This window comes from Amblyomma maculatum, chromosome 1 (genome assembly GCF_055883805.1).
Source record: "Amblyomma maculatum isolate TAMU_Amacu chromosome 1, ASM5588380v1, whole genome shotgun sequence".
NCBI classification, from domain to species: domain Eukaryota; kingdom Metazoa; phylum Arthropoda; class Arachnida; order Ixodida; family Ixodidae; genus Amblyomma; species Amblyomma maculatum.
Genome location: NC_139344.1, coordinates 248,881,919 through 249,026,097, shown reverse-complemented (window position 1 = coordinate 249,026,097; position 144,179 = coordinate 248,881,919). Strand labels below are relative to the sequence as shown.

Genomic DNA, 144,179 nt, shown 5'->3' with positions numbered 1-144,179 from the left:
TATGTCCAGTACGAAGACGACATACTATCACTTCCATAAAACGTTGATGCGTGCTTGATTTCTATTCTAGTACGGGCTTTATGAGGCACAGCTTAATATTTTCTTGGTTGTTCCATATAGACTGCCATTTCTCCTTCTGCTTATGTTTTATTAATTTCATGCTATATCTATGAGGCATGTTTACTTTCTGAATCGATTTGTTGTGAGCAAGTGTAGCACATTTGTCTGCTCTTTCATTACCGTAAATGCCTACGTGACTTGGAACCCAACAGAACGTTGTTACGTCCTTGTGCCATGATCATTTTTACATTATGTATTATGTCTCCAAGTAGAGGCGTGGCAGCATTTCTGTGATTTAAATCCATCAGTACACTCAACGAATCCGTATAGATGACACTGTTCTCAATGCCTTCATTCACTATTTTTTTCTACAGCTGTCAGGATAGCGTAGGATTCAGCTGTAAAAATTGATGCGCACTGAGGAAGCCTAATGATTTGTTCCCAGTTCTCTTCCACTATGGCACAGCCAACATAAGTAGATGTTTTTGATCCATCTGTATAAAACTCTGTGTAATTAGAGTTATGTTACAGGTCACATGTACATATAGACCCGCATTAGTAAAGGTGCACGAGTACTGCGCAAGTGAACACAGGTTTAATAGTCTACGACGGCCGCGTTTTGGAAGAAGGCAGAAAGCACCCGTGTGATGTGCGGAGGAGTTGGTGCTCGTTAAAGAGCCTCGCATGATCTGGAAACCTCCACTCCTGTCTCCCTCACAGCCCACACACAGTTTCAGAGCGTTACACCCTACAATTCAAAATTTCTATGCAGGTGCATACAGACAAAAGAATTCTCTTGAACATCAGTGCAAGAGCTTTAGAGCCCCGTTCACCATAAAGTCCAGAATTGGTGTTGTGAGCGAAAAATCGGGCATGAATCTGACAGGAAAGGCGGCACGCGACATGACCAAGCAATGACTGGTTGTCGGGTGGTGTGCACTCGTGAGATCACATGACATGGTCTAGCGGCAGAAGCCATCAACTCTGGTAACTCCTTTGGGATTGAGGGGATCGGATGAGCATCAAGCCTTTCGCGGTCCTCTAATCTGAATCATGCAAGCTACCTACCCCGAGACACTCAGGCACGTTCATGCCGCTTGATTGTAGTGGGGATAATATATGCAGGGTGGTCTTCCACGTAACATTGTAGGTTGCATAGCTCAATGCTAGTGTGCTTTAAGCAAGCATATTCTTGAAGAAAATTTTCAAAAGTGAAAGGCAATCGAGTGGTCTACTAAGCCCACCATCATAGCGCATTTCACTTGATTAGCACTACTACAAGGTGAAATAAATGGATGCTTGAGTTTGAAAGGGCACTTTTCTATGCCTGCAGCATTCTTTCCACGGTTTGGGCTTATGCATTTCCGTCAGCTGAAAAACTTAGCACTGGTGGAAAGAAGTGAATCAGCTACTCCGTAATTGTCAAAAAGGGAATGCTGTTCTCCGTAAGCTGATTGGCGGCAACACAGCTTGTCTAGAAAAAGCGATCGCGAGCTGCACACCACCACTTCTTTGTGCTCTATATTTGTGACCTTTCTGCAGTGTGGCCGTCATGGTTCGCTAGAATATATATATATATTGTAAGGGGGGGGTAAGATATATGTGTGTGTGTGTGTGTGTGTACAAAAGTTTATAAAAGTAACATAGAAGTGCTGCTTTGTAATCATTTGAAATTGTTATATAGTTATGTCTTATTTCACGCTTTTTTGAAATGTTCTATCTGCACTCAGCACTCAGGCGTGAAAGTATTTTAGGCTTAGGTCGCACATGTTGCGGTAAGTTTCAGTGAGATTTTGTGTAACTAATCGAATATGGCCGTGCACTACGTATTGAACGCTTGGCTTCGAAGGACCCATTACTGTACTGTGAAACGCGAAGGACAGTATTGGTCTGCGGCTTCATTGCCAAGGTCACATGAAGAAGGCTAGTGATCAGGCAATGGGTACTGTGGCATATCATAGAGGAGTAGCGGATGAAAGTCCATAACAAAGTTCGCCACAGAGATGCCATCATACGGCTGTTTGACATTCCACCCAGCGCCGCTTTCTCAGTGTACTTGGGTCACCCTTGCTTACCAACTGCTAGCTAGATCTCGTAGTCTGTGACGTCACGTTCCATGTTTGGCAGTGAAAATAATGGGGTGTCCCCGGAAAACGCAGAATATTTGATCCAGTGCGGCTGCAGAAAAGGCGAAGAAGGGCACCAATAGTAAAAACGCACCGGCATTAATAACAGAAGCATAGATGTAGTGGGCATTTCGTGGACGAAATTATGATACTGAGAGACGTACACAAACACGTGATGCAGGCATTCGGAGCTTGTTTTTATGCTTTCCTGGCATTTTTTTTTACCTTTCCTTTGCCTTTGATGTGCGCAGGAACGATGTCGCCAGACACAAGAAAATCCATGTGGCTAAGCAGCCATTCGTGTGCAATATATGCACCGAGCACTTCTCCTGCCAGAACAATCTCAAGGTTCACCACAGGATTCTTTCTGGGCATAAGCCCTATGCCTGCAGGGTGTGGAAGAAATTGTTCAGGGAGCGAATCCATGCCATGAGGCATGAAGACGTGGTCGACTACCACCGCTACCCGCTGCACTGTCCGCACTGTGGCGCCGGCGCCATGGACGTGTCCAAGCTGAGGAGCCACAAATGCGGGTCGAAGGACACAAAGGCACGGCAGAAGGCTAAGCAACAAGGATCAAAGCAAGGCAGGGGGCGGCCAGCAGAGCCCCAAAGAAAGGCGGGTCAACGGTGGAGGAAACTGCCGAACGGGCATGAGGGCAGGAAGGAGGGAAACTGGGCACGTAAAGTTGTGGCTTAAGGGGGGACATGGGTCTTAAAATTGGTTTTGTTATTTATTGCCCAAATTTTATGAAACCTCGCAGAATTGTTCAGTTTTTTTCTACTGATTTCAAATATGCAAAACTTTCTCCTAGCGCAATTAGTTCTAAGGTAGAAAATTATTACTACTGTCTGCCCAAACAATAGGAAAAAAATGCTCATCAGAAATGAATTTTTTAATATACAGATAGGTACTATAAAGTGTAAGGAATGCAATGTTGGAAGTAGTTTTAAAATTGAGCTAATAATAGAGATTTAGCAGCTCACTGAACTTCGCGCTCACAAACATCGCAACTGTGTAATATTTTTTCAAGATATAAAGGTTTTACAAGTGAAAATAAAAAATGTGCTTCCAACATTGTGTTCCTTAAACTTTAGAGTATCTATTTGTATATTAATTTCTAATTATCATTTTTCCCCTGTTGCTTATGCAGACAATAGCAATAATTCTCTAATACCTTGAACTAATTACCATAAAAGAAATTTCTGCATATTTGAAATAAGCAGGAAAAACAATTCTGTGAGGTTTAATCAAATTTTGGCAGTAAACAGTTAGTTTTAAGACCCATGTCCCCCCTTAAGGTGGATCGACAGGGATCCCAGCCGGCACTGAAGTGCAAGTTTTTTGAAGCGCTTGTGTTTTTACCATTTATTTTCTTGCCCAGCGATTAAACTGATTTTGGCTAAAACATGTCTCTGAATGCACCTAAACTTTGCCTCTGCCAAGTCGGAAGCTCTGGGATGGCGTCAGTGAGAAAACGGAATTGTACTGCACCGTGTACCTGGCTGCGATGCCGTGGGTAATTGCCGTGTATTTAGGATGTTTATAGCTCGAGAATTCTGGGATTTTGTGATAAGAACATAACACTCCCCATGTCTTGAGGATGAATGCAGGACAGAAAGAGCATGATGTAAAAAATAGCGTGAAGAACATAAGGACAGAAAGGGCGACGCAGACAAGCGCTAACAACTAAGGTTGATTGCCGAATACACGCAATATTTACATGGCACATGGAAAAACAAATCAAAACGTGTTATTCCGTGTGCCATGGTATATATTACGTGTAATCGGCAATAAACCTTAGTTGTGAGTTAGCGCTTGTCTGCGTCGCCCTTTCTGTCCTTGTGTTCTTCGTGCTATTTTTTACATCATGAACGTACACCAACTCGCCCAGATTTCTGCGTTACTGAACAGAAAGAACAAAAAATATACGATTTCAACGTAGTTACACTGACCGAGTAGCACTGGTGGAAGCTTTTCCGCAACAATGAAAGTTGATGGAAACTACGACCTGCAGTGAACAGCGTGAGGTGTTGCTCACTGCACGTGAGGTGATTGGCTGCGGTGATAGCTACGAGCCTTTGTACTTTCTTTCCAGCGAGAAATTTCTCTTTTCGAACCAACTCAGTCCCGACGGATTTTTCCCTTTGGGCTCTGCGGATGCTTCAACTTCCTTGCTTGTTCTGTTGCAATTTCCTGTGGCGAAGGGATGCATTCTTTTTCACTTCGTAGCAGTTTCCGGAGAGGTTCTGCAACTTCCACAAGGACATAGTCAGGGAAGCCTGTTGGTGGTTCTGTTAGTGAGAAGGCATATTAAAGGGGCCCACAAACGCCTCCCGAGCATTGCTCACAAACTATCAGTCGCTAGATTATGCTGCGGTACACATTTAAACGTAACGAAATGTCTACGCGCAGTAAAGGTCGTGCAATCCTATTCGAAAGTTGTTGCTCTCTTTCCTTCGACTTGCTGTCTTCCTCCTCTGTGCAACGTTTCTATGTATATGCATTTTCGAATGACTGTTGATCTGCTTCTTTGCAACGTCACGCAGGCATTAAACTACCACTCATGCCAAATTAATTAAAATATGCTTGAATTTTAGTTATCAGGAAATAAAATTGTTTTGTAGACAGAAGCCTTTTTTGAAATTTTTTTTTCCTTGCACTTTCCGTCTCGCGCGGGCACCGCGGTAACCACGGCACGGTCGTGCGTGACATCGTTGCAGTTCCCTGCGAGGTGCTTTCCGCCTGTGTATGCTCTCGTTTCTTGTGTCTCCCATGCGAAATGGACTTAGAAGTCGGCTTACCGGTCTCTAGCATTAGGTCGGGGCCTCAAATGGCGTGCACCGCGCTGTACGTAGTGCAGAAAACTTTTGGAGGCAAATGCTCCGTTCCCGTGTCCACCAAACCAAAATATGCACCTCGGCTCGAGCCAAGACGACAACATACGCTGGTAAGTAATGTGTTTACTAGCCTGAATATAGCGCACAGATAAGACTGTTTCACTGCTGCAATGAGTTAGTCATTGTTGTGATGCATCATTACTGCCGGCTTTTAAAATTCTACCGTCTCAACTGTTGATTGCGTCAAGCTCATTTTGGCATGTAAGCTTGTAGCGTATAAACGTTTGTCTTATAGTAAATTAGCCAGGACAACTGTGCCTACCTGGCTCAGCCGTGCGTGAACCCGCGGTATCGTGTGCCAGCATTGGCAACTTTCGGCCCCTGATACTGGCGCAGATTGCGGGTTCGCATTGTACGCAGCAGCAACGTATAAGCGCCCTTATCTAACTTACTACGAGCAAACAAAAGTTACCGCAATATCAAAGCTCCGTGTGCAATTTCACCACAGACTGAGCGGCTGAGTAGTAGAGATACAAGCACCACTGTAAACACTTATTAGGATATGCATGCTGGATCTGCCCCTTGCAAGGTTTCACATTGTGTGCAGTGATCAGGAGGCACCAAAGAAACAGAAAACTATTTCGAGAGGCCTACAGCATTTCTTTAAATGTCCTAGAGCATATTCCAATATGCCCTAAGGCAGCAAACAACTTTATTAAAAAAAAAAAAAATTGCGGCAAACCGCTGTGCTTTCTTAGTTGCTCAGCAGTATAAATTACCGCTAAGAACACAGTATTATTTTGCACACATATTAGTAATCAGTGCAATTACACTGTTGTCTTGCCAACTGTGTAGCTTAACAAATGGGGAACAGCGAGCCTGTGAAAGAATGACATGGTCACTTGTGAAGTCTGTTCACTTTAATTTCTTCCTGCTTGGCCTCAAGAAGCTGAACAACTATGATCGGCATAATTGTTCGCAATCTAGCCTAACAACACACCCTGAACCCGCAGTTGCTCTGCCTTTCCTATTTTTTGTTTCAAGCGGCAGCTTTGATGCGATACTTGAAGGGCCTGTGGGCGGTCGCACAGCATGTGGAGTTGCCGTGATAAATAGCAACATGTTCTGTGTGCACTTTTGCTTGGCCGCAGCCAGAAGTGAAACACCGAGACATGGGTACAACAAGACTGCATTCCGACAGAAAAAGTCATGAAACTGCGCTCTAGCTATTGTTAGTCGCAGCAAACATGTTGAAACAATTGTTTCGGCTCCAGCGGCCAATGCTTTGCGGCGCTGATGCCAGTCTGTTGAGCATTTGGGTTAAGTATACTGACAGTTGTACTGTGAAATTGAATAGTGATGAAGCGCAAATCTGTGCCTGTGTGCAGCAATTGGTTCTTTTGACTGTCTTTCATAGACGTCAGTCATAAAGTGGCGCTCTGAAGCTATGCTTGCAGCTGTATCTCGCTCATCATTAGTTCAAGTGATCAAGTGAGCCTTGAGCATTCTATCGGTTTGAATACAGTAGCCTCGGGACATTCGAGATGATTCTAGAGGGGTCGAAAACTTGTGCTGATAACTTCCATTTCTTTGAAAACTACCTTTGTCTTGGGACTGCACTTAGATGAGCACAAAAGAGAGACCAGCCAGCTCTCCATGTTTGCCTTGAACTTTGTGTCATTGCAGTGTCTTAGCTCTTGTCATTTCTGTCTGGATGTATTCCTGGTGCGCTGTTTATTTCATCCCATCTGCCTATTGTAACAACAGCAATGACTTTCAATGGCAGTACGTCTGTAGCCTTCTGTCTCTTTTTCCATGGAAGGGGATTACAGAATGGCTAGAACTACCATCCTACCAAATATGCTTTTACCATATATGAAGCACCCTTGAATGTCAGAAGTGTGCACCGCAGTCTCCTCCAAATGTTTGAAAACTACCCTGACATGGCAGTGTTCCAAGTTTCGAAAAGATAAGTTAGCTAATTTTACAGCAGTGTATTTACTATCAGGATGGAAGGATTGTGGCAACTGGCTCATTGGGTGCCTACTTTATGCAGAAGTTGGGACTGAGTTATGTGACGGGCAGTTTTTTTTGGCAGATGTCAGGGTCGACTCCTGTGGATCGCAATTGTAGGGTCTCGTTTTACCTGGCCTGATGACATGAGAGCTCCAGATCAAGCACCGCACTAAGGAGACTGAAGTCAAGCCCAACTTCCGTAAAAAGAAAGCACCCAATGCGTCCAGTAACACAGCAGCTGCTCCCTCCTCACATAAAAAAAAAAGACAAACTCTTTTTTTCTTCAGACCTCAGGGGCTGCATCAAGGTGACGTCAGCAAGACAGCGGGTGCCACCGCGCGAGGAGGACAGGAAAGACAGCGGCCAATCAATGATGGCACCAGATCGTAGGCGTATCCACCACGAGCATGTGGCTTTTTCTGTTACCAAATATTTGTACCGATGTGGTGTTAAGCACGAAATAAATTTAATAATTACATAATAATGCAAACTAGTGAATAATAGACTGAATTATTCTGGGAAACTTCCTGTTAGCAACTGCCGAGCAATTTTCATGGCTCATGAGTACTTTTTTCGCCGCTAGATGGTGTCGCACGCGTGGCGGCGTAGTCTTCTTCCTCGTTAAAGACAAAGCTCGAGATAAAATCGGCCTTTTGACACTCTTCTCGTGAAGCTTCTTATGAAGCAGGACTTGAAGATCGACTTGCTGGGAGCATTAAAGCGGCATGGGAGAGCTTGAAAGGCGAAACGATTGCCAACTGCTTTCGGCACGTATGTTTTGTTCCAGCAGAGGCCCGTGCATCAAGTGACAATGGGGACGATCGCGATAAAGCAGAGCTCCGAGAGCTCGATGAGCCTGGAACGATTTTTCGCGTTTTATTGGTGTCATGCCCGCAACAATGACTGTAGAGGACTTTGTAGGCGGCGACGACATCACAGCGACCACGGCTGTACTGACGGACGCCAAAATCGCTGTGGAAGTTTGGAGAAGCTCAGCCTGACCGTGCAGACGATGAGAACATACAGACTTCACAAGATACGCTTGCTGCATTGGATTTACTGCGCCGCCACTGCAGTGCTATTGAGAGCAGTGGGTTTGCCTTTGTTAAGTGTTTGCAAACTGGAACAGGGCGTGATACAGAACGCAATCAACACAAAAAAGCAGGCCGCGATAACACAGTTCTTCGCAAGTAAATGGATGTGACCCAAGTAGGTACCCTCCGAGTTGTGCCTTCTCTGATTGAATTTTGCTGCTCTTGCATGTATTTTCATGAAATTTTATATTACGAATTGTAGATATAGCAAACTATTTTCCTATCTTTTTACTGTTCGTTATATTGAGGTTTCACTGTATAACCAAGCTGCCTCAGTATTAAAATATCTTGCAGTCTCATCACTCAAATTTATATTATTTTGTTTCTTCACTTCATTATGGGTTTCTTTCTCGGCTATGTCATATGTCAAGTTGCTGTTATGTACGGATGTGTGGAAAGTTTTTCCGTCGTTCTATTTGCATTACCTATCCCTTAAATTTATCATTGGTTGACAAATGCCCCAAATGTGAGCTGTGCACCTGCCAAACATCAAAGTGAAAACTGCAAAAAAAACCTATACAAAACAGTTTATCTCTGCTCATCCATTGCCTGTTTGCAAGGAGCTCATACAGGCCTTTACTGTATGGTCCATCATGCTTATCGCATATGGGGTTCAACAGGCTGCACCACATGCTGATGATCAGGTCACCATCACCCTGGCTCAGGGCAGCAACATAGTAAACACCACTTGTGATTGGATACATGGTTCTATTCAATAGCTTCACAGCCCTTCAACTTGCTCACAGCTTTCAAATTCTTAAATCCAGTGCAGAATAATGTTATGACCATGTGCTTGCCCTAATTAAAGCAAGCAACTGCACGCATCTTTAGTAATGTGCCAGGCATCAAAGTAGTGCTGTATATGCGATTTGCTGTGGCAATATGTCCGGATAGCTGGGTGGTGGTCTGCAGATAGATGAAATTAAAAACTCGTTACATAATATGTTAGCAAATGTATCTCTTCCCCAATGGTTTACAATGATGAAATATTTTGTAATTCAATTTTGTATTGTATAATGATTGATTCTTTTTATGTATAGACATTCAAGCAGCATTTGCAAAGGACACTCTTGGTGAGGTTGAAAATAATTTATAATATGCAGAAATTGTCACCTTTTGTTAGACTGCACTGAGACTCGTTGAGGCCAGGCCCCATGCTCGCGCTATTGGGCGCTGCAGCTGACTTCACACAGTTAATATGAATTGCAGCTTGCCAATTTTCGTATCACAGCATTGCCTTACCTCTCCTATTGTTTGCATTGTAGGATATGGTCAGTCTGAATTACAATGCTGTGTGTGCATACTTTGCGCTGTAGCCGGGGGAGAGTCTTCTGTGAGGCCTACAGTCCAGCCCACTTATAACGAACTTGATCGTCACGCGGTATTTGTTGTATCCAAAGTTCGTAGTAAGTGGACCACCTAAATACGGGCAAAAAGAGCAAGCGAGACGAAAGTTAACTTTATTTTTGAAAAAAGTTCGTGATGCATGTCTGCTTCTTCAAAGCTGATCGCATCACTGCCGTTTCTAATTTTTCCAGTGCGGTAATATGTTCATCGCCAAGGCCTCTGCTGCACACGAGTTCCTTAAGCAGCGCAATGTCTTGGATAGCATCAGCGGTCTACTGATCGGAACGTTGCGAGACCGGGCATCAGCGAGCCACTTCCATAGGTCGGCACCATGAGGAGAGGCTCACTCACACTCACACTCGCGACCAGTGACTCTCAACCCCACTCACTCGCACTCACACTCATGCCCGCTGCCATTCACCGCCACTCACTCACACTCATGGCCACTCCTGTTTGCGGCCATTCACTCACACTCGCACTCACGGTCACTCTGGTACCCATCCACTCACTCACGCTCACACTCACACCCTCTCTCATTCACGGCCACTCACTCACACTCATGCCCGTCCACACTCGCATCCACTCACTCGCACTCACACTCATGGCTGCTCCCATTCGCGGCCACTCACTCACACTCATGCCCGGTCCTGTTCACGGCCACTCACACTCACACTCATGGCCCCTCCCATTCATGGCCACTCATGGCCACTCACTCACACTCACAATCATGACCGCTCCCATTCCCGGCCACTCACTCACACTCACGACCACTGCGTGAGTGTGGGTGAGGCGATATGAGTGCACTCATCAGGGAGTGCGCCGACCGATGCAAGAAAGTATTAAAATAGAGCAGATAGGTTTACGCGCGCTAAAAATGCATTATGCAGGACATTACGCTATTTGTTACTTCTGCGCTTTTGGCTCAGCCGTTAATTCAGTCTACTGGCGTCATCTTGTTGTTAAAACAGTAGCCGTTTTTATAAAAAAAAAAACACTTGTTAGGTCCCATTTCTTCGGCAAAATCATCACTCCGTATAAAAATAAAAATAAACTAAAATTAGAGCTACGAGATTTGTTCTAAGCGATGGGTCCGGCGTCAAAGTGAGCCGTGATTTTGGAAACGATAAACACGAACAAGATTCGCGCATGCTAAACGTCCGTTTTATGTAAAGCGGTTTCACCCGCTGACATTGCGATCATCATCAGCCTGTGACAGAACAGTGTATGTCTAGCCTCAAACGGTCTGAGCAGCGTCACTGTGCTCGCTCTGCGTCCGAACACTGACGAACACCGGGACGTCTTCTGATGTACGGTCACGTGAGAGGAATTGCCGCGGCAGAGGTGAAACTATTTGCTCTAGTTAAATCGAATCTTTCACTGAATCTGAAAGCGCACTGATTGTAATATCAACGCATTCCGTATTGTTAACATTACAGCAAGAAATCCCGGATTCCCTATGCAAACATCAAGCAACCCTGCATGCTGTCCTTGTGTGTCGGTCAAATCGTACTCACTGCACAAGCGTGGCATGCGAAAGCACTAATTAAAAATCACACTGCAACATCAACATCAATATTTTCGTTTGGCGCAAGCGCACTAAATTAATTTTAAGTGTGGTATCTCAGTTATCCCCATTGCGATTTTATCCTGCAGCGTTTGAACATATTCATCGCAGCTTTGGTAGATCGAGTATAGCTGTGGTTCTCTAGAAGATTGGGTTCTAGAGCTCTGCATAGTATAGCCCTTTTTTTTTTCAGTTAATGAACATTTTTTGACAATACCGCACTCCTGCAGCGGATGAAAGGTGAAGTTTTCCGGGTCGGGTCGACCCGTATATTTCGTCTCACTCAACTTTTTGGTTCCCCAACGCGCGCTCTCGCTGCTTCATGTACTTCCTTTTTCCCTCCATATCTATACTTCTCGTCCTGGCTTCTTTCGTTCTTGCCCATTCCTCCATCCAACTTACTAAAAGCTCATTTTTCGCCACAGCACTTCTCATATGTATCGCATTCAAGTCCTATATTTGATAATTCAGCAACACATAAATAACAGTCAAAGAACACCGAACGTGACCCGTCGCCGAGCACGGCGAGTGCCCTGGCCATAAGATCGCCTTCGAGAAAGTGAGCTGTAAAACATACTGCCCTCAAGTTGTATCACACCCAGCTCACAAGGGCGACTGCAAGCAGATTACCGGGAACGCTAGCCCGCTAGTTCCCTTCCGCCCACCAGCTAACTAAAGAGGGGAGGTGAAAGACGCGGCCCTACTGCTGCTCACTGATCATATGGTTAACATTAGCTTCGGGCTTATTCATCCCTTTAGTGATTGTTCATCTCCCCCCTCTCCCCCCCCCTCCCCCCACACACACACACACTGTACGGGGACAAAAGCTCATTTCCTGCCTTGCTGTAAAATTGTGCAGAAATTATTTCACAATGGTGAGGTGGGCTTATATTCCAAGCAGTATTTGTGTGCAGAGCTGTTTCGCCTAACCTGGGCAGAGCTGCAAGTCATCTGTGGACCCACCGTGACTCACTCCTCCCTCCGATCCTTCTTCCGCTCTACCCTTTTAACCCTTGACAACAGGACGGTGACGAACCTAGCCATGTCTCCTCGCTTGAGGCGAGCTAGGGGAGACAGGGACAATGCAATGCGTACATTCCGAAGGCCTAGAAGATGCTAGCACTGTACACAATTATTGTGCAACAGTTTGTTGCGTCGATGAAGCAAAGGATGTCGTTTCGCGGAAAGCCACGGGCAGCGAACACCTCCGATCATTTTCGCATGGCATGAAAGCAACCCCCTCGCCGAGCACTGCGCTGACCACAAAATCGCCTTTGAAGAGGTGAGCGTCCTTGCCGTGGAAACCAATCTTTTCAAAAGACGACACGTTGAGTCTTGGTTCATCCGAATGACAGCAGCAGCTGTAAATAGGAATTTGGGGACGCCACCCTCCGCGTACACAATTGGACTCCGCGAAGTGCTGGGAAAGGGGAAGCAAAGGCCGCTGCTTGCTACTGCTGGCCCTGCATTTCAGTCGCCCCTGAGGAAGGAACCGAGTTGGTCCTGAAACGTCGGGTTCTAATAAAAATTTTGGTTGGTGATAGTGTTTCTGAAACTTTTGTTTCAAGAACCCAGCCAGGCAGATTTCCGCTGAAGATGTTCTCGTTCAAATCCAGGCGAAAGTGGCGGCCGAGGAGACATCGCGCGTGCGCAGTAGTGTTACTTGAAAAATGTCCATTGGTACATCTTAAGCACCTGAGCTGCAGCCGGCGGAAAAAGAAATACGGTTCAAAAAATTACTTCACATGCCTGAAGCCTTCATTTAAGGCTTCATAGATCGCTCGTGTTGCTGAGCATTCGCATGGCAAGGACGTGAGGGCACTGCAAAGCGCCAACCAAAAAAGGTATGCACCATTCTAAACTGAAATAAAAAGAAAATTATGCTTTGAAGATTGCCTCCTTTTTATACGAACAAATGAAAGACAATAGAAACACGCAAAACAATGCAGAAAAAAATTAAAAGGACATACAATTATAAAACTGCCAGTGCTCAAATTTCCGGTTTCATTCAGGCATTTTATTTGAGAAAGCCAGAGCTGGAATTCTCAGAGTTATGGCCCTCATATAAGGTTCTCTAATCGTTCAAAGTTGGCCTTTCTTTGTTTTATTCTTTCCTTTCGATGTATAAAGGCACCCCTAACAGCGTTTACTTTGAACGCGGCTTTCACTAACAGTCACAAGTCTTTAGATTTGACGACTGGTGGTGGTAGTGCTTATTTATTGAATAACCAAACGACAGGAAGGAAAAGAGTGCTGCCTGCCGCGGCATCTCCTGCCTAAAATCTGGAGCAAGCGAGCTGCGACCGGCAGGAAAACAAAGGGATAGGGAGAGGATAGGGAGGGGATGTGCAGAGGGGAACGACAGCAAGAAAGGACACGTGGAGCTTTGTATATTATTTCCAGTTTGCCTTTCAAGCACTGCAACATCGTAATAAATGCCCTGATATTTAGCCTGCAGCCTTTTTACTTTTCGTAGAAGAGACCATTTATTTTGTCAGTTAAAGGAAACACTATGGATAGCAGTCTAGAGCAGCAATAAATCAAATTGTATAGCATAATAGGGACAAAGTATACAAGTAATTTATCATTCTTGCAACCAGTACAGCACAGACCACGGATTGACGTAGTACAACTGCTTGAAAGGTCCTATAAAAATGGCTGTCGATCTTGTCTCACGCCCGACAGCCGAAAGGTCTCAACAGATGTGGAACAGGCTGAGCTCGGCTTTCCGGTGTGCCCCGGTCGTTGCAGCGCATTAGTCGGATGTTGTCATGTTTTTTTTTTAATTCTCGCCATGCCTAATTGTCTTCTGCGTTTATAACGCCCTGCTTTTAAGGGACATAGACTGACGTTGGCTTTTATTGATGTGTTAACTAACAAAGATAGAACTGTCATTTGCCGGCATTTCATTAATATACCATACCATAATCAGACCAAAACAGGGATTTTGTAAGGGAGGAAAGGCAAAACTACTTGTTCTTTCTTCCTGTTGCTCAACTCTTTTCTTATCCGTCTTCCTTACTATCCCTTTATTTCCGCCGCTCCAGTACAGGGGCTTCTGGTGATTAGATAGCAGATATCGGTGCTGGCGACCATCTTTTTACTTCCGTTTTTGTTTACGTGAATAAAACCACTTACTACTACTGTATTACTATTACAGGGAAGGCAAAATATTTACCAGATATATTACTGCCATCGGCTGTATTCACAAGCAAAATCATATCAACCACGTGCTGCCTACTTGGCAGCCCTTTCCGAGAACTTTCAACCCATGATCGCTTATCGCTTATACATGAAGTATGGTGGTAAAATGCGCGAATTCTTGTTTTGTTTGTTTTTCACAAAAAGCGGAATAAATTTGGAAATTTCCCTAATTTCGCGGCTAGTTGGAGGTGTAGCTATCTGTTTCCAGCCAAGGTTTACTTTAATCATTGAACCATTGCTGCGGGAGTATTATGCTCAGAAATAAACTTGGTAACACGAGTTTGGATGTGTTCAAGTTTTTCTCGGGGATACAAGCGAATAGCGTATGGCGTTCAGATTTGTAATGAAAAGCTGTTCTTTTGCTTTTCTTTTTTTTGGGGGGGGGGGTGACCTTATGCAAGTGACGTCGAATGAGGCTAGGAATTTGAGGATACACATTAGATGTTGAATATATCTACTCCGTGTCATATTTACTGAAAACTCGACCCCAAGATATTTATGGTGCTAGACCCTTCCAAGACGTCGGCAGACGCGCACGGGTGATTAGCACATGTTGACATTTACCATTAATCGGGTTGCTGAGTACACTGTTAACATGTATAGTGATCATTTTGCACAGCATGATAAATGATAGAGTCATGCAATATAACTAAATTTGTACTCAAAGACTACGACATTATTTATATAGATTAAAAAAAAAACAAATACCGAGACCAAAACAGACCGTTAGGAAGTCTGGACTACTGAAAGAACATGAGTTAGTTTAACTCTTTTGAACAAAGCATGCTGCGCTCAGAGACGAATGATTTCTGAACTGAGCAAATATATTCACTATGGTACCCGAACTATTCATTTTATTTCTGAAGCATTCCATGCATACTTTACATTGTTACAAAAGGAAGTGATGTGCACACACACATTTCTGTGACCTACGGTCAAAGGTACCAGTAGAAATTTTCCATAGCAGGCACTCATGAAATGACTTGTCGCGAAGGCTAAATCCTCAAGAAAAGAAACAAAAGAGGAAAAGACAACAACACACCAATTTAATAAGAAAACTCAGCCAACGCCGAGTAAACAAATGTCAACAACCAAAGTGGCTATGATGATTGCATTGCAAAAGTGATGGTGCACTAAACGTAAAATTAAAAAGGAGTCATATATATCTGAGGCAATAATTGACAAGGCACAACGCTGATAGGATGAGGGAACAAAAGAAATTGAAAATTTCAAAGGGGTCGTGGCAAATACAGCATTGGGCTTAAGTCAGGCGGAATATATATTGATCCAGAGATGGACGAAATTTCTTCTTTCCAAAGGGATACAATGGTGTGCTACAATTCAGATTGTTTATTGATTACAGGTGATGGCTGCATCAAGTATTTCGCGAATAAGCTGGTTTTCTATTTGCCGTCATACTTGTGTTTGTAAATGTCGGAGGGCAGCAGCTGCAGTGTATACTTTCAGGACAGTGAATGGTCAAGTCACCAAATATTTTTTCTCTCTTTGTGAATGTGCTTCTGCAGTCTTTTGCTGACACCAGTGGCCTGTCCCCGACGTATTCTTTGCGGCTAAAAAAAAAATATTTAAAATATACGACTCCCAATGGCGCATATGAAACAACGGGTGATCGATACGCCTTACTTTACATTCATGCATTCGTTAGGCTGGTTTGTCCATGCGTCGATAAAATCTAAATAGACGGTGACGAGTACAAAGTATTATAACTCTCGATCTCTGTACAGTCATTATCAGAATGTGAAACGATATGAACGTCAGAATTAAAGGCTAGTTCTTTGCTTGATCTCTTGCATTCGGCGAAGTTCGATTTCATTTAACAATGTCTCGGCTTCTTAATGACTGGGAAATACTATCTGGTCCAGCAACATATGCAGCAGATACATAATAATTTAATTAATATCAAGGCGTGAGGAATTATAGCGAGGCAACCGGCAACGGACTACCTTACAACCGATGATCATAGAACTCATTTGTTTTTCCGTCAGGTGCTATAATCTAGTGTTGGGAGAAACAATGTTCTGTTTTTGACATATTTTCACTCTGATATTTGCGTCTTTTTCGGTTGTATGAACGTCAGTATGTCCAAAAAAATATATATTCTGTTCAATAAATTTCAGCGGCTGGAAACAGAAAACGGCAAGTTAACAGAGAGGCAGTATGCCTTTCTGCCCTCTTCCACACATAACTGCTTGGTGTAATTTTTTTTATATCTGTGAAGTTCGCTAACTTTCGGATGCGGTATTTGGTCTCCCGCACAGAATGGTTGGCGCGAGGTAGCAATCAGTGTGCACCTGTCCCCGGTCACGGAGATTACCAAATTGTACCATCTACCGATGTGCTGGGACCACCGATGTGCTCGGTTGTGCTGCAGAGCACTCGTTCCCCCCTCGTCTTGCATTCCTACCAGAGATGTCTTTCCAGCGCCCAACTTCAGGCAGCATTCACAGTGTTGAATGCCACTTCAGTGGCCAGTGGGCATTTTTTTTTTTCAGGGCTATTGTGCGGAAGCAGGTGTACAGTGGCTGACCAGTGTGGGATGAGGCACCAATGGTGCATTTGGGCTGCAGGTGCAAGCATTTCACCCCTCAGCGACAACGTTTTTTTTTTTTTTTTGTTCCTGCTGCATACGTTGGTTTTATGCACATGTGCGGAAAAGAAAACGTAGGGGAAAGCAGAGGTTCGAAATGCAGTGACGTCAATGCTGTTCGTATGTGTGCTTGGGACCTCTCCTTTCCCAAGTTTTTGATTAACATTCTTTCCCCAGTCTTTGATTAGCTGACGGAAACTTTATCTTCCTTTCCCTAATCGTCGATTGGTGAGAAGTGTTGTCTTTTTAATTGCCGTCCCCGCCAAGGGCGGAGACAGAGGGCTTAAAAATAAGCTCTCTGGGTGAAACCAGGGCTGATTTTGTCTGAACAACGGGTCAGTCATGTAAATAGTTTTCTCCTTGCTGCTTGTTTTATTAGGTGTAAATAAATAGTTACCCTTTTTTTTCCTGCCGCTGAGTAATGTGAACGTTTGCGAGTCCGAACCATCAATCCTTCAAGAAACCCGATTTTATCATCATCAAGTGTTCCTCACGTCGCCACATGAAGGGGAAACTCAATTCAGCCATCTTCAAGGAAGATCCTGCCACAGGCGCACACAGTCCAGTTGGAAAGGCCATTTCAGGCCCGGGACATCGAAGTTCTGCTGACGGCTGGCCTGAAAGTTGATTACGACTTCGTCGGCAGCACGGCGCATCAGAAGCAAATTCTTCGGATGCCGGCGTTGAGGAGACAAGTGATATGCAAGAATTCAAGCAGACTTATTTGACGCCACCTTTAGGTAAGCAGGTTCATCACATTTTGTTTGATTTTATAGGCACAAAGTTACATATTTAAATGGCGCTGTGATACATGGTTGACAATGCGTTAACAAGTACAGGCCTGTAAGCAGTCGCTTTGACCAAGTCAGGAAGTCTGTTTTATTTTTGGGGCCATTTCACTGACTACTTAGCGATAATTATACTCTTTAGTAACTTTCACGTGTTCCTTCTTAACGATTAATCCGGCCCGCAAGATTTAAAATTTGCAAGTGGCTGAGCGCTCCTGAGTTGCAGCGTTAACTTAACCTAGAAAGCGTTCAGTGGCATAAGGTTGCACAGTGAATAAAGAGGTCACACTATCGGTTCGGATATCAGTGCAGGCATCTAATTTTGCTATAAAATCATGACAGTACAACATACGCGCAATTTGGACAGCGGTAATCTATTCTGTAGTGCGAAGGGGCGGCGGTGTGGTCGCAAGCTTTTGCCCTACCTTGATCCTAACAAAATGGTCAGGCCATCAATATGACCGGTGGCCTGCTTTCCTTGGTTTCGTTAATGATCTCCTAAGTTATGGGGAGTTTGAAGGTCAAAACATGACACGAAAACATAGTCACATTTGCATATTTTGTACATCGTGGTATTTATTTGACGCCAGAAAAGACGAAACTCACCCATGTTTGAAGAAAACAGGCGAAATGTGGATTTCTGAACATGCTCTTTTTCGATTAAAACTTTTGCAGTAAAAAGAATGCTATTTGACTGTGCACTAGGTGGCTCTTCATAGCGCGCGCTGTCGTTGCACTTCGAAAATATCTAGCTTCTCTCAATGGCTATAATTCATCCTCAGCAGACGAATGCTTGAAACGCAGAGCACACTACCCATTAAAACTATTACGTATTCCCTGACCACGTCTGGAATGTCGGCAATGCTAGCGCAAATGGATTTGTCTTACTTTTCGTCTTTGTCTGTGCTATTTTTATTTTTTGCTTTTCTTGGTGCCATTTACTTTTCACCTTCATGATTGTTTTGCTTGTATTGTTTCTAAAAGACTCTTTTCAGGTTATCACGACCAGTAACCCTGCTTTTTGGATCAGCAGTCACAGCCTGTGCATTCGGATATTTCTTTCAAGTCTAAGTGTTCTTCATTTTTATTTTAACGCTGGTCCCTGCTCCTGAAGTGAGGAGCGCACATAGCATCAGCTAATGATGGACGTACTTGGGATGACAAAGAAGTTTTTTCATTGAACTGTTGGTTAATGGACTGATCGAGGCTTTCCTTTCATCCCGATCAGTTTGGCTGTTTGGTAATAAAAATTTGCTGATCCTTGTGGCTGTACAGTACTGAGAATTTACTATCTGCGTGGTAATTTGATAAAAATGCCTGAAAATGCGAAGGAAATTATTTCCTGCCGAGGAAAAATAAAGGAATCCGGGTTGATGATCTTTTTGTATCTGGATGTCTGGGAAGAGAAGCATTCCGACCCGATCATATTGATAGTCTTATTTCCATTCTGACACTTATCCACTGATGTCCACTCACTCGCACTCACATCTACTCTCGCTCACAACCACTCACTCGCACTCACGTCCACTCTCGCTCACAACCACTCACTCACATTCACGTCCACTCCCGTTTGCATCCACTCACTCGCACTCACACTCACGTCCACTCCCACTCGCAACCACTCACTCGCACTCACACTCACGTCCGCTACCGCCCACATCCACTCACTACCACTCACACTCATCGGCGCTCCAATTTGTGGCCACTCACTCGCACTCACACTCACGTCCACTACCGCCCACATCCACTCACTCCTCCCACTCACACTCATGGCCGCTCCCATTCGCGGCCACTCACTCGCACCCACACTCATGGCAGCTGCCATTCATAACCACTCACTCCCACTCACACTCACGACCACTCTCATACGTGTCCACTCACTCACACTCACGGCGTGAGTGTGAGTGAGGCGATATGAGTGCACTCATGAGTGAGTGTGCCGACCTATGACCACTTCAGCAGTGCGTCCTCAGTGTTCACGTAGGTCGCCTTCCGAAGGCGCTTTTTAGGCGGGTCGGCATTCACGGTAGCACCTAGAATCTTTTCCTTGCCCTTAGCAATGGTTGAAATGGTCTATTTGGACAGTCCGTACTTCTTGACCAGTTTGCAGTTTCATTAACAATGGCGATCTTCGTTGCGATGTCGACAGCTTTCCTTTTAGCACCCGAAAAGATTGGCGTACAGTCCTCCATCGCACCAGGCGCAAGTCAAACCCTTTGGCTCGCGCATTGAGGCAGCCTTCAACTCCCCGATCTGGGAAAAGCACGGATGCAGCAACGATGTCAACGCAGTGCCATCGCACAGAAAGAATCGACGGCACAATGCCCTCAGTGCGGGGTGGCCGGAGCAACAAATGGAGAACTGGTTTGAGCCGGTAGAGCAGGCGCCTGACTTTCCGGATTGGCCGACGCAGATCACGTGGATGCATCACAGCGACGCGGGCGGTGCCACTTTCTCTTTCGTCACCGCGCGTGCGTTTTCATTTTTCAACGCGCGCTTTTCCTTTTTTTACTTTGTTTTACCCGCAAAGGAGCGTCGAGGGACGCTTTGTGCGCTCTGTGTTCGCGTCGTGTCAGGGGAAATAAAGTGCGCGAAATTCGCCTGCCGCGGGTTCTTAGTCGAGTGAAACCGCGCCAAACACCGCCGGCTCGGTCAACTACGAGAGCCCGACAGCTTTGCGTTCGCTCTAACCGAGTGTTGAGGCCACAACAGTTCGTTCCATGTGAGAAACTGCCATTGCCCCAATATATATTTTGATGGTAGCACCGCCCCCATTCGTACTAAGCAAGTGTTCGTTATATCTGTGGCTGTGTTGTATCTGTGTTATAAGTGGGCTGGACTGTACTTCCATTCCATCCAGCAGGCTGATCTGCACCTGCTGTTCCTGGAAAAGCTGGGACAAAAATAAATGTGCATTTGTGAGCCACTTATAACATTGCGATTAACTGTCACTCGTCCTTGCGCTACTGCAATCGCGCGCTTTTTTTTTACACAAGCTTGCTATAAGGCATTATAAAAACTGCAAATTATTTACCGTTAAAAACTGCAGAAGGCTCCTGCTATTATTGTTGGTCAGCCATTTGGAGAAGTCCTCTTCCCTTGCTGCGGTTTATCTCCACCTCTGGCCTCCCTCCCCGCAGAAAAAATCTAGCTGTGGATAACTCCTGTCAACCAACACTTACACTTCCGATCGGCAGCTGATCGCTTAGGGATTAAGAGGCACAACTTTGAGCGACTAAGCCAGTTCACGCGGGTGATGTTTCCTTTTCGACCCTTCCCCCCCCCCTTCCCTCCTCTTGCTGAAGGGTAAAGCCCCTTGACACGTTTTTCTTTTTGGGATTAAGAGGCACAACTTTGAGTGACTAAGCCAGTTCACGCGAGTGATGTTTCATTTTCGACCCCCCCCCCTCTTCCCTCCTCTTGCTGAAGAGTAAAGCCCCTTGGCACGTTTTTCTTTTTTCCCATCTGTTCATTCCTCACAGTGTCCCTCCTCCTTTCGTTTATCAACCGCCCATCTTGGTTTTCACGCGTTTCTTTCCTGGCCACATCGGTTGGCGAACTTGGACGCGGCTCCATCCGCGTGACATTTCAGGGTGCGCTCTGTACCAACACCACGCGGTGTAAAAAAAAGCTACAGGCCGGGAGTCATGCTGCGATCATAATCGGGCACCGAACAGTTTACTTCCTGTCGGCGGGCGCGTTCGCCGCAGTCAGCTGATGCCGAACTGCGGCTGACAATTACACTGCGCACAACTACGCGGCCCCCTTCTCCTCATCCCCCCTTTTTTTCTTTAGTATATCAATCACACGAGGAGTCTAAAGATGAAGGTTTCAAGGTTCGAGCAAGGTGCAAGGGATAGTTTCCCTCTGCGATGCTTGGAAGACCGCTCTCTGCAATCTCTATACTGAATTTCTAGTCTTTCGCTGACATCTCATACCCTTGCTGCGGCACTAATATTATGGACCTCGAGCTCGAAAAGCCACTTCGGCGAATGAGTGTCGAGACGGGACTCGACCCTCATAAGTACACGCTGTTAAAGAATCCAGTGCTGAATCCCGGCGACGATTCATACCTGCCAACTCTCCCGAATTTAATTACATCTCCCGATCGTAAGGACGCTACCTCAAATCTGAAAAGTGGCCGACACAGCCCACCATTTCCTTTTCTAATTTTTTTGCATGCTATAGCTATAATCCCATAACATCCTATAAGGGGTATTCACTGACGTGCGGTGCATTGTGGGTAACTGAGGCATAGTCAGCCATTTTTGTGTCCACGGGACGAACAGGGCGAACGTACGTATACCAATGCTTTCGTGCGGTTCTACAAGCAGTGGCATCCACAGCTATATATTGTTTATTGAGCTATTGTAGACTAATAGACGCGTGCACAGTGTAAACAACGAAAGCCGAAGAGCTGCGCGAACGACCTCGGCATTTTAAGGTTCCGGAAGTACACACGAACAACTCCACCCGAATGAGACACCTCACTGAGATGCGCCGTTACGTATGGCTGCCACGGCTCAACCCAGAAGTATCATGGAATACGAGAAATTTATGTCAAAATGAGCTGAACTGGAATCTTCCGGATGTGCCCTAGCAGCCAGCTCTTGCCACTATCCGTGCAAGACTGTTCTTCACGCACTCGCAAGACATTCCAGTAAAAGAGCAGCGCGGCAATGTATCGCTTTCAGTCATGCGCATGCATGCAGCGCGCCGTCAACACCTCGTCGTGTTTTGCTGCAATAAAATCCTAATAGGGCCCGCTAAACTGTGTTTGCCGTGCTTGCCTCATTCGATCGGAAGTCGGATATTCGCATCGTCTGTGTCGGCTGCTCAAAGCAGGCCGCATGCAGATTCGGGGAAGGAATGTGGGCGGGCAGAGTTTTGCAGAAAGTTTGAAGAACTTTATAAATTATTCATCTCTAATAACTAATAAAGTTTAGCTTGGCCAGAACTGCACTGTATTTCAAGAGTTTCGTTGCAAAAAATTTATTTCGAGCCCGCAAGGCAACGAGGTGGCGCCACCGGTGTCATCACTGTGACTTGTGGCAACGATTTCTTTTGATTCGTTACCGCCACAGACGATGCAAACATCCGACTTCTGATCGATTGAGGCAAGTACACCAAACAAGTTTGGTATAAAAGATACTGACTCCCAAACGCCATATCTATGCAGAATATCAGCTACAAAAACTTAGCGACATAGTTGGTATATATGTTGTACGGCACGCACGTAATTGCACAAAGAAGAAGTTCGTCTGCTTCAACTGCAGCTCTTAACCCAGCCGCTTATAACGTAGCTGTGTTCTTCGAGTGGTCAGTGGGCTTGCGGTTGGTTTCTTGTGATGAAGCTCGTCCGTAGGACAAGGAATTCATGAATGTCGCACATATTTATGCGTGGGCACCGGCCGACTCTTACTGTGCAGTTGCGCATATCGACTGCACGCGGGTCGGTACCAAAGTTGTGTTTCGTACAGGTCTCTGTCCGCATCGCGCACACTTTGCCGATAAATCGAACTCTCACACATGATACCAATTGAGTTTTCACAATAACGGTGTTGGCATGAGGAAGAGTGACAGCAAACGGACGCGCACGAACAGCTAAGCTAACCACCGCCCCATAGTAGTACTAGTCAGAACGGGACGCAAAGATGGTGTCGGCTGCATACTGACGTCAGCTGTGACGTCACGTGAATACTGCCTATAATATAACCATACCAGAAAGCAGCGCAGAAGCATTTAGTCACCAGCATGCACCTTGAATCTGGGTAACGGCCGCCAGCACCACCATGAATGTGAGCGACTGACAGGAGCTGGATTTTCTGGACTAGCTGGCTCGTGCATTTAGCAATCTAGTTATTTGATCTCGGGTGCGCTGGTACAGTTAGGGTCCCTAGAAATATTGCTAGTCTTTCGTCCGCCGGCCGCGGCGGGGGCTGCCGCTGAATGATCGCCACGGTGGCGCTGCTGTGAACCGGAGTGCGCCACTGCTGACGGAGCAGACGACGCGCGCGCCCGTGCGCTTCGAAATGCATTTGCTGCGCACTGCCTGGTGCCTTGTATGTGCAATGCCGCTCTTTAGTTTTTTTATTTCAGCTTAGTCTTAGTATTGAATTCACACCCCAGTTATTGGCATAACCACGGAAACTTTTTTTGTCGTGACTGAAGTTTTGTGCGCATGCCTTGGAGCCGATAGAGAAACGAAGCTGCTGTTTATACCCTATTATTCTCACTGAATACTACCGCTGTGCCGTATTGTAATAACGTCTTCTGAAGATTTTGTATAAACAATTGCGCTTGCATGAAGGACTATATTAGACGACATTCTAGGCTCAGAGGACCATATGTGCGAGAAACAGCACTGTCACTGGCGTTTTCATTCACGCTATAATTTCATCTTAACTTATTCTTGTTAAGTTATAACACGTAAGTAGAACTGCTACCTTTCGTATGAATGCACAATTAAAGCACGCAAGATGGAAACCCGAGCCCTGCAAAATGCATCGTGCTTCAGGCAAACTGCTGAAATGCATTCTTTGGTGCTTTAAACAGCCAGCTGCGGCTTGAGTGAATAAACGTTATTCAATTAAGACAAAAACAAAGCTAACGTAAGTGGTCCCTTAGTCCAGAGCCACAAAAATGATTAAAAAAAAAAGCATCCAGAAGGACCCTGTTGATATGGCACACGAGGGCCCTCCAACATGCCACCGCATCTGCCCCTTCAGGTGGAGCGAGCCACTCCCGAAGTGAACTAGGTCGATAATTGGGTGGGAGAGAGTTTATGTGCTGTTTGCGGGATTGGAGGCTGTGTGGGCAGTCCCACAGCACGTGCGTGGTGTCGGTATCCCGAGCAGAAAGCATTTAGGGCTGGAGGGGCATCCGGCTATATAATGGAGGATGTGAGGGGTAGGAAGACTGTCTGTGCTTGTCGGACAAGACAAGAGCCGCGACAGGAAAGGAACTTGGAAGGGGATGGCAGAAAGCAGGAGCCTTCCAGGAGCTCCTGGAGGATCTTGTGACGCCTAACTCGTTCTTGGCGGGCTATGGTCGGGGGTGATAGTGTGTGGGCCAGGGAGTGCGCGAGTCTCCCGGAAGAGCTGCTGCATGGGAGAGTTGATCAGCCAACTCGTTGCCCGGCACTCTATCGTGGCCTGGAACCCAGTCTAGTGTATAGGTCGTATCCTGGTATTGGGCTAAGTGAACTGAGAGTTGGTGGAGGATGTGAGGGGGAAGCGCGTGGTCAAGAAAGGCACGAAGCGCGTCTTGGCAGTCAGTATGGTGTGTTGGCTAGGAGTGGTGTGGCAGAGTATGGCTGAGCTTAAGGCCTGGATCTCAAGGGATAAGGAGGTGGGAACATGTGAAAAGTGGGTGACAATAGGCAATTGTCTTGGGGCTATAACAGTCACTGTGCCTTGCTGAGTCTCGGCATGGTATGAACTGTGTATTAGGTAATATTTTTCGGGTCGGGGTAGCGGTAGCCTAGTGTGCAGATGCGAGCCTTCCTGCGGCCGGCATGGTTTACTGGGTACATGTTGCGGGGTAAGGGTGGTATATGTATACAAGGCAAAACTTTCCAAGGAGGTGGCTTTGGTGGAATCAGAGGAAGGTTGTTGATGTATTGAAGAGAGCTGAGAATCTGTCGGCCATGATGCGTCAGGCGGAGGCGCGATTGCTGTGCTAGGAGGTGCATGTCGATTCTTGCGTCGAGAGGTGTGTGGAGGGCGGTTTCTCAAGTTTTGAAATCGGGGTGTAGCGGGGCACCCCGAGTGCCAAGCGTGTGGCGGGGCGCAGGAGTCTTAAGTTTTTGTTGTTGGAAGGGGTAAGTCGTATGTACGGGAGGACATACATGACTAGTGTAGAGGAGGGCCTCTGTGAGGTGGCGTATTTCATGCTCCATGAGGCCCTGGCATCTACGTGTCATGCGTCTGATTATGTGAATAAGTTGAGTGAGCGTTCGTTGGCATCTGTTAAGCCATTCGGTGGCTTTGCCATCCTCCGTGAGGTCGAAACCGAGTACTTTGATTTTTCGCTCACGGGGATGGGGTGTGTCGCGTAGGGTGAGGTGGATAAGATCGCGATCGGCTTGCGCTCGAGCTCGGTGAGGGTGATTAGTGACCACTACATATTCAGATTTAGTAGGAGAAAGGGCTTGCCCTACCTGATGAGAGAAGTTGACAACTATATCAATGCCTTGTTGAAGAGTAGATGAAATAGTGCCGGGGTTGAGAGAAGGCTTTGTGGATGGTGTCCAATAGGTATTGAATGTTAAAATTGGCTCAGGTATATGAGGAAGCTGGGTTAAAGTGCATACATATTCTGTCTCTGACGTGTTGTAGGGACGTGTCGATTTGAACGGTTGGCAGGCTTTTGAGAACATAAGTGATGGTGTAGACAAGGAAATGTACTTGCCGTTTGGTACATATGCTTGGTTGGATATATAAGGTATATCCTGGAATACTGTAACGGCCATGCGCTTCTTGCAAGATGATTGCAGGGAGATCGTTGAGGGATCCTAAGTACAGGCGAAAGGCAGCGGCCTTCTTGCGAAGTCGCCGGCAATTCCATTGTAGTATGTAAGGGGAAGCCATTATCTAAGGTGTAGTAGCGTGTGCTGCGGGTGTTATAGGTTGACTTTGGGGAGACTCAATGGGCAATCGCTCCATGATTACATTTAGCTGTGCTTGGAGCTGAGTTCGCACAGTAGTTGTGTTTGAGAGCAGAGTAAATCTGCTCCATGCGTGTGTTCGACTGCTCATTCGTAGCATTCAGCTCTTGGATGGTTTGTTCCATCCTTGTTTCGACGGTGCCGACACGAGTGGTGAGCTGCTCGATAGCAGTGAGGACGGTGGCTAGTGTGGAAGGGGTCGACTCGACTTCCATGTTTGTAGTGACGGGGGTAGTGACTGAGTGAGGCAGGGGGGTAGTGGGGCTTAGATAACTTTTTGGGGGGCAGCGACTGATTGGTCGTGCTGCGCTATGCGTATGACACGCGGCGTTTGGGAGCAGCAGGCTGCACAGGCTTAAGGACCGGCTTGAGTGGTTGCCGGGATGGTGATGACGACGGCGACTTCTGGCCCTTTCTGCGGCGATGTGATGATGAAGTGCGGGAGGCAGGGCCAGGAGAGTTGCTGCGGGCTTTGTCGGTCAAGGCAGCAAAACGGTTGCTAGTGCACATGGCGGTGCATGAGAGGTGTGATGAGTTGGGAGGATCATCTTGTGCATCGGATGCGGACTTAGAGGAGTCTTGGTCTTGAATGCCATCATGGAGTTCTATGTAAGTTTTCTTTCTTGCTTCAGTGGCGGCTTTCCTTTGAGGGCAGCGGAGGTCTGTGGGAGGGTGGTCGTCTCCGCAGTGGTGGCAGTGCGGTTCACAAAGGCTTTGGCTATGGCCTTCATCTACTGGCTGGCTGCAGACGGCGCAGATCGGTGCTAGGTTTATATTGGGGCAAACGACCAGTCTGTGTCCGATTTGGTAGCAGTGCGTGCACAGCTGGCTCTTTGGCTGAAAGGGGTAGCATCTGTAAGGGCCCCTGTTGACCAGTATATGGCGTGGGACCACTTTACCATGAAAGGTGATTTTTACACTGTTCGTTCTGCCCATCTGGTGGGCATCGAGTATGATATGCTCGTCCACTTGCAGCATTGCTTGCAGTTGAGGTCGGGTGGCTTTGCTGATCCCGTGGGTTACGCCGTGGCAGGTATTATATCCTGAGGCAGCATAGGTGTTGATGGGGACAGCGCTGTTGTCTGGTAGCTTGATTTCAGTAAGCTTTAACAGCTTGGTTTTGGCGGAACAGGTACACACATCTGCTGCGATTAGGTTCTGCGTTGGTCATAATTTGAAAATAGTTTGGTGGACTTCATTCGGTGTGAGTGCCGCGGCCGGGGCTATGAGCGTGTGAAGAAGGTGGCCCGGGATGGTACGGACTGAGAAGCCTCCCTTGTATCTATAACTGGCCATTTCCTTCTGGGGAGGGTGACGTGGCGGAACGGTCTTCCATTCCACAGCGGGGCAGAGGGCGGGCGAAGCGGAATTCTCTGCTGTCATGGCTTGAGCTTCAGTGGGGTCAGAGGGCACCTGTAGGCGTCTGGTCTGTTTCCCTCAGCGGGCGCGGTGCGAGGCGGTGGGTGAAACTGAGCAGCACGGGAGAGGAGGTGCTGGGACCGACGCTCGCAGCCGAGGAGCTGCGCGCCTGCGGCCCAGCGACGCTGCGGTGGTGGTTTTTCGGCGTCTCACTCGGAGTTCTCAATGTCGCGGAATAAACTGCAATTTGCGGGTGAAATTTGGTGCGAATCTTGCCGGTTTTGCGCTTGGGTGTTCCCTGTAACTTGCGCCAGGTGATGGTGATGCTAGTGGAAGCGTGAGTTGAAGAGATCCGGTTAATATGGGGTGAAGAAGCGAAGCTCGATATGGACGCATCCGTATCGTGCGGCGACCGCAGCGCCCCCCTCTGCTGCTTGAGAGGAAGGCCACTAACTCTTCTTTCAAACTCTGTCCTTGAAAGGTGTTCATTTTCATTTCATAAACCTTTTACCAACTTTGTCATCAATTGTACGTCTTTCATACAACAACCTGCTCGAGACTTGGAAGTCTTTTTCTTCTTTACACCCGCCAGACTTGATCCTTTTCTCCTTGACAGGGTGTTCTGAGTTAACTTTCGCAAGTATTTGCAGGCAATGCATGCGTGCTGCATCAGAGAATGGTACAGTTTGTCGCAAAGTAACACCCATTGGAGGAGGGAAAGGTCCTTGTCATGCATGGGCTTCAATCCGCAGCCAGGACACAAACAGTTTCGCATTGTCCTGAAGATTATCTTCTGTTTACTTGACAGCTGCTATCTCCTTTACTTTGCTCGAATGTATACTGCAGTATTCATGGCAGCTTCATCTCTATAACAGCGATGGAGCAGAACTCGCCAGCTTATGTAGATTGCTTCCGGAGATCCGTCCTCACTTGAGTAGCATGTGCGAATGTTACTTGCTCATCATCAGAAAGATCGACATTTGTCCACGCTGTGGTGGTGACTGCAGCTTTCTGCATTCCTGGAGCAGACTCGCGTCACACGTACGATCCATCGTCACTCTATTCTTCAATCGGCTCACTGGTGCGTGTGGATCAATGCGCTTCTTTTTCTCTGCAGGTCTCCCTGCTGACTGTTTTTGCTCGCACAATAAGTTGCGCTCATTTCTCTTTTGAGGCAGGGGTTTCGGCAAGTATTTTGGAACGTCGGAAAACTGTCTAGACAGCATCCTTCGTGAGGTAACATCCCGGGGAATCTCAATTAACCTTTCCCTGAATCACAGTCTTCTCAATAAAACAGTTATAGGGTTCGAAGTGTCACTCACAAATGACACTACCTTCGTCGAGCACTGTCGCCGCGCTTGATGGTGCGCTCCCATTCTTGCCTCTTCTCTGCGTGTTTCGGTGTCCCTTTGAACGAGCACTACCCGCTCTTGCACCCGCGAGCACGAGTTGAGTTTCAAGTCCTTTATTGAATAGGACTGGTCATGGCCATGGATGGAGGAAATGTGGAGTAGGCAGAATCTAGTATTTCCACAGATCATCACTCAAATCAAATTGCTCTGATCAGGCCACTAAAGGAGCCATACTTGGCAAATATTTTTGCGTTAGCATCAGTTCCTAGAAGGTGGTAGCGTTCGAAACACGTGCTGTCCCGCTTGTCCCATTGTATGGACATGACATGATTGCACATCCATAAAAATGGAGCACCAACATATGCTAACTTCTGCGGATTCCAGCTCGCGAGCGCAAAGAAGTGCACGTGGTGCACAAGCGTTATCATGGCACTAGCGGTATTCTAGAGCACTATACTAGCGGTTCAGCAGGGCGCAGACGCGCAGTACGGCACAACCTACACCACGCTCTGAAGGCGAGCAGCGCCCCCTGCGCTTTCATCCGAGAAGCGGCCAACTGGTTCCATAGGGAACCCCGCTCGGACGGCAGACTAGCAAATATACTTCTAGGGACTTTAGTACAGTGGCTGGAATAATGTGGTACCAGCAATTTGTGCTAGGCTCGAATTGGCTTTCTCAGGTTGTTGAGTGAAGTGAGGAACGCCGGAACTACTCTGTGTTTCCTCGAGTTGGAATGATTGATGGTGCTATCAAAAGCCAAGAATTTCGTTACAGAAAAAAAAGTACGTGCAAACATACATGGAAGAGTTTCTGACGATGCAACAACACAGAGATCAGTTCAAAATAAGCTAATAGGCTGCCACTCTCACCTCTCGGATATCAGCCTGAATAATTTCCGAACTACAGAATTAAAAGATATGCCTTCCCCCCTGACCCCAGCACTCTCAAATTTTCATGTTACTAGGTTGGCAGGTATGCGATAGTATACGGCTTATATGGGTGCATGGGGTCAACAGCAAAAAGTATAAAAATCCCATCGTAAGCTCGCCACTGGTTTATTGTGAGAAGTGTAATGACAGTGATCATGACAAATCTCGCTTATGCACGCCACGTCGAGCAAGATCACTTGAGTTAAAAAAAATTCATGCTGTACCGTGACAACGCGTCTAACGCTAATATCACAATCACAAATCGCGAGCCACATCCGGGTAAAAATACGCATCGGGAGAGAAATGCCATCCACAAACGTAGATAAACGCTTCACTGATGCTGGCTATCCGATGAGCTGTAGCCACTGTTTCTAAAGCCCCTCTATCTCTGGAAAGTAGCGAAATTGTAAGATCTTTGCCGCCGTTTCCCTCTCCCGGCGCTTTCCTCCTCGCTCCTCTACGCTCCCCTCTCCAAAGAGAGAATGAGGGCGGGCTTTCTGGTTTGTCGTTGGCTGCCGGGCCCCCTGACCTGACAAACACGTCGCCATACGTCATCAGCACGCGCAAAATCTTGTTTTGCTTGTTTTTTATTTTCTTGCTGCCGCCATTAAACTGCCTCATCGTACCGTTCCTGTGGCTTGCGCGCGTGCAGTTTCGTGCACGCGATGCTGTGTTGCTGCGCGTTTCAGTGTTCAAGTAGAACAGAAACAGAACATAGAATAGTAGAACAGAACGACCGCCGTGCTTCGCTGATTACCAACACGGCACCGGCAAGGTTAATTGAGTTGAAGAACTTTTCACAGTCTCACATGTCACTGACGAACCCATCGCCAGCCGTAATCGAAACTGTAAAAATTGCTGAGAACTTTTTCCGCAGTAACAGAGAGGGTCTCCTCAAAAATTCAATCAGCACTGCACAACTGCAGGCCCGGATAAAAGATAGCATTTCATTGGTATCTTGCTTCCCAGCCTGCCACGATGTTGTAAAAGAGATTGTGAGTGTTTTCGTGGAAGTACGGATCCAGATTTTTGTCCGAGATGAAGCCTCCAAAATATCTCCAGTGACTAGTAGTAAATGCGGTAGCAAAAGCGTAGGCATGCGGGTCGCTGCAGCTCAGATTCGGTGACAGTATGCATTTGTAATTTCATGTTTTATTAATTTGCAACATTTGTGAAAGTTGTGGTTTTAAAATCTACATACAATTAATATTTTGCCTGTCGCCTGAATGAATCTGTAAATTGTTCAAAATTTCTGGTAACTGCTTGCATTTTTTAAAGATATTCTCGTGCATATCTGAAGCTTATAATCATCGAAATTAAAATTGGATTGTAGCGTGTGTGAAAAATGTTTCTACGAAAATTATTTGCTTGCACTTCGTTTTCATATCTTTTCATTTCGTTAAGGTTTTTCATCATCTTCCAATTGTCTAACAGTGTTTTTCTGTGCATTTATTTTTATTTGAAAATGTGTGTTTTCAATTAATGTGCCTGCGCCAGTCTTAGGACCCTTTTCAAAGCGACCTGTGCTGTGTCAGTAAAATCAAAGATGCTACTTGGTTTCAATGTGCAACAGTGTTTATCGCTACATTTCTTCTGTATTTGGAACTGTGCATTTTGTATGCGCCACATCTTACGACCTTTAAAGCAAACCAGTATTGTGACAATAAAATAAGACCCTATTTTGCCTGAGTCACTTTGCCGATCAATTGATTTTGCGAAGAAATAAAAGCCACTTTTTCACCTACACTGCCTCTGATTAGCAGCTGTAGGAACACTGCTTCATCGTTTTCTTACAGATGTGATTTGAAAATGAAAGCATACAACAATCGACGTTTTTGCTTATAGGTTAGCCAGAAGCGAACGATGTTAGAATTCGCCGGTTTGCCGCTCACGCGCAAAGATGCACAAGATTTCTGAAGGGGCCATTGGCTCTCATTCAGGGTCATCTATCCGTCACCCAACACAGATGACACCATAATTGCCTGCTCAGTTTATTTCCCGTTCTTGATGCTTCAGAGTACCCGAGCGCGATGCTGAGTGCAAACATTTCTTGCCGTTTTGAGCGTGTCTTCTCCTTCCTTCTTTGTTATTGCGAACAATATGTGCCCCTAAAACCAAACATAACATTTTCAAATCCATTAGTAGTTACCTGTGCAAAGCAGACTTAAAAGAACGCTTTAAAAGGCAGCACAAAAAGCCCCCGCCATTCACTATCATTGAAACTTCCGCGGCGCCCCTCGAGCGCAGGCAGGTTCAGCGTGCCGTGCGCAGCGCTCCCGCCGGTGGGAGAGTGAAATTAGAGAATTGAGGAGGAAAGCAGCCGAAGGGAGGAGAGTTTCGCTACTTTCCAGATAGAGGCTTTAACTGTTTCCGGAGGTTGACGCGTCTTGAGGCAGTTTATACAGAATGTTTTTCCTGCTGTCACTAGCATTACCTTCGCAGCCAAAGACTACCTGTAGCAACCTCCCGCTCATGTCCCGTCAAAACAATTCAGCGCTTCGATAACTGCCTTCGTGAACTCAAGAGACTGGCCAGTCTAGCCCATAGCTGCCCTGCACCCGTCGCGCACAGGAGGTAACACAAAATCGAGGGTGAACAAAATTTCCGAGTCGCGCCGAAGGGCGATGACGATTAAGGGGGGACACGGGTCTTGCGGACCAAAAAATCGCGACAAAATCACTTTTTAGAAAATGTGATTTGCGAAATCAGTCGCTCTTTATCTACCTGTCTGCTAAGTGTTCCATCTCTAGGGTCAGTATTTTAGTCACAGTGCCAATTTATATAATCGATGTCGCCCAAATTTGGGCTGAAAACGACCGCCGAAACAACCATTTTTCGCGAGGCATAGCTCCCATTTTGTGCGCTGTACCGTAGCCATCTTGGTCTCATTCGAAAGAGCCGCCTTTCGTCTTCAAATTGCCGCCTCTGCTATTTACATTCGCCCATTGGTCGCATAAAAAATAGCAAAAAAGAAAAGGTGGCATTTGCAATCCCATTGGCTTTCGGAGTGCACGTGTTGACAAGGTGTCACCGCATTGGTGGAGCTGGTTGATGACGTCTGCTCTGCGCGCCCGAGCCGCGGGGAGACGGCGCAGACGTGACGCCGGCCGCGCTTGGTTCCGAACCGCGAGGTGCTTTCACGGCGAGAATTCGTGAAAAAAAGTGAAAAACAATAGTTGATTAATCATCTGAAGTGATGCCCTGCCCCGGCTGTGCACGCTCAGGCCGACGAAAGTCGTGCGTCGAACGATCGTGTGTACGAGCCTGAAGTAGGCCTAGCGTGTTCCCCAGCACGGGAGACTGCTACTGCCAGCGGTCGCACCCGCCGCGACGGTGATATCGCAGGCCGCAGATGAGCAGAAAGATAAGCTCAAAACAGAAAAAGCTTGAACTCGCGCCAACTCCAGCAACAAAGCGGTAGACGGATTGTTTTCGTGATGATGACGGCAGCACGGCGGACAGTCCGCTTGGCGAGGCGGAGTTCACGATCAAACAGTTTGCCGAGATTGGCGAAGCGTAAAACATACGGCGGCGATGTTGGCATTTAAAAAAGTGAACGGGGATAAGAAATCGTCGTCAAACTTATTCTCCAATGCATAAACTGCGGGACACGTCGTCTTTGTAGAGCTTGTCATGCGTTTGCGCTGATCGGACCTCGTTCATATAGTCCTTAGTGAATGCACTTGCTTCCATACAGAGCACAGGAAAGCAGCGAACAGCTCCAAATTACATTTCTTTTCCGCAATAAACGTTCCTCACTGCGGTCTTGATGCGAGGACGTAGCAAAATGACGTACGTAAAAAAAAAAAAAAGTCGCTGCCTGCATGTGACTCGTGCAGTCGAAAAAGTGACAACTGAATGTGCTGCAACTGCAAATTAAAATGAAAGAGGCGACATTTGGACGTTGGAAAGCAAAGAGATTACATTCCTGGAGGTTTCTAGCCATTTTAAAATGTAAATGTGTGCATTGCACCAGTGAATATCGGTTAAATAATCCCCTGTTTCTTTTTTGCTCTTTTCTCAAAACATGCTTTGTCGACCACTTGCAGTTTTGCGGCCTTAATATCTCAGCACCTATTGCAGATAGAGTAATAATTTCTTTTTCAGCATGAAGCCAAATATGTGGAGCACACAATATTGCAAGTAGATTTTTTAATTTCTTCTTCAGAATTTTTTAAATGGCTTTTGTTTGTGACCATTGTCACGTAGTGGTGACGAGGTCGACGACACAAATGAAGGGTCGATGATTGCACTAAAGAAACTATTTGGGCTGACTTGCGCCCGCAAAAGAACTAAGCAACTCGGCGGCGGCGATAGCAACAAACGTGCTCGTCGGACAAAGAATGCTCGTCACACTCGTCAACCCTCAATTTAAAGGCTGCACAGAACAATCTAGCAATCTAGATAACGTCGCAAACAGCTACCAGCACGGGCTGGAACAATGTGGAAAGACACCCGAGTGGCCGGAACCTTCGAGACAGATCTCGGTGCATCTTGCGCTACAACAAAACTGATAAAGGTGTGACACGCGACATCGAGCATTAACAAACAAAGATTACGGAACTGATACGCGGTCCAGAATCAGAGTGATAAGCCTGTATGCCGGCGGCTGTTAACAAACAACAAATACTGTTTTGAAGGTTTCGCGGCATTACTCCCCCCTTAAAAAAACAAAGAAACTTAAACATAAGCACTGCAAAATTTAACCACAGATTTTTTAACGCGCGTAATATGGCTTCAGTCGTACAACATGTACAATCTCTGGGCGTGCGCGTCGCCGTTGTGATGCTGACGTTCCGTCGGGAATGACTTCATAGTCCAGTGGTCCGACGCGGCGAAGGATTTTGTATGGCCCAAAGTATCGACGCAACAACTTTTCACTTAATCCACGACGGCGAATTGGTGTCCTGGATTGTACTCTGCGTGGCGTCGTCGTAAATTGTATCGTCGGCTGTCGGTGCGCTGTTGATCTTTAATACGCAGCCGTGCGAGCCGTCGGGCTACCTCTGCACGCTGCAGGTAGGTGGCGACGTCAAGGTTGTCTTCGCTGGTTATGTGCGGCAGCATTGCGTCGAGTGTCGTCGTGGGCTCCCTGCCGTACACAAGCTTAAACGGGGTCGCTCTGGTCGTCTCCTGGACTGCCGTGTTATACGCGAAGATCACGTACGGCGAGATGGCGTCCCAGGTTTTGTGTTCAGCGTCGACGTACATAGCGATCATGTCCGCGATCGTTTTGTTCAGGTGCTCCGTAAGGCCATTGGTCTGGGGATGGTACGCAGTTGTTCGTCGATGGCTTGTGTGACTGTATTCCAGGATGGCTTGCGTCAACTCTGTCGTAAACGCCGTTCCCCTGTCTGCGATGAGCACTTCTGGGGCGCCGTTTCGCAAGAGAATTTGTTCGACAAAAAATTTGGCGACTTCTGCCGCGGTACCATTTGGTAGTGCTCTTGCTTCGGCGTAACGGGTAAGGTAGTCAGTGGCCACGATGATCCACTTGTTACCCATAGACAAAGGGGCCGAGGAGATCCATCCCAATTTGTTGAAAGGGGCAGGATTGGGGGCGGAATCGGGTTTAGTAGTCCTGCTGGTCTGATCGGCGGCGTCTTGCGTCGTTGGCACTCACGACACGTCTTCACGTAGTGGGCAACTTCGGCAGGCAGTCGCGGCCAGTAAAGCCGCGTTCAGACTACGTGCGCAACGCACTTATCGTTCGTAAGGATCGTAAGCGCAAAAAACGTAATGTGTCTGTTCAGACTGCTGTCGCATTGAGCATAAGGTGCGTAACGTCCGCACCCAGCGTGGGCGTAAATGTCGGAGGACCCGCGACTTTTACGACTAGCACAGATACGTCTTTTACGTGCGACCAATGCGCACAGCCTTTTCGGTTTTCCCTTTCCGGTCACGGGGCTTCCGGTCTTCCCAGATTTCGCGCGCAAACCAGCTAGTAGGCGACATCATCCAACGCCCCTACTCTGCTGCAGTGTCTCGGCTCGCCGATGTTATTGGTGTTGTGTCGGTGATTGTGTCTGTGTCGGTGACTGTGCCTGTCCGCAGCTTGATCATGTGCAGTGCGGAATCTTCGCTGTGGAATTATCAGTCTCATAAAAAAAGTTTGGCAGAGGCCGGCTCTCTACTACGAGTAGCTGAAATCGCACAGAGAGAAGTGCAAAACGATGCCTGGCTGCAAATTGCCAGTGCGCTGAGTCAAAGCAGTAAGTGGTTTATCAATCCGTTTTGTCATGTGCGAACAAGCTGTCAACCAGCAAATGTTTCTTCTAGTTTAGAAAAGTGAGGTTATGGAGGCGGGGGATGCCCGCTTCATCCCCGTGCACTCTCGCAGCCCATCGGCTCCGTTCACAAGTGAGGAAACAGTTGGCCAGCAGCGAAAGGCCGATGCGAGGCGACGTTGCGGTCGAGTCGCAGAACGGAGCTGGCGCGGACTCGTCGAAGTTTGAAAGAAGCTCGCCGTAAAAGAGAAAAAGACAACATTTTCTGAGGGGGGACGAGGTTCCGCGGACGTTTCCGTGTCTGCCGCGCGCCCCGGCTCATCGTTTAGAGTCAGTAGCCCCGGCCCGTCTCCAAGATCGCTCCGGGGCACTGGTAGAATCACAAGCAGGGATGCAAGCGGACCGTATGCCTGTTTTGGTGCGAGAGAGTGCGATCACGGGACACCGAGCAGGAGTGCGCGGTACGTCGACAATGAGAGCGGGCACGTGAAGAAATGTGCGAAGGAGTGAGTGGTGCGTCAGCACGGTGAGCGGACCTTTGAAAACTGTGTGCGAACGTGCGTGTGTGAAACGGAGTGTATTTGTAATCGAGTGGTTAATTGTGAATATACCCATTGTTCTTTTTCGTATTTTATGTGTGTCCAGTCTTTTCTTTCACATCTCATTTTGAGCTTCAAGAGCCCCGACCTCCGCTATCAGCCGCTTGCTAACCGACGCCATGTTGAAAGCGGTGATTGGCCGGTCGTAAAGAACGCATCTGACCTAACGGCCCAGTATGAACATGCGCGGTCGCAAGCTACGTGAACGGGAGTTCCAGCCGCTATGCGCACTGCGATAAATACGATACTTACGACGGATGCGCACAAAGTCTGAACGCGGTTTAATACTTCTACTGGATTCGACGCAACGTGCGCGCAAATCCGAGGTGGCCTGCTGTGGGCTCATCGTGCAACACCTGCAGAATTTCTTGCCGAAGGGTTTTAGGCACTACGAGAAGCTGCGCGGTCGTGTTGGGTGCGAAGTTCTTCACGAGGAGGCCATTGCTTAACGTGAAGGATGATAAATGTCGCCTGAACACACCAGGAGGCGAAGCGGTCTTTCCTTCCAAGTAATCGGCTAGCGCTTTCAGCTCAGGGTCTGATCGCTGTTCTGCGAAACTGCTGGCGCTTACCGGTCCCAAAAAGGCGTCGTCATCGTCCTTCGGGGAAGAATCGACGGGAGCGCGGGATAAGCAGTCTGCATCGGAATGCTTCCGGCCCGACTTATCGACTACAGTCATGTCAAATTCTTGAAGTCGTAGGCTCCATCTGGCAAGGTGGCCGGAAGGATCTTTCAAATTAGCCAGCCAGCAGAGCGCGTGATGGTCGCTTACCACCTTGAATGGTCGGCCGTATAGGTATGGACGAAACATAGAAGTAGCCCAGATGATTGCAAGGCACTCCTCGGTCGTCGAGTAATTGACTTCGGCTTTTGTGAGGGACCTGCTAGCGTAGGCGATTACTTTTTCCTGTCCGGCACTCTTCTGGACGAGAATGGCTCCTAGGCCCACACTGCTCGCGTCGGTGTGAATTTCGGTCTCGGCGTTTTCATCAAAGTGGCCAAGTACAGGAGCGCATTGCAGGCGGCGCTTAAGTTCGTCGAAGGCTTCTCCTTGCGGCGCTTCCCATTTAAAAGGTACGTCAGCCTTTGTAAGCTGAGTCAACGGTTCGGCGATCCCCGAAAGGTTTCTGACAAATCGTCGATAATAAGCGCACAGCCCAAGGAATCGGCGCACAGCTTTCTTGTCGGCAGGCGGTGGGAATTGTGCGATTGCAGCTGTTTTCTCCAGGTCTGGGCGAATACCGTCCTTGCTAACGATGTGACCTAGGAACCGGAGTTCTTCGTAGGCGAAGTGACACTTCTCTGCTTTTAGCGTTAGCCCCGATGACTTGATGGCTTACAGCATTGTCTGTAGTCGTTTTAGGTGGTCTTCAAAGTTAGACGAGAAGACAACAACATAATCCAAATATACCAAACAAATTTGCCACTTCAAGCCACTTCAAGACTGTGTCCATTACTCGTTGGAACGTGGCTGGTGCGGAGCAGAGGCCAAATGGCATCACCTTGAACTCATAAAGGCCGTCCGGTGTGATGCCTTCGGTTTTCTCGCGATCTCTTTCGTCGACCTCAATTTGCCAATATCCGCTCTTCAGGTCCAGCGATGAGAAGTACCTTGCATTGCAGAGCCGGTCGAGAGGGTCGTCGATGCGGGGAACCGGGTAGACATCCTTCTTCGTTATGCTATTCAAGCGGCGGTAATCAACGCAGAAGCGAAGTGTGCTGTCTTTCTTCTTGACCAAAACGACTGGTGTCGCCCAGGGGCTGTTCGATGGCTGGATTACGTCATCAGGCAGCATTTCCTCAACTTGATCGCGAATGGCCTGGCGTTCTCGCGGCGATACACGATAAGGGCTTTGGCGCAGAGGTCGGGCGTGTTCGTCCGTTATTATGCGGGGCTTGGCCAGTGGTGTTTGTCGTACCTTCGATGACGATGAGAAGCACTCCCCGTAGCTTCGAAGCAGACTGAGAGTCTGGCCTTTCCTGTGTGGGTCAATGGCGGGTTGATATCAAATCTGGGCTGACGGAATAGGTCCGGTGCGTCTTCCAGCGTTTGGTCGTGGAGGGCGAATACATCTTTGAGGTCCGCTAATTCGTCGAGAAAAGCGATCGTCGTGCCCTTGTTGAGATGCCGGTATTCTTGGGTGAAGATTGTTACCAGAACCTGAGCTTGACCTCTCCGGAATTTCGTGATGCTTCTTGCGATGCCGACACCTCGTTCTAAGAGCAATTGGATATTTCCTTCGGCGATGCCTTCAGCGGTTTCGATGTTTGCGCTACCTATGCAGACTGCGATGCTTGATCGGGGCGGGACAGTCAATTCTTCATCGAGGACGTTTAGAGGGATGTGTTGCATCGACGTCGTCGTAGCAGGAATGGCTTTGTCTGCAGAGCTTGATGAGCTTGGATCGCATGTCGATGGTAGCCCTATGTTCATGTAGGAAGTCCATGCCTAAAATCACGTCGCGGGAGCACTGCTGCAAGACCACAAAGCTGGTGGGGTAAGTACGCTTATTTACGGTTATTCTTGCAGTGCATCGTCCCGATGGAGTAATCAGGTTGCCACCTGCGGTGCGAATCAGCGGGCCATCCCAAGCGGTGGTAACTTTTCTGAGCTGAGAGGCTAACGGTCCACTAATGACTGAATAGTCAGCTCCGGTGTCTACTAGGGCAGTGACTCTGCGACCGTCGATATCAACTTCAAGGTCACTTGCTCGCGTCCTCGCATTGCACGTGGGCCTTAGTGTCCGATCTCGGCTGCGTCGTTTCTTCAGGTCATGGCCGGGGCATACCGTTGTTACTTCGCTGGGCGGCGGTGTCGGCTTGCACTCTGGTCGTGTTGTCGTCGATGTAGTCGCGTGGAGCGGCGGTGAAATGGCTGCGTCGTCGTTAGTGGTCGTCGGCGGCGGAGGATGTTCGTCTTTTCGCCGTTGAGCAACCTCACCTCCAAAGGTTGCTCTGTTTAGTTTCCCCTGCGCGGGCTTGGGGACCTTCCGCGCATACTCTCATCATAGGTACGGCCTGGCGAAGCAAAGCGGGCCCTGTACAGCGATGGAGATCTGAACCGACGGCTTGGTGGCGCAATCTCACCGCTACGCAGATAGTTGTCAATTTCTTGTGGCCGGTTGTTTGCAGTCCTCCAGGTGTCGCACTTCCTGGGGTTTGGGGGTCGTTGGTATGCTTGGCGGGCGGGGGCCAAGGGGCGGTTTTCAGGAACAGGATGGTAGCGGCGAGGGCTCGGAAAGTCATCACGTCGGGGCGGAGGGCGACGTAATGCACCAGCGTAGTTCATCGCTGTTACCTCGTGTGCTGGAACAGTCGCAGCTGTCTCTTGAACGCCCAGCGCCTGCTGGACTTCTTCACGGACGACGTCCGCGAACGTCGCCACCTGGGGTTGTTGCGATGATGGCATCAATCGGCGGAGCTCCTCTCGCACGATCTCCCGGATGAGGTCCCGAAGGTTCTTTCCACTTGCAGATGCGCTGGGGTAGTGGATTGAGTAGTCTGGATGAAGTGGTCGCTCGTAGTGGCGCATCCGGGTGTACAACGTCTTCTCGATGGCAGACGCTTCCGTTTCAAATTCCGCCACGGTTTTTGGCGGATGTCGGACACGATTTGCAAAAAGCAATTCTTTGACGCCTCGCATTAAAATTTTGACTCTCTCACCTTCAGTCATGTTAGGGTCGGCGCGGCGAAAGAGGCGCTTCATCTCTTCAACGTACGCCAGGACAGGCTCGTTAGGAAGTTGAAGTTTTGACTTAAGGAGGGCCTGGGCTTTTTCCTTTCGGACGACGCTTGAAAAGGCAGTCAAAAACGCTTCCTTGAAAATGTCCCAATCCTTCATAGCTGCCTCATGATTTTCAAACCAAACTCGGGCATGTCCTTGAAGAACAAAGTAGACCTGCCTGAGTCGCAGCGTCGTTCCAGCCGTTGAATTCTGCCACACGGTCGAAAAGGTCCATCCAATCTCCAGCATCTTCATCCGGTCGTCCATGGAAGCAAGGGGGCTCACGGGGTTGGACGAAAACAACCGGTGCTGTAGGCTGGGCCATTGTCAGCGTCGACGCCTTCCGAGATCGAATGGGGTCAGGCAGCAGACCGTGTTCGGGTTGTAGGCCTTGAAGTCAGCGGCTGGCTCGGTGACCTGTAGGCCCTGTCGCCCTTCCAGGGCGACAGGAACACGGCTTGGGTCTTCGCTTGAAGGATAAAAGGCAGCACCTCCACCAGATGTCACGTAGTGGTGACGAGGTCGACGACACAAATGAAGGGGTCGGTGATTGCACTAAAGAAACCTTTATTTGGGCTGACTTGCGCCCGCAAAAAAACTAAGCAACTCGGCGGCGGCGATAGCAACAAACACGCTCGTCGGTCGTCGAACAAAGAATGCCCGTCACACTCGTCAACGCTCAATTTAAAGGCTGCACAGAACAATCTAGATAACGTCGCAAACAACTACCAGCACGGGCTGGAACATTGTGGAAAGACACCCGAGTGGCCGGAACCTTCGAGACAGATCTCGGTGCATCTTGCGCTACAACAAAACTGATAAAGGTGTGACTCGCGACATCCAGCATTAACAAAGATTACGGAACTGATACGCGGTCCAGAATCAGAGTGATAAGCCTGTATGCCGGCGGCTGTTAAAAACAACAAATACTGTTTTGAAGGTTTCGCGGCAATATGCTGTTTTGAACTTTGTTATGCAATAAAACAAGAAATAATTGCTCAATCAAAAAACTGCTTGCAACATTGTGTTCCTCATTCTTTCTAATGTCCAGCAATGTGTTCATCTGAAGTTTTTCTTCAGTGGTCATTTTGTAATTGTTCTTGTAAGAATTAGACCAATTGGTTTAATTATCTCATGAAATGATTGGATCACAAAAGAAATCATTGCAGTTTTGGAATCTGCACAAAAAACTACACAAACCCACGATGTTGCATCAAATTTGATTGGCAAATAAGGAAAATAGGTTTAAGACCAGTGTCCTGAGAGGCCCCTGGTGGCGCGGCGGCAAGTAAGCGCTCCAAAACGGAAGTTGCGGCGCTAAGCAAAAAAGTAAAAGCGCAAATGCTTCAGTTGTGACGTCAGTGGGCGAGGCCCGTGGAGGAGGGCCAGCCTTTGCGCGCGCTAAAAAGTTGAAAAGAGAAGGAAAGCGCAGATATTCAAATTTTGATTGCAAATAACTCGATCTGCTTCCAAATGCGGCATTTCAAAAATTCTTGCGGGAAGGTTATTTTACATCGACATTCTTTCACATACTAGGCATAGGGAAACTATTGCTATAGCTGTTTTGAGCCCCTTAGAGGCCGCGCGAAAAGTTAAGATTGAACAGAAGACAATAGGGCCCAGGCGCCAGTTGTATGGCGCCACCGTCGCCTCGGCGCGGAACAGCGCCGCCCGCGGCAAAACGCTCACCAGCGGAGTGCTGAGGCCACGCAAAAGTGGTGTTGGGCCACGCCGAAGCAGCCGAGCGGCGCAGTCGGTTTGGCTTTGAGAGCTTAAGTAATCACAAGGAGTATTTTTTAACCAGGAAATTAAGAAAAAAAACGTCTTCGGCAGTGAGTGTTTTTTTAACCTCCTGGCACATGGAGTTTCTGTCAGTCGAAAATGCCTCGCACGCGATTTCACTATGCGCTAGGAATGCTTTCACTTGGTGCTTGTGAAGACGACTTCGGCAACAGAAAATGCGCTTGCCCCGTGCGTTCACCTTAGCTTCGTTCTTGTTTAAAGCCGTCTGAAGATCAAATAGCGCCGAGTCGTGTAACCATGGCGCAGTAGTAGTGGTAGTTGTAATGGTCAGCCTTCATGTAAAATGAAAAAGATGCTGCGTCTGACTTTTTCGGTAATAGACTCAGACCTTAGTTATATGAGGTTTAATGGCGCAAAAGCAGCTGCGGCTATAATGCACCAAACACAAGGTTAGATGAGTTGTTGCATGAGGTGCTTAGAGTTGTGATACTCGTTTGATTTAAAACTTTGGCCTTCTAAGGAATGCACAAACAAGAGAAAAATCGATGATTGCTTTTTCGCCAAAAGCAATGCAGGGTGAAATGGAATGTGTTCATAATAAAATATTGTAAAATATACTTTCCTAAGATCTTCAAGTTGCGGGCATGAAAAATAAGATTGATAGTGAGCTCATCACCGCACATTTCGCACAGTGGTTTGTCTTTTTGTGAAGAGGAAATTATGTGTGATGTGTATTTTATGTCTAAACGACATAAAATAACTTCGACATTCTTGGTGTCATCACGATTTCCATTCCCCTAAAAAGGGCTTTACAGAATACAGTTGTTTGTTTCATTTACACAAACAGTTAGTTTGCTGCGTACCAACTTTATGCAATCCCTGTGGGGTATGCTCCCTTGCTTTATATTCATGGATTTGGCTTGTCACCACATACGTCTGCTCTTTCATGTTTTCGGGACGTTATGTGTACTATGTAATGTGTTATGTTTCCAATCAGTGGTTCGACGGCTTTCTTGTAGTTCAATGCAGTCAGGATGCTTAAAAATCTGTGTAGGTGATGCTATTTTTAATGTTTTCATTCCTTTTTACACAGGAGCAAAAACAGCGTAACATTCTGCACTGAAAACTGATGCACAATGAGGTGGTCTTATTTCTTTTATCTTGGACTATAGCACTTCCAACTTGTTTATCGATTTTTGAACCGTCTGTGTAAAAGAAGTGTAATTCTTGTATTTTTCTTTCAGCTCCAGGTATTCTTGCAATATCGTATGTGTTCATGTGGAGTGCACATTTTTTGAAGTTTTGTTAGTGTCAGGTCAAAAACTGTGGAAATAGTGTACCATGGAGGGAGTGGTTCGTGCTTTGTGGCAGTACGGGGTATTTATAAGTCCTGGCATATATCATCAAAACGCAAGCGTAGTGGTTTTATTGTCCTGGAAGTGCACTTTGTGACTATGGAATAACATAGGTGCTTTGGCTGTGCTGCTTTTAAGGACAGGTGCTTGTTAGTGCTGCTCTTCCACTTTTCAAGGCAGGCTCATTCGTTTCTACATGAAGACTGACTATAGGGGATGTCCTGTAAGCACCACACGACAACCAAGCCCAAGTCATTTCATATAGGACGGTTTTGCTGAGCCATCACTATGCACCCGTAGTCTAGCTTTATATGCAGTAAAAATGTTAGTTTTTTGTCAAAAGTGATGCCTAAAAATTTTTCTTGTATGAGTTGTAATGCGGTTTGGTTTAGATATACTGTGGGATCGGCTTGCAGGCCTCGTCTTAAAGGGGCCTACAAACACCTTCCGAGCATTGCTCACAAACTATCTCAGTCGCTAGATTATGCTGCGATACACATTTGAACATAATAAAACACGTCTACGTGCAGTACAGGTCCCGCAATCCTATTCGAAAGTCGGCACTCTCTTTCCTTCGACTTTTGCAGTCCTCCTCCTCCTCTGTGCAACACTACTAGGTATATGGGTTTTCGAATGACTATTGGTCTGCTTCTTTGCGATGTCACACATCCATTAAACTACCACTTATGCCGAAATAATTGAAGAACGCTGAACATTTAGTTATCAGGAAAGAAAATTAGAATGTTTTGTAGGCAGAAACATTTTTTGAAAGCTTTTGTCTTGCACTTCCAGTCTTGCGCGGGCACCGCAGTAACCACGGCGTGTTTGTGCGTGGCGAACTCGTTTCAGTTCCCTACGGGGCGCTTTTCGCCTGTGTAAGTTCTCGTTTCTTGTGTCTCCCATACGAAATAGACTTCGAAGTCGGCTTACCGGTCTGCAGCATTAGGTAGGTGCCTTAAGTGCCCCAGTGCACCGGCCCATACGTAGTGCAGCAAAATTTCGGAGGCAACCGCTCCGTTCCCGTGTCCACCAAACCAAAATAAGCACCTCAGATCGAGCCAAGGCGACAACATACGATGATAAGTGATGTGTTTACTAGCCTGAATATAGCGCACAGATAAACGACGATTTCACTGCTGCAATGAGTTAGTCATTGTTGTGATGCATCATTACTGTGGCGGCTTTTAAAATCATACCATCGCAACTGTTGACTTGACTGCGTCAAGCTCATTTTGACACGCAAGTTTGTGGCGTATAAACTTTTGTCTTATAGTAAATTAGCTAAGACAACTGCGTTGGCAGCTTTCGGCCCCTGATACTGGCGCAGATTGAGGGTTCGCATTGTAAGCAGCAGCAACAAATTAAGCACCCTTACCTAACTTACTGCGAGCAAATAAAAGTTACCGCAATATCAAAGCTCCGTGTGCAGTTTCACCACAAACGACTGTGCGGTTGAGCCGGAGAGATACAAGACGCCGAGGTAAACACGTATTAGGATTAGCATGCTGTATCTGCTGTTAGGTTTGGGTCGCGTGCGCCTGGGTAGCGTACCACTGCCACCAGTTATTACGTTCGTGGCTCGCGTGCTCAGCCCACCGCTGACGCCAGTGGTTACATGCGGCGCGCGGCCCCTTGGTAGCGTTGGCCTAGCGGCTCCGTGGACGGCGGACGGCATCAACGGTCCCAGCAAAGACGAGGCGTCTACTAACGAAACAACCTTTCTTACAACATCGTGAAGGAACGGGCAGAAAAGCTGACCCGGAGAGAATACAGACACGTTCACACAGCTTGTGTCTAGCGTCGTCTCAGTGGCGCGTCAAAGTAGTCTCTCTTTCAGCGGAGTCGGCCGCTGCTTTTTATAGGTTTTCCAGTTACAGGGAAAGGCAAAACCCTCACAGGAAATGGAGAGCCCGACAAGTCTGGGCACTAAGGGATGACTCAATAGCAGGTGGCCCGACCGCATCTCCTCCACCTCCTGCAGACGGGCGAGGGCGGCGCACTCTCCCCCGAGCTCCGGGCTTGGCCGGCGTTTGCACACACACGCACGCACACACATTTGACGCGTGGCAGGATCACGTCGAGACTTGCCCGCGAGAGGAAGCGTTGCGCGGCCGATGAACGGCGCCGAAATGGCCGATCCGCTCGCTGTTCTGCCTGTTGCTATGCGGTGGCCGCGTCAGCTGTCCCACTTGTCGGTGGAGAAACTTAACAGACTGCCCCGCCGGGGAAGGGAGATCCCGAAGGGCAGGGGACTGCATCCGCTGTCCGGAGGGATCGGGATGTTGCTGCTAGCCGGGGTCGTCCGACTCTGTTTCTCTTGAGCCAGTTAGACTGAAAAAAGTCCTTGGCAAGTCCGGGTTTCCAAGGCACTCTGCAACTTGTCTTCATGAGAGATTTCTGACAACCCACAACGTCACAACCACGCTAAAAACTCAACCGTTCAGCCAGCAAGCACTGCAAAAACTTCACTAAGTTATGCCAGCCTATTTCCCTCTTATGCCCCCATCTATATTAAAGGGCAGCTCAGCAGCGCTTGGAACGCGTCCACAAATTTGAAAATTGCGCTTTCAAAAACGTCATTCTCAAACAAAAATAACACAATGCAATCTAGCTGTTCAAAATCCTATGTCAGGAAGAAAAACACCAACTAGTGAATACAGGCTTCTTTTCACGTTATGGGCTCCGACTTAAGCCATCGGCGTTACCGTTGAGATCACCCTTTTCACTAAAGCTTCGGCTGTCCGTTTCACGTAACAACCGTTTCTTCCTGTTTCTGTGCAAAGAAACACATGAGCGTGAGTCGCTCACTTTTCTAAACAACCTATCCCTCTCCTTACGCTTGGCGCACCAGTCACGCATTTTCTGGGCATGGGCGCATTTGTGCCTTCGGGATAGTCGTTTTCGCGATAGCTTCAACTTGTTCCATTCTTTCTCGCGCCTGCCTTTCCGCTTTTTTCTGCGGCAGCACTGGAACACATGATTTCTGCTTTCTTTTCGCAACCGTATGAGTTTGCTCTCCTTACGATGGCAGTATTCTTTCTCGCACCTGCCCTTCCGCGTTTTTCGTCGGCAGCACTGGAATACTATACTAGCCTTCTGCTTTCTTTCTGGGTCATCTCTGACAAGCTAGCGGTCAACGTTCTAGCGGTAACCGGAGCTAGTAGGACACCGGTGTTGTCTGAGTGGTCAAAGTGTGGTGCCGCGTATGCATCGCGGCCAGCAGCGCAGGACTCACTTTCAGTCAATTCCGAACCACAGCAACGGCTGACGTCAGTCGCGTCAGTCCCCCTTCTAGGCATTTGCTCTGGAGGCTCGCCACTCAGTGCGTCGCCTCGCTCAGAGCTAACTGGAGCAGGATCAAGCTTCTGCGACAGCTGGGGTGCTTCGGATTGTGTGAGGGCCATAGGTGCTACGTCCGCGTTCGCACTGGGGTTGCTTTCGCGAATACAACCTGGCGTGGTATCGGGGCGCGAACGATTCTGACTCTGCTCTGGTCGCTCGCTGTCGCCTTCGCAAGTCTCGCTCTCTACAGCGTACGCGCACTCCTCGTCGGTCTGCCCTGGCTGATCACAACTCGCGGGCTGCGCAGTTTCCCTGATCGGCACTTCGTTTTTCTGCGTGCCCTGCTCTACAACACAGCTGATTTCGGAAACTGGTAGTTTCTCCTCTCCTAGCTCATTTCCATCTCCGTCGCGCTCTACACAAGCTTCTGCTTTCGACTCGAGACACTGTTCAGTTACTACCAGTTCCCCACACTCATTTGATGGAACTGTATCTCCTACAGCTACTTGGGTCGGCATGCAGTTCACCTCGCTTAGCGGCGTCACTTCGGACTTCTCGCCGATTAAGCCTGAGCTAACCGTCTCAGCTAGTGGCTCGACCAAGGTAACACGATGCTCTTCTGTTCGAGAATCGGTCGGCTCACTACTGCGGTCACGTTGCTCGGCCGCTTCCCCAAGCTGTGTCTCACACTCCGGTGCAAGTTCGATTTGCTCCGGAACTTCCGCACTGTCTAGCCATTCGCTTACAGCGGCTTTCAACTGATAGGCCAAATCAAAGTAAGACTCGTCACTGTTTCTCGCTCCCATACCTCTTCCGAAGATCATGAGGCGTTATCTGATATCGTATCAGCAATGACTCTTAGTTCATCGTAATTTTTCAAGCGGTCGCCAACCAATCGCTTGATTTCTTCCGACGCTTCAGCGGAGAGAAGAGCTACCAACTTCTGCGACCAACTATCTCGCTCGAAGCGTTTACTTCTACAAACATTCTTGAAGTCTGCCAAATAACCTGCCATATCCTCGGCGATGAGGAACGGTGGTGGACCGTCTCGTGGTTTTGAACCGTTACACTGAATGGCATTGAAAGTTTTAATCTTTTCCACGCTCATTCTATGTGCTGATATCTCCAGCTGCATCAGTTTCCTTACGCGGGCGTTCTCTTTCTCGTAACATTCCCTACGTTCACGATCCTCTTTCTCGTGATGTTCACGTTCCTCTTTCTCGTGACGTTCTCTACGTTCACGTTCCTTTTGACGTTCGTCAATTATCTCAAGGCATTCCAAAAGCTCGTAATCTTCAGCTTCCAACGCAAGAATAGCCTTTAACACTTCTGGTTTTCTGAGTTTATAACACTTCTGGTTTTCTGAGTTTGTCTGACAAATCTAGACCCAACTCCTCCGCAAGCTCCAGCAATTTCGGTTTGCGCAACGACTTCAAATCCAAACCCATGGCTGTTCCGAGTGCTTTCTCTACTGCCCACTATTGCCTTGCTGCAATTAACCCAGCAACGACAACACAATTACCAGCTCTGTTCTCTACTTAACAAAAGCCTGGCAAAACTCAGTAGAAGAAAGTCCTGCACTCACCAAACTTCGCAGCCAAGAATCCAACGCAGTCGTTTCGCTGCAGGCAACCAGTCATCACACAGGGCTCGTTGCACTGCTCCCGGCTTTCCGCTGAGCTGCTTGTTGCTCGGGTCACGCCTGGGACATCTCCGCTCTTCCCACCAGATGTTGCACCTCGGTCAGGCCTGTCTCGTTTCACCGACCACGGTCACTGCTTGGTCGTCCTCGTCCCTCCGCTCCGCTTAGTCGTCCTCTGTTCACCAGTTATTGGACGACGGTATCGCCTGGCTCGTCCCTCCGACCACGGTTATGGCTTGGTCGTCGTCGTCCCACCGCTGCCTACCAGTTATTAAGTTTGGGGCTTGCGCGGCGTCTGGGTAGCGTACCACTGCCACCAATTATTATGTTCGTGGCTCGCGTGCTCAGCCCACCGCTGACGCCAGTTGTTACATGCGGCGCGCGGCCCCTCGGTAGCGTTGGCCTGGCGGCTCCGTGGACGGCGGACGGCATCAACGGTCCCAGCAAAGACGAGGCGTCTACTAACGAAACAACCTTTACTACAACATCGTGAAGGAACGGGCAGAGAAGCTGACCCGGAGAGAATACAGACACGTTCACACAGCTGGTGTCTAGCGTCGTCTCAACAGCGCGTCAAAGTAGTCTCTCTTTCAGCGGAATCGGCCGCTGCTTTTTATAGGTTTTCGAGTTCACAGGGACAGGGAAAACCCTCACAGGAAATGGAGAGCCCGACAAGTCTGGGCACGAAGGGATGACTCAATAGCAGGTGGTCCGACCGCATCTCCTCCACCTCCTGCAGACGGGCGAGGGTGGTGCACTCTCCCCCGAGCTCCGGGCTTGGCCGGCGTTTGCACACACACGCACGCACACACATTTGGCGCGTGGCAGGATCACGTCGAGACTTGCCCGCGGGAGGAAGCGTTGCGCGGCCGATGAACGGCGCCGAAATGGCCGATCCGCTCGCGGTTCTGCCTATTGCTATGCGGTGGCCGCGTCAGCTGTCCCACTTGTCGGTGGAGAAACGTAACACTGCCCCTTGCAAGGTTTCACATGACGTGCAGTGATGAGGAGGCGCCGAAAAAACAAAGAAAACAACTTTATTTCGAGAGAAGGCCTACAGCATTTCTCTAGGTAAGTCCTAGAGCATATTACATTATGGCCCGAGGCAGTAAACAACGTACGTTATTAAAAAAAAATCCGAAGCGCTGTGCTTTCTTAGTCGCTCAGCAGTTTAAATTACCGCTAAGAACACAGTATCGTTTTGCTCACATAATAATCAGCGCAACTACACTGTTGTCTTGCAGACTGTGTAGCTTAACAGATGGGGAACAGCGAGCCCATGAAAGAAAGATATGTGACATGGTCACTTGTGAAGTCGGTTCCCTTTAGCTTTGCCTCAAGAAGCTGAACAACTCTGATTGGCATAATTATTCGCAATCTAGCCTTACACACACCCTGAACCCACAGTTACTCTGCCTTTCCTACTTTTTGTTTCAAGTGGCAGCTTTTATGCAATACTTGAAGGGCCTGCGAGCGGTCGCACACCATGTGGAGTTGCCGCGATAAGCAAACAGCAACATGTTTTGTGTGCCTTTTTGCTTGGCCGCTCCTACAAGCGAAACAGAGACATGTGTACAACAAGACTGCACTCATTCCGACAGAAAAAGTCATGAAACTGCGCTCCAGCTATTGTTAATCGCAGCAAACATATTGAAACAATTGTTTCGGCTCCAGCGGCCAATGCTTTGCGTCGCTAATTCCAGTCTGTTGAGCATTTGTGTTAAATATATTGACAGTTGTACTGTGCAATTGAATAGTCATGATGCAGTGCAAATCTGGCCTGTGTGCAGCAATTAATTCTTTTGACGGTCTTTCATAGGTATCAGTCATAAAGTGGCGCTCTGAAGCTATGCTGGCAGCTCTGTGTGAAGAGCCCTGAAACCGTTTCTCCGCGTCCTGGAGGAGCCTGCTTACGTACGCTGCGTGAAGTAGTCATCGAGATTACAACAGTTCACTTAGTTTTTCGTGTAATATAAGTAGAACAAAGTTTTAACTTACAAAAAAGTAGGCTATTTTCACTGGAGCGGCACTGAAATGTCCTTTTCTTGATTTTGCCATTTTCACTTTCCAGCAGTCCTCTCCTATTTTTTTCTGTGCCTGGAGCCTTGAAGAATTTTCATTATAGTGAATAACAGCCAGATGTAACCTAAAAAAAAGGTAAATATGAATGAATTTCTCATACTTTGTAAAAAAATTTCTTTTTGCCTACTAGCAAAATTATGCCGAGTAGACGCTACTATAAGGAACCATTATGCATTATATTCACATCACTGCGCCAGAGATTGCTTCTGTTTTAGCTTCTATATCCAGCGCCTTTATATCGAATTAAGAATGTGATGCAATGATCTTCAAGCAGCAAAATGAATGTATGACAGGCTATACAACATCATATCGTGAATCACCGGTGTTCTCCCTGCTGTTGTATTCTAGCGATCATCATTAGTCCAAGTGATCAAATGAGCCTTGAACATTCTGTCGGTTTCAATACAGTAGCGTCGGGACATTCGAGACGATTCCAGAGGGGTCGGAAACTTGCGCTAATAACTTTCATTTCTTGAAAAACTACCTTTGTCTTGAGACCGCACGAAGATGAGAAGCACAAAAGAGAGACCAGCCAGCCCTCCATGCTTGCCCTCAACTTTGTGTCATTGCGGTGACTCAGCTCTTGTCATTTCTGTCTTTTCTGTCTGTATGTATCCTGGTGCGCTGTTCTTTATTTCATCCCATCTGCCTATTCTTACAAAACAGCAATGACTTTCAATGGCAGTACGTCTATACCCTCCTGTTTCACGTTTTCCATGGAAGGGGATTACAGAATGGCTGGTGCTACCATCCCACCAAATATGTTTTTACCATATTATATGAAGCATCCTTGAATGTCAGAAGTGTGCACCGCAGTCTCCTCCAAATGTATGAAAACTACCTTTGACATAGCAGTGTTCCATGTTTCGAAAAGAAAGACACAAGGTAAGTTCAGCTAATTTTACAGCAGTGTATTTGCTATCAAGATGGAAGGATTGTGGCAACTGGTTCAGAAGGTACATTGGGTGCCTACTTTATGCAGAAGTTGGGATTGAGTTACGTGACGGGCACTTTTTTTCGGCAGATGTCAGGGTCGGCTCTTGTGGATCGCAAGTGTAGGGTGTCGTTTTACCTGGCCTGGTAACATGAGAGCTCCAGATCAAGCACTGCTCTAAGGAGACTGAAGTCAAGCCCAACTTCCATAAAAAGAAGGCACCCAATGCAACCAGTAACACAGCAGCTGCTGCTCCCTTCTCACTCATTTTCTCTTTTTCTCCAGACCTCGGCGCTACACCATGAGAAAGGCTGTTTTGAGGTGCTTGAAATTGGTCACAGTGCAATTTTTCAGCCCTCCAGGGCTGTCCATGAAGTAAAAGCAATGTGATTAGTTGCACGTTCCAATGGGCTGCTTAGCAAGTTGAATAATCAAAAGGAGCAAATGGAAATGGAGCAAATGAAGCACAAGCTTTCATAGATGAACTTCTGTTTTTCTTTTTCACACTGTTCTATTTCCTCTGGCCTCTATGCCTTTTATAATGACAATGTTATGTACATATATTAAAAGCTTCATGCAAGGATTAATTGTTTGCCCATGTAGAAAAGTTGGACTGCATAGTCACACTGGAGTGAAAAATAATGTCTTAGTCTTCCCTTTCATTCAACATACCTCACTTGCATCCCACCATCCGAGTATGCAATTGATTTGGGAATAAACCTGATCACCAAGTTGTGAAAAGATGCATGGGAAGATGTTTGGGCTTTGGGAGAGAGTTGTCAATACTGGGAGTTCTTCAGAATGGAGTTCAGCTTTTTGAAAAACATGAATCTGTTAAAAATATATACATAATATATATATATATATATATATATATATATATATATATATATATATATATATATATATATATATATATATATATATATATTTGACTGATGAGTTGCAGTGTTGGTGTGTATTCTAGTCAATCATAGATGCTGAACCTGTTTACAGCTGCTGCATTGCAGCTGAAAACAGTTTTAGCATCATATTCATAAAGAGACCTCAGGTCTTGTACTACTATATTACTGTGAAAAGAAATCTAAGAGATATTGTTGAGCAAGCATGCTGCACTTTGTCTTCTTTAAAATGGTCAGTATAGGACAGTACGGAAATCCCATTGTGTTCCATACCAACGTGTATAACCAAGCTGCCTCATATTAAAATATCTTTTAGTCTCAGCACTCACATTTACATAATTTTGTATCTTCTCTTCATTATGGGTTTCTTTCTCTGCTATGTCATACATGAACTTGCGGTTATGTGCGGATGTGTAGAAAGTTTTTTTCTGTGAAGTTCTATTTGCATTACCTATCCCTTAAATTTATCATTGGTTGACAAATGTCACAAATATGGGCCATGCACCTGCCAAACAACATCACAGAGAAAACTGAAAAAAAAAAAAAACTATACAAAACAGTTTATCTCTGCTCATTCATTGCCTGTTTGCAAGGAGCTCATGCAAGCATTTGCTGTATGGTCCATCATGGCCAACAGGCTGCACCACATGATCAGGCCACCATCACCCTGGCCCAGGGCTGCAACATAGTAAATACGGCTTGTGATTGTCTGGATCCATGGTTCTATATGCTTCACAGCCCTTCGACCTGCTCACAGCTTTCTACTTCTTAAATCCAGTGCAGAATAATGTTATGACCACGTGTTCGCCCTAATTATTAAAGCAAGCAACTGCACGCATCTTTAGTAATGTGCCAGGCATCAAAGTAGTGCTGTATGTGCGATTTGCTGTTCTTGCAAGTCCGGATAGCTGGGTGGCGGTCTGTACATAAATGAAATTAAAAACTCATTACATAATAATATATGTCAGCAAATGTACCTCTTCTCCAATGGTTTGCAATGATAAAACATTTTGTAATTCAATTGTTTGTATTGTATATATGATTAATTTGATTCTTTTTATGTATAGACATGCAAGCAGCACTTGCCAATCGCACTCTTGGTGAGGTTGAAAAAAATTTATCTTAATAATATGCAGAAATTGTCGCCTTTTGTTAGAGACTGCACTAATACTCGTTAAGTTGAGGCCAGGCCCCATGCTCGCGCTATTGGGCACTGCAGCTGACTTCACACAGTTAATACGAATTGCAGCTTGCCAATTTTCGTATCGCAGCATTGCCTTACCTCTCCTATTCTTACCTGTTCGCGACGTCTCATAGCCTGAGTTGCTTTGGAACGTTAAACCCCACAAACCAAACCATCTTATCTGTTCGCATTATAGGATAGGGTCAGTCTGAATGACAACGCTGTACGTGCAGTACTTGGTGCTGTAGCGGGGGAGTCGCAATGCCCATCTCCTGCGAGGTCCACTTCCATTCCATCCAGCTGGCTGATGATCTGCACCTGCTGTTCCTGGAAAAGCTGAGACAAAAATAAATGTGCATTTGTGAGCCACTTTTAACATTGCGCCGAACTGTGTCACTCGTTGCACTGCTGCATTCGCGCGTGCTGTTTTTTTTTTGTTTTTTTTTTTTTTTATTATGCAAGCTTGCCATAAGGCATATTATAAAAACCCATGTAAATTATTTTTCGTTAGGAACAGGAGAAGGCTCCTGCTCTTATTGTTGACAGTGAGCCATTTGGAGAAGTCCCTCTTCCCTTGGATGCGGTTTATCTCCCCCTCCCCCCTTTCCGCAGGAAAAATCTAGCTGTGTATAACTCCCGTCTATGCTCCTGTAAACAAACAACTTCCGATCGGCAGCTGATCGCTTATTGATTAAGAGGCACAACTTTGAGCGACTAAGCCAGTTCACGCGAGTGATGTTTCATTTTCGACCCCCCCCCCCCCCCTTCCCCCTCTTGCTGAAGGGTAAAGCCCCTTGGCACGTCTTTCTTTTTTGTTCCCATCTCTTCATTCCTGACAGTGACCCTCCTTTCTTCTTTTATCAAGCCCCCATCTCTGTTTTAACGTGTTTCTTTCCTGGCCGCCTCGGTTGGGGAACTTGGACGCGGCTCCAGCCGCGTGACATTTCAGGGCGCGCTCTGTACAAACAAGCGTTTCGGGGTAGTTTAGCTGGAAACGCTGATTGGTGGACACGCAGCGGCCTGGCGTGACGTTTTTCGCGTCCCGCTCGATGCTTAACCGGACGTGATGTAGTCAGAAACTAACATTGATATTAGAGAAGCCTGGGAGGTTTGACTGCGGAGCGGAGATCCCACCGTTCAGCGGCACGCGACCCGCCTGGCGGCTGAGACCGTGAAGAGTGCTTGAAACCTCACCTGACCTCAGCCTGCGTGCCGGGGGCGGGAGATGAAGATTAGCTCCTTTTCGGTGGAAATAAAGTTTTCATTCATTCATTTAGTCAGAAACTGGGTTTTCTTGTTTTTTTCTTTTCCCCCGAAATCGCCCCCGCTCTGGCAGCGCGCGCGATTTCGGCATTCGGTTCGTGGATCTCGCTGCGGTATGGCTGCGGCTTGTTCGGTCACCGAGGTGCTCGACAATGTCGGGTCTGCGCGTATACGTGGAAGCGCTTTCGGCATGCCGATCCGTCCTGTACGTTGGGCGGAATGACGTCGATAATGGTAAGGACCTGCGGGAATTCGCTAGCACCGTCAAGGTTAGGAAATTGCGCAAAATTGTCTTGAATTTCGTTTTATAAGTGCTGTCTCGCTTGTCTCGCCCCACGTGCTTCCAGGACCTCGTGCAGAAGCAGCTCGTGGCATGGATGCTCCTCGTGTTCAAAAAAAAAAAAAAAAATACGGTCACGACTAACCTCCACGAAAACATCCGCCGTCGGCAACTGAACCGCCGCCTGACTGCTGTGCTGAGCTAGGCGCACTCTGCCGCGCGCATTCTCAACCCTGATCGAGGTAAGATTCGCAGATTTCTTTGTCGAAAGTTTTGTCATATGTTGCACATTCATCAACTGTTTTCTACACTCTTTTACAGCATCGTTTCCTGTATGCTGCGAAGAGGCCGAGGATTTTCTTAGTGCGCAGCAGCCCATGTGGTGAGGGGTCGCGGCATCAATCAGCTCTCCAAGATCATGGTCGCAGCCCTCGTAAATGTCTACAGTGGAAGCATCGCTACAGCATCCAGGGAAGAAACCAGGCACTGTGCACGACGTAGTGCACCACTGTTGACGGTGCACGGCAAAGGGCCACGACGAGTGCAGGGCGTTCTGTTCACCACGCCGCGTGCAAGCCGACGATAGACCGCGGCCGCCGCGTACTGCATCCAAACGGTCCTTTTCATGCATCGCCCCAATGTTTTCTGGCAGACCGCAGGCCTGTATATCCCTTCTCGCTCTTATATATGTTGCACGTCGCATCGTATATACTTACGTCGTGCTTCGTATCAATCGCCGCGGCCACCAAAACTTTCGCCCTAGGCCTCTTCACTAGGTTATACCATAGCCTCCTTTATACATGGTTATACGTATAACACGCATGCATAATCGTGTCAAATTTCGTTTCATGAAGTGCTACAGTGCTTATTACCTGCTTCCCTCACGCATTCTTCTCAGACTTCGTGCAGCAGCTGCAGAACACGTGGCAAGCGTCACTCGATCTTTGCTGCCGCGACAAACGATGACTAAGCCTATGCAATAGCGTTAACAGAGTACTCTGTGCTGTGCGGCTTTGTTCAGTGATGTTTAATGGAAGCATCTACATTTTATATAGCAATTGCATAATCGTCTCGAATATCACTTCATAAAGTGCTTTACTTAATTCCCACTTACCTCGTGCATTCCATAGCTGCTGCAGTGACGACAAACTAGGCCTCGCGATAGGCATATATAGCGCGGCCTTGTTCCGTTGTGTATTTTTTTTAATAAATTCATCTGTCGCCATCAAAGGATTACTTCGAGAGCACGGGAAAATGCAGAAGTGTACGCGTCTGAATTCAATCCTATTTACAACGGCGTTTTTTTTTTTTTTTTTTTTTTTTTTTTTTTTTTTTTTACGAAAGCATCCGATGCGCTATGCGTCCTAGACAAAGTTGCATGGGATGAGTGGCTGCCGTGTTTTCAGTTCACTTTTGTTGGCTGTTTCTTAAATAAATATATTGTGATTGGTCACTGTGTCTTTCACTGTCAGAGCCGCTCTGGCCGAACCACGTAGCAATGGATTGCACCGCGGCAGTATGGCTTTGTTCCAAGTTTAGCAAAACAGCTGAGGCCAAATTAAAATCAGAAATGTCCATTTCCAACTTTGATATTGGCCCCCAGTTAATTTGGAGTCCTGGCAACAGTTGGAGTCCAGTTACATTTCTTACAAGGGAGTCTAGATTCTGGGAATGGCATACATTTGTGAAAGTCAAACATGCTTCCCATCCAATGAACCCCATGTCGCGCAATGGTAATAACATAAAGGGTGAATATTCTATCGAGGAACATTATGGAATCTCCAGCTAGAGCATGGGGCACGCGTTCATAGATGTCCTTGAATTACGCACATCCGCAAAGGGATTGGAAATGATTGAAACAATTGAGCAGGTGCCGATATCTTCAGAAGAATCAATGCCTTGTGTTTGATTATATATATTTAAGTCCCATTCAAGAAATCAGACGAACAGTAACAAAAACAATGAGCCTTGTATATTTTGTTGAGTACCTCAAGGAAGAGTATTAGGCACACTTGTTGAATTTGTACAGAAATGCAATAATTCATATTCACAGCAGTGTTCAGCTCATCATGTATGCTGATTATAGTGTGTTTATTACTGGCTTTGATCTTAAGACAGTTCTACATTGAAATGATTTACTTAAAATATCATTTGTCTGGTCCAGGTGCATAAAGAAATAAACACAGAAAAAACTTGTTTTCAGCCTGAAATAAGAAGTTGATCCAAGAGGGCTAACAATTTGTTATAAAAATATTGACCTTGTAGAAACCCACATAAATTTTAGTGTGAATTTTTTTCATTTGAGTTGGGACATTAATGTGAAAAACACTGCAAAAAAGGTTTCTTCAATGACAGCTTCATCTTGATGCGGTAGTCCTTGCCTAAAAGGTTAAACTTATATGAGGTGTGACGAAAAAAAAAAAAAAGACTGGCCTAATAAATTATTGAACTTGGTCAGTTCTTTGCAACTATGACCTTCAAAGTAGTCGCCTTCAGCATTCACACACTTCTGCATTCGGTGCTCAGACTGGTCTAATAAATTATTGCACTTACAGAATCTAGTTCTCTGTGACATTATCACCTTCAAAGTAGTTGCCTTTAGCATTCACACACTCCTGCATTTGGTGCTGCCACTGCTAGTGGCAGCACCAAATGCAAATGCACAGTTCTGGAATGAGGTTTTTGGAAGGCCCTTCAGGAGATTCTCCGTTTTTGCCTGAACCTCTTTAAATGAGGTAAAATGGGCTCCCTTTAAGTAAGATCTAACTTTAGGAAATAAAAAAATTTCCCATGGAGCCAAATCAGGTGAATAAGGAGGACGCTCCGTCACAGAAATGTTTTTGCTGGTCAGTAACTGCTTGACAGGTAGGGCCGTGTGAGTAGGTGCATTGTCCTGCGGTGCAACAGCCATCCATCACTCCACAACTGTGACCTTTCCTAAATTTTTTTCAGTCTTTAGTACTTCAATGTAGTTGTGGTAGACGTAGCCGTATAACAAGCACAATTGTTTATTTATACATCAGGTAATGGCGCCCGTTTTCACTCTGCTTGGCGCGGTCGTCCATGCCGGTGTCTCCCGACGGTCCGCCTGGTTAACTTGCCGCTTGTGGCGCTGTCGTCAGTCGCGCCCACAACCCACAACACCCCCTTTCTTGAAAGGTTTGATCTCTCAGGTCCAGGCATTCTGGTCGCTAACAAACACGTCCACTTCTTGTGGTGCTCGTGTCCTGCAACGGTTGCAGGTGTCTTGCTTGTCCTCTGTCGGTTTGTACAATGTAGGACCCTGGTTCTGATGTTGGCTGTGTTACCACGCCGTGTGATGCAGCTCCAGCGAGGATGCGCACCGCTGTGCCTGGTGGTCAGCGCTCTCGGCTCCGTACCTTGTGCCAGGTATCGTATGATCGTTTTGCACAAGCTCTGTAGGCTTCATTATTTTGTCTGAATTCGCTGTCGTTCCACTTCGGGGCTAGCAGCTTCGAAGTGGTTGGTACTGTGGTGTTCAGACGACGACCCATTAAGAGTTCTCCTGGTGAAAACCCTTCCACGCTGGGTGTAGCCTTGTAGGCAAGCAGCGCTTCGTGTATGTTGGAAGACTTCCTCAAAAGCTGCTTTGCTGTCTGCACAGCCCTCTCAGCCATACCATTGCTCTGCGGGTACTAAGGGCTTGAGGTTGTGTGTGAGACTCCCCAGTGATGCATTAGTTCTTTGAACTCTGTGGAAGTGAACTGCGGCCCGTTGTCTGTGCGTATTGTCCGTGGAACACCGTACCGTGCAAACATTGGCTCCAAGACTAGGGCTATGTTTTTTGTAGCTGCCCTCGGCAGCTGTTCTAGCTCGAAAAATCGGGAGTAGTAGTCTACTACTACAACATACTCTTTCCCTTCCAGCGTGAAGAGATCCATGCCGACTGTGTCCCAAGGGTGTGCTGGCAATGGGGTTAGAAGCAGGGGTTCTGTTTCTGGCTTTCTGTGCTCTCTGCAAGTTGGACACTTTTCCATGTAGTTTTCAATGTGCTTGCCTATGCCTGGCCACCATATGCATTCTCTTGCCCTCGCTCGGCACCTCGTTGTGCCAAAGTGGCCTGCATGGAGTTTTTCCAGAACCTCTACTCTGATGTCTGGCGGGATGATTATTCTGTCGCCTTTGAATAGCAGACCATCAACGAGCGAAATCTCACTAGCCACCTCGACATACCTTTTCAGGTCAGGTGACAGCACAGTTGGCCATGATGTAGTGCAGAAGGTAGCCACCCTGGAAAGTGTTTCGTCTGACTGGATGCTTGCCCCGATTCTGTCCAGCATTTGGTTTGAAGCAGGGAGCTGTTCAAGTGCTAATTCTTCAAACTCGCGCACTGCACTCTCGAGAGTTCTTTCTTTGTCTGCTGGTTTCCCAGATGGCTTCCGGGACAGAAGGTCAGCTGTGTACAGCTTTTTGCCGGGAGTGTGGGACATGGTGTAGTCGTACTCCAAAAGGCGCACCCTGAAACATTGAAGGCGAGGACTCAGCTCGTCAAGTTGTTTAGTCGTCAGCAGCGGTATTAACGGCTTGTGGTGCGTTTCCACGTGAAAGGTTGATCCCAGCAGGTATTTGCGGAAATGTTCGCAAGCCCATGTGATTGCCAGTGCCTCCTTTTCGATTTGGGCATATATTTGTTCTGTATCCGTAAGGGAGTGTGATGCATATGCCACAGGTAGGAGCTTTACGTGCGACTGCTGTAGAAGTACAGCCCCAAGACCATATGAGGAAGCATCCACAGACACTTTGTGAGGCGACAGAGCATCGTAGTGAGTGAGAATCGGCGTCCTGCTTAAAGCTTGCTTGAGTTTGCCAAAACTCTGCTGCTGAGCTGGGCCTCAGTGCCAGTCGGCGTCTTGGTGGAGCAAGTCTCTGAGAGGCTTCGTAAAGTCTGCTAGTTCTGGAATAAATTTCGCTAGGTGGTTTGCACAGCCCAACAAAGACCTGACTTCGGACACATCACATGGTGGGTCGAGCTGGACTATGGCCCTGACCTTTTCCGGGTCGGCGCTGACTCCTGTTGAGTTTACGACGTGCCCTAAGAATGTTCTGTTTGTCGAAAGGAGCACTTGTCGATGTTGAGGGTAACACCTGCATCTTCCAGCTTCCTCAGCACCAGCCAGTGGCGTAGCCAGAAATTTTGTTCGGGGGGGGGGGGGGGGGGGGGGGCTCACGTTGCAGCGCGTCCTCCTCCATATAGAATTTGTCGATGGATCAAATATGATTAATTCCAGCCAATAGCCATTGTGTATTAGGTGCTGCAAACGAATTCTTGAATGCCACGGAGTACGCACTGCCAAGACAAATGTAAAATATTAACTTTATTATAAAAGAACATATATGTATGTGACAAACATTGTGGCAGAAATAACTGACATCAATGCTTCCCTGATTCTGTCTGTTGAATAAGTACAGAAAATATTAAACGAAATCTTGAACTATATCAGTTCGAAACCAGCAAAGCAGTGCATACCGCTGATATGAAAACGTAAAGGCCAAGAAATGAACACTTTGACGGGAAATGCTTAATTGAATCTGTCATCCAAGACGCTTGTTTACATTTTTGTACACGTCCAACGGCCAATGACGCTGTCCTTTTTTCCATTTATTGTGCAGGCACACCTGTCACCGGTCGTATACTGTGGGTAACTTAAGTGAAATTATAGTCGCAACAGAGAGCGCACAGAAAAAGCAGGAGAGTTCCGAAACATATGTACATACAATTGCGAATATATAATGGAATATTATAAATGAGATGATACAACTTGATAAGGGCAAAAAATTACCGCTGGAAACAAACTTCACTATATGTATGCACAAAACCTCGCAACATGACATTTAAATATACGTACAAGTTTCCAATATATCTATGCAACTAAGCAAAGTCACTGCATATGATGCATCAAACAAAGCACATAAACATGTTGCGCAATCACAGATAGTAAAGTTTAAGCACAGAAAGACAGACGATCTAGGCAAGAACAAAGCTATGATCGCCACGCTTCGGTCGCGACAGCACCATATGGGTAGAATAATAGAGGAAGAATGGAAAAATCAATACATTAAATATAGATTTTAACAGCCTGCACAGCGACAACAGTTATTCTGTACCCAAATTAAAAAAGGGTATTGCTTTGGTTAAAACGCCGCGTGGGCTGGGTTTTCAATGAGCAGGTCGGTCAAAATTGGTTATTGATGTCCTCGCAATTTTCGCATTCATGTGATAATTTTGATCTAGATGCTGACTGTTACAATAAAAGACAAAAATGTCTGCGGTTTTAAAAGCTAATGAACAATCATGTTTTTATAATTACGCGTTTATGAATTATGTCTCTCGCCGGGCCGATGTTCCCGGGTCCTGGCTCGGAAGCCGAGAAGAAGGAGAAGGAGCAGAAGCAGCCAGGGAGTAGAAGTGAAGAAGAAACGTTTTATACAACTTTTTAAATGATCTGACGAAAAAGGAGTTTCGGTGGAGACAATCTGCCGTTTAAATATGGTAGGTTATCTCCAATTCCCTAGCTGGGGAAACAAAGTTTAATCTGTACAGTCCAATCAGCGGGGCACAAGCATGGACTTGAGATGCCGCCCACTGCCGAGGGTGGTGCTTGAGCCTCCTCTCACATCTTTCAGTGGCGAGGGCTAGCTTCTCCGATGTCGATGACAATTTTGTGCATGTTGGCGGTGGAAACCCTTCACTAAGGTAAAGTAGCCGGAGAAGTCGTCCGTTGGCTGAGGTCATTTCTCTGGCGTTACTTCTCAGAAGTTCACCCGCCTGCTTCGAGAAGTCGGCAAGCAGGGTCAATGCTGATCGGCGACGCACCTCCGAACCTTTAAACAAAAGATATGGTTCCCGTGGTCGTCGCCGCGGGTGCCAATAGGATTAAGGTCTGAAAGAGCAGCTCCTCTCCGTCTCCATCGCGAAAGGAGAGGGGGGGGGGGGCTTGGGCGCCTCAGTAGGAGAAAAAGGATCACTCCGCCGCCGTCGGCGCCGCTTCAGTGCCTTTGGTCACGGTCGCTCACCGGCGCCCGCAAGGTCAGTTTCTGTTTTAAGGGGGATTAAGGTCTGAAAGGGCAGCTCGTCTCCGTCTCCATCCCGAAAAAGGGGGCGGTGGGGAGGGGGCTTGGGCGCCTCATCAGGAGACAAATGGTAACTCCGCCGCCATCGGCGCCGCTTCGATGCCTTTTGGTCGCGGTCGTTCACCGGCGTCCGCAAGATGCGTAGGGCGGCGTAGAGCGGTGTAGGGAAAAAAACGAGGTGCAATAAAAAAACCAAAACGCTCCTGGGCCAATGTTCAGCTCCTTCTCTTCGGCGCGTTGGAAGAAGCGTGAAAACGAAAAAAAACAACCACAAACAAAAAGCGCAACCACGGAGAGAGCATAGTGTACGGGGAGAAGGGCGAGGGAGTACCACTAAGAGCTGCTACAGCACGGTGAGGATTCGCAGAAGGCACGAGAAAAAAGAAAGCCCCAAAAGAGAGACACAGGGATTTTGAGGAAGCGGGGAGTCGAAGGCGAGGGAAATACCGCCTTTGAAACACTGAGCGGGAATGGAAACCTGTCTTGTTTCGTCGTCCACCCCCACCTCCGCGGCCGGCGCGAGTTGACGCGACGAGCCCGCTCGCTATCTAAACGCCCTTGAAACTTAGTGCTCGGAAATGGTTCCTGGCTTTACGTGACTCCGTCTGCATGGGCGTTGCTACGAAATGTAGCCCCCAAGTTCGTAATGTTCGTGCCGAAATGTATTTTCGAACGAACCGGAAAAAGATATTGTAGACAAAACCCAGAATGCTTTCGAGCGCCGGTGGTTGTTTTGGTCGGCGGTGCATGACAGCACGAAAACATTTCGGGGGGGGGGGGGGGGGAGGCTGAAGCCCCGTAAGCCCCCCCTCCCCCTGGCTACGCGCCTGGCACCAGCAGTAGGTTGGTGTCGTGTTCCTCAGTTGTCTTCCCTGAGACAATGATGTCATCTTGTAGACAACTCACACCATCTAGTTCTTCGAACACATGCAGCATTTCTCGTTAGTAGAACTCTGGCACTGTGGAGATTCCGAAAGGAAGCCTCAGGAACTGGAACCTGCCAACTGGTGTGATGAAGGCTGTGTATTCGCGAGAGTCCTTGGACAGTGGCACCTGCTCGTGCGTCTAGGCGGCTGAAAACTGTTGCACCTGCTAATTTTGCAAGACACTCGTCCACCGTAGGCATGAGCACACGTTCGCGTATTATTTGTTGGTTGTTCTTTTTTCGTGCGACAACCATTGGAAAACATCACTCGGTTGCTAGCTAGATCTTCTGGATGACTCCCAAGTCTTCCATCCTTTCTAGTTTTTTCTTCACAAGTGGAAGCAGTGGAAGAGGCACGCGCCTAGGATAACTGACTGCATATGGCTCAGCATCCTTTTTGACTTTGATGCAGTACTCAGTCTTCATGACTCCAAGCCCAGACGTTAGCTTTGGGTATGACGCCAAGAAGTTGGGGACATCAGTTTATTGTGCGAGGGTTTCGTCTAGCTCAAGAGGGCGCTGTAGAATCCCAAGCGATTCTATAGCTGGTCGACTGAGCAGCGGTTCTTTTAATCCTTTGATGATGAAGACTGCTTCTTGGACTTCAGTGTTGCGCCAGGTGACTGTTGCATCGATGTAGCCAACAGTGGCTATCGCTGTCTGGCCTGGGCCTATCAATAGCTGTTGCGTTGACTTGATGGGTCCCACTGACGGTTCTGTCGTACTGGTCGTGTGCGATTGCAGTCACATCCGCGCCGGTGTCAACCTTGAAAGTAAAAGGCAAGTTGTTCACGGTAGCAGTAATCCTCCACGGCGTGTTCACTCCCACTCTCCGAGATCTTTTGGTCGTTGTCGGATACTCGAGGTCTCGTCCTTCGGCTTAGACATGCAGACGCGGGCGTAGTGGCCTTTTTTCCCACACTGGTTGCACGTCTTGTCTATCGCGGGGCACTGTGTCTTCGTGTAGTCACGCACACCACCACACCACTTGCAGCATTCGTCTCCCGTCTTGTGTGTACGTTGAGGGCGCGACTTGAAAGGCACCTTCGCTTCGTTCCGGCGAGTTTTGACGTTTGTCTGGCCGCGAACTTCTCCCATGTCGAGAGCTGGCTGTTCGATGGAGCGAATTTCCTTGTGTTGAAGTTTCACGCTCTCTGAATTGCGGGCAGCTGTGATTGCTTTTTCGAGAGAGTTCTGCGTCAAGCTGCAGGCTCTCGCTGAGTTTTACGTCTCGCAAGCCGACCACGAGCCTGTCTTGAATCAGTTCGTCTTTGAGAGTTCCGTAATCGCATCTTTGGGCCATCTTGAACAGTTCAGTCGCAAATGCGTCGACGTTTTCATGCTGCTCTTGTTTCCGGGAGTTAAATCGCGCTCTCTCATAGATGACATTCTTTCTAGGTAAGAAAAATGCGGCGGAGTATGATGCCATCTGTTCGTCTGTCAGTTTCAGAACAGCGTGCACGTCCTCCGCTTCTTCGCCCATGGCGTAGAGTAATGTGTTGATTTGCGTCGTCTCGTCCTGTCCTGTTAGACCGGAGATGAGTCGGTAGCGTTCCCACCTGCGGTGCCATCGTGTGCAATCTTCGGGCTTGCGGAAATCGAGCTTTGTCGGAAGTTCCACGGCGAGCGGGTTGAACGTCATTCTCGGAGTGCCGCTCGTGCGCTCTTCGTTCGCGCCGCGAGTGTCTGGCATGACGCTGCGGCCGCTTACGTTGGGCTCGCTGTCCTTCTGGGTGTCACGCTGCATTGGTTATCCCGCCGCTGCCTCCATGTGGTAGACGTAGCCGCTATAACAAGCAAAACTGTTTATTTATATATCAGGTAATGGCGCCCGTTTTCGCTCTGCTTGGCGCGGTTAGCGCGGTCGCCCATGCCGGGGCAAAGGCTATGGCCGGGTGGGGTCTCCCGGCGGTCCGCCTGGTTAGCTTGCCGCTTGGGGCGCTGTCGTCAGTGGCACCCACATAAGGCATTGTGGGGATACAATAGGTATGATGCTGTGAGGGGTACTTGGAAAGGAATTATGGTGCCCGGGCTTACTTTCGGAAATGCGGTTTTGTGCCTAAAATCAGAGGTACAGTCGACATTAGAAACAAATCAGAGATTCGTTAGACGATTAGCACTAAGTGCCCATGGCAAAACTACAAATGAGGCGGTACAGGGAGATATGGGCTGGGCATCTTTCGAAGTGCGGGAAGCTCAGAGTAAAATATTATATGAGGAACGCCTGAGGAAATTGGACAGTAACAGATGGGCAGCTAAAGTATTTAAATACCTGTACCTAAAAAGCGTTGACTCACAATGGAGGAAAAGAACTAGGAAACTAACTAGTAAGTATGCTAGTAACAAGGACAGAGAAATAAAGAGCATTAAGCAACAGGTGAAAAACACAGAAGGTAAAAATTGGATAAATTCGATGAAAAAGAAACAGAGTGTGGAATTATACCGAAAGTGGAAAATGCAGATCAGGAAGGAAGATTTCTTTGATAACTCAAGAGGCAGTGCCCTACTTTTTGAAGCTAGATCAGGGTGCCTTAGAACACGCAGCTACAAAAAGAAATTTAACAATGGAGATGACGCATGTGCTGTATGTGGAAACTCCAGTGAAACAATTGCCCATATCATACTCGAATGTAATGGTATCCATCCGCAAGTTGGTGCAGGCGCAATCACTGTTCCTTAAAGGCCCACTGTCCACCCTCCGGTCGAAAATATTTTCTTCCCGGTGACTGTGAGACTTCGCCCCTAGAACGCAAGGCCGCAAAATGTTTTTGAAAAGAGTAACTAATAACGCAGTGACAGCCACCGCAATCACCCGATTCTATCATGCCTCTCTCCTTCCGTTCACTCGCAAAGGTTTTTCACTCTCCTGCCCGAGGTCGTCTAGCCTCCGCAATACAAATTCCCCTTCCTCCTCCGCGTTTGGCGGGAGGTGGGGCGTGGCTCTCCGCGAGCGCGAAAAAAAGAAAAAAAAAAAACGGTCGAGGGAGCGCGCGCCGCTGTATTCAGTCTGGCCGGGGCGAGGGAAAAGCGCGCTGCGAGCGGTAGACACCCATCCTTCTCCCGTCAGTCCGCGAGACGGACCAATGGACATCGTTCGCGGTACGTACGTCATTACTGTGGCCCGTCGGGCCAGCGCAGGAAACGGGGAAGCTGGCTTCCCAAAGGAGAGCATGAGAGAGCTTTGAATTGTATTTTCGATGCTTTGCGGCGCGCGTGTCACTGTAGCATTTTGCACAGACTATCTCCGGTACCTGATCGAAACACTGGGCTCCTTTGCTTAAAAGGGCCTTCCCTGGACAGTGGCCCTTTAAGCTCTGGGGTTTAGAGATAACAGTGGCTGGGTGAATAAACCGGCGGTGGAAACTAGCAAAAAACGACTGGAAGATTGGTGGCTTAAAAGCAGAGAAGTGACATAATGTTAGTAATGAAGGAACAAAATTTAATAAATAAAATGATGGTTTGGTTAACCATTCTAAATCAATAATTAAGATATAGGGAGAAAAATGAGCATGATAGCTACTGCTACCACCCCGTTTCAAAGGGGACGCTCCTATATTCCATCCATCCATCCATCCATCCATCCATCCATCCATCCATCCATCCATCCATCCATCCATCCATCCCACAGTAGTAACATTAAATAACATTTTGACCACTGGGAACCAACTCAATCATTACAATTCCACTGTTTTTTGAAGCTACACAATTAGTCTCGTTTCTTTTCTGTCACTTGACTAAAGATAAAGCGCACAGGAAAGACACACAAGAGAAGAAGACACAGGACACGCGCTGTCGCACCTCGTACAAGACCCTGCACATAAGGTATTACAGTTTTGTGTGGGTAAGCACCACAAGAGCAAATATCAATAAAATGATAGTTCTTCAGTATATGTGCATTTCTCACATAACTGCCAGTTGATGACAAGATACCTCCCTGCAGAATACAATGTAATTACCTTTGACTATGAGTTTCACTTGTATGTTCACTATTTTTCTCGGCAGGACAGTCAAAGCTTTCTTCACTCGATTGCACTGCTGCAATTAAAAGCCACTCCAAAGCCACCTCTGGTTTCTCCCGCAATTTCACACTCAATGCAATCTGCAATCAATAAAACAATCTAATGATCTTACTGAATGAACTTAAACAGGTATTCCTGAAATTGCGAAAACAGCTATGAATACACTTTTTAGGGTTGTAAAATGAGAAATATTGATTGTTGCAATAAATCTTCCAGCTGCAGGGTCTCTGATTCTTGCACCTTTTTTCTAAATGTGTAATTTTTTCATCCTACTCTGCAGCTAAGGTCTGCTGCTCCTTTGTAAATGGGTCCAGAGAGTTGCTCTCTGAAACATTTAATTTAGCTCTCGAGACTGTCTAATATGCTCGAATTGAAATCATTAACTCCAGATTGGACTTTGAAATTAGTTGCAAAATTTTTAACAGCAAAGCCTATTAAAATCTAATATGTTTGTCTATTTTTACCAGGGCTAGCCAAATGCCAATAAGGAGTATTCTATGATCACCAGCTTCCTTTATTATAATCTTAGCCTGCAAATATACAATGCATAATTGAAATGCAGTTTGAATTCCAGTTTCACCATGTTGGAATTCATTAGGAATAACAATTCTAACCAGTAAGATGACCAGAACTTAGCAGTCTATAATAAAATTAAATTGCTTGTTTACAAAGAGTTAAAACTATGCAGTTGGGACTAAGTACTTATTCCAGCTGGGAGGCCATCTGGAAACTGGAAGACATTTGATTATGGAAATTCAATTGAGACCTGAAAATTTTAATTGCAAAGAGAATTGGAAAATGAAAAGATGCCTAAATGGAATGAGGGCTTCAAGAGAAAATGTGAATTCTGACTGGAAACTCAATTGGATCTCAGCAGGATCTAGAACACCTTTTACAAATGAGCACTTATTGAAACTTAAAGGAGCACTGGCTGGTACTGGAACAGCCAAATGAAGTGGCCAACCAGACTGAAAAATTAATGTCAATTAGTTTCATGCTCTTATATTTTTTTCCCATTAATACTAACTGGAAAACTCAATCGGCCACAACTGGCCTCCCTTTCATTTTTTGCATAAATGCATCACATTTTGAAAGTCACGTCGCAACGGCTCTCAAGATAACTGACAGCATGGGCAAAGCTACAGTAGGTATTAGTGCAGTATGCACCAGTGTTGTCCCTGCCAAGTGAAGAGCCACAAAGCAGAGGACTGCCATCCTGACTACTGCCAATATAAAAGTCCTTCTCAGAGCCGCCCCATTGTTTCCTGGCAGATCACGGGTCTTCAGCTTCATCGCCATGTTTTCGCATTTTTAGTCTTTTGTAGGATGTATCGGTCCTTCAGTGGTCTGTCATGCAGCACTGCATGACTAATCCACTGATTGCAAAGCCGTTAACCAACAGAGATATCTTTTCACTTCGTGTGCGGCACAAAAACTTCATGCATAAGAGAGGCTACATGTCACTATTTCATCTTTCTTTACACTTCCTTTCTTTAGTACACTCAAGAAACATTATTCCTGCAAAAAAGCTGTAACTCTTTTTACGCAAAGCGACTTGGCAATATTTGTAGCTTGAAACATTTTCAAAACGAAAAAATAAATGCATGTAGCTGCTCACAACCATTGTTTTTTGTAACACTGTGTTGCTTCATAGGCAGTACATGAACAACACTGACAACATTTCTACATTACTTTGAAAAAACATTCATGCATATAAGGCACCCATTTCATGTGAGCCTCACTACCTGTTGATGGTTTACAGCTCGGAAAGAACACAAAAACGAGGGCACAAGCGCAGATAATGCACGTTTGCAATCCCCACGACTGGTTGTATTCGTCCCTCTGTATCCCATGAAAGCACTCCATTTCTAACCCCCAATGGCGTCACTAGTGTGTGATTCCCGGTGCAGTGAGGCAGGGCACCCCCCCCCCCCCACTTCACACAAACACACACACACACACACACACACACACACACACACACACACACACACACACACACACACACACCTGAGTGCAATACCGTCACCTACTTTGTCCTCAATAATTTCTTTCTTCGACGGAGGAAGTTCGTTTTTCGTATCGCACAATATGGTGCAAGCCGAGGCATTTTTTCCTTCATTTCTTTTTAAGACTTCAAGTACGTAACAAGCATACCCCACTACCATATTTACATATTTAAACAAGCAAATTACGAGGGGCATGTCATATTTTTTCTGTTCTTAAGGAAGGCGCATTTGTGATGAACTAAACTGAGGTTTTTGACAGATGCATTTTTAGATTGGGACCACAAAAATAAAAGGGCACACAAAAATAACGAGAATTGCATGCTTTTAGTGTGTAAAAATACTTGGTCTGGTGCACGCACAGCAAAGTGCCAAAGTAGCAGATATGCCACCAGTATTATAACATGGTGTCATTGTGGACTATATTTCGTTTACATCAGGCATAGCAGTGCCAGCAAAAGCCTCGAGAAGTGGCAGATGTGCTGTGTTGCAGTTCATATTTTTTTTTATGCTTCCACAAACTCTTCATAAGGACTGTTGAAAGCTTTGAACACGCACAAGACAACTGCACTTACGTCAGCCACAGTGACAAAGAATAAACTAATAGCGAACCAGCTAGAATGTTAGACTGAGTGCTCACGTGCAAAGATAGGCATAGAAATGCCATTTGAGAAGTAAGCATGCTAATAGCGAAAGGACAACCTGAACACACAAAAGAACTGAAATTACAAAAACAAACAAGCAGTCATAATTGAGGCAGTCAACGACTACACTGTAAAAGACATAGTTTACAAAGGACAAGCGCATAATTAAGTCTGCCGCACATACGAAATAAGCATACCCTTCGATCGATCCATTAAACAATAAAGAAATAGCTGGTGTACAAAAAGTGGGAAACACTGAAGCCATCCTGCTTTGAGCAACTAATTCCAGATATTGTGAACCTTGTTTTAAAAGCAGGTATTGATCCAAAGAGCACAAAGCAAAAAAGAAATAACCTCAAATGCCACAATTTTCATTTTCCTGTCTTTAAGGCTTCAAAGCTGCTACTCGCTTTATCAAAATAGATGCTTTTTGCCAGCTCACCTTCGAGAGATAATAATACAAGATCTGAAAGCTTGCACTGACCCATCATAGGTCTAAAGCATTTTTTGATAAGCGTGGAAAACCACGTCTCAAGGGATACAACAGACATTCCTATATTAGGAATAGCTGCAAGCTGGGGAGAGAGACTAAAAAATCTCACTCCGGGGAAGTCCAATGCCAGTCGATTTGAAATATGTCCTCAGCCAAGTAATTCCAATGAAATGTGCTCAATCAGACTAGCTTGCCGTAGAAGGATGCGAGTTTGGAATTACATACTTTAAGGCTTGAGTGGTTCCCCAGTAGAATAAAGAAATCTTTTCACTTCAAGAGGACCAGATATATTCTGCAGCTTCTAAAATCACTTTTTATTTAATGCAGAGCTCGGCATAAAATCTACCAGTGCAGTCCAGAATCACCCCTTTTATTTTATTCCTGCAATGAAAACCCTGAACCTCAGACACATTCCCCTACCGTACTCTTTTTTAACTTTTGGGATCTGTCTACTGATATTCCGAGCTCATTTGATTTTACGAGTTTCTGCTCAATAGCATTACACACTGTGGTCACACTCATCTTCGAGGAAGAGCTTTAAAGCCTCCAACTTTGCCACCCCTTTCTCAAGGTGTAGGTGCTTTGTCTGCAAATGAAGTTTGGGGTTTCTACGTGGTCATAGGCCACCAACCACCGCGGGTTCGAGCGTCGCGCGAACCGTAGCCCCGATCAGCCGTCACCACGCGCATACTGAAACACTGCAGCGCGCACTCAACCTCCACAGGGAGGAGAGCACTTCGCTGCAACGACACAAACCTCCAAGTTCACAAAGGAGACGTTTATTGAAACGCCATCCTCCAGCGGCACACACACGCACATACACATATATTACAAAACGCACATACACACACATACACAGTCACCGTGTCAAGGGAGCGCGCGAGGAGCCAGGCTCCCCTGCGCGCACGAAGTGACACGGAGTGCGCGCCGCAAGCACGCAAGGGCGTGCTGTGATCTCTCTCTGAGCTCCGCTCGGACGGTCGCGCGAGCGCGGCCGTCGAAGCGGTGCCATGTTCCCGCCAAAAGGCGCCAATGGGAACAGCCACTGGGACGCCAGGGCGGAGCTGTGGCTCGAACGACAGTGACAAGTCGTCCGAGCCTCTCTCCGCCGCCTCAGGTGGGAGAAAGGGAACGAGGAGAACAACTGGGAAGCGGGAGGCGGCCGCGTATAGGGCAGCCGCAGCTAGCCCGAATCCCACATCCTCCTCTCCTTAATTGCCCTCCTACCCATCAGCAAAAGCACGCGCAGGTCCCCAGCATGAAGAAAAGAATGCTATCCTCACGCAACAAGTAAACTACGCTTCAGCTCCAGCCAAAAAGATCTCGAAAAGACAGACACTCCAGAAAGACAAACGCCAGCAAAGCGCACAAAAAAAAAACAAAAAAAAACAAGATGGCATGAAGAATAATCTACAAAGTTCCGGAGGCTAAGTAACAACGACTATGTACAGAACACAATCATGTACAGAACACAACTATGTACAGAACAACTATGTACAAACACAACTATGCACAGAAGTTCCAAAGTTCGTCGGTGCACCTCAGGGAACCTGCTGTGACACGCGCTCGTTGACTTCTGGGTGGCCAACGTTCATCGTTGGCTGCAAACGATTTCCGTCGGTGGTGGTGCAGGTTAAGTGCAGGAACAGCGAACACGCCGAAGGAGCCCCAGGCGTGGAAAGTCCGTGACTCCGTGGCGATCCAAGGCGCACATGGAAAGACCGCGCGGGGCTTCCTTTCCACCGCGCTCCGCACACGCCGGCAAACACACATGGCGCGACGTCGTCGCCTCCACGCCCAGGCACGCACACGCACAGCCACTCACACACCAAGCAAAGGGTGATGCCGACCATCAGCGGCGAACCTGTCCCGAGACCTTCGCAACCGCGGCGGCCTTGGGTGAAAGGGGCATCGTCCATGCACCCCGTCCCCAAACTAGGACTTCTAGGGATTCTACCCAAACGGCCCAACTTCCTTTCCACACACACCGGAAAGGCCGCGCGTCGGGGCTGCCTAACGAGCAACCCTCGCAATTTCAAGAAGAAAGATGATAGAAGACGTGCAGTACAAAAGAAGGCACTCACTGTACAATATTTACAAGATAAGAAGCAAGAACGGAAACAGAAGAAAGCGAAAAATGGGAACAGAGGCACACCAAAACAAAAAAAAAAAATAAAAAAAAAATAAAGCACACAGGCAGGAACTGAGCGAGCCAGAAAAGGGGGAGACCAACCTTGCTTCTGGGTAGGGTTCGACGAGCAAGCTCGCTCGGTGAAGCGGTATGCCTTCGGTTGCGGAAAAAGCCCGCCGTCCGGCATCAATCACACAGGTGAACGTCGCCTCACCTAGTACTGGTGCGGGGCACGGCTGCGTTCCACCGCATCGGGTGTGCCTTGGCGCTTGCCTGTGGTGACAATGGGCACCAGCGCAAGCTCGTCAGACCGTTACGCATAGGCCTTCAGGTCTGCAATGTAGGCACGGCTGGCATTTCCCATAGGGGAATTCTCCAGCAATGAGCCCCTGCTTGTTACTGAGGAAATGACCCATGAAATCGCAGGTGGCCATCTGCCACGGACGCACACTGTTAGTTGGTGACGTCATGCGCGGTGGCTTGCCACCCCTCGACTTCTCCATTTGACAGACATGGCAGGAACGGCAACAGCGGAAAATGTCGCGCTTCATGCCGGGCTGCAGTCACCGATTGACTCAGTTTCTTGAAACCTTGGAGCCACTCAGATGACCGTGCCAATGGTTTGTCGTGAGAGAACGCAACAGAGCGCCGCTCAGACATTGGGGAATAGCCACTTCAAATGGTTCATGGACTCATCATCCGTGTATTTCAGCGCGAGCCCGTCATGACCCAGCAAACATGAATCCCCGGGCCCGCCGCGACACACGCTGGCTCGTGCACTCCTGCGCTCGCTCAATACAAGTAGCGTAACGGCGGCGCTGCGCCCGCTGCAATACAAGCAGCGTAACGGCGCTTCGTCTCCCAGAGACCGTCGCTGACATCGCGACAAAACGGGTCATTCTGCTGGACCGCCGTAGCTCTTCATGGCTGAAAACGATCCCAGTCATCCCAAAGGAGGGCCTGGTTTCGTCCCCCCGCAGGATCGCAGCAAAACTTCCGCTGGCATCCGCGTCTCAGATGTGCTCACAAAGAGCTTTCACCCTCACCTGCTTTGCGAAGCGCTGCTTACCCGGATAGCGGAATGGGGAACCCGTCTGCGGGCGTCCCCTCCGTGCCGATCTGCGGCTCGTCCGCTGTTTCGCCCCCTTCGCCTGCCGGCATAAAGACACCGCCGCGGGCGAGTGGAGCACGGGATAGCGCGTCAGCTACCACGTTCGTTCTCCCCTTAAGATACTGCACCGAAAAGTCGAAATTCTGTACCAGGAGAGAACGGCGCACCAGCCGGCTCGCAAGTTCGCATCAGCCAACTGAGCGCGCTGTCGGTGCGGTTTCCAGAGGGAGCCCGGCCGACGCCTCGCTGTTCCCCGAACAGAAATGACTGCAAGCGGGGTACGGGTGCTGTTGTGCAGAGATGCCGGCTGCGACGGCGTCGCGCACATTGCTTCCGCAACGGCGTAAATCTGAAACAGCAGAGGCATATATGGTCAACGGTCGCACCGCAGGGTAGTCCGAAGAACCATGTAGCGTGTTTCAGTACCTTTGCCGAATGCCGCGCAGGGGGCGGCAGGCATGGCGCATGTGCTTGGCGACCGGCTCGGCCGATGTGCTGTCCAACGACTCATGGAGCCAGGGACAATTCACGTTGGGCGCCAGTTGTGGTTTTCTGCTTGGTCATAGGCCACCAACCACCACGGGTTCGAGCGTCGCGCGAACCGAAGCCCCCATCAGCCGTCACCACGCTCATACTGAAACACTGCGGCGCGCACTCAACCTCCACAGGGAGGAGAGCACTTCGCTGCAAGGACACAAACCTCCCCACAACCCCCCCCCCCCCTTCCCCAGCCACACTTCCCTGAGCACTGCACCCGGTGTGATCCACACTCCCCTACAGGGACAGCAATGTTTCTAACCCCTGCTTTATGCTTAAAAAAAAAGGCCTTTTTATATCCTGAAAAGCAATCCCACAGCATCTGGACAGCCTGCAATTCAGCAAATAATCGTTTTACTCATCTCTACACCTTAGTAATGTGTAAGAAAGTTTTTTTTTTCTCTGTCGGCATGTTAGTCGCATAAAAGATGGCATATGGCCAGGAAACTGATGTTAAAAATTGGCTGTAGTGCATGCCACCTTTCCCTTTCGCAAGTCTTTTGCAAACTGAAGTGGTGGACCACATTCACTTTTTCTTCACTGCATTATGCCATCATCATCATCATCAGCCTGACTATACACACTGCAGGGCGAAGGCCTCTCCCATATTTCTCCACTAAACCCGGTTCTGTGCTAGCTGCATCCACTTAACCCCTGCGAACTTCTTAACCTCATCCGCCCACCTAATTTTCTGCCGCCCCCTGCTACGCTTTCCTTCCCTTGGAATCCAGTTTGTTACCATAAGCGACCATCGGTTATCCTCTCTTCGCCCTACATGTCCTGCCCATGCCCATTTCTTCTTAATTTCCACTAGAAGTCGGTAACTTGAGTTATTTCTCTGATCCACTCTGCACGCTTCCTATCTCTTAATGTTACGCCTACCATTTTTCGTTCCATAGCCCTTTGGGTTGTCCTCAACTTAACTAGAACTCTCTTGGTTAGCCTCCACGTTTCAGCCCCATAGGTGAGGATAGGTAAGATGCAACTGTTGTATACTTTCCCCTTGAGCGATACCGGTAAGCTACTAGTCATAATCTGCGAGTGCTTGCCAAAGGCGCTCCATCCCAATCTTATTCTTCTTGTTATTTCCTTTTCATGGTCCGGATCTGCGTTTACTACCTGTCCTAAGAAGACATATTTGCCTACTACTTCCAGTACTTCGCTACCTAATGTAAACTGCTGTTCCTTCCAGAGGCTCTTGAACATTACCTTAGTCTTCTGCATCTTGATTTTCAAGCCTACTTTTCTACTTTTGCTGTCTAGGTCATCAATCATTATTTGCAGTTCATCCCCCGAGTTGCTTAGCAAGGCAATGTCATCAGCAAATCGCAGATTACTGAGGTATTCTCCATCTACCCTTATCCCTAACTGCTCCCATTCCAAGTCTCTGAATACTTACTCTAAGCAAGCTGTGAATAGTACTGGGGAGATTGTGTCTCCTTGCCTAACACCTTTCTTTATGGGAATTTTGTTTCTTTATGCAGAATTATGGTTGCTGAGCAGCCACTATATATATCTTCCAGCACTTTCACGTACGGCTCGTCTACCCCCTGATTTCGCAATGCCTGCATCACCGCCGATGTTTCAACTGAGTCAAATGCTTTTTCGTAATCAATGAATGCTATGTATAGGGGCTGGTTATATTCCGAGCATTTTTCTATCACCTGATTGATAGTATGGATATGATTGATAGTAGAGTACCATTTCCGAAAACCTGCTTGATCCTTTGCTTGATTGTAGTCTAAGGTTGTCCTGATTCTATTAGCAATCACCTTAGTAAATACCTTATATGTAACAGACAGTAGGCTGATTGGTCTGTAATTTTTAAGGTCCTTAGAGTCCCCTTTCTTATCAATGAGGGTAATGTTTGCATTCTTCCATGGTTCCGGTACCGTCGATGACACCAGGCAATGCGTGTACAGGGTGGCCAGTTTTTCTAGCACGATATCACCCCCGTCCTTTAGCAAATCTGTAGTTATCTGATCCTCTCATTGTGCAATTAAAAACGTGTCCACTTGGATATATTCACAAGTGCTGTTTGATAAATAATTGTCTTTAAATTTTGAGGTTGTATGAAAGGGATATCAAATGGAAGGAAAAATAGCACATATATAACTATATATGTGTTTGTAAGTGTAAGGTAGCCAAATAAGAATGTGAAGAATTTCTGGACTGCAAGCAATTAATGTAACGAATGAAAAACATTTACTTAAACAATGAAAGTTATTAAAGCATTTCAATGGTTTAATTAAAAAAATATACAGTTTGTTGAATATATACATATAATAAATAAATTTGTGATGGCAGTCAGCAGTCTGTTTCAGGCTACAGGTCCAGTTAACAATCACTTGACACATATGGTGGATGCAAAGCTTGTTGCCATGAAAGAAATGCAGAATACGTTAGGCACTGTTTATTACATATTAGACATGCGTAGGCATGACAAGCTGAGATGGACCATGCATTTCATTATAACAAACAGTCAGTCTTTAAAAGATGCATGCATCACATGGATTTGAATTTGACAGCAAACATATGCTAGCACTTACAAAACATACAATGCCATTACCCTTCATGTGATTTACACTACAATATTTAGATGTTTTCTAAGGCTATGCCCAGTTCTTTACTACATAGAAAGTACAGCTAGAATCAATATGAAAGGGAACTTGGGAGCGCGTGGCCTCCATGCTTTCAAATGCGCTGCCACCGACAGGTGATAAGAATCAGTGGTAAAGACGCACCAAAAGTAAGCTTGGTCGGCTGCTCTTTCCGAGCATGCCCTAGGTGCTACCCATTCTCGTCTTGTGTTGGTGGCAGCACTTTGCAAAGCGCGGAAGCCACGCGCTCCCGTGTTCCCTTTCATTTTGCTTCTAGCTGTACATATTTATAGTACCCCTAGTTACCCAAATATAACATGACAGCCTTAGTAACAATGTACAACAGTTCTTCTTGTTGCATTAGACTGAAATCCTGAGGCTGAGCGTCCTGAAATCTGGTTGTATTGTGACTTTATAATAATGTCCATCAACTTTATTTGAGATATGAAGGCATTATGCTCTAATTTATTAAGCTTAATCTAAAACAAGCCCTGATCACTGTGAAATAACTTACATAGTATTATAATCATAGCCCAAATGAGAATAGGATATCCATCAGGCACTTGTTTTTGGCAACAGGGTAACCAAAACAGTGACAGATTATCCTTTAATACTACACCTTATTTAGCTTTTTTTTTCCTAATCAACATCACTCCAGCATCACAATTCTGACCTCAAAAATTTGCAGTTGAATGACCTATAGTATCGTATCTCGAATCCGTTGGTCCTCAAGGTTTTTTTTTTTTTAGCCCCCTACTGTCATCGACTATAGCTAGCTATTGCAGTTAGGATGGGCTTATATATAATGACAACCAAGCGCCGGCGCCGTGTTGCCGGCCGTCATTGAATTCGCCAGCGTGTTACTTTGGAGTGAGGAAATTAGGTCGTTTTAGCCAATTAGAGCGGTCACCGCACGCATTTGTGGTTAAATCAATTTATAATGAACTATTTCGCTTAGAAAAAGACCGAATTATATTGTGACGTGTGGCAATGAGGCGGGCGACCGTTGCCGAGAGCCCGCGCGCCTGAAAGACGTCGCATCGAGAAAGCTATTTTGCAAGGAAACATTTTGTAAATAATAGCAAGTACGAAATGTATAGAAGAGTGGAATCGCCGCAAACATGGTGTACAGTTGTCAGTGGAAAATTCGCCCGGCCGACCTACGAACAGGTCAAACCGCGTTGATGAACCTCGATTGTTTTTGTCGCCGAAAGGTCTCACACAGACCTAGACAAGGAAGAGCAATTAAACTGCGCTTTCCCTAGCAATTCGTGCGGTGTGACAAAGCTGGTTCGGAAACTTCGTCGCGGCTCGAGGCGTATATGTACATATGGGTTATTTGACGTCGCTGCCGTTTCCGTCGTGTCCGCACCACGCACAAGCTAGGCCTCCAATAAAGCGGAGAGTTGAGCTACTTGGTGCAACATTTTTTTAAAACTTACAGCGCAACAAAGCACAGGCGAGTATACGGGGACAGCACTGTCCAGCCATCAGCTGGACAGCTGCCATCTGCTTGGTTGGGGAATCCAGTGATAGCCAAGGGAAAGCACGTGCACCCTACATTCGGACATGACGTCATAAAATATCATGTGACCCATGACGTTGTTTGCGACATCATTTATGACGTCACATATTTTGGGCCAATCAGCGTTTTCAGCCGAGCTACCCCGAAACGCTTGTGTACAAACACCACACTGCATAAAAAAAAAAAAAAAAAAGCTACAGGGCGGGAGTCATGCTGCGATCATAATCGGACACCGAACAGAGTTTGTTTACTTCCTGTCGGCGCGCACGTTTGCCGTTTTCCCGCAGTCAGCTGACGCCGAACCGCGGCTGACAAACTACACCACTGCACACAACTACGCAGTCCGCTTCTCCTCATCCCTTTTCTTTTTTTTTTTCTTTGTATCAATCATTATCTTTCACGAAGGGGCATCGTATAGCCAAATGCAAGAGGATCCTAAACACAAAGGTTTCAAGGTTCGAGCAAGGTGCACGAGAGAGTTTCCCTCCGCAACGCCCGGAAGACCGCTCTCTGTGATCTCGGTTATGAATTTCTATAGCCTTTCGCTGGCATCTCATACCCTTGCTGCGGCACGAATATTATGGACCCCGAGCTCGAAAAGCGACTTCGGCAAATGAGTGCCAAGATTGGACTCGACCCCCCTAAGTACATGTCATTAAAGAATCCGGTGCTGAACCCCGACGAACGATAGTATACAGCTTATATGGGTGTATTGGTGCGTGGGGTCGACTAACGTAACAGTAAAAAAGTATCAAAATCCCATCGCAAGCTTGCCACTGGTTTATTTTGAGCAGTGTAATTCACAGTGATCATGACAAATCTCGCTTACGCACGCCACAACGCCGAGCAAGATTGCTTGAGTTAAAAAATTCCACACTGTACTGTGATAACGCGTCTGATAATATTATCACAATCTTTTCATTTTACACTTACCGGCAGTGTTGGAAGAAACAGCGTTGGTACCGCTCCTTCACGCAGACGCAGTCTTGTTGGGATTCCCAAATCGCGAACCCCATCCGGGTAAAAATTATATGCATCGGGAGAGAAATGCCATCCACAAAGTAGATATACGCTTTCTTCACCGATGCTGGCTATCCGATGAGCTGTAGCCACTCTTTCTGGAGGTTGGCGTCTTGAGGCTTTTTATGCAGAATGTTTTTCCTGCCGTCAATAGAAAGACCTTCGCATCCAGGGATGCACACTGTAGCAACCTTCCGCTAATGTCCCGTCAAAACACTTCAGCTGTTTGATAACTTCCTTCGCGAATTCAAGAGAGTGGCCAGTCAGCCCAGAGCTGTCCTGCACCCGTCGTGCACATGACGTAACACAAAATTGAGGGATGATCGAAGGTGAGGTCAACGCCAGGGATGTATAGCATGGCAACAAAACTTCCGAGTTGCGCCAAAGGGCGATGACGATGAAGCAGATAAGAGGCCCCCGGTGGCGCGTCGGCGAGCAAGCGCGCCAAAACAGAAGTTACAGCGTGCGACGCTAAGCAAAAAAAGTAAAAGCGCAAATGCGTCAGAATTGTGACGTGTCAGTGGGCGAGGCCTGTGGAGGAGGGCCAGCCTTTGTGCGCGCTAAAAAGTTGAAAGAAGGAGAAAAGCCGCAAAGGCCCAGATATTCAAATTTTGATTGCAAATAACTCTGCTTCGAAATGCCGCATTTCAAAAATTCTTGCGGGAAGGTTATCTTATCGACATTCTTTCACATGCTAGGCATATGGAAACTATCACAAGGCTGTTTTGAGCCCCTTTAAAAATCTACGGATGCGAGAGTTGGACTGTGAAAAAGGCTGACCGCCGAAGAATTGACGCGTTTGAATTGTGGTGCTGGCGAAGACTCTTAAGAGTTCCTTGGACTGCCAGAAAATCAAATCAGTCGATATTGTCGACCATAAACCCTGACTGCTCATTGGAGGGTCAAATTCTAAAGTTAAAGTTCAGCTACTTTGGTCATCTGATGAGAAGAGAGGAGTCGCTGGAGAAAGATTTGATGTTGGGAAAGGTTGAGGGTCGCCGGAGAAGGGGTAGGCAGCGAACGCGATGGTTAGATGGCATTCTCGAGGCATTGCAGATGAAGCTATGTGATGTTAAGAAGATAGTGAGAGACCGGAAAGCGTGGCGTGACATGGTCCATAGGGTCACGAAGAGTCGGACACGACTGAACGCCTGAACTGAAAAATCTAAATCCGTTTTTATCTGCCCAGGTAACTAGCTTATTTATTGTCATTTGAATCAGTCGCTCACAAGTAGATATGTTGGAAGAGGTGCATGCTATTTGTAAGTCATCTACATATATCGAGTACATTATAGATTTAGGGATGACTTTTCCTATTGAATGCATTTTGACTATAAAGAGGGTTGTGCTCGAGATGCACCCCTGGGTACACCATTCTCTTGATTGAAATTATGGGAGAAAGTTGCGCCTAGGCAGGCTCTGAAAGTGCGATCGGTCAGGAAGTCACTCAAACAGCTCAGCATCCTGATGCAGATGTCTAGGTCTGCTAGGTCACGGAGGATACCGAACCTCCACGTAGTATCATAAGCCCTTTCCAAGTCGAAGAAGACTCCGATACAGTGTTGATTGTGGATGAACGCCTCCCGGACATCGTACAAGGTGATCGGTGGTCGAACAAGCTTTTTTATATCCACTCTGATGTATGTCTGAATGTCGCCGGGATTCGAGTATGAAGGTAAACCTTATATTTATAACACATTCGAATGATTTTGCTATGCAACTAGTAAGTGCCATTGGCCGGTAACTATTGGGACTGCGGCAGCACGATCAAATGTTATAGAGTGTATTTTCTGCTATGCCAAATATTACGGCGATGGCTTATTTGCTACTTTTGTTTCCCGCATACCGTAAGTGAGATAAATCCAGTCGTTACGCACACAATCGCGATTATTCAAAAACAAGAAATGAAAGGATGAAAGGATGTGTTCTTCAGCTGTCTTCAGGCCCCGCTGAGCTTAAAAGAACGACCTCATATAGCCGTGCCGATTAGCAGACGTTCCTGCTCACCCAGAAATGCTTTCGGAACTGCATATAAATCACACAATTCACGTCTCAAAGGCACATGTATGTTACAAGCTTGACGTGTTAAAGGCTCTGCATACTGCTATGTTAAGCAGGGAATCGGTAAACAGCCGCTCGCTGTCATTGAGGTGCCAGATGATCGGCCCGATAAAAAACTGGTCGACTTTTGGGCATTCGCCGCGTTTACGCTGTGTGAGGTCGATTGTCATACCGTCTTCGTAACCAGATGATCTTGACAGCAGTTTATCGATTGCGGCAACCATCCGTACTATTTTTCTGCATCGCGTCAGTCTGCACGCGCAGACGCCGTGGCTCCATGGCAGATGCGAGCACATAGCAGGGCAAAGCGGTTTCTCTGCAGCGCGCGTCCCGCAGTGCTTGCCGGGATTGCACCCCTGCGAACCGGGAGACTCTTAACGGAGGTTTTATCATGCGAACCACGTGACCTTACAATTTTTTTTATTTGCTTTTGAACGTGCAGCGCCATCTCATTGTACTATGTGTTTAAAAAGTTCTTTTTAAACACATTTTTTTTTTTTTTCAAACCTCGTCGCAGCATTTCGTCTAGGCGAACAGGTAGGGAGAAATACCACTCGGACCATTCTGGCCGACGCTGTGACCGCGGTATGGGCAATTTTCTCCTCACCTGAACAGTTATAATGTATCTCGTGTGGAAAAATACAAAGGTTTAGTGTTTTTTTGTTTGTGTGTGTGTTGTATGAAGACCCAAGTCGTGACTCGCGATGACATATGTCGTAGGTTGCCGTAGGGCTGCACGTTGCGGCCTAGAAATATTGCTAGTCTCTCGTCCGCCGGCCGCTGCAGTGGCGCTGCGGTGAAGCGGAGTGCCACTGCCGACGGAGCAGACGACGCGCGCGCCCGTGCACTTCGAAATGCATTCGCTGCATGCTCATTGTCAGGTGCCTTGTACATGCAATGCCGCTCTTTAGTCTTTGATTTCAGTTTAGTCGTAATATTGAATTCGCAGCCGAGTTGTTGCCATAACCACAGATACGATTTTTTTTTTTTTTTTTTTTCGTGAGCGAAGTTTTGCGCGCATGCCCCTGAGCCGATGTAGAAACGAAGCTGATTTTTATACCCTATTATCCTGCTGAAGCTACCGCCGTGCCGTATTGTAATGAAGACGTCTGAGGATTTTGTGCAAACAATTGCGCTTGCATTGAGGACTATACAAGACGCACATTCTAGGCTCCAAGGACCATATGTGCGAGCGACAGAGCGCTGTCGCCGGCGTTTTCATTCACGCTATAGTTTCATCTTAACTTCTTCGGACGTTTAGCTAAGATATAGCATGTATGTAGAACTAGAAACTTTCGGATGCATGCACAATTAAAGCACGCAAGATGGGAACCCGAGCCCTTCAAGTCGCACCGCGCTTCAGGCAAACTGCTGATAGGCATTCTTTGCTGCTTATGAAGCCTAGTAGCCACTCATCAGAGTATGCCATCACTTCTGTTGACTTGCGTTTTGCAACCTCTAAAACATATTTTAACAGCCAGCTGTTAGTTGAGAGGAAGGGCACTAACACTTCTTTCAAACTCTGTTCTTGAAAGGTGTTCATTTTCATTTTTCATTTCACCTAGGGCTTTTACCAGCTTTGCCACCTTGTCCTTCGTACTACAAACTGCTCGAGACTTAGAAGTCTGTTCCTTAATTTTTTCTTCTTCCTGACAGGGTGTTCTGAGTTAACTTTCGCAAGTATTTGCAGGCTATATGCATGCTGCATCAAAAATAATGGTACAGTTCGTCGCAAATTAAGTAACGCCCATTGTAGGAGGGAAAGAATTGGTAATAGGCTTCAATCCGCTGCCAGGACATAAGCTGGGTTTCGCAATGTCCCCCAGAAAATTAATTACCTCTTCTGTCGACTTTACAGCTATCTCCTTGACTAATTGTTTCCTCGAATGCACACAGCAGCATTCATGGCAGCTTCACCTGTATCACTGCGATGGAACAGAACTCGCCGATTTGCGTAGATTGCCTCCGGAGATTCATCCTCGCTTGAGTGGCACTATGCGAATGTTAATTACTCAACGTCAGAAAGATCGACACTTGTCCTCAGTGGCGGTGGCATGCAGCTTTCTGCATTCCCGGAGCAGGCTCGCGTCACACGATCCACCACCGCTGTATTCTTCAGCTCGCTCCACTGATGCTTCAGGATCAGTGCGCTTTTTTCTTTCTCTGCAGGTCTCCCTGCTGACTGTTTTTGCTCGTACAAGTTGCGCTCCTTTCTCTTGAGAGGCAGGGGTTTCAACAAGTATTTTGGAGTGTCAGGAAACAGCACTGAGATGGTATCCTTCGTGAGTTGCGTAACATCCCGGGGAATCTCAATTACCTTTACCTGTCTTAAAACTTCGCTCAATAAAGCAGGGTTTGAAGTGTCGCTCACAAACGTCGCCACTAGCTTGTTCGTGTTGCAGTAATGTGAGGGCAACCCCGATCAGGATCCTCCGATATATTTATATATACCGATATTTATATCAGCGTCCAGGATTTCCTGCCTGCAACTCACAAAATAATGAGGAAGATATTGACTACTTGTGGGCTTGCCCGCTACTGAAGCCGACAATATCGGCACCTGACGGCAGTGGGCCTTTCGCTGAGCAACCCATCTTCGTACATTGCTTGCACGCAAGGGCCTTATCATCGTTCTCACTTGAACAGCCAACCTATTTTCTTTCATTTATTACGCCTTTTAATTTTCGTTTTACATATTCCTTTATGCCCTGGCTGAGGCAATAAACAATGTTATTGCCTTTGCCGCCGCGCTTGATGTTGCGCTCCCACTCTTGCCTCTTCCCTGCGTCTTTCGATGTCCTGGAGAGAGAGCATTTCACCTTGCACGAGCGCTACCCGCTGTTGCACCCGGGTACAGTGCAAGAAGTATACTTGCACCCGGGAACTAGAACCCGGGCAAGAAACACGTGCTTCACGCTTACCCAGTTTTCTGGACATGACGCGATCACACGTCCATAAAAAAGGCACACTTGCACACATGCTAGCTAATATGCGCGCATTCCGGCTCGCAAGCGAAAAGAAGTGCACGTGGTGCACGAGCCTTGCCACGGCACCAACGGATCAGCGCGGCGCAGACTCGCAGTACGGCACCACCGCCACAGCACCACGTACACAACGCGACCACTCGCTTTCATCCGGGAAGCGGCCAACCGGTTCCGTAGGGAACCCCGCTCGGACGGCAGACGGCAGACGGGCAGACTAGCAAATACTTATAGACAAGCGTCAGCCCGTGACGTCAGCGGAGATGCGGTGGCGCTGGCGACAGCAGTGACTTTCGTGGTGTAGGCAAAAGCGCGGGCCGTCTGCATTGGATGCGCGGCGATTGCTGTGTTTTCGGGCATAATTCCTAATATTTCTATGAGCTGTGGTGCGGTTGATTGCGCCACGAGGCACAAAAAGCAAAATGGCACTTGTTTTAACATGTTTCTTGCGGTAGAATAAAGATGAGAGCGAAGGGCAGCGGCATTGAGCGCGACAAGTAGACTCTTCGGTGACGGATTGCCTTCGCGGCTAACATATATATGCGTTGCAGTTCTTCACCGAAACTAGATCAGTTCGTTTGCAACCCTTAATTATCATGACTGCTTTTCGGCGGTACGACGAATAGCGCAAGAACAAACGCCTGCAGCTCGTGCCCATTTTGATATATTACTATTAAGTTGTAAGAGGTTCAGACGCGATATATTCCGTGTGCGTATGATCCCGCAGGGAAGCTGCACTGTGAGTTCTATTCACTTGCAGTGCTGCCCGTGCATATGTTCACACAGAAAGGACAAAAACGCTGCTGTGAAGGTAATTGCAATTACTTTGAGCGCGGTCACTCCAGTGCGATATTGCTGGCTATAACAGGCCCGGACCTGTAAAGTATAGCTTTTCTCTGTTTGTACTTTCACGAGTTTCAACGAGTCTCTTCATCACCGGTTCTATAGTAAACATTGTTATGATCCGGGCAGTCCCGCATTATTATTTCTCATTTCTAAATTTTATTTTTGGAGGTCATTACAAGATCCTGACGAACGAATTAAATATCCACGTACAATCTGGCTCTGATCGAGCAGGATATATTTAAGTATATATATGGTACATGGAGTTCAATGTCGACGAGGAATCGACTATGAGGGGTGCAAAATAAGCAGAATAAGATGATGCGCATTTGAAAAAACAATTTCCAAGTATAATTAAAAAAGCTCAGCAGATCACGCACATTTCGCTGCAAGCGATCGTGGAGAACGTTTCATCTGCACTCATGCGTCTCTCATAGATCATAGAGAACAAAATGAGAGCTTTCGTACTGGCCGTCATGTACATATTAACATGTGAATGACCTTGCTACATCTGTAAGATGAGATAGACGTCAACGTCTTTTTTATCGGGCAGGCGAAAACAAGTTGGCAGTGCACTTTGTCAACATGTTAAAAAGATCTAAAAGATTGAGTTCTTCTTATTAGATACGAAATTCTATGACTTAAGTTGCGGTAAAGTGAGCTAGAAATGTGATTGCCGATAATATTGTTCTTTAGAGTGAGTGCTTGAAGCAACAGAAAAAGGCAGCTCAATAGATTCGTCATATGAAAAACGCACTTCCAGTCATTCATATTGTCGTCCTCCTTGCATGCGCCAGGAATAGGCCAGGGAGTTGAACAGGGTTGACTATTAGTGTTTCTTATACATTGCGCTTTCTCGTTTTTATTTAACTTAATCACTCACGGCCGTCGCCCACGTACCGCAGCCGCGCGCTGTTGAGGCCACGGAGAAGGAAGCCAATGCAGCGCTCTTCGCCAAGTAATTCTAGCTGTAATCGGTTGATAATGTGCGGAAATACTCTACAGGCATAAACCAAGCTATTTCTACGCATAAGCGAAGCTTACATCTCATTATATTCGCACGCGCGGACTGGTTTCGAAGGCAGCGTCGCTTTGCGCAGTGTAGGCACGCTGCGCTTTTGCCTACACCCCATGTCGCTGCCGATCACAGCGCCACCTTTGTTTACAAACATGACGCTTGTCTATAGGGACTCTAGTTGCGGTACTGGGCGCTTGTTTTTCTATTGGCGGCCGGTAAAATGGACCATGTTCGCACGCCATGTAAAGAACGTGAATGTGTCTACGCATTTGGGATCGGTCGTACTGTTGCTTTCCATCGTACTTGTCGTACTCTCCATCGTCGCAGTTTGGCTGCTTTCGTTCGTCCCTTGGAATATGTTTAAAAAGATTACCTTTTTTTTTTTTTTACATCAAACCTCATCGCCAAATCCGGTCTAGGCGAAAAAGAAAGGACCTTTTAAATTTTTGTTTTTATTTGCTTTTGAGCGCGCAGCGCATTTTTCAGCGCTGTACTATAGGTTCATTTCACATGACATCGCACAAGCGCCGTCCGCCATTTTTTTGGTTACGGGCGCGATGCATGCGTTGTCGCATACCAAAGTTGACGTGTGGTGGTGGTCACACGACGGACAAAATCGTGAAGCACTATCGCGATCTGACATTGCGTGACTCATACTGTAGTCTAGCATACTGTAGACGTGGCCTTTAAGTCTGCGATTTCCATCGCTTTGCTTCTGTCCGCGAGCAGCGTTCTCGCAGTTGATTCATGCACGAACGACACTTCCCTTTTGCTTTTATTTTTTGTAGCGGAAAGCATTGCAGCCACACCCTGATGCTCAAGCATGCACAGCGTAACATGTATTCTACTAAAATGCCGGAGGAAAACGGGCTTTGAGGGACTGACTAGTACAGCCGCAAAGCAGGCACGAACGGGCGTCGCACTGTTCTGTATCTCGGATCATCTTAGCCAGACGCTAGTGCGCGCAGCGGTATGTCTGGTCAGCACCTGGTCTGGTACTCACAGTCACAGGGAAAAGCTAGCAAGAGCTAATAAACAATGTGCAACGGCTTGAAGTGAAGGTACTCTTCGCTTTCCTCTAGCGCTTTAGCGAGCTTGCAGTTACGCTGCATACACGTACCGGGAGCACAAGGGCAGCAGTCCGAAAGGTTCTCCTCCAAGGGTTGAAAGTATGTATTATGAAGTTGTCATTAAGTAAGCGCGATCACTTGCACATACACAACCGCGTTTATATCACATCGAGCGGGACAGTCAGCACGGCAATGGTTTAGCAAAACGATGCAGCAGAAGCAACAGTGCAAGACCCGCCACAGCAGGCGTCTACCCCAAAAAGTGGACAATTGTGCTGTTGTCGGAGTTTTTACACCTGCAGGACCTATTGCTGCATCCGTAGACAGCGCAATTGGCCATTATTCCAGCAAATTAGGGAGTTCACAGCACCTTGGATCTTCCGAACCACCCAAATGAAACCTCAACAGACGACGATGATGACCAAGGCTATGGCGGACCGGAAGCGGAATGGCTTCATTTTTCCCGTCGTCCCCCGCGCGGCAGCCGACAGTGAATACAACCTATAAAAAGATTGACTTTTTTAATGTGGATGCTTGGGCGAGTTGGTGTTCCATTCTTGATCCGCCGGGCCCGTGTGTGTTTTATTTGTGTCCCCTTGTAACGTCCGCGGCTGTTGCGCTGTATCAAGGACTTTTTTTCTTCTTTTTTTACCTCAGAAGTCGTCGCGGCAACTCGTCTAGGCTAAGGAAGTGGGAGAAATGCCACTTGGGCCATTGTAGCCATGACCGAGGCAGTTTCACAGCCGGTGTACACATCCGCAATCAACGCAAGTACAGTGTTCTAGAGAACACTAACGCAAGGAAGAGGAGAAATAAACTTTTATTTTCCAACAGAAATGGTGCGCGGCTAGTTGCACATGTCCACATGACAAGAAAATGTAAGCACATTGAACATGATTTTGACGAAGTGACTTCATTTGGACAAACTGTTCATCCAGAAATTGCAGCAAAAATCCATCAGCTTGTGAGAGAAGGCACATCAGAGCAGGAAGTAAGGAAGTGCCTGAGGTACTACGTAGAAGATGCGATGTTTGCAGAAAAATAAAAGCCTGATATCACCTGCCGAGCATTCTATCCGACAAACAAAGATATAGTAAATCACATTCATTATGCACTTAAAAAACAAAGGTCAAGTAATATTGATCAAGATGTGGAAGCAATGGCTGAGGCCCCTCAAAGTAGTAGCACAGGTGACAATGTTGAGTTCAAACCATACCACAAAACAGTTAATTCAGAAACTGAAGAGGGAAATGATTATAAGTTGGAGGCAGTTGCAAAGGAATATGGGCAGGCATTATTATTTTACTACCAGTCGTGTTTTATGAAGGATTTGCTTTTAAAATATGGGTAGAGTGCTGTTTGTTTAGATGCCACCAACAAGACAACATACTATACGCTGCCTTTTTTTTCTTCATAGTAGTGGAAACTCTGACTGGCTGCATGGCTGCCGGAGCTTTCATAGTTCAGTTCGAGACTGCATCTTGCATAGCAGAGGCACTTTGTCTTTAAGCGTTGGTGCCCACTGGATGGTGGACTTGCTCAGCAGAAATGAGAGCAATTGAAGAAAGTTTCCCAAACAGTGCAGTGATGTTTTGCGAGTTCCACAAGGAACAGGCATCTGACCGGTGGCTAAGGAAAAGGAGAGTGGAGTAGCTGATAGTGAGGGTGCGCTTTCTCTATTGAAGAGGCTGGCCCATGCCATGTCCCAGGAGGAATACATTAAAACGACGCCGCGGCGCTGCTTACCAGAAAGAAGTTTTGTTGGGATGTATTTATCAATTAGGCTGCCCAATTTATTTTTGAATACCTCCCAGAGTGAACTGCAGTCTAAACTCTGGCTTAGAGTAATAAAATTGGGAAGGAAGGAAGCAAGTTCGTTCTTGATTAATGTATAATTGCCCCTGGTAAAAACAAAGACTTTCCTAGGGAGACCTTTTGGAACTAAATAAGGAAAATGCCTAACATTAGCAACAACACAACTGTGATCACTTATTCCTGGTATGATAACAGTGGCGCGCACTACCGATGGCCGGTTACAGAAGAGTAAATCTAACACTGAAGATGAGTGTCGAGTTTCCCGAGTAGGCTCAGTGACGTACTGATATAGATCATTAGTAGTAATTAATTCACAAAAAGCCAAAGACAATGAAGATTGATTCGTACGAAGAGGTTTGTAGTCAACCCATTTGAAATCAGGCATATTGAAATCCCCACCAAACAGAAAGTCATTTTTTAAGCCAAGCAAGAAATCAGACAGTGACCTGAAAATGTCAGGGTTGGTAGCAGAAGGGGGACGGTAGACGGAACCAATAGTCAGGTCCCTTCCATTGCTTAGGCGTAGGTTACACCACACTGATTTGCAGCCAACTAGGGGCGCTGTTATTGCTGAAGAGCGAAAGTATTCCTCAACGAGTAGAAATACCCCTCCACCATGCAAGTGTCGGTCGCGACGATACACGTTATAACCAGTTGGGAAAACTTCCGGGCTCAGAACGGAATCATCCAACCACGATTCAGTGCCAATTATAACAGGAGGCTTAACGGAGGAAACATGGGCAGCAAATTCATCAGCTTTATTTTTTATACTCCTGCAATTCACGATGAGAATTGTCAATTCAAAATTTGATGATGCCGAAGGCATAGAATGAAGATCAGGCCCATGCTGCTGAGCGGGCAGTTGCCTCCCTTTTTGCTATTCCCTAAGCTCAACAACTCGGTCATGTTCACAATCATAGACAAAGCACTTTTTATTTACGAAAAGCTTATCGAATCGCAACTTCGAAGGAAAAGCCTGGTCACGAGCGTATTGTGAAAACTTGAAACGTGCCTTTCTAACCGCAGGCGTGAAGTCTTTGCACAAGGCAAACTTAGTATCATTGAGCCTAAAACCACATGATAAGATATTGTCCTTGACCTTATAACTGCAAAATTTAACGAGAATAGGTCGGGTTTTGCCTTCAACAAAGCAACCTATTCGGTGAGCCTTTTCGATACTTTCAGATATAACATCTTGGAGAAGAGGAAAGGAAAGTGCGCACATTTTTTTCAGATTCAGACCAACTCTCTGTTGCGGAATCTTTTAGCCTAAAATAAGCAGGTTATTTCTGCAGGACCTATTGGATACATCTTCAAAACAGGCCTTAAGATGGGCAATATCACTGGATAAGGTGTCAACACAGGGTAATGCATTCGGAGTACGAGCATTTGCAGTCTGCCGCAAGGAACGCAAGTCGGTCTCTAGTGCAGAGATACTGTCCAGGAAGCCTTGCAAAGACGTACTTGTAGCGCTCTGCTGTTGTTTGAGCATGTGGAGTTCCTGAAAAAACTGCGTCTGACATAGTTCTAGACGTTTCAGTACTGCGTAAATCCCAGCAATAGCTTCGCTATCCGAACTAAACTGAGGAGCATCGTAATTGGGACCGGGGTTGCTCTCAACATCACCAGATAACAGTAAAATTTGACATGACCATGACCATACTTCCACATAGCAGCACACTTTTTCATACCACAAAGCAGGCAAATCCCAAGATTAGCAGCAACACTTTCGCAGAATGTACACATATAGAATAACAGGCTACAGCTGTGATGTGACGGACAGTTTTGGTTCAGTTAGGTGCCATATCCTACGAAAAAAATAGCATAAAAAAATATGATGCGGGCACGCTGTTGTAATGATATTTGGAGTGTGTTTGACATGAAGTAAGACTGTGCCAGTGATATTCGCGCTGTGCTGTGATCCCTGCATTTTATGTTCTGCTTGCTGTATTTTACATTCCTTTTGACAAGTGTGTAAAAACTAGGAAGAGATGCCAAATTCTGTCCCATCTGATCCACTGTGCCGTGTTTTCGAAGTGATATGCTTTCGACCACTTATATGTCTGCGGTCAGCAATAAAATACTTCAATACTTAAAAGGTGCGTTTTGTATCCAACCGGACAGGAAACAAGAGATCATTCGGGTGCGCCCTCTCTTTCATCTATCTGTGTGCAACGAATCGGCACGCCGCAACATAATCCGACTGGGGTATTCGGAGCACGGCATTTCTCACGGTGTTCTCTTGTCACTACTAACTTCGTAGAAATATATAGCAGCGACCTGAAATAGCTGCAAGGTTCACAAAAGCGGCATTAGTTTTTTTTTTTTTTCTTTTTCTTGCAATTAAACTACTGCACATATGAGGGTAGCTGTTGCGAAGCAATGAACAAAAGGTCGGCATCAAAATGAAGAACACAATTTCTCACATGCTCACCGTTTCACTAGATTCCAAGGGACGAACAAAAGCAGCCAAACTGCGACGATGGAGAGAGAAGCAACAGTACGACCGATCCCAAATGCGTATGGCCACTCCGATGTCTATGACCTAATTACAATCATGTTCTTGACATGGCACGCGAACATGGTTCACTTTGCGCTTAATTCAACTCTAGCCACCGGCCACCAATTAAATGCATGCTCGGAAATGAAAGAAAAACAAGCGTCCAGTACCGCAAGTGCAGCCCTACGACATGTCGTCGCGAGTCAAGACTTGGGTCTTCATACAACACACACACAAACAAAAAAAAAACACAATCTTTTTTATCCCCACGAGCTAAGAAAATTGCCCATGCCGCGGTCGCAGCCTCGGCCAGAATGGTTCAAGTGGTATTCCTCACTACCCCTGCCTTCGCCTAGACGAGATGCTGCGGCGAGTTTTGAAGAAAAAAAACTTTTTAAACACACAGTACAATACAACGAGGCCATGGTACAACGTACAACGTTATACAACGAGATGGCGCTGCGTGCTCAAAAGCAAATAAAAAAAAATTATAAGGTCACGTGGTTAGCACGGTAGAATTTTTAAGTCTACCTAAAATCATTGGGATCGTCTGTTGGCTCACGCTACGACAACTGTTCACGTGTTCGACAACAGTTTCTCCCATTCCAGAAAAGAAAAATACAGGCAAGAAACGAAATTACATCTCAAGCTTGATGGAGCCTTGCACTGCTTGCACGGCCCGCCTAGCCCGTTGGTATTCTAGGCTCAGCATTAAAAAAAAAAAGTAAAAAAAGTCCTGCAGTCAAACACGAATACAGTGAAAAAAAAAAAGAGACAAAAACTTGTTGCCGCTCTCGGACAGCATGCGAAGAACTTTATCGTTTGATAATGCACGGTGTGTTTAAAATAGTCTTTTCTCCACGATCTAGGGATTTTTGTGGCAGTTCTAGGGATGTTACATTGACCTGAGTTGGCAACGGTGTGTGCTTTTGGTGTGCGATGGTTTCGTGACGCCATTTTTGGCTGAACGGAAACGGCAACGATAATCGACTTTTTCGAACATTCAGGCGCGACCTCAGGCTGTGCAGCCTTCACTCTGGTAAGCTGAAGCTGCCATATGCCAGCTGCTACTGCTACGCACGCTCCTGCCGCGGTGTCCGAAGCACGTTTCGGCACCGAAGTTGAGTATGTCCAGTAGGCTTACAGTCGTCGCACACTAGCTTCTTTCTTGATTTAACTTTCTGCACCAAGCTATTTTGCGCCGATTGGGGCACATTGCAAGTCTTGCTCTTATTTCACGTCATAGTTTTCTTGTTTGCGTCATATTTCTTTTAAACATGAAAAGCTCGGAATCTGACAGTCAGCGGTTGTGTTGTGTGCTATTTCTTTTTTCTTTTTCTTCTGTATGCAATGTCCCTGTGTCATCTAAGTGCTTTCACTAGTATGTGCTCCCGATTTTGAGCATGTTTTGTTACGGCAAGTCTTACCGGATGTTATCCCTCTTTTTTCCCCTTACGTTCATTTTTGTTTTCCGTTCATGTTTGCTGCATTCCGGCATTCCTACTTGGCGTGCCCACCCTCTGGTGGAGACGCGCTCTAGTAGGATGCTCTCATGCAACTTTCGGAGTTACTTTTTTTTTTTTTATATTATTGGTTAGAACGGTATTTTGTGGCGAAATGCGCAAATAGAGGGGAAATAGTTTCTGTATCAGAAAGCATGTCTGCACTGCAACTGATTCATTTGATTACGCATCGGCAGTGTGTCTTTGTAGCTTCATTTAGGGTCTGCTTAAAGTGTGATCAGTGAGGATTAGTCGACCTCTTCAGAATTGGCAGTGTTGAACTAGCGTTTAGAATTCTCTTTGAGCGATATGACTATATTTTTTGCCGGTATTGGGCAGTGTAGAATGCTAATGATGCCCTCTATTTTTCAGGCAAGAGCTGAACGACCGGAATGAGCTACCAAATGCAGTCGGGTGCACAGCCTGCTACCCGGTCAAGTGAGTTTGAAAACAAGACTCCGGGTGTTCCTAGGGCATCTTTTTTTGCATGTCACTTACTTCAACAGGGAAGAAGATTTTGCCACAGATTTAACAGGACTGGGTCATCACTGGTTGAGGCAGTGATGGAAAAAAATTAATAAAAATCGTTATAGCATGTGGTCGTTTTCATGCTTCTTTGTTTGAAAGGTTCAATCTAAATTTATAGCACTTAGTGCACCTCTGTATCAATGGAGGGCTAACTTTAGATTCTGCTGCAGCAGACTGCCTTGTATCTGTGAGCTCTAGAAATTTGTTAATGCCACGAATTAACTTTATTGGTTTGCGACATTTCTTTGCAGTGAGCCATGGCAATTACTCAAACCCTGGCGATGTGCCTGTCAATCCCAAAGAACAGACAATTCTCTGGCAACAAGGAAATTACCTGGCAGACTCTGGAATTCACTCTGGTGTTACTACGCAGGTGAGAGCGCTGGCAGTTTTCTGATGTTGGAATTCATATATATCAAGCATTCAAGCCTCTTCACAGCAGTGATTTACATGTGAAGTATTGTTGCTTTTTCTGGTGCATGTCTGTCCTGGTTGTTGCACTGATTGATGATGTTTGAAATTGAATTAAATTAAAGAACACAGTCAGCCTAAACTGATAGACTAGCACTCGCAGATAGCTAATATGTTATTACTGACAACAGAGCATTGCTAAGCTGTGTTAAAGGCATGTAACCATGTCCAAGGCAGATTCTGACAACTGTGCTCGTTCAGGTGCATTCTTTTCCAGTCACAATTGGTTCCCTGCTTTCTCGTAACACATTTTATGAGGAGGTACTTTTAAAATAGAAATGGAGCAGCATGGTGAGAGCTGCAGGTATATGTGAATAGAGAGCATCACTCTCTTTGCATTCTGCCACTTTGCTTACATGATATTGTCCTATGTAACAGATGTGCAAGCTATTGTGAGAATTTGTTTTGTAGAACTCATTGTGATGGGGAAATTTATACACTCAAGGCCTACAACATTGCAGAGGGAAATGGGTTACGTGATACTTTGTACATCATAATATAGGAGGCAATAATAAACAGTAATGGACACTCAGTAATGAGTTTTTTTTTCTCTAAGAATTTTAATACAGTGTGTTGTTGAGTACTGCATTCTAAAACGGGAAAATATCTGTATGGATGGAAATGGAAATGTGAAAGTGGTTCCAGTTTTTTTGACATGCATGGATTGACTGAATTAGAAAAACATTACTGTGGCCTGGTACCATGCCCACCTTGTGCACTTGTTCCAGTCTTAATGACACATATGACGATGTAATGAACTTCACTGCACAGGTTTTTGTGGTGTTATCTCATTAAAGATGCGGAGCTGTGCAACTTTTTGATGGGATGCGTGCAATGCTAAGCCCAATGTGCATTTCATGCTGGATACACTGAATTTGCAGTAGTAGTTTGAGAAAACTAGCATGCCGCTCTATTGTGGTTACTTTAATTGGTTAATAAGAATGTGCCTGTCCCTGGGTCCATTATTGAAGGTGCATACTCTATTTGGGAACAAACAGTAATTTTGTAAAAGGTGAGCTTTGTGTCTGTAGGAGCGGAGCAAAAGTTGCATTTTAGGTACCCTAGAGTTTGATTAGCCCTGTTAATGTGTTCAATGTGTTTTCCAGCTTAGCTTACAAGTGATGTGAACTCCTAGGTACGAGTTAACTGATTAAAGAGCGATATCATAAAGATGGCGTCGGTAAGGTTTTAGTCTGCGGGAAATGTGCAATGATGGGAGATTTCATATCATCAGCTTTTCTTGCTCTCAGTGGGCACCTTTTCAGTGCCTCTTTAACATATTTTGCACCCTCAAACGAAACTGGTGTCATCACCCGAGACACTGAAAGCCACGATGAATGAGTTGTGGGTAGAATTTATTATTTTGTCCGCTTTGCTCAGCTCTCATGCATCATAACTAATGATGTTGAAGACTGGTTACGGTGCATATCTTAAGCCAGTATAATAAAATTGCATGTGTGTCATTCCACACAATTGACTTATGCTAATGGGGACGGTGTTGCAACCAGAGGCCTTATTGACGTCTATGATTTGTAAATGTATGGAAGCTCTGGGGTGTAGACAAATGGCCTTATAGTAATGTGTTTTTTATTTTGTATACGCACATATAATGAAAAGTCACTTTAGCATTCCTTAACACAGATCAGCTCTGGTAAATGAATATTTTAGTACGGAATTCAGTATATGCAGTTTTATTTGTAGCACAAGGCGTCAGAATAAATGGGTCACAGTGTGGAATTTGCCCATGTCCAGTAAATAATTTGTAATTTAATTCTTTTCTCATGTTTCAGCTTAGCTTTCAACAGCTGCATAATGACTATGATGTAAAAGATTAGTTTAGTTTATGGGATGATAGAAAAAAACTGCAATATAATCGCTGCTTCATCATTTTAAGTCACTATAGTTCTAATTCCAACCTTTCCTGGAGTCTGAATGACAATAAATGAAACAGCAGCAGTAATAATATGCTGTGCCTCACACTATCTGAACTCTACTGTTCAGGTGCTGTGAGCCACTGTTACTTGTTGAAATCAAAGCTTAGACATGAGAAAATGTCAGGTCCTAAATGACTTTGGAACTTTGAACATTTGAGATGCCACTTTGTTTGCTAACATCGTGTGTATCATTGCAAAGAAAGAAAACACAAATTTTGGTGTCAGTACTCCTTCAATCTGCTTGTGTGATGTTCATTGGCATTGCCATGAAGCAAGGCTTGGAAAAATTTTGATTGCGGGGGATGATATGTTGTGAGCTCTTAATGTCCCTCATTCCCCTTTGAAGTGCTTTGAATAAGCGTGGTTTTAAGTGTGATTTGAGTTCAATTTAGCCATCTGCTAGATTTTAAAGTTCTGTGTGTGTGTATGTGTATATACATATATATATGCATGTGTAAAAATGCAAGTAACTTGGTTATTCTTTGTTGTGCTGTGCAACTCGTGCATGTATTTTCACGTGGTACCTAGCCAGCATCTGCAGCCAACTTTGTCTGACACTCCATTGTCATTGGCCTCACATGCTGGCTTGAAGCTGCCACAGTGGTCTGCTTATCAATGGCAAGAATATAGGATTTGTCTTGCTTTTTGTTGGTATGAATTCTAACATTTTTTGTGATTTACTGGTCGTATTGGTTATTTGTGATCCTTTCAAATGTGATCTTTCATCTGTATAATATCCTTCTGTGATTTTGCACACAGACACCCTCCATAACTGGCAAGGAAGATGATTTGGGTGACGAGCAAATGGTTTTTGACTGGGAGCAGCCTGGCTTTGGCCAAGGATTTACGCCTGACCAAGTAGATGGTGCGAATGCTTTCCATTTTTCCGTTCTTAGTTTTTCTTTAGCCTTTTATAGGTCATAAGCTGCATACTTGTCTCGCGTGCATGCAAATGGTAAGATTGCATTCAGAATGGCCTAAGAACTGAATGACATCAGTTTGAAACATTTCAACCACTGGTTTCCTAGGAAAAAAAATAGTTACACATTGGTGGCAATAACTTTGTGAAAAGACCTTAAGTGTGAGTATATATTCATACCTTAGTTTTTTCTATGTATACCGTATTTACTCTCATAAAGCTCGCACTTTTTTTTTCGCTGAAAATTGGTGCTAAGTTGGGGGGTGGATAATTATGCGAGGAAAATTTTCGAGCAAATGTTTTGGAGCGCTAAAAGCTAATTTAAATAGGTGCAAATTGGGATTCCTAGCTCAGCTATTGTAAATATAACCAAAACATTACTTTCAAGCAGAACTTACTCTTGTTATAAAAGTACAGGGTCGCCAAAAGCACAAATTGCTAAAGCACTTTACCGCGCGCAGCCTCATCACCTCCCACGTTCCGTGGTATAATGCTCACAGCAGACCATACAGTTCTACTCTTGATCAGAGACTTGATCCGAGTCCGTGTTGACACTGCAATCGCTGTCTCCAGTAGTGCACTACGCAGAACTCGTTGACGTCGAAGTGCTTGCTGGCAGCGCGGTTGCTATGCTGTAGTCCGTACTCAACAGCTTTCAGCTTAAAAGCAGCTGTGTAACTTGCATACCGCCCCACCTTGATGCGGCACCAAGAACACGGTAGACGGTGGAACAAAGCAAGTAACACGGACGGAACGAAGGAACAATGACGAGAGTCGGAGACCACTAGCAAAACTATGAGCACCATGGAAGAGAGAGAGAGACAAGCTTAACCGATGATGATAATCTACCCGAGCACGCTATCGCCGCCTGGTAGCATGTGCACACAACGAGGCCAGCTAGGTTCAGTGGCGCTCCAAAGATGGCGCTTGTTACTACTAGCAGACGACTGTCGCGGTGGTAGGTGGTGCGATGATTATGCGAGGGAAAAAAAACTACTTTTTGACGCCCAATGTTGGGGGTGCGAGCATTATGTGAGTAAATACGGTAAGAATTGAAAATTTCTTCAAAAAGTATTATAAGGCAGGTAACTGGCGAAAAAGGCTAAAAAACTGAATTTTTCAAATTCAGTTTTTCTCTCCAAAATGGTTCTCGTTGTACTATGCTCCTGCACTTGTAAAAATGCAAAGAACATAAAACAGGCCTACTAACGAAATCCAAAAATTTAACATGAAAAAATATGATATAGGTGTAGCCATGTTGGTTTGGCAGTACCTGAAGCTAGTGGGGAAAATACATACTGTTTTCGTTATAAAGGGTTATTTGACATGAGAAATATTTTGGTACTTTTAATGGGGGGGGGGGGGGGGGCAGCAAGAGCCATCTGGACGGCGCTCGAATGCTGTTCCCAAGGATGCGGGATCGAATCCCGGCCTCAGCAGCCGCTTTTCGATGGAGGCGAAAAGCAAGGTGCCCGTGTGCTGTGTTGTGTCAGTGCACGTTAAAGAACCCCAGGTGGTTGAAATTTCCGGAGTATTCCACTACGGCGTCTCTCATAGCCTGAGTCGCTTTGGGACGTTAAACCTCTCAAACCAAACCAAACCTTTTGGCACAAATGATGCAGACCTCTCTAGTCGAAGTGTTTTTAGCCATAATCTGTGTTTTGCACGACTGGAGCATGGCAAGTGTGCTCTAATCCTGTTTATTGTTTACATTGCAAAACGAAAATATGTGGTTTGGACTGCTTGGAGCAGGTAACAACATCCTCATGCAGCAGCTTTCTTCATGCTTGCCACCACTCTCACACCACAACCCAGAGGTCACTGTGAGCAGTCACTGTAAATTGTTTTTGAAAATGTGTGCAGACGACATCCTCTAGGGTGTTGGAGCGTTGGATGTAGTGGCACATAGCGTCTGGCCCATTTTGTCTACTTGATGCTTTGCTTCTGCCTTTGGCTGCAGTAGCACTTGGCTTTTTGCAATAGCTAAGCCAAGTGCCAAGCTAAGCACTGTTGATTTTTTCCTGTTGCTTGTTATTTTAACAAGCGTTTTAATATGCTTATGAGATCTCAAGCAAAAGGTTTTTTCAGATCACATATTCTGCTCTTTAGTTTTGCTTCATGCAAACAGCATTAACACATTTAGTGTTGTATGAAAGTAGAATATTGCTTGCAAAGACAAATGCTGGCTCAGCATTTTTTTTTGCTAGCTGCTTTGAAAGTGGTTAATACCATGATGTGGGGCATGGGCTTGTTTGAATAGGTTTATATGTGATTCATGTGGTTTTTCTTGGTGGTGGCAAAACTTCAGCTCAGTCCATAATTCGGAGCTGTAGCTCCGGTTGTAAATTGCGCAAAGCAGCATCCCATCGCTCCTCTGATTGTACTCCTTTAAATGGGGGTTTAGGTTTAACTGGGGCAAATTTGGTAGGTGTACCTGAAATCAGCTCTGGTACTTGGGCATAATATACAGTTAGGAGATTTTTACCCTCTGTGTATGAGGGAGAGAAGGCATTGGGTGGTGGTTTGCAGTCGACGTCAAGCCACCTGTTTGGTTTTGGTGAGGAAATGGTGAGGAGGGAGGGTTAATTTTGCGGGAGTTTCTATAATGCATACTAATGGTTTTGTTTCGTTTGTGGGGTTTAACGTCCCAAAGCGACTCAGGCTATGAGAGACGTCGTAGTGGAGGACTCCGGAATTTCTACCACCCGAGGCTTTTTAATGCGCACTGACAACGCGCAGCACACGAGCGCCTTGCTTTTCGCCTCCAACGAAAAGTGGCCGCCGAGGCTGGGATTCGATCCCGCTTCCTTGGGAACAGTATTCGAGCGCCGTAACCACTCCGCCACCCCGGCGGGGTTAATGCATACCAATGCCGTGACAGGTGAGGAGCTGGTCCCTCGCAGGCCATCCACTGCTCGGTTGACAGGGGCTCGGGCTTGTTCGTGGTCGGCTATGTTGCCTTGGTTGCTTGCAAGGGAAAAAAATGCCTCTTAACATTTCACTGCTGTTCACACCCTGGTGATTTTCATTTTGTATTATGCTTGTGTCGTGTTTGCAATCATATGTTTACCATACAGTCGGTGACAGATAATTCGAACCCCCAATTTTTTGGACATGCTTAGTTATTTAGATTTTTTCACGGCACCGCAGCATGCTTTGTGGAGCTAATATACATGAGCGCCCGAAATTTTGGCTGAATCGCGACTGATTGCTAGATTTTTCAAACCTCATTCACATTTGCCGCGGCACTGCCATGTTCCCCAGGCCTCCATTTGATATGTAGTGGAGCGTCATTAGTTCAGATTCCAGGGGGCCAATAATATCAAAGCAAGATTCAAGCTAGAAAGGAGCATAAGTAGGGCCCTTTTCGTATTGCGATGCAGTAGCAGCTTTCAACATGGCCCCGCCACGTTTGAAGGTGCTTTACCACATGGACTGAAGGACTATGCAGTGAAGTAGTCTCAAAATGCAGCGAACCCACAGTGGCAATGTTCGCTTTCGTGCTTGGACTTTGCCCACGACGTGTCAGCGGCACGAGCGCACGTTGAGTGCCGGCTGCTGCCAGTAAACATTGCACTGCGAGACCATCAAGAATCAGAATGGGTACAGAGCTGCTGGCCTCTTCCTTTTTTGGAGTGCCCAGTTTTTTAGAGGTTTTTGTGGTCCGTAGTGAGTTCAAAAAATAGGTCGTTGACAGTATTCCAAAGACTCGTGTACTCTGGTTTCGAGAGAAGCATCAGGCAGCGGACAGCTGATTGATTCTCGGTAAGTGAGGCATCACTTTAGTGGCGGTACGTGGCCATTTTGTGGCGTGGTTACAAAAATTGAAGTACGCATGATATGAGTAACTGTATCTACTAGGTTATATTTGTGCATTTAGTAGTAAATAAATAGTTGGACTTTACCTTAGTGTGAAAATTATCCTAATATGGTGAATTGTGTGGAAAGCGTGCAGCTGCAGAAAATAACTCTCGTGCTAGCACACTGTTTGAAATGGCTTTCTCTCTTTCCACTTTTGCTCCCACCTTCCTTCCTATGAACCAATTATTATATTCTCATTTGTCTGCTGGACATAATTTATAACATTGCATATATTCAATTTGGTACACAGTAAAGTTGCTCTTGTGAATGTTTTGCATTGCTCAGCTCATTTTGAAAGCATCCATAGCTGCAGCATGTTGACCTCAACTAAGTGCAGTTCTGGTTGCCTTCACTCAAGTGTGCGCAACATTGTACTATCACCATGCTCTTGAGCAGCCCTCTGAAGGATCTCTTTTCATGTTTTTTTTTTTTTTTTATGCTTCAGAGATGAATCAACAGCTGAGCCAGACTCGATCGCAGAGGGTGCGCGCCGCAATGTTTCCCGAAACACTGGACGAAGGAATCGAGATACCGTCGACTCAGTATGACCCTGCACAGCCAACTGCTGTGCAGCGTCTGTCTGAGCCGTCGCAGATGTTGAAGCACGCTGTCGTGAACCTCATCAACTACCAGGTAAAATGTTCACATTTATTGGGTGCCCTATTGACTTCATTACACAACTGACTTGTGTGCTGCTGTTTCAGGATGATGCCGACTTGGCTACCCGAGCCATTCCAGAGCTAATAAAATTGCTGAACGATGAAGACCAAGTTGTTGTTAGTCAGGCAGCGATGATGGTCCACCAGCTGTCGAAGAAGGAGGCCTCTCGCCACGCTATCATGAACTCTCCGCAGATGGTAGCGGCCTTGGTAAGGGCCATGTCCACATCCAACGACCTGGAGACCACTCGATGCGCTGCAGGGACCTTGCACAACTTGTCCCATCACCGCCAAGGTTTATTAGCCATCTTCAAATCTGGAGGGATACCGGCTTTGGTGAAATTGCTCAGGTGAGCTTGTTTTGTATTTTGAGGAGGGGAGGTGCTTGCAATCATGTCCTCATAGATGCATCAGAAATAGAAGAAAAGATAGCCTACTTGTTTGTGGTCCTACAGTACTGACTCAGTTGTTCAAATTATGAGGGTGTAAATGTCCGCATTCGCAATATTTCAATGGCAATATAGTAGACTAACTTGAAGGGACCGGAAAATTTGTTGTCTAAGGCACCTAAAGAAGTAGGATATGGGAGCCTGGTAGGTGTGTTTAGATATATCAAACTCTGAGGAGATTGCAAAATAGTTCTATAAAATATATATCGATAATTCAATATATAAAACATACACAGATGGCCCAGGTGAAGAAAAGTCTCCTTGCTGAAATGTTAGCTCAGCTTGTGAACCGAGGCACCCCTCCCCCTCTGGTTCAGTGCTCTTTCACACTGTGTAGCCATCTTCTTCCTCTCGTACGCTGGATGCCGTCAGATAGGCCTGTCTGCAATCTAGAAGTGTGACTATGGAGCACACACATAAGCAGTGTGCTTTCTGCAGCAGCATGTTGCTCGCCAGCATACCGGCAGCACACCACTTGCCGCAGGTACGGTGACCCGCGAGGCGTAAGCATGCGCACCCACATGCCAAGCATCATCTCCCGTCAGGCGTCGAAATGGAGCGCACACTGGGCGCACCTTCACTGCTTCATGCATGCAAGCCAGCACGCGTGCACGCCAAATATGTTGCAGAGACAGGGCGTCAAAGTTGGTGCTGCTTGCATTTTTATTCTTTATACAGAGGTTACCCCATATTGCCTCAAGGTATTATAGCAGGGGGGTACAGATTGGCAAAAAAAACATCTTCATTCACAGAGCACACTTGCACTTCCGATAACCGGTTCCACTGCCATGTGGCACAAGTGCCGTTAGAGTTGGGGGCTTGCATCAAAGCTGCAGTGGACAGTGCTTTGGGAACTTGTACCCACAAATGCAGCAAATCAATAAAAATTAGATTACAGCTGTTTTCTGTGTTGCCTTTGGCAGTGAAGAAAACTGCACGAAAGCCGCCTCAAGCCTTCATTGGATAGGCTGGCTTCATTGCACAACAACCGGTGCGCAGAACGTCAGCTTCCCCGCATGACAACAGTGTCTCTGTAGAAAAAAAAAAAGCATGCCATGCCGAAGGTCACTTTCAAGGAGACCACTCACCTCATCACAAGGGTTTTTAGAGCATTGGCACTGCTAGCAGGTGCTAAGGGAAGCGCAACCAGTTTGGCGGCATGCACGAAAGGGCATCGTCACAGGGGTGGCTGGAGAAACCTTGCAGGGGCACACTGTGTAGTTCGATGTATCGAATATCCACTCGGCAGGACTTCCGCAAATACAAAGAATGCTGCTATACTTTTGCATGGAATTTTCAGGGGGGTCTTCTGGCTCTGCATGAATTTCTTTCCAAGAGAGGATAATTGATAATAGAGCATTTTTTGCCGTTGCTTTAAGTGAACTGTTTTCATGCTTAATGAAAACAGCCCACATTATCATACTTGAAAATAGCATTAGTTTACTGTCTAATCTTTATCACTGTACTCCGAGTGCAGCTGCTTTTCTTGATTTTTGCTCTCCATCTTGCTCGGAGTGCCTGGAAGGGGCCCAGCAGTGTAGCTATCAACTTATCTTTCTGTTCCTGCGGCATAGCATTTGCCTACTCCACAAGCAGGCACACCATGCACTTTTTTATATGCCACAAACAATGCATGTGGCACTGGTATCTGGCCATTCCTGCGCCGCGAAAATGCATCTTGTGACTCCATATCGATTTAAAATGCAGCTCCCGTGTGGTTAGGCCTTAAGTCGACAAGGCGGGGGATTTACTTTACGTGCGTGCCCCTTTAGTCTGTGGAAGGCAGTGCATGACGCATGCGGATCTCCGCACAATGATGCCTTGGATTTTCATTTTGACAAGAAAACATGACACTACCTAGTATTCTAGTATGCCATTCCTATGGCAGTGATGGGCCAGCATGTGGGTAAAGTGGGACAGGTGGTAAGAGGCGGCAGTCTTTCTCTCCCCCTTCCACCCCATAATTAGCGGCATCTTGTGAGCCACGGTGGCGTTGATTAGCGGCTGCAGCTGCAGTTGCATTATCCTTGTCAGTGCGCGTTCATCGTTGCTGCTGTGCCACTGCACGTGGCTCCATTTATTAGACTTGCAGCATAGCGTATAGACCTCACAAGGGTAAAGAGCACTGCCATATTTGGGCACTGGGCTGTGTTCGTCAAACAGGAAAGAATCGATTGAGCTCCCCCACTCCCATTCTGGTGCTTGGAAAACTGGTTACTGTAGCCACTTTTGCACACGTGCAGAGAGCACTAGGTGCCGGCAACTGGCCTGTCGGCATAATCTACACGTGTGCATTGGCAGGCTGCAATAAGTAATGACACGGTGCACAGTGTGCAGAGTCTAGTGCTGATTTATGCTGTGAAATTTGCCCTGCAAAATAAATATTTAATTTTTATTGCAGCAGTGCATAGTAAATGCTGAAAATTGTGTAATCACTTACGTTGAAGTGCAATTTAATTCATAATCTGTTTTTATGACTCTGTAATGAGTATTTACTGTGAATGTTTGCTATGCATTCACCAGTATTTATTTCTCATTTTGGTTGCTTTCTTCATTATCCGCTGCTCTTCATGTGAAAACTGCATGTAACAAAAGATTGTGCACTGTTGCAAATTTTACTATGTCCAGGTCTGCAGTGTCTTCATTTCTACGAATCACTCTTTATAGTTTTTGCGATATAACATTTCTGAGAGCAAGACTGCCAAATCGATTCCACTGGTAGTCCTTGCCGTGATCTTTGGTTGATTATGCAGTTTGTCAGTAATCATTCATTGTTGATTTTGTAGATATGCTCCTGTTAGCTGCTATATCTTGTTTTTTTTTTTAACTTGCAGCTCACCAGTTGAGTCTGTGCTGTTTTATGCGATCACCACTTTGCACAATTTGTTGCTGCACCAAGAGGGCTCCAAGATGGCTGTGCGCCTTGCTGGTGGCCTTCAAAAAATGGTGTCCCTTCTTCAAAGGAACAATGTGAAGTTTCTGGCTATTGTCACAGACTGCTTGCAGATTCTTGCGTATGGAAACCAAGAAAGCAAGGTACGGTACATCTTACAACATGTGCCACCACTGCCATTTTTGTTGCATTCTGTTCTGTGCACACTATATGGCAGTACGTGTGTGACTTGGAGTGTTCTTGCTAATTGTGGGGCGGTTTGACGGTTGTTTAGCTACCATTGCAATTTCCAGCATTGGGACATATACTTTCTACATGTCTACTTTTGTCCTGCTGAAATTTGTTGTTTTTTTGACCCCGTGGTGGAGCTTTTGTGTTTGTATAGTATGTGCCTTGTATGAGGGATGCATGCAGTTTGATTCCCAGTGCCTCGAGGTGTTTATCAGTTTTCCACTGGCTGTCCCTCAGCCTAGTGCATGGGTCGCCTTGGGGAAACAGTGCTTGGGTAAAGGTTCTTTGAGTAGGCGTCATGGTTGGGGCTTCACAATTGGTTGGTTGGTTGGTTTGTTGGTTTGTGGGGTTTAACGTCCCAAAGCAACTCAGATTATGAGAGACGCCGTAGTGGAGGACTCCGGAAATTTCGACCACCTGGGGTTCTTTAACGTGCACTGATATCGCACAGCACACGGGTGCCTTGCTTTTCGCCTCCATCGAAACGCAGCAGTCAAGGCCGGGATTCGATCCCGCTTCCTTGGGCACAATAGTCGAGCACCATAACCGCTGCGCCACCTGGGCAGGGCGCTTCACAATTGGTATGTCTCTGTAATATAGAAAGACAAACTTTCGGATTTGATCTGGCATTCATATGTCATATTTGCATGTTTGAATAGAGAAAGCTCGTGTTACATTTGAGCCTTCCATATGTGTAGTGCGCAGTTTGAACTAGGTGGTCGCCTGGCAGAAAGTAATTATTGTGTTTATTATGAAGGTGTGCGGCCTGGAAGCTAGTGTCGGGCATTACTGCTCAGTGCAAATGTACAAGGGAGAAAGGAATGAGAAAGAAATGCCAGTATGCGCAGTTTCAATTCTTCACCACCAGAGTTTACTGGCATTGTGAGAGGGAGAAAATAGAAGCAAGTTATTTCATTTCTTCCAGCTCAGGTCAGGTGAAACTCAACTGGGGATGAGTGTAACATAGTAGGACTCTGAATTTCGCAGTAGGGTGTTAAGTGGGTGACCAACAGTCTATGTTTCTCTGACCTTGAGCTGAATGTAGCTCTCTTCTCGCTGCCTGTTCATGACCCTTAGGATAAAGGGGTTGTATCTGCATGTGCTCCGTTATATGCAGCTTGGGATTGCATAGCTGCAAATGTGTAATTCTATATCCTGAACACAGTGACTGGGCAGTAAGCTAAATAGAATTTTTTAACGTCTAGTGTCTGTATTGATCAGATGGATTTTCTGCCTATAAAATTTAGGAACAAAATTGCATAGTAGTGGCAGGCCGATCTTGGTCTTGGGGACTAAGTAGCTGGCGATGTTTCAGGCGTTTGGACTTGCACAGTATTGCGGGCTTTCACGCGTCTCAGTAACATACATATTCATGACCAGTATTTTCCGGACTATGTGGAGCCAAAAGATGATTTTTCAAACTAAAATAGATGTGAGCGAGCATTGCTGTGTCTAGAAACTGGTTCTTCATTGCTGTAAAAGGTGCTGTCTTGTATTTATACGCCATCAGTCAGCCGTACTGGCTTGGATAGGCTCGGCTATTTGTTCATTGTTGACACTCGAGTCAGCAGCATGTGTGTGTTGCCATTTAAGTGGCCCGCAGAAGAGAGTGCATGAGTCAGGCTGGCACGATAGTGTTGAAAACTGGACCTCTGCAACATCCACGGATGCATTCATGACGCCACCCATACTCCTGGGTCGATGAGGGATTTGTAGGGTCAGGGGTACAGTCGGAGTCTCACTTCTCCCCGTAAGTTATCTGCCCCAGGAAGCACTGTTCTCATTTTCGTAGCACTGGCATGCATTGCGGTAGAATCTGCGGCCATGTCGCACAGTATGGTTTAGGTGATGTAAGGTGCTGCAGGGGCATGAAATTCAGTAGGGTTCTGCTTTGACAATATATCATATCAAGGCACACATCATGCACACATGAAAGCATAAATCCTGACTCAGATGAAACCGAATATTGTCAAAATTTTCGAGCTTCCCAGTCATTTTTTTTTTTTTCTTTTCCCGCAGCAGCAGTTGCGGATATTTTAGATTGTTAAGTTATTCGACCCATTTTTGGGTTCTGCAGAGTCTGAAAAGTTAGTAAGCTGTTGGCCCGCTCTCCCGAGGATAGTCCGCATTACATGCGCAGAATTTACAGTGTTATGTAGTACGTGATCATGGACGAGCTTCAAATAATTGTGGCTGTCTGCAAAGTTAGCCCTTCGTTGTGAGTACTGCTGCTCCTGGAGCTATCTTTAGGGGTGTAGATGGTGCCCCAAAACATCCATACCGTAGCTCAAAACCATAATTTGTGGTCAAAACCAGTGGCGTCTGTGTTAAGGCCCGTTCACACTTGCAACTCGCAGCGGTCGCGCGACCGTTTTGGTCGAAAAGCGACAGTCTCAAATGGTCGCATTGGTCGAAAAGCGACTGCCGCGGGTCGTTAGGGCACTGCTCGATTTCCAGTCATGCGACTGCTGGTCGCAAACCGCTAAACCAATCAGCGGCTCAACTGATGTGAACTTAAGTTAGCTTTACTCTATGTGGTGAACAGTCAAGGAAGATACGATGTGAAAAGCAACCTGCCAGTCGCATTCGCTAGTGTGAACATCGGTTGCTCTCTGGTCGCATGAGACTGCCGGTCGCGCGTCCTTTGTGAGTCGCAAGTGTGAATAGACCTTTAGTATCATGAAAAACACTTTTAAGAGGCTGTGCACTTTCTCTTTGCAGCTGATCATTCTGGCTAGTGGTGGGCCAGCAGAATTAGTTCGCATTATGCGTTCCTACACCTATGAAAAACTTCTTTGGACCACATCAAGGGTGCTCAAGGTGTTGTCCGTGTGTTCTAGCAACAAGCCGGCCATCGTTGAAGCAGGTAGGGAACCAATTGCTTTTGACAGGACTTTTGTGCCAAATTCATCATTTTAGTGTCCTGTTTTGTTTTGTGCTCTCACGTAATGTCAGAAGCACATTGGTTTAAGTGTGCCACACTGCACTGCAGAATACAGTAAAATCTCATTACAAGAGACACTCTTTTATAAGAGATACTTGAAAATGATTTGGTTGGTTTCCCTATGTTTGACATGTTAACAGCATTGCATACAAGAGACATGGTTACAAGAGATACTCTGTTACTAAAGACAACTTTTGCAGATCTCTAAAGTAACTTCTTCACCGTTTATAAGAGACACAATTAACCCAGGTATGCTCATGCAATGCAGCTGACTCGTACCAACTCGTATGCGTGGCAGTTTAGATTCCCTTAACTAAACTGTTTCATATCAGTGCCCTTTTTTGCTGCAATATGTCAGGAACCGAGAAGGAGTGTCTCCTCTTGACTGGGAAGTCAAAATGCGCCTGTTGTTTCAGTCACACAGGAATGTGACTACAGTGGCTGAAACAACGGGGACATTTTGACTTCCCAGTCAAGAGGAGGCACTCCTTCTTGGTTCCTTTGGTCGGTTTGGTAACAAAAGACATCTTTTTCGGGTCCCTTGAGTGTCTCTTGTAACGAGGTTTAACTGTATTACAGTCGTATACCCTTCCGAGTTTTGTCAAGTTGCAAATGTGCAGCAGGGACCCGAGTGCAGACCTTGAATTAAAGTAAAATCTTAATGACAGGACTCTCATGGGGTTACAAAAAAAACAAAAAACAAAAAAAAACAATGTATCGTCCAAAATTTTAGATTCAAAGCAAACAAAATCTGTGCATGGGAAATGCATAGCTGACCTGATTTATTTGTGGCTGCACAAGACGATGTTCGTAATTTTGGGGCCGCGCCACTTCTCGTTCCTCCTCTGCCACTCCTCCATCTCCCCACTTCACTCTAGTCATGTTGCATGAGCTGTGGCAGACGTAGTGGTGGCTGCTGTTGCACACGTACCATCATTCACAGTCTTAATGCGACGGCTGCATAAAACACAAACCTGGATGTATAAAAAAAATTGCAGTCTTCTTTCAAACGCTTTATGACCAGGTTTAACTTTATTTAGTAGCAGACCGCTTGTAGTTTACTGGAATTTGCCCACTGACAGGCAATTGAGGCTACTGTGTGAATATTTGGCTTCATGCTTAGGTGGAGTGCAGGCCACGTCGATGCACCTGGGGCATCAAAGCCAGCGGCTGGTGCTGAATTGCCTGTGGACCTTGCGCAACCTTTCGGACGCTGCGCTCAAACAGGAGAGCCTAGAGCCTTTGCTGGCCAGCCTGGTCCAGCTGCTGGCAAGTGGTGACATCAACGTGGTGACCTGCGCTGCGGGCATCCTTTCCAACCTGACCTGCAACAACCACCGCAACAAAGTGACCCTGTGTCATGTAGGGGGCATCGAGGCCCTCGTGCGCACAGTTATCCAGGCAGGAGACAGAGAGGAGATCACTGAACCTGCCGTGAGTGCCCTCGCTGGTTTGTTAGGTCAACCAGTCAGAGCTACATGCTCAAAATCCGCTCTAGTACATACAGTGGATTCACCTTTAGTGTGGCCAGCAAGATACAAATAAAAATTGTAGTCTGCTTTCAATCCGGTTTCTGTCTGCACATGTGAAATTTAGCTGCGTGACCGGAAATGTAATGTGTGTCTAAAAATACAGTGGCAGGCTCTTTCATGAGTGGAAATCGGCCATGGAAAGTAATTTTGCGGGGTTTTTTTTTTTTTCATACTACTTTGGTTGACAGCTGTAATAGTGCTAAGTAAAAAGCAAACTGTTTTCTTTAAATACAGCACCGATTTAAACTGTATGCCATCTTATAACTAAAAATTGCAACGTGAAAGGCAAACCTCCTCAGCAAATCAAGAGAGTGCATTAAACGCGTTCCTCTGCGCATTGACTTCTTGTCATCTGCTCACGGCTTGTGCAGATATGGTTAGAGAAGGGTGTTAATGGGCCGTGTCTATACAGAACACTGAAAGAGAGTTAGTAGCTTTTTGCACCCAGAGATAGTACTCCAAAATACTAAGCCGATATTTCGCCAGGACCAAACTTACCAGAATTCATACTTTACCCTCACAACACATCAGCGGAACCGTTTGCCTCAGTTTATTGTTGAATGCACCGATGAAAATATATTTGCTGAACTGTTATTGCAGAACATGTAACCCCTCTCCTGCTTGGGGCAGCGCTGCTGCCTGCAGTATTTGGAAATAAATAAATCCCAGAGCCAGCGGCTGAAAACACACAGAAATACAAAGTGATATATAAAGACGAAACATAATTTGGGTACATTTTACACAAATATATAAATCGAAGAAAACAATTCAAGTGCCTTGTATGCTCTTATCGGTGGAAAAATTATTTACCGTGATTGGAAGTGATTTAGCTAGTGTTGTTCTTTAGGTCGCAATGTCAATTAGCCCGACACCTTGCCCTGTGAACATTAACACCAGTTTGTATTTAAACAGTTCATTTATACAACACTAGAAAACGGGTGTGCCTTGAGTGCCGAGTGGGTGCATGGCTATACACAAAACCCTATGATTTAATGTATCTTTTATTTTTTTTTCCTTCCCTTCATGTTTCGTCTTGTTCGCCTAGCCACGGCCGCTCAATGGAGGCGCACTTGGGTGCGGCCCGTCGCGTCGCCCAGAAGAGCCGTATTGCGCCTAGTTCTCATCGCCACCGCTCCGGGACGAGTCCGGGCGGAGAGCTGCGCGCAGCGGCCGTGGCTGTGCTTTCGTTTCGGCGTCCGCGTGGTCGGCGCTTGTTCAATTTAGGATTATGAGCGGCGTTTCACACAGTATGTGATGCTATGTGCAAGTTTGCTATTGATAAGGTGATAGCGGCAAGTCATCATCACTAGGCTTTTCCAAGTCATTCGTGGTCTTCCGTTTACAACGAGAACTAGGCAGTCGTGTGCTTCGCTGAGTGCGCACCCATTTAGTTGCGTTTCAACCACTGTAATAACGTATTAGATATTGCAATCTTGAAATCGGGACATGGTTTGGGGCCATTTATTCAGCGTGCACCTTTCTGGAAACTTACAATTCAGGACGTAGCGTTCAACATTATTGTTCAGCCTGTTCCTCCGTTTTCACTGGAAATAATATTCAAGTGGGTACCACCACCAAACCATACTAGCTAACACAAACTGTTGCAAAAGAAACAACACAAGACAGCCAGTTCAACGACGCGCCCGCAGGCTCAGGCAATTTTTTTTTTATCGTTTGATTATGAAGTCGCGTGATGCACAGAAGACACGCAAGCTTATTTTACAAGCGAAGAACTTTTATCGAAAAAGGTTTATGTGCAAGCGGGATTTTTTCCACTGTTTGATTGATGTTGCCTGTACAGTTGGTCAGCAGTGGTCGCATTAGTTTAAGTCCTTAGTGTGACTGCGGTCTTCTCTCTCGCAAATCAACTCCGGAAATTGCACAAAATAGGGAAGAAGGGATGAAATTAACATGTTGCATAGCTTGCTGCTTCTTATGACCTGCGGTCACTTCATCACCTTGCTAACAAAGGTGCATGGTGATATTCAGATACCTTAGGCGTCCATCATCAAGAATTTTGATAAGTCCAGGGTTTTGCAGGAATCACAAGGCACAAAGTTGTAAATGGATTTGGACTAATAAAATAAAATTGACACTCTAAAGTCAGCACTAGAAGTTATTTAAACTTTGGTAATATATAAATAATGAAAACACGGGCAGGCACTGAAAACAGAATAAATAAAAATGTTTCATGAGATTCTGTAAAACTATTCATACTTTCTCTTCAAATGAACGTGCAAGGTAATCAGCCAAGAATGCAACCGGTGCTAACTCTATGTCAGCTGCTGGTTCACATCACACATGAATGAATCCAAGCTGACTCGAAAACTCTCTCGCAGCAGACGTGATATGGCAGTTGGCAAAGTACGACTTTCATAATCACGAATGCCAAGTTTTATAGCTGCCTATTGTTGATAGGTGCATTTGCAGACTGATGCTTGCAAGATGCCAACCTGCACAAAACATGGCAAAATGTGTATAACATCAATCGATATTTTTTTTTCTCTAGTGGTACCTTCAGTATCTTCTCCGAGGTGAAAACTGCAGCCCTTGCGTCAACTTTATCTTTCCCGCCTTTGAATTGCCTTAGGCTGCTAAAAAGCGATACTATAGACCCGCTTTCAGAGCCTGCTTTAGGACGCGTATCGGAAGCTGAAAATAAGATTCGGTTAAATGCAATGCACTAGTAAGGCACACAGAACACATTGTTGTAAGATACTTGATGTGATCAAGAAGGTACTTAATTTGCGCCACTGTGGATCTGGTTGTCATGATTGTTGCTTCGTACGTTTGTTTGCTTCGACGTGCCTCCTTGGACCTGAATGTCTTCGATATGGCAAAGTCCAACTCTATAGCCAAGAGAGTCGCTCGTCATCTGACAAATAGAGCGGCTCCTCTTGGTGTCTCCATGGATTCACTTATGCGATGTTGGGCAAGGCATACCATTTTGATATCATCGTCATAAAAGTGATCGTGGCGGAGCTATCTTGAAACACACATGCTTCAGGATGACACGGGGGGTTGTCCAGGAGGAAATGAAGTGTAGCTAGAAGTGGGGAAAGTAAAGCTATTGACCTGCGCACATTTATTTTTTCAAGGTTGTTTGGCTCAACATGAGCCCGCGTGAGTAACTTAACTTGTAATGTGGGCAGTTCGGGAACACGGAGGGGACAGCTGAAGGAAGCAGGATCTTCAGTTTTATGTTCTTCCTGTAATCGTCATCTGTGAAGTGTAGTGAGTATACCAGTGACTTCTCACTCGGCTTCCACCGGCTTCCTTTTGCGTCCTAGTCCTCCCGAGATATGTTTTTCAGCCATGCTGCTCGACGTTGTGAATCGCACGGGAACTCATGGTAACCGATCTTTTCTTGCTTTCGTGGTGCACAGCGGCACCCAGCAGTTGCCTGGCATGTTGCTGCATACGCTTAGGACGCTGTTATGCTGAGTAGTCAAAACGATAACACGCGCCAACCCAGCCAGCGCGCTCCTTCCGCGTAGTCTGCTCGTCCGTGCCGGCGGCGCCTTGTCCTGGAGGGGTGGCGCCCCCGCGGAGAGTGACGGCGGAAACTGTAACTTCTCCCAATACGTGCTTCCCCAGCCATTGAGGCACGACGCGACGGGCCGCACCAAGTGCGCCTCCATTGAGCGGCCGTGGCCTAGCGCTGTTCTGTGGGTGTTGATATTCTTCATAAAACTTTCAAACTTTTAATCTCGTTTTGTGAAGAGCAATGCAATTCTACTGTGGCTCTTTTGCATCGCACTTGAGATTCATTGATAAATTGACTAAACCTGCAAGGTCATTTCAGTTTCCTCTTAGTTATTAGCATCCCATTACTGTGATCTTATCATAAGACCATGCACACAGTTACTTCGCTTGTAAATGTAGATGTACTCTTTAGGGCACGTCATGGTGAGCTGAAATGAAGGTGTAAGAGGATTAGGCAGTATTTCGTTTGGCTTGCAGCAAAAGAAGTGCATTTTACTTGCTGCTCTGATCTCATGTTTCTTGGTTTACTTTTTTTTTTTTTTTTCTCATGAAGTGTTTGGTTGACTAGGGTGTGCCGCTGGTTGGCCTGCTTGCAGGTGTGCGCGTTGCGGCACTTGACGTGCAGGCACCCGGAGGCCGAGCTAGCGCAAAACTCTGTGCGGCTCAACTATGGCCTGCAAGTGATAGTGAAGCTGCTGCACCCTCCCAGCCGCTGGCCCCTGGTCAAGGCTGTCATTGGGCTGATCCGCAACTTGGCCCTCTGCCCGGCCAATCATGCACCACTGCGCGAGCATGGGGCCATTCCCCGTCTTGTCCAGCTGTTGCACAAATCCTATCAGGACACCCAAAGGGTGAGTTTGATTGGTGCACATTATGCGTGCACCTTTTTTAAATACAAGTGAGCCATACCCACCTGGAGATGGTTTAATACAAAAGAACCTGAATAAATAAGACTACAGTGGAGACCACTTAAAACGTAACCATTTGTAGTGCAGGACCAATATACCATATTTACTCTCATAATGCTCGCACCCCCCACATTGCCGATCGAACATTGGAATATTTTTTTTCCCTCACATGATCATTGCACCCCCAACATTACTGCCGCAAGAGGCTACTGCGCATAGCAAGTGCCATCTTTCAAGTGCTACTGAAATTAGTTGGCCTGGTTAGGTGCGTACGCTACCAGGAAGCGCTACCCTACCCACCCGATGATCATCAGCTCAGAGCACCTCGAGAAGGAAACGTCAATATGTTCCGTTGTTCGAGTGTTCTGTTGGTTCCGTCGCACGTAGAGCTACTGTACGTCTGAGTCCCGCGCATGGCTCTGCCATTTTGTGAAGACTTTCGTAGGCCTCGTTCAGTGCTTGCTACTTGTATCACCATGCTGTTGGTGTCGCTTCGACATGGGGCGATGCTCAAGCCTTTAAGCCAAAAGGTGTTGAGTACGCGTTGGAGCACGACAACCACGCCGCCAGCAGACACTTCAGCATCAGTGAGTTCTGCGTCTGCTACTGGAGACGGGAGCACGACAAATTCGAGGCAAGTAGTAAGACTCGCCGTACCTTCCGTGGTCCGAAGAAGGGCAAACTGTACTCCTAGACTACATCAAGGCTCTACGAGCGGATGCCATGTCAATAGAGCTGATATGGAATCAGGCACGCGTAATTGCAAGGAAGGAAGGCATCTAGGCTCAAGATTTCCGGGCAAGTAATGGGTGGGCCACTCGATTCATGCGGCGCAATGGACGTTTGCTCAAGAGGCGAACAATGCTTCGTCAGCAGTTACCTGGAGCCTATGAAGACAAAATCGTGGACTTTCATCGTTTTGTGATACGGATTCGGCAGGAAAAAAACTTCTAGCTCTCGCAGATTGGGAACGTGGACCAAACGCCCCTTAGTTTTGACATGCCGAGCAGCACTACAGTGGAGCAGACAGGCGCGCTGCCTATGCACATCAAGACGACAGGTGCCGAAAAACAATGATGCACGGTCATGCAAGGCGTTACAGTGGGTGGGCGGAAGCTACCACTGTATGATTTTTAAATGCAAAACCCTGCCGAAAGGAAAGCAGCCCTCTGGAATACCCATGCGGGTGCAAGAGAAAGGATGGATGACAGCAGAGTTGGTCGATTGGATAAAGACTGTGTGGGCACGGTGACCGGGAGCACTTTTGTCCGTCGCTTCTCGTTCTCGATAGCTTCCGTAGTCACCTTAGAGTCTGTTCGCGCGAATTTGACGAAATTATGCAACAGACATAGCAGTAATATCAGGTGGCCTCACATCAATGTTACAGCCTCTGGACGTGTCTTTCAACAAGCCGTTCAAAGATAACATTAGGAGGCTGTATGCAGAATGGATGACCTGAGGCCAACACGCTTTGACGCCGGGCGGCAAGACCAAGTAGCCATCTGTGGAGCTGCATAGCAGAAGCATGGAGCATGATTGCCACAGACGTGGTCGTGAGGAGCTTTAGACGGGAATTTCCAATTCCCCGGATGAGATGAAAGATGACTTTGTGTGGGACGAGGGTGAAGCTGAGGAAGCCAATGAAGCAGTGACCAGCAATAGTGGTGGCAGTGTCGACGCAGACTCAGAGTGATGTTGATGTTGCGGGCAGCTAGCCTTGGCAAATAAAGTGTTTTTGCTGTTCGTGTTTGTCATCTCTGTGCTTTTATTACAAAAGAAAGTCCGGCTTGAAAGTAATGTTTTGGTTATAATCGCAATAGCTGGCTTGAGAACCCCAGTTCACAGCCTATTTACATTTGCTTTTAGCACTGCAAAGCATTGTTCGAAAATTTTACCAGTGTAATTATCACACCCCTAGCTTCGCATCGATTTTCTACTAAAACAAGTGAGTGTATTATGCAAGTAAATGCGGTAAAGCAGTTTTTGCCAGCCAATGGTCTGCTTCCCATAGGATTCGATCTAAAATCATACCACATATTATGAGTTGCGCGAAGTGAAATACCGGTTATAGTGTGGTCTTAAAATCTGCTCTGTGACAGCGTGGAACTGCAAGTGCGCTTCCCTGCGCAGCACTGGGCTTTCCTGCATGGCACGGCACATCGCACCACGTGTTTAGGGCGCGACACAAGCGCACCACTCGTTTTTTCATTGTCTCCACGTATTGAACTTACTGCGTAAAATTACACAACAGCTGTGCTTTTCCCTCTGTCGTTCTTTTGCTTTTCTCCTTTCCATGCATCTGGGTCGCACCACGTTTCCTCGCTATGATCCTTCTAATGCTTTTCTTCACTCGCACTCTTTTCGTAAAAAAGTAAATGGAATTGCTTGTTCAGGTCAAATTGCACAACGGCACTGCCGCATTTCTCACGTGGCGCCGAACAATCGAGGTGCCGCTTGAACAGACACTCTGCTAGTTTCTCTTGCACTTATGCGGAATGATTTGCGCAAGGCAGTATTTCTGTAAGGACAGAAGTGATCCTGCCGAAGCAAAATGGAGGTATGATGTCGTGGGCTGTCACAACAGTACATAATAATAATAATAATAATAACAATAATAATAATAATAACTTTATTTCACCACCACAAAGTACATGGTGGCAGGATGCCTACAGTAAAAGCTGCCTCTTGGGCAGCTTGACAAGGCCACAGGCACATGAAACACTAAATGAGGATTCCTCTGTCGGCCTGACCGGAAGGCTTGTTTTCCAGCCAAAAGGTCACATTCTGGGACACCCCACATTATGTGTGGGAACAAAATGAGCCAAGTGGAGTTTTAACATGCCGTATGCAGTGTGACTGCAGTCGTTAGCATGACCGCCTTTATGAAACTGAGCGTATCGCTGATAGCAAGTGCACACCCAATTCCGCAGCTGTGGGGGTAGTAATTTTGTACATACGCAGATAAAAAGTGCATATGCGGCGGTGGTTGTGGTAATTTTCGTGTTTGCGCTGTGCATGGTATGTTAAAGCTAATCTAAGCGTGCAGCATATTTAGTGAGTCTTTTTATTTTTTTATTATTTATTTATTTTTTTTATTTATTTATTTATTTTTTTTTTTTTTTTTCACTGAATAATAAGGCATTTTCAAAAGGGAAACTACCCATCCAGCACATATTTTGACCTGAAGAATAATGTTTTTGGTTATAGTGCAGTACCGCTTATAGTGTGGATTTTCGTTATCTGCATTATAAGCATCCACACTGCGTTTTCAAATCTCTGCTTGGATGCTGTTGAAATCACAAGCATGTGAAGAGGCAGAAGCCACTCGTCAGTCATGCCAAGGAGCAGAATAATTAATTCAGATGAGGTCCTTCACTACGGTGTCTCTCATAGCCTGAGTTGCTTTGGGACGTTAAACCTCACAAAACAAACCAAACCATTTCCCCCTGACACTGACTGCTTCTAAAATATTTCAACATAGGAAGGATCCCTGAGTTACTTTGAGTCATGAAGTTTTGTTTTCAATTTGCTCTATTTTAGCTACTCAAATTGAATTTTTTCGCCACTAATACCATGACAGTGAAATTCCACATGTGTATTCGTGTTTAAAAGGACACTGAATCTAAAGATGCTGATGTGATGTTTTATCTTAATGGATCAGATAGAAGAGAGCAGCCGAAGGCCTGCTCTGCTGTTTATTATTGGTTATTGTTGAGTTATACAACAGAGCTTGTTTCCAGCATGCAGCCCTCTCAGTACAACATGCGTTGTTTCTTAGATTCCACTGTAGCTTGAGAAAATTCATACATCTATGTTTCCTGCACTTTTTTAATGCATCAGGGGGTTCTTTTAACACTTTCCCGTCCGCGGGAAAAGGGGTGGTTTTTGGATGGTGTCATTAATATTTTTTTTCTTTAACAAGACTTGGTACAGGAGCGTCTGGTATCAAATTGTAGAGGAGGAATTCCTCTTCACAATGGTATTAGCGACAATCAACATTTTTATTGAATAAGTGACTAAAATAAGAACTATCAGCAAAAAAGTTGTAGTTGAAAAACACACACACACAAAAACATTACAGTTTCTTATACAAATAAAACAAATTTTTTCAAAATATACGTGCAGCAGCGTATATTTTTGAAATATGTTGCTGCACGCGGCAGAAGAAAATAACTGATTTCTTCAAATAAATCAGCTTTGAAGTTAGTGCAACATTTTCATTTTTAGTTTTGCTTGTGTGCATACGTGCCTACTGCCAAGGTACATCATTTTCATACCTAGGTTTGACTGCTGGCGTATAATCGCAGATTTTTCATATAATGCTATTTCAAAATAACGAACAATATTTTGCGGTCCCGCGGGATTCGTTATACTGAGATTTGACTGTATTGTGATGGGGGAAAATACAAAGAAGCCCATATCAGCGCACAGGTCTTAACTGAACCATCCATTACAGGGTCCCGCATAGCCCACATTGCTTCAGAACATCAAAATTTCTCAGTCCAGTCTTTTTACCAGTCTTCGCAGGCACATTTAATCTATTCTAATTCGTGCCTTCCGGAAAACATTCGCCTAGAAAATTTTTCGTCACCTGGAATTCAGCGCCCAGTAGTCATTGGCATTGCAAAATGTTAGGTATCTCTTGTAATTAATGATTGCCTATGAAGTCATAGATCAGATAGACCTCACTTGTATTTCCGAGCTGTAAACTGTACATGTCCCAAGTCATCTGAATGCTTTGTGAATGGCCTCTTGGCCGTTCGCGGTTATTCTTTCCTCCACTCGGTGGTGTAGTTGACCTCCTGCGCTGCACAGTTCATAGTTTAGAAATGCACAGACTTCACGAGCATCTAAAGGGTCGTGTCAGCAAGTCTTTGCCCTGCACTGGAGCCAATATGGGAGTGTCGGTTATGAAGATGCGCAGAGTCCACCATAGCACCAGATTGAAAAAAAGTAAAAGTGATCTTGCATGCGGAGGCAGTTTGATTTGAGCTTGGCGTTCTTGAATCTTGAATGTGTAACTGGCGGAAGCAGAGAGGCAGGATTTTCAGCAAGTCTATTCTGAAGGGCCTGCTGACTTCTACAACAGCGGCGAGCAGTCCAGAGGCTTGTGGCTACCGAAGTCATGAAAATTAGGACTGTGCAACTGACGAGGCAGATAGGCCTAATGCGCCAGTAGGTACTAGATTACAAGCTATGAAGCTATGAAAAGGTATGAATTCTTGCTTTGAAGGCAAACAGAGGTGTGACAGAAAAGGAACCACTGAGGTGATCGGGCCGTTTACTTCATCGTGGCATTACGACGGCTGCAATAAATGTTAGTTGATCCACAACATCCATTTTCATACCGAAGCTTGAAAGTCTGGTGTGCATTGCAATTGAAGGCTATGTACTTTTTCTTTCCAACTGAGAAGCTAATGTGTGTGTTATAGTTGAGGGCAAGTTAGAACTGAGTAAAAATGGTTAGACTCTACAACATTCTCGCCAGCAAACCTGTGAAGCTAACCCCCGTAGTTTCGAACTTTGCGTGTTTGTGCAAACTTTTTTTTTTATTTTTTATTTCGAACTTACAGGGTAATGAAATCGTTTTCTGATGGTTTTTGTTCATTGCAGCAACGTTCCAGTGTGGCTTCAAACGGCAGTCAGCAAGGAGCGTATTCAGATGGCGTGCGCATGGAAGAAATAGTGGAAGGCACGGTTGGTGCCCTGCACATCTTAGCGCGAGAAGCACACAACCGAGCCATCATCCGCGGCCTCAACGTCATTCCAGTGTTTGTGCAGGTGAGCCACTGTCCGTATCTGTAGTTGACAATGTGTTATAGCATAATCTTTGAAATGACATTTCCAGCTCCTGTACAGCGACATCGAGAACATTCAGCGTGTTGCCGCTGGAGTCCTGTGTGAACTGGCAGCCGACAAAGAAGGTGCCGAGATGATTGAAGCAGACGGTGCTACTGCTCCACTCACAGATCTTCTGCATTCCAGAAACGAGGGAGTTGGTGAGGAGTTGGGCTAACAATGAAATGTTTGAAATGCCCCGTTTTTCTTTTCTGCTTTTGCTCCACTCACCTTTCCACTTTCCCCTTTCCCTCCACTTCTGTGTTGCATACACTGATATTTCATCACAGCATTAACCCTTTCGCTGTCGCGAACGTACCGGTACGTCTTTCACTCTTCCCCCCCACAGTGTCACCGACGTACCGGTACATTCTCTATCGCGCATTCAAAACTTTACACCTGAGCACGAAGCTGGCGGTCTTGGACAGGCTGTGCCATCTGTAATATCTTTTACAAGTTCATATTTTCACCCCACATTGTGTTGATACGTGTATACTGAAGAGTATGGAGTGACCGTGCCCAACCCCTGCCACCTTCTTTGCTGGGGGGCGCGGTAGCACCGCACGCCTGCATGTGGTTACGGGTTAAAGGGTTGTTCTGCCATCTGCCGCAGGTTTGCAGGTTTTATTTTTATTATGTTGGTGTGTCTGCTACAACGTATCACGTTCAGGGGCTCGCACCGACACACGACTCAATCTCTTGCCGCGCCCTTGCTTGCGGCTAGCAGCAGCAAAGGAGGTTGTTTTAGCCTCTTTCCATCTTCCTCTGTCAACTTGATTTCACAATGTGCCATTTCTCTCAGTTGTGCGGGCCACCGAAAGTGCGCCCTCCGTGCGCGCGGGTTACTTTCGGATGGCTGACCATGTGGGACGTTGGACTGCGGACTGGAGCAATGGCTTTTTTGATTATAAATACGAGCCGAGCTCGGATTCGGACCCTCAACAAGTATCAAGCAGATTTTTTCTTATATTATCCTCATTTATCTAATTTATAATCAGGCTGATAATGATGATGTTAATTAACAACGCCTGCTGGACATTGAAATGTGCATATTCCCTTGAGTATGTTATTTGTATAGCTATCATAATCAAAAGTAAATCTCTATGCTTGTTCCCTGAAACCAAGCCAACACTGGGGGTGCGTCACTGCCAGAAACGCCCGACAGCGAAAGGGTTAAGGCACCACTGCCACTGATGGTGGACGTCAGCATGGTGGACAACACAGACTTTGGAAGATGGGACGAGAGCTTTGTAAATCTGTACCAGCGTGCTCAGTTTTCTTTGGAAATCTCGAGCATTAGCCAGTCTCAGTACGCAGCAGGAGGGTTAGCGCTCAAAATCGCATTGCTGAAAATGTTCAGAGAGAGAGAGCCGAGAAAAGTATCTAGCAAGTGCATGGACTGCGAGCTTCGTGTGCACGGGCTGTACCTTTCAGCATTCTGTAAGTACTAAGAATAAAGGGAAGCCCTTGGGGACAAAGGAACTTCACCTGCTGAGAAACTTGTTTTATGGTATGCTTATTTAAGTATGTGGTTAACGAACACTAATTTTTTTGCAAAGCAGCTTTCAGGCAGCTCTGGTGATGAAGACTCATTTTTTGTTGCAGCCACATATGCGGCCGCAGTCCTCTTCCGCATGTCAGAAGACAAGCCACAGGACTACAAGAAGCGGCTCTCGATGGAGCTGACCAATTCGCTGTTCCGCGAGGATGCCGGACCGTGGGCAGGCACTGTAAGTGCCTGCAACTGCATTTGATGCCTCTTGTGATGGCTGTGGTGCTTGCCTCTGAAGCTGGCTATGGGAAACCTGTTGATGTAGTTGCACAATCATGGCTTAGAAGGAACAGCAGGCAGCATCTCTGTGAAAATTTTTAGTAGATTGGATTCTGTGCACAGTAGACATGCGTTCATTCGAAACCGGATAGCATTCATTTTTGGTTCGTTTAAGAAAATTTCAAAATTTTGTTTTGCTGTGCGTATTTTCAGTGCATTTTAAAAACAAGTCTGTAATTTGTATCATGGTATTTTTTTTTTACTTTTTACTTGGCTTCATAAAACCTTTCTTCTCCATGAGGAGTGGGCAGGTGGTCGTTGCCGGCACAAGTAAAGAATGTAGGAGCGTGCGAATACTCAAATAACCGAATGTGAATCAAATAAGTTCTCGACTTATTTGATTTGTCAATCGAATACCTAGTATTCGGATGACCGAATATTCAATATATTTTGTGGCAGGCTCGGCGTCTGTGCAGGGAAGATGAGGTACAATCAAATCTTGCTAATACAACCCTCGTTGATTTGGGAATTTGGTTAATTCGAACAAGGAACATGTTCCCGACCAATGCCCATGTAAATCTTTCACGTTGTACACTCGTTCATTCAGACAGGGGGTCACATTGAGGCACGACCTGTGGAGCCAGCGATCGTCCAGATAGGCCTCGCTGAACATGGATTTTTTGGAACAGTGATGCCTGCGCTTTTCAGTCGTGTGCTCCGTAGCAGGCACAATGATGTTCGCAAATCCCCCATAGCTGAAATATAGTCCAGCAGCAGTTTGTTTCACTTCTGTCGTGAATTCATACCATTCTGTAGATGTCGTCAGGTGCGTGCATCGGCCAATCGCGCCATTTCGAACGCTGTTTTGCACATCACTGGTATTTTAATTTTATTTTCAGATGGTGTCATGCTGCTCAAACAGCTGTGCAAAAGGGTTGCGGAGATACAAACTATTCTGGTTGACATTCCCGACAGGGTGCGCAAAGCAAAGCACTTGATGTGCGAAATATTATCGTTGTTGCTTAGTTTCCATATGTTTGAGTATTCATTAGACAAAATTACTATGATGCAAAGAGTTCTCGGCAGCTTTTTAGTGGCATTCGATAATTTGAACATTTTTTCTATGCCCTTGAAAGCAGAATGAAGGTCCATTGGAGGCACTGTTTATGTTTCGCTCTGCTGAACAAAGTTCAATATTCAAACTATTCGATATTCGGGATTTTTTCTCGATTCGAATTTGATTTGAGAGGTACTATTCGGTACTAGCACACCATTAGAAGAAAGCGAACTACGAAGGCTAACGCGGTAACCGCATGAGGTGACAACCTCAAGCGACCCGTCGCGCGGTGCTGCCGCCAACGCCTGTCATTCCGCTGGTGCACACCTCACGGAGCGACAGGACTCTGTGACAGAGAGGCGCGTTTTCAGCGTTGCTTTGTTATTGCCGCCTCGTCATTTGGTCAAGGGGAGTACAGTTAGCTATATCCCGTTTCTAACGCTAAACAACATTAAGTACAGTACAACACTGATGAAATTTCTTGTAACGCATCGCATTTAAAAAGAAATGTCTCAGCGAAGCGGTGCGCTACCACACTGTGACACAGACTTTGCATTGCGAGCAGTGACTTTCTCCTGCTCCTTTTGAGAATTAGCATTATCTAGCCACACTAGCCTTTTTTTTTCCTTTACTGCCACACCAAGCTTTTACTGAATGGTCTCGATGTGCTCAAGTATGCACGGATCAGAAGTGAACATCTGCAGGTTCTACGCTCAAACCAGACTAGGAAAACAAACTTCGCTTGCCATGACAGAGGTTGGGTACCCCAAAGCCTTCTGCAATTGGCTGCCTCGTGAGCTGGTTCCGGGCAACACACAAAATTTTCTAAAACCGGGAACCTGAGCGACAGCAACGAGCAACAATGCTGTAGCGACCCTCAGCCCACAGTGCTACAGCGTCGCGTGGTGTGTCGCCACGAATTGTCGCCTCATGCGGTTAGCACTTAATTGGGATTCGGAATGTTCCAGCAGCGGCCGAGCTGTTTCCCTATTGCGCCTCGGTCACCGGGGGGGGGGGGGGGGGGGGGGGGGGAGCAGGGTATTGCGCCTGTTGACATGTCAACTCTCCCCCCCTTCAAGCCCCCTTTGCGGTTCTCACCTAACCATGGCCCTGTTTGGGGCCTGGTATTGGCAGTGGTGCTTTCATAAGTCTACATTGAAGCTACATCATGCAGCGTCAAAGGCAGTTTGCAAAGTAGCGCATGTCTTTATTAGTGGCCTTCAGGGAAGCGTTGGTCAGGGACTTTGAATTACCATATTTACTCGCGTATAACCCGTCCCTGCATATAACCCGCACCCCTAACTTTGAACTCAATTAAAGGGAAGTCCTCGTGTATAAACTGCACATTTATATAAAAAAAGAGCACTAGAAAGATACAAACGCACACTTGGTGATCATTTCGTTTTCAGAACGTTTATTCAAACGACCGCCACAACATCGCTGGTTATCCTATCCGCAATTGTTGCCATTCTCACTGCCACCAACGACCGCCACAACATCGCTGGTTATCCTATCCGCAATTGTTGCCATTCTCACTGCCACCATCCGAGGCTTCATCGTCACTCTCAGACTTAGTTCCTCGGAACCGTCCAAGCTGGCTGCACCTAGTCGGCCGGTTTTGCTTTCTATGTGTCCACAATCCACTGCAGAGCAGTGGAATATTGGGCCTTCGCACGTGTCCCGTCGGTGTGAGGACGTAAAGGCCATCGGCCATCCACTGGGCACATAGCCGCTTCACGTGTGCCTTGAGCGGCTTGTTCAGGCACACGTCGTGTAGCTGTAGCATGGACGTCATGCTGCCAGGTATAGCAACCAGGTCGGTGCCGGTCTCAGCGAGGCGAGCCTTCACCGCATCAGTGCAGTGGCCTCTGAAGGAATCCAGCGCGAGCTTCAACCGGCGTGCCAGCAAGGCACCGTTCCCAGATTAGCAAGGCACCGGCGTGCCAGCAAGGTCTTCGTTCCCAGATTACTTGGATCCAGTCACCGACTAGGCTACTGTTCATCCAGAAATGTTCTTCCACATGCACGATTCCTGGGGGCAGTGGTGTGCTAGGTAGCATCTTGCACTTGAGTATTACGTACAGGCGCAGTTTCGTCCCGTCAGCCAAAGCACATAACATCACTGTGCAATGAAGCTTGGCATTTCCGCCAGTCTCCGTGCTGACTGATTTGGAGCCCATTTTTTCCATAGTCGTGTCCATCGGCATCTCAATATACACTCAATATACAGCAAATAGCTGTAAATCCGATGACATATCATTGAAAGCTCAATTGTTTCTCGTAAGCTTCAGAAGAATGGACTGTGAATCCATCTGCTGTTTAGGTCTTGATTTTTTGCTTGTATCTGGCAGTGGAAATGGAAAGAAATTTTGGGTTGGAATAATAATTATTATTTAATCCTTATCAGCTAGTGAGAATTGCTGAAAAATATATTGCATGATATTGGAGTGGTCCAGAGGGTTATACTTTGGTGATAGGATGCCCTTCATAAAGGTTCCTTCTGTGCCAGAAATAAACATAAGCATGCGTGTGTTAGGAATAGTCAGTGGAAGAAAGCTGTGATTTTTTTTTTTTTTTTGTTTGCCATTTCACTGCAAGCTTAGCATCCTGATAGTCTGTTTTTATAACTAGTAGCATTAACGCTGCCTGCTAACTTCTGAAATGGGATGCTGTGTGTGCACTTGTGTGAGCGATACAAAGTAAAATGTGAGTTGGCAATGCAGTCGGGAACAAAACGCAGACTTGCTGTAGCTAACAGCAGTGCATATGGAGTTAAGTGGACATATGACAGGCTGAAAGCTTCATGACAGTTCACAGCATGCATTTTTGTCTGGCTGACGACACTTCTCCAGTGTTGCACACAATAGTGAATGCAGTAGGCAATGTCTTTGGCAATGGCCAGTTTTTCTGAATGGTCCCTGCTCAACACCTGAACGTTTTGCACTGTACCATGGGCGTCACATAGTACTGCTGAAATTGGTGGAAAAATATAGTACTTTGTAAACTAGTTCAGAAAATGCTGGCAAATAAAACAGACCTAAGGTGAACTCGAGCCAGGGTGTAGAAAGGGTCTCATACGCAGCACCAGCCTAGCTATTGATGAGGAACAGTGAATGTTCAGAGCTGTCTTCTAGTGAGAGTGCACTAAGTACATGTTGAAGAATGGTTGCTCCTGGTTGAATGCATTCAATGTTGCAGTGCATATACGAACGACTGAACACTGGGCATCTTGCTTCACTGTGTCAGAGTAGGCAACAAAGCACCTCTCCTAATGCTATCCTAAGGTTTTCTTATGGCTCTGCTTTGGGGTGTGCACAGCCATCTTGAATAGCAGATTGTTTCCAAGTTTCTCCATCGGCAAACTGTCTCCATGATTATGCTTGCACCATCAGCTGCATGCTAGGACATTGTCAGGTTGTGCCATTCTGGAAATGCTGTTGTGTACCCAAAATAAATTAAAATATATAGACAAAAGCAATATCGCTTTACTGATGAAAATTAGTTTGCAGTGTGATAAGAAAAGTTCACTTTGGAGCAACATGTCAAAGGGCTGGCTATGCCATCTTGTTTTGTAGGATAACTACACGCCTTTTCTCGTGTGCTTTGTGATGGCTGCAGGATTTTGCCTGTATTGCTGTTCATTGTGGAATGTGTGGCAAGAAGTGTGACTTGTTTCTTGCAGGGACCAGACATGGATATGAACCTTGATGCCTATCACGAACAAATGTACTCAGGCAGCCAAGGCCCACCTAGTGGACGCCATAATCCCTACTCTCAGCAGGGTGAGGCCTTTGTGCTCAGCAACAACCTTTGAGGCCATGTGAGGGCCCAAGGTGACAATACGAGCTTGGTGGCTAGGCGCCCACAATTTCCTACGGACCTGATGTGTTTTTTTTTGCACTGGTTTTTATGTGAGAACTGAGCTTGGGTTTTCCTCAGGTGTAAAGAAATATCTGAAGAATTGTTCCCCTTTTGTTAATGGCTGTGGTTCTGCAAAATGTTCTTGGCCTTTTTTGTCCTTGGAAGCTTTATAAATTGGCTTTACTAAGAGTGTTTCTTCCAAGAGACTGACAACATTGGCACATCTTTTAGTAATTCTATGAATGCCGTGTGTTTGTGAGTGTGATGTTAAATTATTTGTGTGAAAGTATGGAAGAGATTCTCCTTGTTACTTTAGCATTTATTTCACAATTTACCGAGCTTGGTTTTGAGACCACAGAGTTCAGGCTGGGCTCTGCAAGGAGAAACACTTTTGAATGTGATGTGAGTCTTCAACATGATCGCAAACCCAGCCTTGAACAAACTTTGCGCGAAAACGCGGTCAAACTTGTGGCGTGCGTAATTCGGTGCACGATGTTTCGAATGCGATACCGCATGCGTCTATGCTCCTAGCTCAGCATTTATCATCAACTTCTTTTCAACTAACCAAAGTTAACCACAGCTGTTTTTGGTCGTAACATCTGCGACATGGGTCTCAAGGCCAACGAAATCTTGCACACAGCCTGTGCGCATAATGCAAAACCTTTTGTTGGAGCTGAACAGGAGTTTTGTGAAAGCATCTGACACTGACCATTTCAAAAATATTCTTTTCTCTGAGCTGTCCTTAATCTGGAGGGAACATGCAGTGGTACGAACTTCCCTTCTTTAAGCACTTTAGTGTATTCTGCATGCCTTGTGTGCACACGTGCTATGCATGGGACTCTTGCATGTGTGTGCATGCAGGTTTTCAGGGTTCTTACTGGCATGTTCCTATGCATGAATTACAAACCCCACAGATGGGAGCTGTTTAGATTACCTTTTAGAATTGAATAGCATTTGCTTGTGCAAGGCCTGACTTGGCTTGCTGAAGGCTACAGAACTCTAGCTTTGAAGGGTGCCAGCTGATGCATACCAAGGAGCCATTTGCATACTGCTGTCCAAACACTCACGTGTATTAAATGATCGTTGGCAAGTGATCATGCTTTTGCTTTGCACAGGTAGTGTGCTTAGTGTTCTAGCATGGAATATTGAGGCTTTGTAAGCCCTGCAAGGTGCAGTATGGTAGTCCCTGGTGGACTTGTTGCTAAGTGGCAACAAGTTCCTCGTGCATTCATTTTTCTTCCCAATTTGCTCGATCAGATGAGCAGCATTTCCTAGGACATCAAATACCTCTAGGCTTGGTTGCCAGAGTTTACTGCGGAGTTAGCACTGATAAGTCATGACAGGAGGGTGGGCACCAGTACCTATCATCAACGTGAAGGTTATGGATACTTGGATTTTAGTTTATCATGGGGCTTAAAAAATAAGGCTCCTGAATGCAACCCTGTATCCCACCAGCCGCCATATTGTTGCAAGCTTCGAAACCGTAAGTGCAAACTGAGGGCTGCCCACAGCCCAAAAGACTGTACCAAGGTAGTCGTGGAGGGGTACAGTGCAGTCCACTTATAACGATACCAGATATAACGATATATCGCTTATAGCGATCAGATTCTTGTGATTTATCATTTTTTCCATTGTGCCTATGTAAAAATTAACCAGATATAACGCTCGATTATCGGCGATACATCGGATACAACGATAGATATATCGCCGCCCGGTAGGTGTTTACCATGAAAATTTGACTGAATATTCAATAAAAGATAAAATATTTAGAAGACAATGACGTGAGGACTTGACATATGCGGCAAATGGTAATATGCAACGAAAACGAAATAAAATGAGCACTATCATCGCAATCGCAGTCGTGCAAAGGGTGCTGCTGCGGCCTTATCGTCATTGCCATCACCGATTCCGCGTCCATGGAAGATTGCGACGATCACATAGACGGACGGCGCGATAGCTCACGAGATGAAACCGCAGATTCATCGGGATATTTGCCAGGGTTTCAAGGTTGGAAGCCTCGTGTAAAAATACGGACATTTGCACTGATTTTAACGATCAGGGCTGGAGATGTCCTTCAGTTCATCCAGTCGCTAATCGGTTTTGTGCAAGCAAAAAGGACTGCCGCCAACGTATACGCTTACTGTCAAGCTTCAGCTGCTGCTCAAGCGAGCGCGAATTTCAGACTTCTTTAAGTATGCTTAAGTTATCCCATGGCTACTGATGTATACTGTAATAGTATTTAGTGCTCTTTATGATGATTAGCATTGTTCAACCTGATTACTCATCGCTAGTAAGTAGGCAAGCCGACAGCATGGGAAAATATGTGGGAGTGCCTTTTTTTTTTTCTCTCTCTTTTTTCTTTCTTTCTTTCTTTTTTTTTTCGCCGGTCCAGTTATAACAATAATTGGTTATAATGATCGGATTTTCAGGTTTTCTCAATATCGTTATAAGTGGACTGCACTATAGCATGCCTAGCTTCTTCAATTTGTGTGCTGCCGAGGGCATTGATAAAAGTTCCCTCCACTATGCCCTGCGCAAGGGTTATTATCCGATTTTTTGAAAAATAGGATAGTCTCCCTCAGGTGGTCCTAGCATGCCGTGGTTTCCTGCGTAAGCGTAGTTCGTGTCACATGAATAATGTCTATAGTCTATAGCTTAGCCATCAGGGCTGAGGTTCTAGGTTTCATTGGTAGTCCAGGAGAGGAGCACCCAGCATTTTGTGCGACTTTCTATTTTGCAATTCAGGAATAGCTGGATGTTTCAATTTAGGCGTCTTATTGTTTGTTTTCAACTACAAACCTCGGACAGGTGTAACACATTGTACTTTACTGTTCACCTGTTGGGTTAGGAAAGTTTCATGAAGTGCTTATGTACAGGTTTGAGCTGTTGTAATTCAAGGGATGGACCTTGAGAAGGGAAGAAAGGTTTTGATGTTCAGATGGGATACCACGGTGCTACGTGATCTCTTATACTATACCTATACCAAGTTGCTTCATGCATTTGGTCACAAATTACCTGTTGTCAAATTCTTTGTTTGATGCCTGCAGTTCAGACAGTGCTTATTCATGCTTAAATGTACAGGTATAGTCATAAGTAAATGGAGCATGCTGTTTCGTTCTATACTCCGTTTCATACATCAGGTGCAACGCAGCGAAAGCTATGCAAATAGTTCGCAAGAAAGAAAAAAAAAGGCGTATCACTACGTGTTAGTTCCGTGGCCGAGTGGTTACTGTGGAAACGGGCTCTATTCCGAACATACACATTTGCAATAACTTGCATCACATGCCTGGACATCTTCGCAGTGCGGATCTTATAGAAAAAAAACGCTCCGAAGAGGCAGTCGAGGTCACTGCGTTGCGCAGCACGGAGGGCACCACTGGCAGGGTTGCGGGGAAGTGAAAAAGCGACACAAACGAAAACGACAAACAAAACATACAAATTTACTGAATTCGATCTTTTCTCCCTAAAAAAGGTGCTTTTTATGGAGTTTATGGCAAATGTAAGATGTATTAAGCTTGCAGACAAAGCAACTATTATTTCTTCTCGTCAAGAGCAGGCACTCTTTTTCATTGCGGATGTGGGCAGCGCAAACAAGAGCTCTAGATTTGGCAGTGTTGCACTTGATGTATGAAACGGAGTACAGTTGCATTCACGCCATCCCTGTTGGATATAAAGAAGTATTATTTCTTTGAGAAACTGCACTAAGGTCTGCTACCGGGCTCTCATCTCACAGCTGTCAGCTGCAATTCAGCAGTGCATGATAAATTTTAGAAGGCAATAAAGTACTCAGTTTTTCCGCAGTAGATCAATGGTTACGGTGCTCAACTGTTTTGCCCAAGGATCCCGACCGCGGCGGCCGCGATTCGATGGAGGTGGAAAGCAACATGCCCATATGCTGTGCGACGTCAGTGCATGTTAAAGAACATAACCTTCCTCTACGGTGCCTCTTATAGCCTGAGTTGCTTTGGGACGTTAAACCCCATAAACCAAACCAATATGCAGATGCCCTTAGTGTACTGCACTTTTTAATGAGAAAGCATGCCCGTATGGATTTTGCACGCTTTGGTTTTCACTGAATTTCTGCTATGATGCTGACTGCAGTCTACTTGGGGCAGTGTTGAGGGCATGCAGTCACTTGCCTGCAGGATTGTCTGGAAGAGTCCTCAAAGTGTGCAACTGTTGTCCTGTACAGTGATCTGCTGAGTGAATAATAACGCTTTTATTTCTGCACATGCAGGTTATGATCAGCAAGTCCCCATAGACTCTATGCAAGGACTAGACTTGGGGCCATCACAAGGTGGACACAATTACACCCCGATGGACACAGGCATGGACCTTGATGCCCCTGGTGACCTTAATTTTGACCCTCTTGACCCTTCCCTTCCTGCACCAGCACAGCAGGACAGCAGCGGCCAATTGGCTGCCTGGTACGACACTGATCTTTAGAGTGCCAGAGCTGCTGGCTGCAGGCTTTGGTTCAGCAATCACTCTCCCCAACCTTGTTACTTTTTTAACCTTCAATTTCATGGGCAGTTAGTTGACCAGTGTTCTTCTTTTGAACCATGCGTTTGGGGCAAACATGGATATTGATCCTCTAAAAGTGGTGCACATTGAGGACAATTTTTGCGGAGAATCTTTGCTCCTAACGCTTTGGTTCAAGAGGCACTTCGCAGAATGAAAGAAATAGGCACACACTGGCTGTGGCAAACAAGGGACACTGTCTTTAATGATTCAAGGTCCCCAATCAATGTACCGAATCGCGTGCGGGGTCATGGCGGTGGTTGGTGGCAGCTTTGTCGTCTGCCTCTTCCTACAATTATTCATGTTTTTAAGCAATGCCATTCAGCCTTGTAATCTTTGTTTTGGCTTTGTTTAGTGCAGTCTGTAGTGTGCCATTCTTTCCATGCTTCTGCTGTTTCACTGGGCAGTGTAGCTTTAGTTTTGCATGTATCATCGTTTTTAAGTACCCTGTTTGGCAGTTGTACTTTTCATATTAGATGTCCAGTAAGCTTCAAAATGGCATACACATTGACATTTGTTACTGTCCTGATGAAGGCAGCTATGGTACTCCTTTTGTGTTCCTCTCGCCACTTGTGATGTGGCTGTTCTGTTGCAATATCAAAATTTCGCCACTGGTTGTTTGTATTCCGGACATTTATATTGACCAAGTGATACATTTTTACTCTACCTACTGCATACTTGTATTTACTATCTAGCGTGTAACAGTAAACTATCCACATGAGAATAGAACAAGTTTTCTTTTGTATTAGGTGGCATAAGGCAATGTGGGAATATTCGACATGTCATTTTCTGTATACGTGTCTGTGCATTGTACTCAAATAAAGTAGGCAGCATGAACGTGTGTCTGTTTTTCTTGTACTGTTGAAAGAGCTCATTATTATGGTAATATGTCAAAAAGTCCAATGTGCTTGTATTTCCCAAATGTTCACTTAATACATTTTCTTCACTATCCGGTCGTTCTGCAATGTGCAGTCAAACCCTGCTACAATTAAATTATTCTTTTTTTCTGTGAGCCTCCAGCCTCTGCAAAATGAGGACCTCTGTATGAAACAAGTGTTGGGACAATACAGCATGCCACCGGAGTTATTAGAGAGTTTTAGCATAGCATTAGCATGGTAGCGGAATTAAGTGAAACTATATATCAATGTGCCACAAGCAACTTGTCCCCAACACCGATACTCTCGGTGTACTTTGCGTAGAAGCAAAATGCCCTTTTACACTAGTAGGTACTGCTGGTGATTTTAAAAAATATATCAGATTTTCTTAGAGCCAATAAATGCTGCAACATTCATTCCCGCAATCAGAAAGTGCAAGCAACACCTTGGCAACTAGAATAAGTGCATTTTCCTTCAGATGACTTGAAATCCTGGAAGTATTTCCTTAATTTCATCTAGATTGCCGTATTGTTGGTCTAAAATGCTGTTGCAAAGCTCTCTACCAATTTTTGTCCCTACTAGTTCTGCACCATTCTCGGCCATTGTAGATTGTAGTAGAACAGATGCCCCTTAAGGCTTTGGGGTACCTGAATTATCTCCGAAATTGCTGAATTACGGTCCCTACTTGGTCATCAAAGCAAGGTCATTTTTAGTGAATGGCAGCAACACCAGTGGGTATCGGCGAAGTGTCAACAGAACCACGACGACTTAATCAGCTGAAGCAAGTAGCTATCTCTTGGATGCTGTCATATTTTCACGCTGAGTGCACAAAAGCCACAATGTTAACTTACTCTATTGACATTGTCTTCACAACAGTTTTAACACTGCTTGTTTGGTGTAACTATGATCTTCCAATGAAATTCATTGATGCAGTGGTTTGTGCAAAAAGTCTGCTTTGAGATAAAAGGTGAAAGCAAATGCTGCGAATTGAATATATGGGCAGAGCTCTGAAGGAATTTCCCTGCTGAGTAAATATATTGCCATGGTTTTTCCCTGTAGTCATTAGGGTGAAGCCAGGGGTGGTGATCGATGCTAACTGCTGGCCATTTCACCCATCTGGTGCAACAGTTTAATTATTCTTCACAGGCTCACAGAATATTACGTAAGAGGTGGGCTGAAAAAATGGTATTTCAAATATGGACGGTCCCCGATGGCAGATTTGATGTGAACTGGATTGACAATGGTTGTCAATCTGGATGGAAGGCCATTCCATTCGACTGGTCTAAGGAAAAGGACTGCCGATAGGTTACAGTGTGGGATTGCTTATGGTAGAAAGCATTAGTATGGACATTGTGTGATGTACAATGAATGTGTGTGATAGGGAAGCTTCATGGTTAAACATTTCTTGAAATTTATAATATAAGGAAGGACTGGCGCTTTTGCAACAGACTAGTGTGGGGAAATAAAGCTGAGATATTAGTGTAGAAACGCTCGTGTTTTATAAGAGTAGTCAGAACAAATAAATCTGGCAGCATGGTTCTGGACAAAATCTAGTGCGTTAGTAAGGTTAGCATAGAAGAGAGCTAGCGTGGTATATGCAAACTCAAGTTTTGGACATATAAATGTGAAGTAAGCAAGAAGTTTCACAGCAAGGGGGATAATGAATGGTTATGCATAAATGCCTTGGAACTTGATTAGCTGAATTAGTAACATGAATGTGATGGGACCAGGTTAAATCTTCATACTTCAGTGAATACCCAGGTTCATGTAGGAGTCAACTGATGTGATCGAAATAGTGCCAGTTGTGTAAGCATTATCCAGGTGGTTGTGCCAGGGATGTAATGACAAGACTTTTTAGTGCTATTGAGTGACTTAAGCAAAGTGCTCTGGCATTCTTTCATGCAGATAAGATCTTGAAGGATGATGATGTTATGGCAATTTCCATTGGTCGCTCTGGAGCAGGTCTGTTTGTTTTTATTTTTTTGCTCCGGGATGACGATATAAAATTCTACTGGTCAACCAAGATAGGTTGCGCATATTCCGCTGCTACATCGCTCATTTGGAGCAATTTGGGGTACTCTAGCTTGATCCGCCAACCAGAGTTTAATCTCGCTGGAAGTTCGTCGGTGATGTCACTTCCGGAGGTTGCGGGATGTTTTTCGCTGTTTTTAGTGGTTTCAGAGGACACCAGGCATCACCGTTGTTTTGCATGCATGTCGAAGTGCATTTGTCAAAAACGTCCACAGCGTTAAAATCATGGAAAAGCAAGTTGCAGAGTACCGCACTCCGCCTGTTCATCAGTCGCAACACATTTTGGGCTAGGATGCGACTCACTTCCAGAACCGGCTCAGTATTACTTCTACCGTGCGCTCTGCATATTCCAATTTGGGTGCCCAGCTCCAATCGAGCAGTGGAAATTCCAAACAGAATGAAGCTTTCAATGGTTCACGGTGTTATACTGGGACGAAGAAATACGCAGTATCGTTGCTGAAAAAAAAAAAAAAAGAAAAGAAAAGCTGCGAAGCATTAAAAAAGCTTTTCACCTGCATTATAACAAAGTAAACGAAAGCAACATTATAATACATATTCCAATTTGGGTGCCCAGTTCCAATCGAGCAGTGGAAATTCCGAATGTTTATTGGATAATAAATAGTAAACATCAGCAAATAGTCAAACATTATACCGGCTGTAAAATGGGAGATCACTTCTGTTGATTTGAAATAGCAGTCGTAAAACTGTATCTGGGGATGCTGGACATGATGGGAGAGGGATGATGATCGAGTGTGAGTTAGCATGAACAAATTCGTAACAATCATTTGGAAAAGCTTGAATCCAATCCCGAACCAAGGGATGCAGATTTAGGCATGACAGTTTTGTTAGCCGCCTATGAAGAGCTTTATCAAATGCTTTTACGAAATCTAGGAATTATGGAATCTGTAGGAATGTTGCAATCCAGGCATGCATGAAAGAAAAACTTGTACGCCACAGGAATGACCTGGAATGAGGATGGAAGAAGTTATTCAATTACCTTATTTGTAAGAAATGGTAATTAGTGCAGGTGGCATATAGTTAAGTGGTAAAGATCTGTTACCTTTCTGAAGACTGGAATGACTTTCCCGATCTGCCAGTCACTTGGTAAAGAGGCTGAAGAAAGCGACTGCTGAAAATTGAAAGATAGTGTGATACTGCAACGGTATTTGGAATTTTTTATGATTTTAGTGTTCATGCCATTGGCACCTGCAAGTGACGTTTTTTAGTCTGTTTATAAGTTTAGCAATTGACTACTGATTAACTATAACCAGGTGGTAAAGGAGCCGTCGCTTTTTACTGCCAAATAATTGACCATGGGCTTTCAATTTCAATGTTACAGTGCTGAAAGGATTAACTGGGGAGAATAGAGCAAGCATGCTACAGCAAGCACAAGAACAGGGCAAAATTGGTGATAAAGTACTTGAAAAAATGTGCTTGTTTATATATATATATATATATATATATATATATATATATACGGGGTACGGGCTACTGGCCTCTTAGGTTTTTGAATCGGATAGTGCCCGACACTAGCCTTCCTCAAATTTCATGGATGGGCTAGTTGGTTCGCCAGCTACCCTAAGAAAGGTAATTGACAAAAACTCTTGTTGCTTTTTTTTTTTTCTGTGCTTGTGACTGTAGCCTTGTGCACTACCATTTCAAAATGGTCTCTTATCTTGCACATGCATGAGCTGGTAGTGTTGTAAGGTGGCTGCTTTAGTTAGTTGGGCCATGTGAACTGCATGTGAACTGAATAAAACTGAGGATGCTTGTTGACTTGCAACTGAAGCTTTGTAAAGAAAATTTGTAAACCAGCTAAGACATAAGTTAACTTTGTCTATTTTTTGCTTTCCCCCTTTTTTTATTTATACGCATAAGCATGTTTTTCTGTGTTTTTAACTTTGTTTTGTCGACAGCTTTCGTTTAACTTAGTGTGTGGCAGAGTGAATACTGTTAATTCTGACTTAATAATTTAAATTTCCGGTTTATTCCATATTGCGCTTTCCGTCAAACCCGACCGTAAAGTCAGAACGCACAGCTTACTTTTACCGCCCGTGACCATGTGCCCCCACGGCGTCCGCTGTTCTGCTTACTTTTCCTGCCAAATGAGAACAACTAGGGCTCCCCGTGCGTCGCCACACTGCTTGCTGGGCTGTTGTGTGCACTTGGCGTTATTGGAAGCAACGGCGAAACCTGTTACGTTTACAACGGTCGAGGGAGCTGACGTTCCGACTTCACTCTCGCCGATGCTAGGGTCGACTTTATGTGGCTGTGCGACGAAGGCTACTGAACCGAAACTCACCTGCTCACTTCAGAAATTCCGCGGATATCGCTCTAGAATATTACACCATTGCACAGTCATTACCTTTGTTATTACATCAAAATTATGCAACATTATGTGGCGCAGCCAGAGTGCCATGGTAGGGACAGAACCTAGAACTGACTAGAACCTAGCCATGGTAAGCGGTGTGTGTGTTACCGCAGGTGTAACTCCGCTACTCAGTAAACAAAATCATTGAAACTTTTGATCAGGTAATCTGGTCTGATGCTGAGTTTTTTTTATTTATTTAGATAACCAGAAAAACTTTAAATAATAACAGTAGTAACAATAATAAACTGAATGCATAATTTTATGTGACGTCACACCAGCCACTTCCGCCGGATATGGACATGGAATTTCGACAGTAGGCCAAGGGCACGGCCAAGGGCCATGGAAGAAGGAAAGGGCCAATGGGCCGAGGGGACACCGCTGCCACTACCGCCACTAAATTATTTCATTTTATCAACCATTTACGCTTGTTAAAGCCGATGAAGGTTTACAACCATCTCGTCACCAGTCAATGGATGAAGAGCATGATTACGTGCGGGTATAGTGCGGGGTACCGTCAAAGTGTGCCTTCTTTCGGTCGATTTGTTTGAAACGGGGGATTCCGAATTCATGTATGTATGGTGCAGGTGCAGAATGTGTACAAAATAAAAAAAAATACAGCAGGGCAGGACAGATCTGAGCTCGTGTATGTAGGTTGCGGATGCAAAATATTTGGCGATGACCAATGTTCTGCACGCAGACATTCTGGCCAAAGAAATGCAGCCATTGTACGGATAACATATCAGCGGGTGGCTGATGTATATCTGCGCCCATAACCATAAGCTAGGTGCGATATATACAGAGGTTGTGGTATTTCACGGCATCTGGCACGGACATCAGTTGGCCGTGCTGCCCCTACGACACACACGGACCTTGGTCCACTAAATGAGGCACGGGAGGGCTCTGAACGCAGCCTGTCCTTCTGGCCGCCCGGGACGCATTCCGTCCTGTGGTGTAGCCGCCCAGCTGTGGTGTGGTGTAGCCGCCCTGGTTCCCTTCTTATCTCCGGCCCCTTCTTGTGCGCAAGACCCCTCCTTGCAGGGGCCGTCGTGGCTCCCCTCCTCTTTTGTGCACCGGACTCCGGAGTCGCCCGCGCTACGCTAGAGAGGCAGCAGAGGAGCGTCGCCGAAGTTGTTTTTTCAGTGTGATAAGGCGTTCGCTAAGGATTCCTGCACACCTTTCCGTTCCGTGTAGCCGGGAGACAAAAACGTACTTCCGGACAGTTCGTGTTGAATCAGTGTGACAATGTAGCTGACATTACGCGAACACGCTGTCGCCAGACAGAGTCGACCAAATGTGTCCGCAGTGTGAACCGGCCTTAAGGGAAGGGAGGACGGGGGGGGGGGAATGAAAGTTGAAAGAAAGAGGAGCCGTAGTGGAGGGCTGCGGGGAAATTGACCATTTGCGGAAAAGCGGGCGCCACCTGTCATCCAAAATGGAAAGCTTCGCCGGCACCTTAGGCATGCGCAAGGCAGCGTTCGGCGTTTCACATGCGTTTCACAGCCAACCGACGGGGTCGAGAAGGCTGGGCCAGCCTCTGCCACAAGCTTCAAACCGCCCGACAGTCAGCGACAGCATGGCGTCTCTTCCGATCTCTCCTGCAGGTGACCGTCAACCGCCATCCTGTCCTGGGCGCCGCCATTGCCAGAGGGGTGTCATACCAGGTGTTAGCCGAGGAGCTGGCCGACCACCTGTCCAAGGCCGCCCGCCCTGCAGTCGGCCCTCTTCCAAGCCCTCCACTACGTGAGCCTCAGACTCGCCACCCCCTTCCTCCCGCAGCAGCCTCCATGGTCGCTGCTCAGTGCTCGGATCCCATCACCACCCACGAACTTCTTCGGGCCCTCAACCGGTCTAAGAAAAAGACGGCTCCAGGTGCAGATGGGATCACCCTCCAAATGCTGCGCAACCTAGACTCCCCAGAAAAGGCCCGCCTCCTGCAGGTGTTCAACGGGATCTGGGAAAGCGGCATCCTTCCCGAGAGTTGGACTACGGCCATCGTGGTCCCCATCCTCAAGGGGAAGAAGCCCCCCCAGCAGCTCTCGTCCTACCGCCCCGTGTCCCTGACATCTGCAGCCTGCAAGGCCATGGAGTCCGTGGTCCTGGAGCGCCTCTCTTGGATCGCACGGGTGAAGAACTTTCTCCCTGAAAGCCAGTCCGGGTTCCGGAGACACAGGTGCACAGCGGACTCCATCGCGGACGTGGTGTCCACCCTGGAAGAGGCACAGTACATGGGCGACGTCGCCTTTCTTGCCCTTCTGGACGTCGAGTCTGCCTTCGACCACCTACCACACCAGGCCATCCAACAGGCTTTGGATGACCTGGGAGTCACAGGTAACCTGCGGCGTTTCATCACAGCCTTTCTTTCCAATCGTACCCTGCAGGTCCGGGTCGGACAGACCCTGAGCTCGCCTCGCCCCATCAACACCGGAGTGCCCCAGGGGTCTGTTCTCAGCCCCTTCCTGTTCAACCTGGTGCTGGCCGGTCTCCCGAGCGGCATCAAACAGGGTCGGGACCACAGAGTGCTGACCTCGATCTTCGCTGATGACGTGGCGCTCTGGGTCCGGGCCCCAAGGAGGAGGATGATCTCTGCCAGGAAAGCCCTTCAACGAGCCCTCGACTCCGTGCAGCAGTTCCTTCGCGACAGGGGGCTCAAGCTCTCTGCCGCAAAGTCGGAGGCCCTCATGGTGCATCCTTTGGGAGCACGAGCGTCAGCGCATGCAACCACCCTGATGATCGACGGCACCAGCCTGCCCTGGAGACGCCAGGTCAAGTACCTGGGGCTGGTGATCGATCACCGCCTCACATGGATCCCTGCAGACAAGGCCTACCTGGGTCATCTGAACCGGGTTGGCCGAGCAGCCCAACGTCTTCTTGCAGGGGGCTACGGCTGCTCCACATCCTGGGCAATCCGGCTGTTTGAGGCGGCCGCCACCTCTTCCATACTTTATGCTCTCCCTTTTGTTTCTTTCAGGCCCACCAGAGTGAACATCCTGGACGGAGCACGCAGGAAATGGATCCGACGCCTGCTGGGAGCAACGCAGTGCTCTAGGATTGCGGCAACACTGGCGGAAGCCGGTGTCTACCCCCTGACCCTGCAGCTCCTCCAGAGAGGCCTCACTCACGTGGACCGCCTTCACCATGCCCCTGACGGAGCTTCCCTCCTGGCACGGTTGTGCAGCGCCCCCCATTCACGGATGGGACAACTGACGGCTGTATACAGGGACTTCATCGGAGATGCCCCAGGGTATTCCATCCTCCCTCCTCCACCAACACGTCCTCCTTTGCAGGTCACCCTTGACCTGGAGGGGGTAAGCAAGCGCCGCTCCCCAGTTGCTGCCCTGGGCCAGGCTGCCGCAGCCCTGATTGAAGAGTGCAAAGGGAGCACCCTCCTCTTCACTGGTGGCTCGGTCCTGCCTTCCACGGGCCAGGCTGCAGCGGCTATGACGGCTCCACAGGTGGGGGTGTCCAGCTCTTGCAGGCTCTCCTTTCCAGGTAGCTCTACTGCAGCCGAGCTGGCGGGCCTCCACCTAGCAGCGGACTTCCTGGAGACTGGTCAGCCCCCAGGCTTCTACACCATCCTGTGCGACTCGAGGCCGGCACTGCAGCTCCTGCGCAAGCCGTCCTGCTTCCAGCTATCGGCTTGCCATCTACGAGCGCGCCTCCAGGCCCTGGAGGATGCCGGCTTCGTCATCTCGCTGCACTGGATCCCGGGCCATGCGGGCATCCAGGGCAACGATGAGGCCGACGCACTTGCCAAGGCGGCCCACTCCAACCAGGTAAGTATGACTAATCATGTATCTGCCTTTGACTTTTCCAGGCTCCCCCTCAAGAAGGCCGTTAGGACCCTGCACCCCGATCGGCGGATCGCCGAGGGGAGGACATTCCACCGCCTGTCCGACAAGCTCGCCCGCAGGGAGCGAGCTCTCCTCCTACGCCTCCGCACCGGAGGTTCCTGGACGCCCACGGAGCTGTATGTTCGTGGCCGGGCCCCCTCCCCAGCATGCCCCTCCTGCGGTGATGCAGGTACGCTGGGGCACCTCCTCTGTGTGTGCCCGGCACACGCCCACCACCGTCGCAAGATGGAGGCAGGCTACCGGGCCCTCGGACTTCCTGCTGCCACCGAGGACCACCTGCTCTTCCCGGCCAGGAGCCCCCTGGCAGCCCACCGGCTCCTGCTGGCCTTCCTGGAGGAGTCCGGCCTGGACGCACGACTGTAGTCCACCACCGGGCCTGCTGACCTGCTGGCCACAGTGCTGGCGACGGAGCCGATGACAAGGACGACGAGAGCGACTCCACGACGATGATGACCCCCCCCCCCTCCCATCCCAACATCCCATCTCCCCTTCCCCCCCGGACACCAAGAGTGCCGCCGCGAATTAAGGCTGGCATACCCGTGTCCGGTATACCCCCCCCCCCCCCCCAGAATAACCCAAAGACCCCAACCAACCAACCAACATGCGCTTAAATCGTTGTTTTAGTGTTGCTCTTTTGCTGAAAACGTTCATATGCTAAGAAAGAGGATGACATAAAAGGAGAACGATGTAGAGCGCCGACTTTTCGGGTTGTACCCAGAGTAATGACCACGTATGAGCAATACGTGCAGTTTGCGTCCTCAACTGTGCGCCATGCAGTAGAGCACAGCAACCTCTGCAACGCTGTGTATGTCTGGGTCTAGAAACGTTCTTGAGTTGATCGGCCAGAATGGCGAAGAAGAAAAAATTAGCAAACTAGCAGTCCTTGTGGCCCCTTCAGTCGTTAAACAAAACTCGATATGCGGTTGTCAAGTTGTATCGCCTTCTTCAGTTCTAGATGTTCACGCTGCCGGCTGTACCTGGAACTCTCTTTTTTCTACTTATATCTCTCAGTCGGCAGAGCGTTCAAGTGCAGGGGATGATATAGTTAGCAGCGAAGGCCCACGCTAGTAACGTGCTGAGCGAGAGTTCCCGCAGCCAACGGGTAGAAAGGGAAGCAACGGTTAAGGGTGAGGGCACAGAACTTACATTTTTCCCACAGCAGAATCTCTTTTCGGTTCTCTCGTTGGTGGCTGCATATTTCCGGATAGTCTGGAAAAACATTCCAAGTCGCATTTCTTCTTTGCAAGCCAAGCATCCTTCCTTGTAGCTGAAAAGGAAAGAGTTGCTGTAGGCGACCTAAAGTTATGATATGCGATTTGGTTTCCAGTTCTTTTTAAAAATGATTTTCATAGACTCAGATCTTAGTTCGATGACACCATCAGTCTCGGGGAAGGAACTGCCTTCTTCCTCAAATGGTAACCCCCGTGGTCTTTTCACATTTTTCGGTTATTGACTCCATTGATACTAAAACCCGTTTATCGAAATTCCAACAAGAACTCTTTCTCCAAAAAAGAAAGGCAAATCAAAACCGTAACTGGTTTTATGGCCAGAAATGATGTTCCAGTTGGGGAACGGTGACGTTGCATACAGTATTGAAACAACTCTTGCACTTGTGGTGCTTTGCATGGTGGAACAAAGTCTGGAAATGATGAAGCAGCACATAAAATGCAAGCGAAGGCCTAATACAGGCCTTGAAAGTTCATCGCTGAGGGGGCGAGCCGTAAGACGAGTATAATGTTTTTGACGTCACTAGTGTAGCCTTGCCGGCAGGAATTGTTTAAAAAGATACCCCGAAAACTACACGTGTTAAAATCAAGTGGCCCCAGAAATAGGTTTCGCACGGCACCCATTTTGGTAGTATGCGTCAGGTCATAATTTTTGTATGTGAGTGTCTGAACACCTCATGTGCCCCGCCGTTTTGGCTCAGTGGTTAAGATTCCCGGCTACTACTCCGGAGTACCTGGGTTGGAACCCAACCGTCGGCGGCGACGTTTCTATGGAGGCGAAACGGAGAGGCGCCTGGGTGCTGTGCGATGTCAGTACACGTTAAAGATCCCCAGCCGGTCGAAATCACTCCTCAGGCCTCCACTACACTACCCCTTTCTCTTTCTTTTCAATAGCACTGCCACTTTCTTCATTTACTCTACGGCACAGATTAGATGTGCATTGAAGAAGTGTTAGAATTACTGCGCCTTTCGCTTCCTGTGAATCATAATTTTTACGGGAAGAGCCTTAGGTGCGCTTTAAGTTTTGCGTCGCGACTTGAAGCGAAAGGCCGTAGCTTTTACGATGCGAGTGAACTCCCGAGACATATAAAGGTACCAGCAGCAGCGTCGGCAGCGCAACTCTAGCCAATGTAGCGCAGCAAAAGCCGCAGCAAAACATTTGGAGGGCCGTCACCAATTGACACCAGCAGGAGCGATTCAAGCCGGTGGTACCCGTGTAGCGCGGAGTATAAAACTTGCGGCTACGGCCACTTCAGGCGCATAGCGTGAGTGTACTTTGCACTTGTAGACGTTTACTTTTGAAAATATCTCAATTTTCCTCATGTGGTGGTTCCAGGACGGAATTTGATAGAATGCGTTGGTATGGTCTGTTAATTCTCTCTTGGCGCCGAAAACATTTTCCTCAAGCATCAAGGGGAGCTTGTACAGCGCACATAATAGAGCTGTGAACTGGCTCTCAAATTACTGAACACATTCATCGCCCTAAGCTATTTGCGATGCATATGGGCTCGCATTCCGCTTTTTGGTTTTTTACCGTCACGAAAGTGTAGCTGGAAACAAAGGACGTCTGTGTTAGCATCGTTTATAGGCGTAATATAGCTCCGTAATTTAAAATATGTTCAACTAGCAGCAGCAGCCCTAGTGATATCAGTAGCAGCCGCAGCAGTGACTGTGCTAGTGGTAGTGGTAGTACAGGTGCACTACTACTACTAGTAGGAATGGAGGTGGCTGTGTTAGTAGTTCTTTCAAAGATAGTAGTAGTAGTGGTAATAGTAGAAGTAATGGTAGTAGTTGTACAAATACTAAAAAGCAGCAGCAGCTGTAATAGTTTTAGTAGTGGCAGTGCTATTGGTAGTGGTATTACCCCACTAGCAGAAGTAGTGGTGGCTGGGCTAGTAAAGGTTGTAGTAAAAATAGTAGTAGTAGTAGTAGTGCTCGTAAGCACTGGCAGCTGTGCTAGTGGCGCTTGTGGTAGATGTACTACTGGTAGCAGTGGTAGTAGTAGTATAAGTACTAATAGTAGTAACAGAAGTACAAGAAGTAGACTGTGGCAGTAGCAATAGCCGTATAAGCGGTAGTGGTAGTATTAGCTGAAGAGAAAGTCAACACACCATGAATGGACTTCCCATATTACCGCCTTATGTCGGTATCCCAGCAGAAGATGCACAATGCGATACCGACATTTTTTTTTTTTTCGAAAAAAAAAATTTCGGTATCGCATTGTGCATCTTCTGTTTGGAAAATTATCAATTGAAAAATGCTGTGCAAAGAAAAATGCACAAGGGAATTATCAGAAAAATAAAAAGTATATTTTATGAAATGGCCACTGATGCTCAACATCTAGTTTTGACAGCCAGCGTTAACAGTCACAACACATTTTATAACGGCATGCTTCAGAAATACCACCACTTATGAGGTGTGAGTAATTTCTACTGCATTGCTATGACTGCACTTGAGAGTCGCCACACAAAGGCAAAAGTCGTCGCTTCACTGCTGCAGAATTCGTCGCTGCCCATGATTCCAAAGAGAGAACTAGAATGTTGAGCTTTGAAACTGTCAGTTTGAGCCGTAGAGCTCCCTGGAATAGAACGGCTGTCTCTGATGTCCGGGCACAGCAATGAAGAGCAATTGCCAGAATGGCGCACCTCTGCGAGAGTACCATTTCTTACTCCTCGTTGCGCCGGTAGTCATCGCTGTCATAGGAGGGGTCTTCCAGTAGCGATATCAGGTGGTCCATCTCTTCTTGCCTGGCGTTGAGGTTAGAGTGCAGCATATTCTTGAAGTTTTCCAGTGCTATTTGCCTCTCTTCGATCTCACTTGCAACTTCTTCTTGACGGTTCGCCATGGCGCGCAAACGCTGGCTTTCTAAACCGTTGATTATCCTGCCGACTAACTGA

The 144,179-nt window shown here is 46.5% G+C and overlaps 2 protein-coding genes and 2 long non-coding RNA genes across 5 annotated transcripts in view; 2 read left to right on the top strand and 2 right to left on the bottom strand.

The window, feature by feature from the left end:
• Positions 1–4,869, top strand: part of LOC146206188 (uncharacterized) — a 21,817-nt gene extending 16,948 nt beyond the window's left edge. Inside the window, exon 4 of the mRNA XM_084590815.1 lies at positions 2,438–4,869. Coding sequence (XP_084446941.1) covers positions 2,438–2,619 — 182 coding nt within the window. The 3' untranslated portion in view covers positions 2,620–4,869. The remainder of the gene's footprint in view (positions 1–2,437) is intronic.
• Positions 4,870–50,537: 45,668 nt separating this feature from the next.
• On the bottom strand, positions 50,538–92,107 carry LOC146206187 (uncharacterized). The gene is made up of 3 exons (XR_014704379.1): positions 91,498–92,107; positions 53,744–53,965; positions 50,538–50,674 (listed from the first exon to the last, which is right to left on the bottom strand). It is a non-coding gene; the product is annotated as an uncharacterized LOC146206187 (long non-coding RNA).
• A 341-nt stretch (positions 92,108–92,448) lies between these two features.
• Positions 92,449–131,765, top strand: arm (armadillo). Of its 2 annotated transcripts, none has more exons than XM_084590813.1 (15): positions 92,449–92,602; positions 93,438–93,503; positions 93,845–93,966; positions 96,758–96,863; positions 101,224–101,411; positions 101,483–101,787; positions 104,721–104,922; positions 107,732–107,876; positions 109,078–109,388; positions 113,569–113,823; positions 119,494–119,661; positions 119,729–119,879; positions 121,324–121,448; positions 126,229–126,328; positions 130,645–131,765. In XM_084590813.1, exons 2-15 carry the CDS (start codon positions 93,458–93,460, stop codon positions 130,851–130,853), a joined length of 2,433 nt encoding a protein of 810 aa, XP_084446939.1. In that variant the 5' UTR covers positions 92,449–92,602; positions 93,438–93,457; the 3' UTR covers positions 130,854–131,765. The 2 variants fall into 2 exon arrangements, with proteins under 2 accessions (XP_084446939.1, XP_084446940.1); XM_084590814.1 differs by having other exon boundaries at positions 92,482–92,688.
• Positions 131,766–134,360: 2,595 nt separating this feature from the next.
• LOC146206185 (uncharacterized) lies at positions 134,361–136,060 on the bottom strand. The gene is made up of 3 exons (XR_014703244.1): positions 135,878–136,060; positions 134,895–134,963; positions 134,361–134,798 (listed from the first exon to the last, which is right to left on the bottom strand). It is a non-coding gene; the product is annotated as an uncharacterized LOC146206185 (long non-coding RNA).
• Positions 136,061–144,179: the final 8,119 nt, after the last annotated feature.

Excerpts from the sequence above, each read along its gene's own strand:
- arm (XM_084590813.1), top strand. The coding sequence starts at position 93,458 with ATGAGCTACCAAATGCAGTCGGGTGCACAGCCTGCTACCCGGTCAA. Across the intron at positions 93,504-93,844 it reads ACAGCCTGCTACCCGGTCAA|TGAGCCATGGCAATTACTCA; the intron begins GTGAGTTTGAAA and ends ATTTCTTTGCAG. Across the intron at positions 126,329-130,644 it reads TAATCCCTACTCTCAGCAGG|GTTATGATCAGCAAGTCCCC; the intron begins GTGAGGCCTTTG and ends CTGCACATGCAG.